The sequence below is a fragment of the Callorhinchus milii genome, unplaced genomic scaffold (genome assembly GCF_018977255.1).
Source record: "Callorhinchus milii isolate IMCB2004 unplaced genomic scaffold, IMCB_Cmil_1.0 Scaffold26, whole genome shotgun sequence".
In the NCBI taxonomy this organism is placed as follows: Eukaryota; Metazoa; Chordata; class Chondrichthyes; order Chimaeriformes; family Callorhinchidae; genus Callorhinchus; species Callorhinchus milii.
In genome coordinates this window covers 5,758,870-5,888,594 of record NW_024704767.1, presented here as the reverse complement: position 1 = coordinate 5,888,594, position 129,725 = coordinate 5,758,870, and the positions used below count along the sequence as shown (strand labels likewise).

Here is a 129,725-nt window from a genome sequence, read left to right as displayed (position 1 = left end):
TATAAAATGTAGTGCTGCAAACATTTGATCAATGGTCATACGAAAATAAGAACACAAGTAGCACATTAGCTCTGTTGAAGCCAATTCATCAAGTCTCTGAAAGTTTAGTCCAAGGCCTAATACAACAAAAGAGAGTAAAGATTGTTTACACAAATGGATCATCCTTTGAACCTCTTCCTTCACTGCTTCGTGGCATTAGTATTTCATGCCATACATTTAACAATTCCAAGTAAGTGTTCTGTAATTTAAACAGATCTGCCCACAACAGAAAGTAAAGAAACACAGTAAAGATTGAAGACTCCCTGAATTAGATACATCAGACTCATTATACCTGAGGGATTCACAGAGTCGCAAGCAATTTAGGGTCATGTTATAGTCTGATCTTTCATTGATCTTTTAACTTTCAGTAAGGTACTGTAATGGGAAAAATATTTTGAGTAAAATTTATAATAATAATCCTGCAATTGATATTGCACCTTATCATGACACTTCACAGAACTTCACTTTGAGGCATTTTGACGTAATAAGGCACTACATCAAATGCAAGAGTTATTACTAATAATGTTACTTCTATTTTTGCCAATGGCATACGAACAACTGCAGTGCCAAGCTCTTAATACTGAATTAAAGCTTGACCAGGAAAATGCAAATTGACGAATGATTGAATCTGCACCAAATGAATTATTCACATGCAATGCTGAGGTTGAATCCAAACTATTTTGAAATTGAATAATTCTTTCCCAGTGGAGTGTTGCAATTTTTTTCTGTTTACTCTCCCCAAGGCTAGTCGTTTAAGTTATTGGAATCACATGGGATGCCCAGGCATAAGGTGGCTAATCGTGGAGTATGGAGAGCAAGGTTATTTGAGGGGAATGCAAAAATTGAGATAAATGCATATATCAATCTATTCTTTCTGTAAACACATAACTTTAATAAGTACATGTTCTCAGGGAGGATTGCTCAAGCTCCGCACCTACATCTGGTAGCACTATCATTCAATGGCAAGGGATGTATGTTCGAGCTGTGGAAGGTGCTGAGCTGTGTTGCCCACCGGGTAGCTCACAGGGAGTTCCTGGTACCTACCACCCATCTAGTGAGGGCTCAAATCCGGGCTTGTTGAATGTGGTATGTGACAACACACAGAGCTACAGGAAGAGAGCTGGAGTGGGAAATAAAGGTGCCATACATAGGCTTTCTGGGCCTCTGGGGGTGGCGGAGCTAGCACGTAATAGCAGCCATTCAATTCAATCAGTTAAAATTGAGATTAGCAGCAGTGATGCTTCTGCAGTGGACAGAAGTGTAAAAAAAACAGAACATCATCCTGCTTTCATGATGACAACTTGCATTTATGTAGTGGCTTGCATTTATGCGACCAATGTCTCAGCGCTTAACAATGATGTGGGTTTGACACCGAACTGGAAAGAATGGGGAGGTGACCAAAAGCACGGTCGAAGAGAAAAGTCTTCAGGTGTGAGGCAAAGAGAAGGCAAAACAGGAATTGAGGCAGGGAATTCCAGAGATTCGGGGCGGCGGCTGAAAGTCAGATTAAAAGACGGTTTCAAATTAAGATACCGCCAGACCTTTTTAGTCTCCCCAAATTGCTAACACTGCACTACAAGTAAAGGGACGGGAATAACTGCAGAAAATATCTCAACCATGTTGAAATATTTGCCTCATGTTTGCCTAAGAGAGAGGTCGCCTTCAAATGTCAAGCTGGAAGAACAACGTGGGGATGACACGCAGACTGGAGATCGCTGAACCCTGGAGAAGGAATTGGAGCAGTGTTCTTGCTCAGAGGCCAAAAAGGGGTGGAAGGGTCAAAGGTTATTCTGCCCAACTCTGGTGAATCTGAAGAATCTATTAATTCTGTTGGTTTGGGAAAAACATATGTGCGTTCAAAGCTCTTGTCCGTTCACGTTTTAATTAAGGAAAGGTACAGAATCTATCGGATTGTAAATCTGGAATTCAATCCTCAGGGATATTGAAGCACACCACTCATGTTTCACAAAGCTCTTTAAAAATTAAAACAACCATTCTAAACCGTTTGTAAGTTTTGCCGTGAAGATAAACAGAGATCTCACATTTATTTGCCAACTGTAGTCCTGTCACTGTTCTGTGAAATGTGAAGGGTTAACACAAAAGGAAATACTCCACGCTGGCAAGGATGAGGACGAGTTCAGTAGCTGAAAAGGGGCCGTTCAATTTGCACCTTACAATGAGGGATTATTTATGCCTCTTTTACTGGGCCTCTGACTACACTTTGAGCGACACCCAAGTGGCTATTAACAATTGAGTTCTCTCAGTGTGCAATCCCAGCAGAACTGCTTTTATATTTAAATTCTCTGTGTCTTCCAGCCTTTGTTCCACAAATGTGCCATATCAGTCACACTGTTGTTCCAGTGGACTGTTGCTGGACTATATAACAGTAGTGAAGGTCAATAGTTTCACCTAAATATCAGATGATTTTGCTCCTGAGCTTGTATTTAGGTAGCATCAGTCAGGGGTGGAGGGAAGGGTTGAGGGAGTAATGCAAAAGGTTCTGCTCATGTTGTACGTCATAAGCTCCACGCACAGATTTTTTTTTGCCTGATGTCTTTTCTTCTCCCTTTGCAACTCATTGTCTGTTTTCTGAGTTTCTGTTTCTTCTTTAATTGCTTATCTCTCTGGCTTTTGTGTCCTGTTCTTTCATACGTTTTGCCTTGTGCCTTGTCAATTTTCTTTGTCTTTTTTTCCCTCTCTGCATGCTACTCTCTCATTGTTTGATCTCTCTCACTCCCTCTACCTGTCTCTCTCTCCTGCTCTGTCTTCTCTGCAGTTGCCAGATGTGCCCAATAAGAATGTATAACATTAGACACAATCTTATCTTGTTCCTGTCCTGTAACGAGCACCACTTATCACTGACACATACTTTACTCCTCTGACTGGTGTAAATGTGAACTAAAGATGTGGTTGACATGAACTACTGCATTAGAGAACAAGATCAAAGAAACTTCCAATGCAATTGAGCTTTTCTGCTAACTTACTGAGCCACACAGCTATACTTTCAATACTTGGTCGATACTGAATTAACTCATCTTTGTGAGAGGGCATAAGTGACATTACAATTGGTTTCAGTGCCCCCGGGTTATGAAGGAGAATTTTATCCAAGGCTCACTCGTGAAAGATATAAGTGCTTCTGGGCTGAAAATTTCTAAGCTTCTAACTGAGGCGACTCTGGTTGAAAAGCACCATCGACGCTTATAGTGGAGAAACACAAGTGTCGGTAAATGGTAAGAACGGTCCAGTGGTTAATTGCTCTTATCACCGGATGGTTCACTTACTTTCTTTTAAACAGTTCAGTGTAAATCTTAAACAAATGTAAATGATAAACATTGAGAAAGGAACACAAGAACTTTTAACTGCAAAGTGCAGATGCAATATATATTGGTGATGGAGTCAGATTTATTTGTTGAGCTGCAATGCAAGTGATATGAAGTATTGAAGTATCTAAACATTTACTATGTTTAAAATGTAGTGCGTAAGTTCCTGACTTTATCTGTTATCTTTTTCCATGTAACTAGCAATGTATACTTGGACAAGCAGACTGTGGGTCTATCCTAATCTACTTATCAACAAGCAAAAGGAAGTAGATATAGTATATTCCAAATTATAGTAGTAAATTTGAAGTTTTAAATACCCAGTGCGTGTGAAAATTATTGATCATTTCAAACAAGTGGCCGCTGATCACGCACCATCAATCATTGTTCTTCACTTATTTCAATCAGGTTAAACTTTAGGTAAAGACAACTGTTTAGGGTAAAGTTTTACAAGCACATCGCAAAGTTGGTCTCACTTTGAAGCTCCTTGTGAGTGGAATGTGGAACCAAAGATATCCTGCTTCTCGGAGTATAGATCATTCTCCCCCTCCCCCCGCCCATTCCAACATTTCTGGAAGGTGACAGGCCTGGGAGGAGATGGTTAGGTTTACGCATGAGATGGAGGCAGACCAGAGGATGTGGTCTTTGTTATGGAAAAAATTATATGAATAAAGAAGGTGCCAAGGTAAATATCGGTCTTATTTTTTTTTCCAATTTCCAATTAAAGTATCCTGCCAAATGAGGGTAATAAATGTAATTCGTCTGCAAGTACTTTAACGTATTGTTCTGCCCAGTGACATAGAGTCTACCTACAAAATACACAGCCCCTTCCATTGTAAGGTGCAAACTGAATGGCCCCTTTTCAGCTACTGAACCTGTCCTTATCCTTGCCAGCGTGGTGTATTCCCTTTTGTGTTAACCTTTCAAATTTCATAGAACAGTGACAGGACTACAGTTGGCAAATAAATGTGAGATTGCTGTTTATCTTCAAGGCAAAACTTATAAACGGTTTAGAATGGTTGTTTTAATTTTACAGTGTAGTGCTTTGAGACATCTTGGCGATGTGATAAGGTGCTATACCAAATGCAAGGATTATTATTACATTACCAGAATGGAATTCAGTAATATAACTGGACATGCTGCGAGAGGAGAAGGTTGTCATTAAAGGAAGGATATTTTATAAGACACCAGGGATGCGTAAATGCTCAATGTATTGATGTTAACAGGCTATGTTGCTGTATTAACAATACACAGGGGAACTAGAGAGATCTAGGAGATCTTCATCAAGCCAAATCACAGGAGAAATGAGTGATTGATATTGCTGGCCAGGAGGTCTTGTGGACTTTAGCCACTTGATAGCCATATGGATTGGTTCAATCCTTGCTCGGTGCTGAACACACAGGAGTCAAATCGTAATGTTTCTTAATCGATTCACTTGATGTATCCAAACGTCAAAGCAGGAGTCAGGGAGCTTCTGGAGTGTAAGGGGGATAAAGGGACTGTTGGTTGAGGCAGGTGAAAAGGGTACTTTGAAGTATGGTATGTCAGCAAATTCAGCAGCTACACTATACCATAGTCTAAGCTGACACTCCAATGCACTATTTGAAAAGAGAAGGGAGTTTGTCCCTGTATCCTGGACAACAAGCTCCCAAATAAAAAATTGGTCACTCACTCCATGGCTGTTTGTGGGACTTTGCTGTGTGTAAACGGACTGCTGCATTTTGCCCACACAAAAATACAGTCAATAACAGTCAATACACTTTAAAATACATTTTTAAAAAAACACACTTTACAGTATATCCAGTGAAGCACTTTGAGGCAACTCAACAACGTGATAAGGCAATAATAATCAAATTATTATTTTTATTATTATCCCAGCAACATCCCAGAAAAAGCAATGAGGATAATGACCACAATGATGAAACATGATGAATGTTTTTGTTTATTAGGGAAATTTGGGTCAGGGAAGAATATTGGTCAGTACACCACCCTGCTCTTCAAAATAGTGCCTTGCAATCTTTGGCATCCATTAGAACCACAATAACAGGCTGACAATTCCATGTTTCATCCAAAGATCAAAACCATGGACTTTGGTTTTGCAACAAGGAAAATCTTTTCTGCAGTGTTTAATTTGCATTTCAGGAAAATACTCTAGAAACTGATGTTGACTAATACAGGCATTGGATGAAAGTGTCTTGCAGCCAATCTGAATTGTTACGTTGTTTTTCTCATTTACTACTGCTAAAACAATATCTGGTTTTGATTACGTAGTTTACAATGCAGTGCTGTTCTGCCAAATATTGTAACTGAATTATAGTACGTTCAATCTGGCAGAACACTGAAGCTATTAAATGCATAACTGAAGCCATTGTTTTTTATAAGTTGTCATAAGAGAGGAAACCTAATAAAAAGCAGCACCTACTCAGCTTAAATTGTGGTAATTATAATTTTAAATCCATGATAAAAAACACTCAAAGAAAATAAAAGCTAATAAGAATATTGAGAGGGAAAGAAAGATTTCTACCATATTCTTGCGTTATCACTATGAGTGGTCACCTGTTAAACGGGGGCACTAAGATTTCAGACGTCTTGGTTACATTCCAAATGTTCATTGTCCTTGTACCCCAAGTATTACACATAGGGGGTTGATGATCGTGTGCTGAGTACAAACTGTGCACTTTAACTACAAGATATGACACACACAAACCACTAAAAGTAGCCATCTCTTTGTTACTTCTCTATAATGGAATTTCCCAACATCGATGACCGAGTATCAATAAATAATAATAATCTTTGCGTTTGATATAGTGCTTTATCAGGTCAAAGCATCTCAAAGGGTTTGCAGAGCTTGAAGGCGGCAGACAATTTGCAACAGCCAGCATGAAATGAATGACTAATTTATTTTTACCTGGGGGCACCTTGATAATCCAGTGCAATGTTGGAGAAATCCTGCATTATCAAAAGTGCCGTCCTGGTTTCTCATGGTTTTTATACCAGCAATTCTCCAAATAAAATCATGGCTATTAGTGAGACATTGATGTGCGTAAATTAGCTGCTGCACTTACACCTTACACTTTACAGTAAATCCCGTGAAGCACTTTGAGTCATTTTGACAATATGGTAAGGTGCTATATCAAATGCTAGGATTATTATTATTAAGAAGAAGAAATAATAAAGCTAACATTAAGAAATCTGTTTATTCTCCTCCCTCCAGCAAATACAGAGTTATTACTTGGATCAATCCGAAGGAAACTGAGAAGGTAAGGGATCTTTACGAAGAATATTTAAGTTCTTTGAATCAATGAAATGCTTAGCATAGAAGTTCCCAAAGCATACTTTTTATACCTCTAAATTCTTGCCATAAATATATAGATTCCCACAAAATAGAAATCATACCAAACATATAAGGATTTATATTGAAAGCACATATAGCTCTCACTTACTTTAGGATGAAGGGGAGAAGGTTAACATTCTTATTCTTGCAATAAGCAACAGCTACAGTAATTTGAAGATCATACAGATCAATGTCTGCAGCACTTCCTCCAAAAATACAGAGAAAAAATATGTATTAGATGTGCATTCAAAGGATTATGGTGTTTTGTCTTTTCCCCTAATTTTCTCTGTTTTTGTCTTGAAGGCACTGACTCATCATAGAATCATAGAATTATACAGCACAGAAAGAGGGCATTCAGCCCATCGTGTCTGTGCCGTTCTTTGAAAAGAACTATCCAATTCAATCCCACTCCCCCGCGCTCTCCCCATAACCCTGCAAACTTAGTCCTCCCCAAATAATTACTCATGCTTGGTTCTGATTACATGGGCACCAGGAAGTCTCCAGATCCTCATTCAAATGGCATCCTTCACTTATAAGTCTAAAGATTTAATGTTGACAGACTATTTGACCATGCAGCTTGTCAGCTAAGCCCAATTTAGTCCTTTTCCAATAACTATATGCACTTGCCTTTGCTCAGGATTCTTTAACACAGGTTATCACTAGACCACGTGTAATGAAGAAACTTACATAATTTAATGTGTACAAACAATCAGGCCAAATGTGATGATGTTTAAAGGAATGAATGAGAGGTTGGCTCATATTTTTAGAAGCACTAGGAATTGTGTAGCTCTACCGCTGATCAACAAATTGTGTTCTATTTATAAAAAGAGTCAGACATAACTATGGAAATGGTAGAGTGGTTGGTCTAACATCAGCAATGGGAAAATGCTTGAGATCTTTATACAAGATGCAATCAATGTGTATTTAAAAGGCACAGATGCTATAAACAATAGTCCATAGAATCACAGAAATGTACGACACAGTTGGAGGCTATTCAACCTATTATTTCATATCAGTTTTTGCCCCTCTAGGAAGCCATCCATCACGGTCAATGTGGATTTAGAAGCTATGGTTCATTCCTCTGAATCTGCTGAAACTCTTAAGAAATAGCTAAAGTAATGGATTATTTAATAGCATATCCAGTGCTTATTACTTACTTGGATTTTGAAGATGTACAGTATTTGATAAAGGTCCATTCCACATGTGATACTTTTATGGATATTAATGTTCACAGAATTAATTGGAGATTTCCTGGTTGGACTGAAATTTGCCTTAGAACCAATAAGCTGAAAGTCAAGAATGAATAGAAAAAACTGGATCCAGTGACTGATGGAATCCTGTACGTTTTCATTTTGGAATATTTAATATTCATAAATGACTTTGAGACAAGTGCTTCTCGTAAATATAAATTGTGCTTGTGATACCAAGATACATAATCAATAATAGCAGGAAGATAAACAGGATGCAGAGAAATCCGGACTAACTGAGCTAAGGGTCAAGGTATGGGCTGACCATTTTTAATACAGATAACTGCAAGGTAATGCATATTGCAATAAGAAACAGAAACGCATACTAAATGGAAAGCTATCCATTAGCAGAGGTGAAAGAAAATAACTTAAGTGCAATTATTGATTATTCACCAATGCTTTCCAGACAATGGCGACAAAGATAATCCAATATTATACTAACTGCATCTTCAGGGAAGGAAACTTTAATTGCTACCTGCATGTAGCATGCCTCATACATGACAGACATACAGAGAAGCCATGTTCTTCATCATAAGGATAGAAAAGAAAACAAGACTGTGAATAAGTAAAACTCAACCATACAACCTATATTTAATGCACATTCCTATCCCACATTTGCCTGCAAATACAGTCTTTCCACTTCACTGTGAAAATCTGTAATGAAGCTTACTCCTATAACCCAATTTAATAGCATAAATTTCACTGCCTTCAATTAGTCCATTACACCGCCGAAACCACTGATCCTAAACATAACACTAATTGTGTATAAACCTTTAGTCTTGACCACGATTATTCACTATCAGGAGGACAGGGTAATAAGTACGATTTTAAATCAGTACATCTCGTTCAACAAATTGGGCGAGGCGATTGCCATGAAAGCACGTGGTACAAGAGCCATTTCCCACTAGTACATTAAGCATACAGTAAACTGTTGGCTGGAAAGCAATGGGGGAGATAGTTTCAACAGTCAGATAGTTGAATATTTTAGCAATTTGTAGGAATACTTAATCTGTTTATTTGTAAGTGTTTTTTCTCGAATGGATTAAAATTTATTATAATTTGATATTAGATGAAGGTACTCACTTCTTTGTCCATGGCATTAATCTATGACCTTCTGAAGCAGTATACACAGTCTTAGTGTGCTCAATACCATACACAGTACGGTAAATAAGCATTGAAACTCTGAAAAATTGCTTACATTTTTTTTGAGTAATATTGTGGATTAAAAGCTATCAGATGACACTGTTTTATAGAGTATCACAGTACAAGCGATTTACTATTGCACAGCATTGTTTGCAGCAGAGCAATGGGTAACTCCTAAGATTGGGTCATGAAACAACAACCACAACTTGCATTTATATCGCGCCCCTCATGCAGGGTAGCGTCCCAGAGCGCTTGACAGTGGCGGAGCATGACTCCGAGCCGGGGGGAGGTAGGGTCGAATAGGAAAGTCTTCAGGCGCGACCTAAAAATGGGGAAGGAAGGTGCAATGCGGAGGGATCGAGGAAGGGTGTTCCAGAATTTCGGGGCAATCATTCACTATCATTCATAGCAATTGAGCGAGCAAAACAGCTACAAGGCACGCATTGTCACCAAATCATATACAAACAAATACTGACTGCAAAAGTGGTGATGGAATATTTCCACGTTCGACTTGTTCATTTTACTTATACAGAAATTCTTTAAGAAAATTGGACCCTGAAATCTGCTTTGCATTAGGCCCATTTTGACAGCTGCAGGTCCGCCCGAACATGCCCTCTGTGTTATTATTGCTCCGGACTTTCTTGCCTGCTTTCTGCTCCACTTGGCTCCAGCTGGAGTCACAAAGCTCTGTAAATACAGAGTTGTCCCAAACCTTTAAGTGGATTTAGTCAAAGTAAATCTTCCCCACCTCTAAACAACATGATGTTTATATTTACGGCTCAGATTCCAATGTGATCTTTCCTCCTTTACAATAATAGATAAGGCAACGCTCCTTTTATTGCAAAACACAGGTTAGATTTTGTTTAGTTTTTCTTAAGCTAGATTTTTTAATTAGCTGTAATTTATGATGACATTTTCTCAAGGTTCAGTTGTTAGTTAGAAATGATAAATTTGAAAGCAGTGGATTGAACTGCATGTAAACATTTTAAATAAAAAACTAATAAGGGATTTTTTAAAAAATAACAGTAATCATCCATTTTTATTTGATATATTACATCAAAACAGTTCAAAGAGCTTCACAGATTTTACTATATATAAAATGTAGTGACTATATATCTGTAAGCAAACACAGCAGTTATTTTGCAGATATCGACAGTATATGACACAGTAGTGCCCCACAAACAGTCATGACTAACAGGTCTCCACACACTCACCAGACTTTGGTAAAAAAATGCCTTGTTTTGTTTCTTTGGAACCAAAGGATATCTCCTCACACCCAAAGCCAAGAGCACCATCAGCATGGACTGAGGTTCTCTCTGATTAGCCATGATTTGCGCTGATAGTAAAAGTGCAGACAGAACAAATGTGCAAACAATCTGGTCCGGGCCAAAAAAATCCTGTATGCCATACACTGTTGATATCTGCAATTTTGAAAGTGTATATATTCCATCTTTCCTTATGATGTTGAGGGTTTAAAACATTGGAACTCAAGGGATAATGTTTTGAAGTGTAATTGGCTTTGTCACTTACTAAAAAGATTACAGTTTTAATCTGAAACACTGTGAACTAAGGCATGTTATATTTTTCTCTCGTTCATTTTTGTAATATTCTGCATTGCAGATTAAGAGGGAGATTACCTTTGCAGGAATTACTTAAATAGTTGTATAGTTGGAATTTAGAAAAGACCAATTAATAGTTATTACAGAATGACAAGAGAAAGGAAAAAGACAAACTTTAATATCTCATCTGCAGCACAGAATCTTTGACATTGCTACACTCCTTCAGTACTGCATTGGAGTATCAGCCTTCTGGACTATTAGCGGCAAGTTCCAATGTGGGACTTAAACCCACAACCTTCTGACACAGAGGCTATCAACTGAACCAAATTGACACCTTACACTACTCTCTCATATTTATCTATGCAAATCGATAGCTCCATTAATCTGTCAGCTGATAGAAAATCCATAGAAGAAAATTAAAGAGGAACTCACACGCTCTACAGCAAATCTAAAAATAACAAGAATATAAAATGTGGTGTGTTCATTTATGTGGCTCTTCTGCATTAACATTCTGTAAAATAAGTAGAAATTCAGCTTCAGGGAATTCAACTCAGCTGCTTGGAAGTGAATTCAGAGTATTTCAGAGAACTATAGACTGGTTTTTTGTGTTCTATGCATGAATGACCAGCTGACTGCTCATTATGAATACTTGATGCTTCACACTGCTTTTTCCCAATTTGTACCTTAAATTTAATAAATCTTGGGCAGCATTAAATTGCTCTAAGGTCTCACGCAATCTTTGTGTTCACTCTTTACCGAACTGCAGAAAAACAGCTTTCAAATGAAGACTGAATTTAAGAATTGTCCACAACTCAGCACAATCTTAATTTTTTCCAGATAACAGGCTAAGGTTAGGTAGAATTTCAGGACTTGTATTTCATCTTAAATTTGTGGTGGTTTAAATCTAGTTCATTGTTAAATTTAAGCAATGATGTTATTCTTCAAACTTTGTCTTTGTTTAAATAAATATAATTATTCTGTCCTTGTGGAGGATGGCAGTGCCATGTATTTGTGTGACTCTCAGCACATTTGCACTTACATGCTATGGTTACACAAAGAATGATCCAAACCAAACAGATAAAGGTTAAATCAAGGTGTACAACACAAAGTTAGTCTCTCTTAAGCCACAACAAGCCACAACACAAAGTTAGTCTCTCTTAAGCATTGAAAGCTATTATTAATACTATACATTTCTTTTACATTGGAAATTCATATTGGAAATGTAATTGTTTTTGTTATTCGTTGGGTTTATGTTTAAAATCACAATTATGTTGTATCCACTGCTTTACAGAAGAAAACCCTGACGTAGGTATTGGCAGTACTGGGAAATGGCATTGTAAGTTTCAATAAAAGGCATCAACTGAGCAAAATGAAATGTGAGCTGCCTTGAAAATGGGCCAACAGTCCAAAGGGAATCGTGGATTCATCGCAGACTTTAAATAAAGCCTGCTATTCAACAACTTTAACATGAAGAAGAATGGACTAGCTCACCTTCAAAGACATAAATAATGCTATAAATGTCTTTGCTTTATAGAACTGTTGGTTTTATCAGTAAAGCCATCACTACAATTGACAGGAACTGACAGTAAGATGCTCTTGTGAGGAACTGCATGGACTAGGGATGCAGACAATATTAAACTGAAGGCCATTCACTTATTGCTATTTTTGAAGTCCCTATTTTTATGAGGGCACTTTGCCAGACAGGTTCTATGTAATATTATGCACATCCCACCATTTAACAGAACAGGCTCTTCCTGCAGCTTCAATTTCTCACATATTCATTCACGGCTAAATTTAAAGCGACAGTCCTGTGCAGGTTGATTGACAATTGCTTCATTTGCTCCAGTGATGAGCAATGGATATGTCAAACACTATAAGTGTAAAAAATGTTCATGTTAGGAGAAATAGTGCAAAAACCCAGAGGCTCTTTATTTTACCAGTGAAGACCTTGTTCAAATTTTGCATCTGAAGTTTAGCCATTGCAATCTTTCAGTCTTACACAGTTTGCCCTTTGCTGCTATTTGTGTGTCTTCTCTGCTGCAACATTATGAAAGAATGATTGTAAAAGGATTCATGGGTCATAAAAAGAAGGAAAATCAAAATATTCCTTTACCGTATCAGAGGACTGAAATCTCAGCTAGTCTTTGCCCCATCTCTTCCCCCTCCCATGTGAAGCCCACATTCAGACCTATCTTTTGACTACTCTTTCAGGCACCTAACTTCCCCGCTCACCCACTGCCCCCCACTTTGCGTTGTCAGTCAACTTTGTGAAACACTTTGACATGGCTTTGCAATGTGAATGGTGCTGTCTAAATATAAATTGTTGAAAAAGCATAGAAATGTTATCATAGAAAATTAACGATCTTGGCAATTAGACATTGATTTCCAGAAAATAACTTCCACTTGCAAATGTTGAGAGTTATTTAACTTGTGATACTTCAAAATGTCTCATCGACAATTCCTGAAAACTGGTGAAGATTGCACAGCAGAATGGCTCCATTTTGTTGTCTTACAGTCACTGATGTGCAACAGAAAATAAAAAAGGCATTGAAAGAGAGAGAAAAAAAAGGGGGTAACAGGATTTTGTGGACACCCTGTAATTTGGTCCTTTCGCTTCCCAACCCCTACTTCCCCTCCCCATCCCCAGATCTGTCCCTGTATCCACTGTGGTTTTACTCAAACCCGGTTTTTGGATTTTGTTGGGAAACTCGATTTTCAATCTGCGAATTTCACTAAACCAGAAAGAGCAATTCCCCCAACAATCCAAACAACTTGTTTTAAATTGGATTTGTGATTGGTGAGACCAAGGGCAGATTAGATGGCTGCTTTGCTGAACATCTCCATTTGTTTGTAATCTTGATATCATTCTCCCTGGGGTTTGTCACATCGCCTCCTCTGACCAGTCTCACTCCTAACTTTTGACTCCTACAATTGCTGCAGCCAAGCCTGGTAATAAATTTCAGGAACAGGACTGCAGACAAGAAGCATCATTTAATAAATGCTTCGGGCTATCTGTTTATACTTAATATAGCCCTGTAGATATTCTAAGTTTGCACTGTGTAGCGCTCTATCCTGTGTGAAGGGCGCTATATAAATGCAAGTTGTTGTAATGGTTGTTGTAAGTTTATATAAGAAAAGAAACTCTGAGCCAACAAATCCTGTTATGAAAGGGAAGGATTTTTTAAAAAAACGTTTAAGCTGTGAAATCAAGAGAAGTGTCTGGCGCACAAAGGAAGTGGAGTTGCTGTGTACACACAGCATCCAGAAGGTAATTGATATAATTCTAGTGTGGACAGGAAAACAGTTGCCCTTGAATATTTGAATCTAGGCTCTGAAACGAAGCATGGTTCCAAGCAGTATCAAACTTGACAACATAGATGCCAAAGGCAGGGAAATGTTGGATGAATCTACCCTGTTCCCTGTTCAGTGCCAAATGCAATTCCTACTATAAGATTATAAAGCCCAACCTTTTGTATTCGGAACTTTTGTATCCTTGCATTTGATATAACGCCTTATCAAGACTTTGAGACGTCTCAAAGCACTTCACAGAATATACCGTAAAGTGAATTGGTTGTATATTTTGTAGGTTAAATGCGGCAGCCAATTGCACACAGCAGTCTCCCAGACACAGTCGTGGATTGAATTTTTTTTAAGGAATTATTACCCTGTACAAGTGATTCGCAAATCGACAGGGTTCCTAATTACTGCTAGATAAACAGAGTAAGGAAAGTTGCCCAACATTTCGCTCCGCCGGGAATCAAACCCAGATCTCTCACTTGCGAGTGAGTGCTCTAACACAGGATAAGTTGAAATAAAAGTTACTTCTTCCTACTTTTTTTTCATCAATTTGCCAACTTGATGTTTAAGACGACAGACAATCCTTTTTATATTTTTGCTTTGATGCATTATGCATAGGAAACTCTTTACAAATGAGATGCAAGGGAGTGTTGTATATGCTTTGCATTCCCTTGTGAGGTAAAATCCATTGCGTTGCTCTGAAACCCATTACCGCACATTAATGTTAATTATAATTAAGTAAGGGGGTTTGGATTTAATGCCAAATGAACTCTCAATCCAAGTAACTATCTTTTGAGAAATCTAATATGCGTTTCTTTGCAGGCTAAATTTAATTAAGGGTTGATATCTGCACTGAAAGAATAATTATTTGATCAGTTTCAGAATAGTAGTTGGCTCCTGTTTGTTGAAGAAAGAGGTCATGATGTATTTTCTTTCATAGGAAATGTTGACTATATTGTAAAAACAAATTGCGCAGCTTAAAACTGGTATACAATATCCATCTGATAGAAAATAGAAAGGTTGCGGCAAGTGGCCAATATTTTCTGCTAAATCAACAGCACGACTCATCGGAGAATGGACAAAACCACAGCAACGCAAACTCCTCCCACACCAATGTAGGAAAATGGAGATTGTACAGGACCAGTAAAGAATTATTGTATTCTTTCCAAATGTGCAAGAGAGAAAGGGGAGGTGACCGGACGCATGGTTGAAGAGCAAAGTCTTCAGGTGCGATATGAAGATGGGCAAAGAGGGGGCAAGGTTTAGGGATTGAGGCACGGAGCTCAGAGGAAATGAAAAGGACAGTTTTGCCACCACCGACCATTTGGTTTTACCTTTGAAAATTATAGACTTCAATTTTGTTAAGCAGTGAATCCCTACCTCAATCACTCTCAGAGGTTAGAGCTGAGGGCTGAGTTATCATGTCGTCGGATCAATCAGTTTTAATCAGTTCAGTGTGGATACAAACATCGTGTGTAAATCAACGTTCAGAGCCTCCCCCCCACTGATTTAGTTCGTTGAAAAGATTGAAGAAATGGGGGCCTCTAAATTATTTTCAGCTTCCTTGAAACAGACGACTTGTGTCCAATAGTTTTTCTCTACACAAACATCTTATATAAGTCCCTGCTTTAAGCAAAAATAGAGGAAAATCAAATCAAGTCAGATGAACATACCCCCGCCACCCCTCACACACACACACGCACACACACGCACCAATTCACATTATATAAAGGGGAAAATTATGATGTTTTGCATCAGCTCCAATAGTAGAGAATGGGCTTCTTGTTTCCACTTTTACTATCAATTTACCAACCACTGTGTACAAGTACTGCAAGCCAAGGTCCAGCTGTAACTGGGTAGCGGTGGCTCTACCACATAAATCATCTGAGCAAACAATTTCTAATAAAAACTTTAACTGCAGCAAAGACTAAGGTACAAACTGGCCTTCAGCAGGTTTTTGATAACACATCCTGACATGTAAGTATCAGCACTCTTTTCAGCGGGTGCTGGAATGTACATAGGTGTCAGCCTGGCTCGGTTACTACCACTCTCATCTCGGAGTCAGAAGGTTATGGGCTCAAGCCCAGCGTTGGGACTTTGAACTCGCACAGTCCAAACTAATACTCCAATGCAGTGCGCTGTCAGAGATGCCATTTTTCAGTTGAGATGTTAAACCGAGGTGCCTTCTGCCTGTTCTGCCGAAGGGTGGTGGACCCAAAATGTTGACTCACTTTCCTTTCTCCATAGATGCTGCCTGACCTGCTGAGTTTTCCCAGCTCGCTCTGTTTTTGTTTCAGATTTCTAGCATCTGCAGTATTTTGTGTTTTGTGTCTTCTGTCTGTTCAGGTGGACACAGAAAAATCCCATAAATAATTTACAGTCAGTTTTCAAAAAGAGAAGGAAGTTTCTTCACCATGTCTTGGCCAACAATCGGCCTGATAAAATTGGTCTTTCACAAAGTGTGAAATTTGTGACCCACTGCTGTGAGAAAATTGGCTGGTGCATTTGTTTACAAAATACACGGTCACTACACTATACGTAAATTTTGTGAAGCTTTTTGAGACACGCCTGCTGACATTAAAGATACTAGATCAATTGCAAGGATTATTATTATCATATCAGGCTGGTGAGCAAGGGATGAAAAATGTTCTTGAAATTTAAAACCGCAAATTCGGTTAGGTTACTGCAACAGGAAGGGATCGTACATTGTTTCTTTCTGCACCAAAAAGAGAGGGATGTGGGGTTAGGGGTGGGGGGAAGTGGGGAGGGAGGCATGAGGGTTCTAAAATGCAACAGGATATCAACAGGATTTGTAAATATTGAATATAATATTGAATCCTACTGGTAACCTTATGTGTGGGGGTATGTGTGTGTCTGTCTGTGTGTGTGTGTGTCCCCTTTTGAAATATCATGGAGATGTGCTGAAGTGAACTTACTTCAATGTAGTGCACATCCAATCATTGTTAGGATTCAATATTTGTGTACACAGCAGTTTAGATCCCACAATAACAGTGGTTCAGTTTTAGTCATTTAAGATGAAAATGATAATAAATTGACCATGAGAGAAAAACCTTTCTGTTCAATGTGATATGGATCAGATTACTGACTGCAACCTAGGGCACAAAGACACAAGGGCTGGTTACATGTATCCAAGTCCCTCTGCCATATGTCCTGAAGCTCCATCCCATGCAGTGATTTTTTTTATGTAATACATCTGGTCTTATTTTTGTGTGCTTCAGTTTTCTTTTATTCTTATGCTGGAAACGCTTAACATTGTTAACCAATTTAGTCAAGAGTACTTACTGGCTTGTGTTGTCACACAAAAACAATGGGGGTATATGTTTTCTGTGCAATGGTGTTGGTCAATATTTACAGAGCTTACATCAAAACAGGACAAGGACATTTGACCCATCAAACCTGCTCAGCATTTTATAAGATCAAAGCAGCTTTCCAGTGTAATGCCATTTCATTGTCCAAAAATCCCTTACTTCCCAAGCATCTTTCTATCTCCCTTTAAACATCTCAATCAACTCCTCGTGACAGCCTTTTGAAAAAATGTTTTCTGGCTTCACTTTTTCTGGATTTGTGTACCAAAGAGCCATTTCCTATCTACCTTGTCAACTACCTTTATCATCCCAAACATATTAATCTGTCCAACCTTTAAACATCTCAGCTCAAAGGAATCTAAGCTGCCACCTTGATTCAGTTGGTAGAATATGCCCTTCCCTCTATCTCTATATGTTGGTGTGTCAGCCTGGCTCAGATGTTAAACCAAGGTCCCATCTATAATAACAATAATAATAATAATCCTTGCATTTGATATAGCGCTTTTCACGTCGGGAGGACGTCCCAAAGCGCTTCACAGAACACACTGTAAAGTGAATTGACTGTATATTTGTGGGTGAACGCGGCAGCCAATTGCGCACAGCAATGTCCCACAAACAGTCGTAGATTGAAAATGACCAATTTATTATTGTTTTTGGTTTTGGAGGGATTATTATTAGGCTCTGTGTGGAGTAAGGAAACTTGCCCAAGGTTTCGCCCTGCCTGGAATTGAACTCGGGTCTCTCACTTGCAAAGCGAGTGCTCTAACCACTGAGCTACAGGACTCCACAATGAGAGCGAGTGGGTGAGAAAGAGAGGACGAGAGCGTGAGAGATGGTGTGTGTGTGTGTGTACGTGACAGGCTGCGTGTGAGAAATAGAGTGTGTGTGAGAGTGTGAGCGTGTGTGTGAGAGTGTGAGCGTGTGAGAGAGAGTGTGAGCGTATGTGAGAGAGAGAGAGAGAGAGAGAGGGAGGGAGGGATAGGAATTGGGGTGTAATGTCTCTCAAACTCCAACGCTGTCACACAGCTTCAGTGCAGTAAATCCACGCCCACACGTACACACGTCCACGCCCGTAGTGTCAGATCCAGGCTGTGCTGGGGGGGGGTTTGTGGGGCGTGGTGGAAGGGGGGGTGGATATTATAAATCCCATGGCACAATTTGAATAAAAACTGGAGTTTCTCCCGGTGTCCTGGCCAACGTTTCCTCAGATAAAATTGGCAATTTACCACATGGTTATTTGTCAGCATTACTGTGTGCAAATTGGCTGCTGTGTTGCTGACAAAATACAGTCACCACATTTACAGTAAATCCTGTGGAACACCTTGAGACATCCTCCTGACATGAAAAGTGCTATAATAAATGCAAGCAATCTCAAATGATATTAAAGATTTCATGGGCAGTTTCACCGACCATGTGAGAAGCAGTCAAATGCAAGGATTATTATTATAATTCAGGCCTTCTCACCGGTTTGTTCACATTTGACCTGATGGTCTCTTCCAAATCCCTTGTACAGGAGAGGCTCATATGGAAAGTATTATTTCTTATACCATTGATGGCTTTGCACTTGAACTAAAACTTAAAATGAATGCAGAACACTTTTAAAATAAACTTTCTGCCTTTTTTATTCATATTCAATATGGTTAAAGGTTGACGGAAACTCAGTTGAGATGCTGAAGATCAGGAAGGGTTTGGAAGCCTTGGATTTGGATAAGTTTTTCTTCTGCAGACAAAATTCAAGAACAAGAGGTCATGGCTTCAAAGTAAAGACAACAATAAGAAACAGATATGTTTTTTTTAAGTAAAAGGGTGCACAGGTGGTGAGAGAGGGGGTTGCAGAGGACCCATACAGTTCATGTCAACTCAGAGGATTTGTTGTTATTAGGTTTAGAGTTAGATACACTGAACAAATCTTATGGAAAATTAGATGGGCAATGGCTGGGTGAGGCTGATTGTCTATTCCTGCCTGAAATTGTAACTGTTTCATTAATTCATGTAGAGCTGCACTTGAACCTCTCCGCTTTAATATGTAAAGGATTTTTTTTAAATAAAAGTTAACTGCAAGAAAGAAATTGAGTTTCATATCTGTAACGAATGTTCTCCATTATATAGCTACTCTATAAGCTCTGTCACTGGCATTGGATATTTTATTACCATTTACTTGGGAGTAAATTGTTTTGTTATGATGCTTTGTGGATAATATTTAGCCCCTAGCTTACCAGCGATACAGCAAGATTCTGATCTCCCAGCAGTCTTAATTGAAACAAACTGCAATATTGCAATTATAAAGCTACTGAGATGTCCAGAATAGCTTTTAACCCTAAACTAAATAAAAACTATTAGATTATTGATTAAAAATGAGAGATTTTAAACACTGTTGTCACCCTTTCCCCTCTCTATTCTGTATTAGTTTCCATTTCCTATCTGTATTTTGAATTGCAGGATAATTAAGCACAAAGTCCAACGGGAGTAAAATCTGTGACGGATCAAAGCAGATCTGATCATGTTTGTGACATGTGATGCATTTACCACCTCTACTTCCAAACCAACAATGAAAAAAATCAATCACACTATTCAAAAAAGGATAGGGTGTTTATCTTGGTGTCCTGGCTATAATCTCCTAGATAAAAGGATCACAAATATTCGTGGTTGTTCATTGATTTACCATGCACCTGATGGTTGTTATTTGGACTTTTCCATGTGCAAACTGACTGCTGTGTCTGCCTACAAATACAGTCACTTAACTCTACAGCAATTACCTTAGAATTGCTTTAACACATTTTGACATTAAATAACTGATATCTTGACACAATATCAAACGCAAGGATTATTATAATAAAATAAACACAACAATTAAAATGTGATCATGGATTGTGAAAGAAGAAATAAACGTTAGGGATGAAGACTTAACACATTAAAAGGGGGAGGAGGTACATTTTCAAGCATTAGTAATTTGCAACAAAGTTAATCATTGAGAAAGATTGCACTCAACTTCTATAGTTTAAATCGACAGCATTTTTATTCTGATAGTTTAAGTGTTTTATTACATTCAGAACAATTAGTCTTGATGTTTGAGCATTTTTATTACAGGGGTCCAGCTTGAAATATTCACCTACAAAATACACAGTCACAGGAAATGTGAAACACTTTGAGATGTCCTTCCAATCCTGTATCAACTGCAAGATTATTATTGCTATTACATTCACAAAACAAGCCCATTATGTGATTTCTGAAAACCATCAAAGCAAAAAAATAATTTGACGAGAAAGTTGTATTGCCAAGCCTGCAAAGGAGATTTCCAGTACTTTCTTGGTTTTGTAGCACAGTTCGGAAGTTTCCAATCAATGGAGGTGGATTAGCAGCTTAAGTGTGTGTTATAGAGGTCGAGAGGCTCATGTCCTGCTTGTTAAGGTGTTAAACTGATTATCACGGCTGAGCTCTGATTGGGTGTCTTAACTTCCTACTGGGAGGGTGTTGTGATGCTTGAGTCACCCAAAGTTGTGAAGCTTGTTTATTTAGGACCTCCTGCAGCAAGAGGAACCATCACTTCTCGGCCACAAATCAGATGTAGTTTTAATTAACCATTCAGTACTTGGTTCCGGAAGTTGTTCTAGCACAGGCCATATTGAGCTGATGATTGAAGTGTTGTTTGGACTTGGAACTGGAGTCCACGTTGCCTTTTGGCAGCAGGAAGATTGGTTTGAGGGGTTGGATTATAGTAATAACCCCAGAGTGTTTGACCTCGTGGAGCCGTGGTGTGAAGACATTGAACTGTGTAACTGCAGCGTTTGTGTATTTGGACTCATTTGGAATCAGAGGAAAGCCCTCCATCTGGGGACTGTGTTAAAACAAAAACAATCTCTGAGCATTGCTCAAGTGTTGCGCCTAGACTTCTACTGCCAATAAATCAGAAGCATTAAATCCAGCATTAATCTCAGGCACAAATTTAAACCTTTAAAGCAGATTATGTAATAATGTGAAGTAACAATAATAATAATCATTGTAATAATATTACAGCAGGGATGGACACTTAAAGTAACACATTTACTTACACATTTAGCTTGGTTATGTACAAGGGATGTTCTTATTACTAAGCAGTATTGTAGTATATTCTGTGAAGCGCTTTGAGACATCTAGAAGACGTGATGCAGTGCAATATCAAATGCAAAGATTATTATTATGGTAGGATCAGTTTATGATTTGGATAATTTCCTGAAACAAATCTTTCAATAATTTCTCACCTTATGTGGTGCAGCATGAAATACATTTGGTGTGCTTATAAAGGAATCCTGTTAGGAATCACTGCATATTAGACCTTACGTTATACAAGTCACAAGTTTCTCGTTACATAAAGAGGAGGGAATTCTATACCAGTATAACGATATCTGTTAAAATACTCAGACATAAGGAATATTTACACTGTAGTTTATACCAATTAGATTCATTTTATTATACTTTAAAGAAACATACAATGGATACATTTTTACAGGACATTCATGGTACTTTTATTCCAAGCACTTGATTGTTGTTAAATAAGAGGCGTTTTGAATAGACTATTTTCATATGTGGCACCTTTGTTTTAATCTACAGCTCCCTCTGCTGTCCTTGGTGATGGAAACATTTGGGTAAATTTTTCTCTCTTAAGATTGATTAAAAAAATACTGTCAAGACCAGAAAAATGCATGATGAATATTCACTACTGCTATTATTGCAATGAATTGTGTCTGAATTCATATTTCATACATCCAACAACAAATTCTTATAAACATGCTGATTTGGAATACAGAAAGTTGGAAGGTTTAAAAATGGTAAACAACATCAACTTGCACTTATATAGCGCCCTCCACCCAGGGTAGCATCTCAAGAGCATTTGACAGTGGCAGAACTGGGGGGCGTGAGCAGTGGGGGGGTGGCCGTAAGCACGGTCGAAGAGGAAGGTTTTCAGGCAGGACTTGAAAAAAGGGGAGAGGGATTGAGGGAGAGTGTTCCAGTGTTTCGGGGTGTAGTGGCTGAAAGTACGACCTCCGATGGTGGGTAAGCCATCAGTGATATAGTATCAGATAATATTTGAATCCATGATGGTACTTAGACATGTAATATAATCCTCGAGATTGTATCTAGCCAGTGACTCCTTCCTCCTTATTACAGTAATCTTATTTGCAAATTTTATTAAATTACAAATTTCAGATGCTCAAATATCGTTCAGAGATTGGGCACTGATGCTTGTTCTGTTCTGTTACATCTACTGCAATGTGATATTATTAAATATGAGTTTTGTGATGTGATATAATCCCATGCAAGTTTATTGAGCGATTGATTGTTTAATGAGTACTTAATGAGTACTTGATGAGCCACAAGGTCATTTCTTACAGTGAGATAAAGGATTACTCATCTGCTTGCATAAGGTGCAGTGCGATCATTCATACAGGTTTGCAAGAAGAAATATGAGCAATGATTTTATCCCTTAAAGTACTTAACATTTGCCACAAAACCCACATGAAGTTCTGTTTCTTATTGAGCGAATAAAGGGTTAAAAAGCAATCCATTACAATTTCGAGGGAGTGTCTTTCTTTACGAAAGACAATTTTTAAAGAAAAATTCAATTGCAAGCAATCAAAATAAAAAATATTGTTCAATTAAGTCAAATAATATTTACCTATCTGCCCAAAGCAATATTTGAGTAGACAAAATAAATATGTTGATAGGCTTGAACTAGTTATCACTGAATAATTGACTCTGTAATTAATCTACAAGCTGTACAGAGATTCTACGGATCTTTCAGTCTAATAAAAAAAACAGGATGTCTTACCGGTGATGCTTGAGTTCCAAACATTCTTTCACTTATATGATAGAGAATCGTAATTTATATGCATTTGACACCCAGGAGTTCCCAGACTTTCACACGAGTCAAACAACTGTGTCCTGACTGTCTCCAGGGTTACGTCCCTATTTAATCTGCTTTCAATGTTTTTGAACAGTGACAACTTATTACACTACTTATTCTAATCTTAAAAACATAATACTTGTCTTGAGCTTTATTATTTCACACAAGCTCCCTCAAAGGTAAACATACTCTTAAAAGCATTCTTGTTAACACTACAGAAAGTAACAGTATCAATGTGCTTTGCTGCTGCATTATTTCTACATTTTACTCAAATCTTCCTGTGTGTTTCCTTTTAGCATTGCTCAGCACGGAAAAATAAGTGAAACCAGATGCATTTCTCTCCTTTTTAGCCTGCAGCTGAAATCTGGGAGGAATTGTTTTTTCTGACAATAAATGTGTCCTGCATTATTTTCAAAGACGTTCAAAGCTACTTGTTGTCACTGTGAAGACAATGAGATTTTTTTAACATTGGCATTTGGCCACATATGCAGTTCATATGTTTGTGCACAAATCTACTTTTGCTCAACGTGTACTTTGAGAGCATTCTAGCGCTGCATTGACCTGATTCATAGAATCTTACAGCACAGAAGGCAGCCATTCGGCCCATTGCGCCTGTGTTGGCTCTTTAAAAGGGCTATCTAACTAATCCCACTCCTCCGCTCTTACCCCATGGCACTGCAAACGCTTCCTTTTCAAGTACATATCCTATTCCCTATAGAAAGTTATTATTGAATCTGTTTCCACCACCACGTCTTTGACCCGAGAAGCTCAGAGTCTCTCATGTTTCACACAGCAATTGATATTTTCCAATTGTCCTACTGTATCTGGAAAATCTGTTGCTAACCAGATATAGTGTGCATGTAGCTCATGTTAACAGTATCGTAATCATACCCTGAATTCGTCAGAGTTTCCATCTTGTTGCCTAGAAAACACGTTACCCAGTCCTCTGCTCTGATTATTATTGCTTGCCTTATTGTACTGACGTATCAGCTTATAAACAGCAACTGTTAAACATAGGTTAATTGTTATTGGTGAGATTTACTCACCTGGTCTAGATTTACTCAACTTATGGAGCATTTTAGAGGGTCTGATTGTTAAATTCAGTCTCAACTTCGGAGTCTGGCTTAGTTCTCGAAAGAACTCAGAATAAATCGGCTTCAAAATTAAGGCCATGTTAAAGAATTTGCCCAATTCTGGATGCTGTGAAATGATGCATAGATGTAAATCGGGACCTAGGTCCAATTTCTCGCTATAGTTGGGTTACAGAGTGTACTTGCAGATTGTGTGGTACACTAATTGTAGGAGTCTTAGCTCAGGGTTCCACTCTCCAATGTATGTGTTCTCATGAAGTGAACGATCAAAACTTGTTTCCGAATTTTATTCAAGTTGCCTTCAGCCACAGCCTTACTCATTAGAATGAAAGCTTCGAGTACTCAAGGGCTTTTGAATTAAGTCAGCATCCTTTCGATTTTGCAAAGCCTTTGGTAATTTGGTAATTTCTGTAAACGTTATTACAATTATAGAAGATTGATTCAGAATTAAATTGAAACTGTGATTCTAATCAGATTTTCTGATTCTGGGGCAGATCCGCAATGACAGACCTCAACTGGATTGCAATATTAAAATGTAATAAGAGTATGCATTCAAGAACAGTGCATTCTATCTTCTCTGCCCTTAGGGACACAACTTGTGGCCTCTATATATTTGCAAGAAAATCCACTCACTTCTACAAACTTTGAATGGCCATCCGTGAATCATATGCTCCAACGGTAATTGCTGTGCCAAGACCAAGGGAGTCAATTACTTCTCAAGGGATGTCACTAGCCCTAACTATAAATCGTTCACTTCACTGCAGCAGACCGCAAGTGCAGAGGGAGGCTTATTGGTATGCAGGAAATTTCCCATCATTACTTCTGGCACCATTTATGAACATATTTAAAACATACATATTTATGTGGTGTAGTGTTTATTCAAACCTAGGCTGTACATAGAGTTTTATGACATATTCGTACCACAGTAGGTGTGTCAACTTCTCCCATTATTCAGTTTGGAAGACAATGCATAAAGTGCCCACAAAACACAGATGATTGATGGCAACAATTGCAATTTTTTTTTTGGCAATGCAGGAATGGAAACTGAACCAACTGCTACCAAGGACTCGGTTCAAAGGTATTGTAGATGGTTGGCTTAGATCAGGGACATTCTGAAACCGCTTTCCTGGTACCTATATTTCTGCTGTGGTATTTATAGGCATTTTCTGGAAAATTGTGTCGTTGTCAGGGTATCAAATTCCTTTATTTTCTCTCTATTTTCCCCTGATCTCCCCAGGCAGTGCGACGATTATAATTTAATGCATTCAGTTACAAGTGGTCATTTTTCATGCATGTGCAGCCTATATAAAATTCAAATGAGGCTTTCAAAACTTTCCTTGTATTTAAGTTGTGTACACATTACACAAGCGGATTCGTGCCCACTATCAACTAGAAGTGCATTGCTTAACTGCCAGTAACTCAGCTAGGCATGAGCAGCTCTTACCATTGGGAGCTGTGATTACAAGCTGATGTAAGCTTGGTCCAATGAAACCAAACCAGTGATTAAACAGAGCGCAAAGAACGATAGACTTGTAAAGCTAAAGTCTCTTAACAATCATGTTGGGTTCGCTTTGGTCAGCTGGATACATGACTCGTGTGGGCAATTAGCGCCAAGTTTATCTGTCACCCAAACCAGACTGAGACTTCCAGGTACTCATGCCAGCTACACGTAGAAAGCTCCCTGTGCCTGCAATGAGATGAGCACTCGTAGTTAAATCCTTCAGTTAATTCAAAGCAAAGAATTCTTGAAGAAGTAAGAATCAATTACGCAATCTCCCCGATCATAAAATTTTCATCGGTGACTGAAATTTTCTTTTATTAGTGGTTTCCAAATTGTGGCCTGTGGGCCAGAAATGACCCGTTGGGCCATCAAGAAGCATTCCCCCTCCCCACTCCCCCCCCCCCGAATATTCGCACAAGTCTAGGTAAGTCCATGTTCAATCGTTAGTGTGTTCTCAGTTTTTTCTTGATAGAATATTTCTTGATTTTATGGCATAAATCAGGAGATATTTAAACAAGAAAATGTATTTCGTTGGCTGACCATAAAGGTTGACCTCCACTGTCTTGTGTGATATATAAAAAAAACTTTCTTCGAACTGAATCTATGAGGATCAAACTTTTTGAACTGGTTCAAGCAGATGGAATAGGGTAACCTTGTACTTGATTGTATCAATCATACTGATAAGTATTTAAAAAAAAGCGATTGAGTCAGCGATCTTTCAGCTCACTCCCATCCATTTCGGTATATGAATGATTGCAACTCCCTCCTCCTCTCATTTGTTCAAATCGTTAAGGCAATTAATCATATGTCGCATGTAATTAATGCAATGATCTGAAGAAAAATAATAATCCCTGTGTCGTTGAGATGTCTCAAAGCTTTTGCAGGGATGACCTAAAAATGAAGGTGAATTCTGCAGGGGAATGTGTCACATGAGCTGCTTTTTTTTGGGGTGGGGGGGGAGTGGAAGAGGTGGGTATGTTTAACAGAGATGCTAATTACCCTGGAACTGAATATTTCCCTGGATTGCTTGGCTGTACAAGTTGCTCATGCGCTTGGCTCGCAGCAAAGGGTAACACAATCGTTGCCATTTAACAAAAATTCTGAACTGAAGTTATCATTTGCGCAAATCAGTGTCAAGAAAAAAATTTATAAACAAATTCTCGGCTGTGTCCGTATCTCTTAAGATTTCTGTCCCCTGGAATTTAATCCTTCACACCGTTACACTAAGTACTTGTACTCACAAAGGCAGAATTCATTTCTCTTAGCCACAACATTTATTGCACAATAAATACAGCATCCCGTTTCATCCAGATCGGTGGATGGCACAGTAAATGTTTTTAAGAAGACACATTTTTAATGCAAACAGTTTCCACAATCTGAATTGAAAACACATTTGTCCACTTAGATGGAAAGTGTACTGTTGGGTAACTGTAGAAAATGAACATCTGCATATTCAGCAAGACTGGATGCCAAAAACAAGGTTTAACATGTGGATTATTTCTTATTTCCAGCAACTGAATTAAGGAATACTCTTCAGATGTCAAGCAGCAGATTAACCGTGTCCATTATTTCCACTGGCCAAGACCGCAACAAAAGTTCCGTTTTGAGTGAAAGCCTTCTTGGAAAAAACACTTAATCTGTGTTTTTCTGAATTTTTTTTTCATTTACTGCAGTATGCTTGATTTGCTTTATCTTTAGCAGCCTGATAGTTGGAATATAGATTTTTCAAAGTGTCTGCAAGACATTGCCTTTTTACAATGAATGTGCTGTCGATTGAAGTATTTTCTACTTCGCTGTTGACTGAAGTAGCTTCTCTTCATGCCTTATGATCTTTTTGCCCACAGTAGTTTTATTGGGATGCTGGTTAGACTACCTTCGCTTACGCATATTTATTTCAAGTCTTCCAAGTACTTCGTAGGATTGATAGAAGAGTTCTAATTCTTTGGATCCCCAGCCTCTCCAGACAGCCAGGCACCACTCTCTGTTTTCATTTCGAGAGCAACACACTACGGTATCCTTACCCAAAACAGCAGCTTCTACTAGTGTACTGGGGAAGGGGGAGGGAATGGACAAAGTTATTTTGTGAGTGTGTCGTAAAGCCTGTACCGATATTTTCCAGTGAAAAACAAAACAAGTATCAGTAGATCTGTCAAATATTTCACATTATTCCTAAGTCTTTACTTGTTCAGCTCAAGAAGCTATGATTAGATTCCTCATTGGAGCACAAGTCTATTGATAATGTGGTGTCTTGTGGACCTGTGATTATCAGACTTACAATGCACTTCCATCTTCCAATACAAAATGGTTCGGTTTTACTTTAACCTCGTGTGAGATTTTACTGGACTGCGTCTTGACTTTGCAGCCCAGATAGTAAACTAATGGAAATAGTTTGGCTTTGTTTAGAGAACATTGCTACCAAGTTCCACACCAGAAAAAAAATATTGTCTGGTTTTGCAGAGAAAAGAGAAAAAAATAAACTATGTCAGTCTGGCTCAGTTGGTAGCAGTACTGGGGGAATGTTGCAATGGTCATTCACCTCTTTGCTGTATGTGGAACTTCACTTTGTGAAAAATGGCTGCTATAGTTTCCTCCAAAATTGGACTTGAGAGTGATTGTTGTAAAGCACTTCGAGATGTTTCAGCATATGCCCTATACAGGCAAGTTGTTTCTTGTTCTGAAGCATTTGGTTCATTACAATATTACAATGCTTGTAAAAATAAAATCAGATCCTGCAGCAAATGGCTCAAGAAACAAATGGCTTGAAATGGTTAAAACCATGATCCTTTTTAAACAGTTTCCTGGATATCGTTTAAACCCTAATCAATTTATTAAAGCTTACTAAGTACTATATCTCTCACCCAGGATTAAACATCAGTAATAACTGCTCTTAATAAAGTAGACAACATCCCATCCCATAATGTAATGATACACTGAAAGGCAATGAAAGGCATTTAGAAAACCAACTATTTTCTGTAACGTGCGTTGAGGATCACCAAGAGGCTTCCCATTTCTTTTTCACCCACTTACCCATGTTTAGTCAAAAGTTCAGCCTTCAACACGGCTATCACTTTGCCTCGTTGGGATCCAGACTGATTTTCCAATTCGATAACAATTATATCACCGCATCGTCTAGAGAAAAAAACAAATGACTGATAAACAGGCTTTAATGCAGACCATTAGACATGACAATGATCAGACATCATACAGTGTATAAAAATGCAGTTGTCAAGTCCAGAGAAAACAGAAAACAAGCAAATAAAGACCCACTAAAGTTCTTGGAGACTAGAACCACAGAAATGTACAGAGAGGAAGAGGCCATTCAGCCCATTGTGTCAGGAAGTATCATCTAGAGGCTCATTTAAAGCCTCGAGCCTTAATCCGGGCTCAGTCTTTGAATCCCTCTTTGAGCAGAAGCGTTACTTTATATTCCCTCCCTCCCTTCCCTCATCCTGACCATTTCCCCCCTGCTCGGGTCCTGACCCAACTGTACAGCGCCTTGGGACGTCCTCACGACGTGAAAGGCGCTCTATAAATGGAATCTTGTTGTTGTTGTAATCCTCTCTCTTTGTAAGGGAAGTGATATAATCCCACAACTAGAATTTCCTCTAAATTTTGAACATATGAAAATGGAAGTGCTGCGTAAATACTCGCTTTGGATTATTTGTGGCGGTTCCAAACCACAAGTCAGTTTAAATGCAGACAAATTCAGAATAATACATATTGGAAAAAGAAAGAATAAATATGTACCCCCTGCCCACCAACCCTTTTCGGCTGCCACCTCACCAGTTCGGATGTCCCGTCACCTGTGAAAAGTGCTTTGACTTTCTCCCAATGCGTAAGGTGCTATGTAAAGTGTATTTTACCCATTAGCAGAGGTGGGGCACAGAAAGCATTTCAGTGCCATTACTCATGATTGACTGAAGGTTCCCAGATCATTTCCTTAAATGAAATTCATATTCCAAAGCTAAGATACAAAACGTTTTGTGTTGTTTCCTCTTTTAAAATCCCTCAGTAAAGCTTATACTAACTCTTTGTTTTCTAAACATGCTGATCTGCTCTCCTTGGCAAAAATAACATTATTCTGCATCTAGGAGCTCCTTAGTATTAAATGCTTGCTTTAGCTGCCTCTTGCCTTGTCTGGACCATCTCTGCATTGTAAATATAAATGTCCTGGTGAAAAATGTGACGTTTTATAACAGGTCACATTGACTCTGTTGCCCTTTTTACCCTATAATCAATTGGGTGCGAAAATTAGATTTATCGCCGGTGGATATTTTGTAATATATTTTCCAGGACTGTAGCACCTATCAGTATTGTCTATCTTTGCTTATCACCATTACAAATAAAAGTCATCTAGACTGCTCCTTTCTCAGTCTGTTTCCAGTCAGATGCTTAACCCCACTATCTGATACAGAGTTAGACACGCTGTACATTTTAACTGCCTATTTGTTCAATACCTGTTTGTTCACAGGAACTCCTCAAGGTCACTTTCACATGAGGTGCTTTAAAAGTTACAAACATCTTCATTCAATACACATTAATTGTGACTAACGTAGTAAAAAGTATTTAGGGGTTCAGTAAAATTGAATGTAAATTTTCCCTTGGGTAAACTCAAAATGAACATTAATGCCAAAGCGCATAATTCCCATTGGCCCTTAAAATATAATTAAAAGAAACAATGCCTTGCATGAAGTAGGCTCTAAATTAATACCCATTTCAATATTGAATAAGAGAATCTTATTTTTTTTAATTAAGGAGTTGGGCAGTTCCACCTTTGTAGTTTCTATGCAAAAGAAAAAGGTGCCAAGCTGAAAACCTAACTTATTCTTTAGTCTGCATGTTGATTTTGGAGGTGTTGGATATCAAACATCCAAATCATTGCTAACATTACATTACAAGACTGTTGTTGTGTTGTCAGAATTACACTCTGGACAGCCACATTCAATCATTGCATTTAACATGATTTCAATCAAATGTACGAAGCATTCAATTTATTATCAATTTTTTCATCTTCCTCTGTATTGATAATACTTCTGTGGTTAATGTTCCTTTGAACCTTCCTCTCAAGCACTCTGTCTTCCTTTCCTCCAATAATACAGTATATTTATCCGTGTACATTGATCGTTCACTTCCACTCACAAGATCATTCCCCACAATAAGTTCTGCCACACAGATGAGGGAGCTCAATAAAGTATAGGGCAAAATTAACACATATCACACGATTGATGAACTGATTATGGAGCTGATGGGATCCTTAGCACGGCCTTAACATTTTGTACTTTAGTCACCTGGAACGAAGAACTGTGCACTTCAGTAGGAAACAGATTGAGGTCAGATAGAATTCCTGACTGATATAAAGTAAGTCCCAAGGTGCTAAATCTTCTAAATTGGACGCATTGACTTTAATGACAAAAGCTCCACCAAATGTTTATTTAAGGAGATAAGGTGGTTTAATGAGATCTGCAAGAGCGAGTGAGTAGAGCAATCTGGTGCAGCCCAGATAAGACATACATGCTACATTAAAGTTATTGGCAAGTTCCTGATAAATCTGACCACATGGAGTTCAGAATCACAAGAGAGGTTTAGATAAACAAGGCCCATCCGTCCATTTGATCTCATTCTTCCAGACTGATTGAGAAAATGAAGGCTCACGAAGCCTGAAATTCTACCTGTTTTTAGCTTGTACGATGTTTTTGTCTTAAAAGCTAAGATCATAAAAACTCTTAAATGCAGTTGTTATATTGTTATTAACCATAATATTTTGGAAGCTGATAATTTTCACAATTCTTAAAAAGAACTGACTTCCAAATTAAAACTGAATGGAAAATACTCTACAATTCAGGACAATCTCAAATTGTAAGACAAAATGGGATAGACTAATGAAGACTAGGTAAAACTTTGGGGTCATGATATTAAACATATATTGCTGGTATAGATGGGGTAAACTGGTGAAAGATAGAAGTTGGAGAGGAGGAGTAAATGGATGCTTCTCAGATTGGTAGTTAATTGGTGTGCCCTGGAAGAGTCTGTACTGGGACCTCTATTGTTTTCCATCTGTATTAAGGGGAAGGCATGAAGGGGAACTTATTCTCAGCTGGATGATGATATCAAATTTGGAGGAAAGGCAAACTGAATGCAGTCACAACCGTGGCAGATGCATTAATATTTATAATATCCATTTGTAGAACATTGCACCTGTATTTTTACTAGGTTCGGAGCTGATACAAACTGGATTGAAGCTGATAAAGCACCTACCTTGGGATCCAGATAGTGTCATTTACTGCAAGCACCGTCACAGCCTGTAAATGCTCTAGGTCTTTTCTAGCTGTTGGAGAAACATTGTTCTCAGGCTGGTCAGGGGAAGTGTTCGACTTGTCTGATTCTTCACAGTCAGTGGAAAAAGGAATACTTGTGGGACTAGTTGGAGAACTCAGACCACTGAAGGATGATCTGGTATTTCTGTTGCTCATGGAGGAGCAGGAGGACATGGAGCAGTAGTCTGTAACCGAGTCCGAATGTCTTATTATCTGTGTCCCAACTTCCTTGCTGATGATAATGCTGACATCAGCAGGGGTATCATATTCATTCACCTCCTTGTGAATGGCAGGCACTGCATTAATGGGCTGCTGGATTGTAAACATGTCTCTTAGTGGATTGCAGTCATTACAAAAATAATGGGCACAGATTTGATAAGTAGGAGCATGGTACATAACCAAACAATTTGTCTTATCATCCAGACACCAGATAGCCTCTTCTCCATTACATCCCAGGTTGGACACCATTGATGTGATCTGTGAAGGAGCCTGATAAGTTTCCAGTCTCCTGACTATTTCTGCAGTTAATCTGTCCACAATCAGGATTGCTGGTCCATTACTATACCACACCTCAGAACCATTGTTCACTGCTATCATGTCAGTCACCTGGTACACGTTCTGTTTAGGATCATCATCAGTGATTTTAAATCGGAACTTGTTTGCCGAACGTGAACATATGTAAGTGCAGCCGTCCTTCGGGATATCACTGGCCAATGAATAAATTGCAACCATTCCATCAGCCATGCCAGCAAACACTAAAGGAGAGTTCTGTTGACGAGAGACCAAAAGGTTCAAATATTTTCTGTAATCACCGCAGTTTAAGTAAATTGAAATCAATATTAATGCGTTAATGCATCCAGAAGGCTGAACAAGCAGAATTTATTAATATGTTTAAAGGGTAGACAGGTAGATACTGAGGAGTAAGGGTATTACGAAATGTGCATAAATCAGATTTAAAAGTCTACCATGATTTAATGAACGCGTTCGATGGGCTAAATGGCTTTCTCATCTTCCTAGGATCTTAATTCTTGAAACACGTTGAAAGTTTGCATTAAGCATTAGCAATTAATTTTTGTTGAAGGTGAGGGATGTCACTGCTGGGGAACATTGCTTATGCTACACAACCAGTTGCAATGGGGAAGGGTGGGGAAGGCAGTGCCTCTGGCTTAGTCTTCACCAAGTTGCTCGGGTATTGACTGTAACTATCAAAGATTAAAGGAATTAAATACTGCAGAGAGCTGAATAAACGTATATTTTCGGATCTGCCCATTCCCCGGCATAATGCTGTAAAATAAATACGACTGATAATAATCCTAGCATTTCATACAATGGCTTTCACATTTGGAGGATGTCCCAAAGTGCTATACTGTAAAGTGGAATGGTTGTGTATTTGCTGGACGAACAATGTGTCACAAAATAGGTGGGATAAGGAAAAGAGGAGAAAATGTTTTGCAATTTGTGGAAGAGCAACTGTTAATCTGCATTAAACGTTATGGTGCTAAGGTTAGCTTGGGCTGATTCCAAGTCACAGAATATTGCAGCAACAGTTTATAACAGAAAATAATCAGCAGCAGATCTAAGAAGGTCTAATAGGAGGAACTCATTTGAAAGTGGTGGTGGAAATCACTGCCGGAAACTGTGGTTGAAGCAAAAAGCATCAACGTACTTAACAGGAAACTTGATGAATGCTTGAGGGAAAAGGGAATAGGTAGAGCAGATTAGGAGCAGTGGATACTTATGTGGAATACAAACACTGGCATGGACTATTTGGGCTGAATGACCTGTTTAACTGAACACAATGTGAAGGGTTTGACTGTTATAGGGCAAGACTGACCGCACATTAAGTTAACAACTCCATAAAGACAATAGTGAAGTTATTATTTAGTGTCATCATATTAACGTTGTACTAGTTTGCATTGTTTGTAGCCGTAGCTAGATCGGTATGATCATAAAACGTGTACCTAAAGCTAGAGTGGTCTTACCTGGTTTCCACTTGACACCATCAAGAAACAGGTAACAATAGCAGGAACATCCAGCACTTTCAGAAACTTATTCAAGGGACACATTCCTTTGAGGCTGTATACATGAATCTTCTGGTCCTGATAGAAACAGCACAAAGTTAAATAGGAGACTTAAGAGGCAGAAAATTGGAACAAAAATAGCTAGATCACGAGAGCTTTGGTTGAAGAAGGCCCATCTACCCATTCGATTTCATCCTTACCTGACATAGGAAATCGAAACAAACAAACAGTTATCAATGGCATTGTCAATCTGCAAAGAAGCTTACGTTCTTCATTGAGGATCAATCTTTGGATTTCTACTTTTTTTCCCAATGGACATCAATGAATTTCATGTGTGAATTGGAAACAGAATTAGTTGGGAACATGTTTTGTTACATGCAAAAAGCACAAGGCAAAGACAGCTTTTAATTAGACAGATCTAAAGAAATTCAGCAGGGTGAGTTGGTAATTGGCAAACGGCATTTTAAAGGAATGAATATAAAAATCATACAAGGTGGAGGGGATGGCCTTTGTCTCTGCTGCTGTTAAATAGCCTACTTAGGGACATTCAATAGGAGCCTAGTCACAACTTACCCTCTTCCCTTCCTACCGCCGCAAGGCCTGAAATCAGGAACAGAGTAGAGTGGGGGAGAAATCAAACCTCAAACCTAACTCTTTTCATTACAGAGCACTCAATGTGTCAATGTGTTTCACATCTGAATCTGCCACATCTGTACTTCTCCACATCTCCACCCCACTTTAATGCACCGCCACTAACTGGACGATCAAAATAAGCCTCAAGTTTGGCCTGTCTCTAAATAGTACCAGCCAGTGCTGGAATCAGAATGTAAGTGCTATTTAGTGGTGCTGTTTCCATATCAAACAGAATCCTGAATTCAATGTTAACAATGTTAAGCAGGGAACAACAATACTACAAGAACGCCATCTACTCACCTCCGTCGCTATCCACAATGCAGTCTGTAGTTTCAATTGACAGCTCAGCCTTATTCCAGGACAGCTGATGCGGTCCACTTCAATTAGTCCTTTCTCTATATTCACCACACTGTAATTCCTAGAGTTGGCAAATAAACATATAATTTGTACGTGTGCAATGGATATAAGAATTTCTTAAATGTACTGCATCCCGGTCATGTACAGATATTGCTGTCATGGTCTATTAGTTTAGGACTATTTGCTTATTTAAAGTGTGGCATTATGCATACATATTGCCCCACTCTAAAGAAATTTGCCACATGACCTAATATTTGATTCAGAAGTGAACAGTGAGAAAGCAAAAAAAAACAATTGCAAGTAATTTTGGTTAAGGGTATATGTTTCTGCTTTCCTGTGTTGGGGAAGCTCCACAGTCAGGACCTGATCTCATTACTTTTCATGTGTGAGCATCGCTCCTTAAATGTTTCAGTTGTCTTTAAACTCCCCCATCTGTGCTTAGAAAGCAGAACTTTGCACCTCACTGACTACACAAGTCTTTAGATCCAAATTCAATCAATCAGAACGCTAAATGTGGGCAATATCCATAGTTTCCTTTCATACTGAATTTTAATCAAACCTAAATTTGGAAGCCTGTCACCCTGTCAGATCATAATTTCGTACCTCTCCTCTCCTTCCCCATCCCAGAAAATGATGGTCTGCTCCTGTTCTTGAGAAGAGTAAAACAGGTTTTGTCTCCCACAGCTTAGTGTGTACATCAACACTGGAAAACTAGGATCCTGCATCATTCTGACAATAGAGTTGGCTGCTGGGCGCTAAATGGGAATAAGATGTGAACACAAGTATAAAAATGAGTGAAGACTACAAAAAAGTTTATTTAAATAAATACTATTAATATCTTCATGCATGCGCCCAATTAGAAAAAATTCCTTCACATAGACAGGTCATCTTAGAATTATAATCTATAATCCTGCATTGCTCCTTTTGCATCTTAGTTAACAAAGGCAGTTATGATATTGTTTCACACACTTTTTTTGGGATATGATAATCAGGAGCCTATCTACTCGGATGTTGCTAAATAAACCAGATCACTTAATCTATTAAATTCATAGCGTATTTCCTACACAAGTATTAATCTACTTTACCTTTTCGGGCTTTGTGTCCCAGCATTCAGTCATGAGAGTTTGCAAGCTGTGGAACTGCACTTCCTCTAAGAGACCTAGTGAAGGACGCAATCCTTTGGCCAGTTTCTTAGCTATCTGAATCTGATGGTGACCAAGGACAGGTCGATGACCTGATAGCAACTCATATAAGACCATTCCATAAGAAAACATGTCAACCTGAAAAAAAAACAAGAGGCATTTCAAATTGAGTCTGTTAGAAAAAATTTCTTCAGAAACCACATTTTCTTTTTACGCTCTGTTTTATACCTTTTCATCGTAAACAATCCCAGGCATGATTTCTGGTGCCTGATAGCCAGGAGTCCCCTCTACACCAAGTGCTCCCTCGTGGAATGACTGGCGAGAGATCCCGTAGTCTGACAATTTCACATTCACTGTATCACTCGCATTTAGAGTCCAAACTAAAATATTATCCGACTTCAGGTCACAGAATATGATGTGCTTTCTGTGCAGATAAGACAATCCAACTGCAATCTGATAGGCTATTCTGTAAGTCAACATATGACCAAGCGGCATAAAGGACATTCCTGTGTGAAAGAGATCAGTCATTTTATTTTATTTAGTGTTTTCAAATTAAGACACTAAATTAGATAACAGTGCCAAAAAATTCTATTATTTTTACATTCGCCTACCAAATGCAGTCACTGCCCTTTGCTGTATAATCGTGTGAAGCGCTATGACATATCCTCCTGATGTGAAAGGTTTCTTTTTACATTGTTGTATAATTTGTTACTTTTTAATCAAAACTTAATTGGTATTTTACTCAATTTCAATCATGAATGTGATCAATAACATAACAACAACAACAAGATTCCATTTATAGAGCGCCTTTCACGTCGGGAGGACATCCCAAGTTGGGTCAGGACCCGAGCAGAGGGGAAATGGTCAGGGTGAGAGGAGAGAAGGGAGGGAGCGAGGAGGGGGTAGAGAGTCGAGAGGGGAGCTGAAGGCACGGTCAAAGAGAAAGGTCTTGAGACCGGCCTTGAAGGAGGAAAGGGAGGAGGCGGCGAAGGCACTGGGGGATAGAGTTCCAGAGCCTAGGGGCTGAGAGGCTGAAGGACCGGCCACCAATGGTAGGGCGGTTGGGGCGGGGGATGTGGAGCAGACCGGAGCCAGAGGAACGGAGGGTACGGGCAGGTAGGTAGGGGGATAGTAGGTCAGAGAGGTAGGAGGGAGCAAGGCCGTGAATACCCTTGTAGGTGAGGATGAGGATCTTGAATTCGATCCTCTGGGGGATGGGGAGCCAGTGGAGGCGAGCGAGGGTGGGAGTGATGTGGTCGTGAAGCCTGGTGCGGGACAGTACATGAGCTGCAGAGTCCTGAATGACCTGCAGCTTGTGGAGGGAGGTGCCGGGAAGGCCGGCGAGGAGAGAGTTCCCATAGTCCAGCCTTGAGGTGATAAAGGCGTGGACCAGAGTTTCAGCAGCGTGAGGTAGTGCCGTAGTCTGGCGATATTCCGGAGGTGATGGAAGGCGGTGCCAGTTGTGGCGCAGATATGAGGAAGAAAGGACAGCTCAGGGTCGAACAGAACACCGAGGTTCCTGACTGGCTTTGAGAGGTGGAGAGTGCAACCTTGGATGCTGATGCTGTTAGCACCTGAGGTGCGGAGGCGCTGACGTGAGCCAATCAGGAGGGCCTCAGTTTTACGCACGTTGAGCTGAAGAAAGTTGTCTCTCGTCCAGGACTCGATGTCGGACAGGCAGGCTGTCAGGACATCGGTGGTCGTGGAGTTGAGGGTAGAGGAGGAAAGGTAGAGTTGGGTGTCATCCGCATACATGTGGAAGTTAACCCCATGTCTGCGGATGATGTCACCAAGGGGGAGCATATAGAGGGTGAAGAGGAGGGGACCGAGGACAGAGCCCTGAGGGACGCTGCACGGGGGCTGGAGGAAAAGCCATTCGTGGAAACAAAGTGAAGACGGTGGGAGAGGTACGACCTAAACCACTCAAGGACAGGGCCTTGAAGGTTGAGGTGGGAGGACAAGCGGTGGAGGAGGATAGCATGGTCGACCGTATCGAATGCTGCCTTTAGGTCGAGGAGGACGAGGAGGCAGAGGGAGCCCTCGTCACAGATGGTCAGGATGTCATTGGTGACCTTGACCAGAGCAGTTTCTGTGCTTTGGGCAGCACGGAAACCCGACTGAAGGGGTTCGAATAATGAATGGGTGGAGAGGAAAGAGCGCAGCTGGGAGGCGACAACTCGTTCCAGGACCTTGGAAGGGGAGGTTGGAGATGGGCCGGTAGCTTGATAGCTGCGACGCTTCAAGGGAGAGTTTTTTCAAGGTGGGAGTGATGGTGGCAGTTTTTAAGGGAATGGGAACAGAGCCAGAGGAGAGGGACAGGTTGACAATGTCTGTGATATGTGGGGCAAGGAGGTGGAGCTGGGAGATAAGGAGTGGAGTGGGGATGGGGTCAAGGGAGCAGGTGGTGGGTTTCAGGGATAGGATGAGTTTGGCGACAGAGGGTGGGGAAACGGGTACGAAAGTGTGCAGGGGAGGATGGGTAGGAGTCGGAGTGTGGGAGGGAGGGGGTGGGGGGTGGGTGGGTGGATGTTGGAGGGGAAGTGACCGCGGAGCGAATTCCCTTGATTTTGCATTCAAGGAAATCCAGCATCTCCTCCGTATGGTTCAATGTATATTAAGCCTTTGTTTTGTTTAAACGAAACTGTTACCTTTAGAGTATTCAGCCAACACTGTATTGAGACTACCCAAAGGAGCCAACTCTAATGCAAAACAGAGTGGGTGGATGCTGATGCCAATCAAGGAGACTATACATGGGTGTTGCAAGGAATGAAGCATGCTGGCTTCCTGGCGGAACTCTGAAAAATTTCTCAAGGCCTCCATTGCTTCTATATGCCTAAACATCGAATCTGAAATGAACAATACAACAGCAGACACTTTTCTCAGTCATCATTCTGTCATTGCAATTCCCATGAGAGAGAAATAGCTACAATTTTTGTTTATTTAGCAAAATGCAGGCGCTAAAAACTTTAAAATGGTGTTTTAATGTAAAGCCTGAGGATCTCCCCTAGTGTACGTTTAAACATTAGTGGCAGCTGTAAATACATGGGTTCACCTCTTTGAATTAAATCCTAAAATTACATACCAATTTGAACATAAATGCAATCTCTATAAGAAGATTGGCACTAATTTCCCTGGACTTTGATTGCAGTTTGAATAGGAACCAGGAAATTATAGAGTTTAATTGGCAGGATACAACTCTAAGGAGTTTTGGGAATGCTCATTTTAAAAAAAATAAATTACATCTGGAAACATAATAGGTTTATTATCAGATCAGAATAATATCTCTAATCTTGACCAGAGTATAATCAGCCGCAAGATCATGTAATTCATACATAAATTCTTTGAATATTGAAAGAGTCTGTTGACAATTATTAATATTTAGTCTGGTAAAATGGAAAGCAAATAAAAAGCATTTTACATTCATTCCATGTTGCAGATATTTTGTTTTTGAAAATACTTAAATGTGCAATGGAATACACATTCACTTCAAGCAAAATCCTACAAAGTGCTTTGAGATGCCCTACTGAAGTGAAAGGCACTACACAAAATGCAAGGCTTGTTGTTATTATTATTATTATGCTTATTAAATAAAATCTAGGAACACAAAAGTTAACACCTGACATAGAAGTTAATACCAATGGTCTTACAATGTTAAAAGGCAACTCACTATACTATCTTAATCTTCTTTGAAGTAGTAGTATATCGCTCAGAGAGTTGATTGATCTTACCTGTGTTCAAATCAGCAATTTGTCGTCGACATCTCTTGAAATGAAATCTCTTGACTGCTATAGGTATTCCCTTGTACATCGCTTTGTATATTATGGTTCCACTACCCCCTTGACCGAGTACATGTTTTTCCATTTCACTGTATTCTAATTTACTAATTTCCAAAAATAACCTGTGAGTGAACACAATAAAATCTATTTATGAAAATCCTATCTATTTTCACAGCACAAAGCAGTTCTCCTGCACCTTAGAATTGCACTAATTAAGTAGGTGACATTTTCAGGTAAAAATACAATTGCATAAACAAAAGGTAAAGACTGGTGAGATGAGATTAAAGAAAAATGCTTGTTAAAAATTAAATTGAAATGTAAACGTCATTGTAATTTATTACCACAGTGTTTATTTCATCTCCACAGCAATCAACATTGTTCTTACCGAGATGGAAAATCAGTCATGAAAAGTTCTGGAACCAACTCTTCCAAAGATACTGGAGTAGAAGGGTGGTTAGGACATTCAATATGGGTCTTCGCTATGGCAGTTAGCACACAGTCCTCCATTTTAAAGTAGTTCAAGCCATCTGGCCTTAATTGGGTGTGTGTTTCTCCCTCAGTTGTAGGAGTGCAAGACGGACAAGGCATGTACTGTTCTACCAACAACGTCCCATCAGTTTCTGTGGCCGTAAGAGCTGTAAATGCAAGTCTGTATTTAATGGGTGAAAACGATGCCTGGATTACAATGAACCTGTTTTGAATGTAGACCCAGTATTAGGGTCACACTCAAAGACAAAACCAATAGATGTACTTAAGCAACCGCCTCCTACGCATCAGAGAAACACAACTTACAACCCAGATTCACCTACAAATATACAGTCACCACACTTACCAGTAAAATCCTGAGAAGTGCTTTCGAGGGATTAAACACTGTGCAAGGTGTTATATCAAATGCAAAGATGACTATATTGATATCATTATTATATTTAGGAGCGCTTGCTTCAAAATTGATTGATAGTTGACATTTGTGCTAGGTCTTTGTTACACAAAACAAGTTTCCTTCTTACCTGGAAACCATTGATCAAACAGGGAATTGACGTGGTCGGTGAGGAATGCCACAGCTGAAAAGTCTCTTGATTCCGACTGGCATATGATCTTTATTCCTCCGCTTTTTGTCTTTTTCCAGTTAACCTCCGACGACTGAACGCTGTGCAAGAAAGAAATGGTATGTTCGGTTCAGTCCCAAAGGCTGAACAGAATATGGTCCAAAATGACCAAAATTGCACCTCCGTTGCTACTGAAAGGTTTTAATTATGAAAGGGTGTGAAATACCTCAGGTAGCCGCCATCGTAGTTAATTTGCAGTCCTTCTTGCCAATAAATGGTTTGCGTTCTCCTCACTCGGAAGGTGCTGCAGCGATTGCGACGCTGGGATCCGGTGAAGCTGTAAAGCGACGCCCTGTTGTTTCTAGTCGGCTTGGAATTTTTTTCGTTCTCAAAGAGCTGTTGAAGAATAGTACAAGTGGAACGCAGTCACAGGTCGATTCAATGCAACGTTCTGCTTCACCCCCTGCTCCCATCTGCTGATTTGAGCTTCAGCTGCAAAGAATAAGTTTAAATACTTTTCACTTGCCTTATCTGCAACTGTCTACTCCTCTTCCACAACAATACTTGCAGATACGCAAAAGCAGTAGACACACAGAGTTACACACAGAGTATTTAATCACTAGAATGGGAATATCAGGACACTGGACTAATTTAAGAAACAGCTTGATGCTGTGATGGGAAGATGGTAGAGTGGGTATTGTGGAAGAATGAGATCAAAAAGGCCAAAGGGCCACCTTCATCTGAACAACTAGTCTTATCGTGATAAGATCCCAAGCTAATGAATATTTGTACCTGGACATCCATCTGTGCTAGACTAATTAATATCCGTGCAATAAACCGTTGCCAGAAACCAACAGGCACAAACGTCATTTTGAAAAGCCTCTGAATGGTGTTTGTAAACTTATGCCGTAGGTTGTTAATGTCCAAACCTGGTTTTGATGGGAGAAGATGAGGCAGAAGGTAACTGGAAAAGAAATCACAGTCCCGATGGTTAGTACTACTCAATAATATTTTCACCATTATCAGCTGCCTACCATTTCATTGCAAATATTTCTGGCATTTATGCATTGAATTATGGATTATTTTGCCTCTCAACCTGCCAATCTGCTTGCCTGGTCTTGTTATCCAAACCTCTCTTGATATTTTTGTTCAGGTTTTTTTGAATAATCTTTTTTGAGCTGCTCTGCCTGCCCCTTCACCCTAAACTCTGCCATCTCCTCCTGATCGTCAACAGGCCTCGGCTGATTCTTATTGATCAATGAAAGCAGTTTCCCTTCCCCTTTCCAAAGCTGGTTTAAGTGAATTTGGCTGCTGTATTTTAGGCTATGCTAAAACATCTTCATGAAGTGCAGACTATGCTTCGCTTGAAAGTTCCTTTCACTTGAAAAAAGCTCCTCAGTTACCTATAAAGTCTCTTCTTGACACATCAAAATCACTTAATGACTAATTATCTTGCTCATTCGCTCTCCATTCCTAGATAATAGTGGACGCAAACCAGATACCCGTGCATGTTTGAGTTAGGATTCACCAGCCTTTAATAAGTTTTCTCTAGTTCATCAGATAATGAATACATCTCCAGGAAAATACAGTAATACAGATGGCCTGATAGTTCTTACAGATTGTTAAACTCTCAAATGGGATCAGAGTTCAAAGCTTAGTTTTGTTGTGTGAGTTTTGTCAGTTCTGAGTCGGGCAGCTCACAGCAAGTCATTCCTTCCTGACCGTAGGAGTAGCTGTCAGAACCTCTTTATAGCCTCACAGATGAAGTGAGATAGTATTGGGTGTCACAGTGTTCACGTACAGCAGCAGAAATAGTGTGTGTGTGTCTGGCTGGCGATGGATGGGGGCAAGAGAAAGAAACGGGATGGGGGAGCAAAAGTAAAAAACAGTCTCGCATTTTTTTTAATGTGACATCAGTCACCTCACCTGTTATTAGCAACTGGAAGTGCAATCTCAAATTTAGCTAAAAACTGAAAATACTGCTCTTCCGTCTGTTCTGTGAATCCGGTTCCAACTAAAAGCATCCTCAGGTCCTTCGTTTGTATCACTCCATTTTTAGCAACCGAGCGAGAGGCTTTAATGTTGATAATTCTCTCCAGGCATTCCGATAACCACACTGGGTCCAGGAAATAAAGATTTCTCAGTCCGTGGCTGGTGTCTGGGAAATGGAGCAGTGCCCCTGTTTGTATAAGGAAACTAATAGCTGCCAAACAAAGAAGAACTTGACATTAACCACATTTTCAATTAATATCCTAAATGCCAACGTTTGTTTCAAACTTTTGAAGGGCAAGCCCCGGTTTAAAATGTCGTTTTAATAACTTTGCTTTGAAGACAAAACCACACATCACATAAATTATTTGTCATCCCAAAATTTGGGGATTTCATTTTGGAATTGATTCGAGAATTTTTTGGCAATTTTTTTTAATTAAAGAAAATCTTAAGTGCGCTTGAACGTTCATCTTAAAAATAATTATCTGAAAGGAAATGCAGAACTGAACACGTGCACTATTTTATTAATGAGTTAATGATGCCTACCACTTTGTAGGTCCTGAAAGTCTTCGATATCGTTGTCTGGCATTTGCTCCATGATTGCCTCAAGTTGCTGGTCAGTTAGATACAGCACCTCATTGCTAGCACTTCTTCTCTTTCGCTCCTTTATGACGGCATCCAGTAAACTTAAGTGACTTCGTGGTATCTAATATGTTGAAAAGATGTTAAATACATGGGGAGAAATTGCACCTTGGTCTAGATTTACTGAGTTTAGGTACAGTAAACTTCACATAGGTCATATCAGTTGGGCCCATGCATTTAATAATACTTATGCAAAGTATGAGTTATGTCAAAAAAAGAGTAAGAGTAGACCCGGGTTTAATTTCTCCCTCAATAAAACATCGAAAACTTTCAGTAACAAGAACACAAAATATGACCAGCAAAAATGAGTCTAAATCCAACGTAAATATCCCTAACTTTGTTTTTTTTGTTATAAAGTAACAAAGTATATTAGAAGGACACATTTTGAAAGAATATCATTAATGTCATTATTAGGTAAATTTGCTTAAAAAAGCAGCAAAGTTTCACCTTTTACAGGATAAAATTTGATAGCCTTAAACCATCAGTATCCAGCTGCACATTATATCCTGGGGAAGTGAGGTTTAATTTACCTACTGGTAACCATTAGAAAATGTCCTCTCCCCTGAGATCATTTTACTAAACAATCTTTACGTACATGAACACTGACACCAACAGACCACTATTAGTAACTTTGATGGCTAAAGATTTCTGTTAGTGATTATGGTTCAGTTAAATTGAAGGAATGTGTGAATTAATACAAAGACTGGATACTCAGCAGGAGAAAATCTAAGCAGAGTTCACACATGTGGTAATTCAAAGCATAGTAAGGGATTTCTGTGCATGTCAACGGATACCAGGCTAAATAAAAGAAAAAATGCTAATAATAATAATCCTTGTACTTGATACAGCACTTATAATGTCAAAATTTCTCAAAACGCTTCACGCAGGGAATTTCTGCAAAGTGGAGTGACTGTATTTCTAAGTGAACGCGGCAACCAATTTGCTTACAGCAATGACCCACATGCATGAAGTGAATAACCATTTTATCTGGGGTGATTGTTGGTCAGGACACCTTGTCTCTTGCAATAGTTTGGGGTAATTAACTTTTAATGTCCATCTGACCAGGCAGATGAGACCTCGATTTAACGTTTCACCTGAAGGAAGGCAAACTATAAGAACTAATTTGTCCCATAATGAGTAAAAAAAAGGTCATAAATGCCTCAGAACCTTTAATTGCAGCAGTGTTCAGAATCACTCTGACAAAGCCTCTTCTAAACGTTCAGGCATCATGATTACTGGGGAAGTTGTACTGAGTAGAGATTTTAGTCTTTGGTCAGCAGTACAGACTATTTCCCACAATGAAATCTTTCACATTACTTCTTTTGTTCTTGTTTCAAATACAAGTCACTCATGTTAAAAAGATGTTATGTTAATAAAACCTAAACTGTGGAAACGACTGTAAAGTTAGCTATGTGCATTCTCTTGTAACGGTTACTAGTGCACAAGACATGGAAAATAAATCAGTTCACGAATACATCAAGGCATTTACATTCGATCAGTCACGTGCTAGCGTTATGATCATTCACCATTCTGCACACATACTTTCTGCAAGCAGCTTGTGCATTTTGCTGTACTAACTGGTTCACAACATTAGGTAAAATGATAATCCTGATGTCTCCACCACTAACCAAATTGAGTGTGTCAAGTTCGTAGCCGTTTCTTGTTTCTATTTTTGAATCATTAATAAGTGGATTAAAGACACCATCAAACTGTCTGAAGTGATGTTGAGTTATAGTAGGAAAGTTCATGGGCAGGAAATGGAAAGATCTGCCTCAATGATGATCATATATTTCAAAAATAGGTCAACAGCAGCTCGCTGTTTGGGAAGATTAACATCTGGCCCAGTTTCTACCTCTGAAACTAATAAGAAAACACTTACCAGTCTACCAACCAACTTCTGGGACCCAGACAACTGCCCAACTTCCTTCATGTTACATGCCACTTGAAAGATCAGTTTCCGAAGTCCTTCCAAACCCTCCAAGGTCTTGCCTGAAAACTCACTGTGAGAAAGAAATGGAATGAGTGCAGTTTTGTAATGATGAAATACAAAAGGGAACACAAGCCTCATTCGCCAGCATTGTCAAGATTAAATCCATGAACTAAAAGCACCGAGCAGCAAGAAAGCACAATTACAGCTACGATCCAAATATTTAGCCACGTGAGGCCAGAAATTCCACCTACCTTTAGCCGGTAAGACTATTTTGTCGTAAACTTTGAGACTGCACAGAACTATGGAAATATTGTAAATTCAGTCATAATTTGGAAGAACCAGTTCTGAATAAAGGATGGATTTAAGAATTTTCCACAATTCTGCACGATCTCCAGGTTTAAGACAAAATGGTCTAACAGGTTAACATGAGGTGGGATTTCGGGCCTATGAATGGCAAAGTCAATGCATTGTATCTGCTTCATTTTCATCCCTATTTACAGCACCAGGCAAACAGAATGATCTGAAGCATGGGTTCAACAGAGGTCAGAAATGTCCACCAGTTCCTGGATGACATGACTTGCCTTTGAGGGACTAAAGATTTCCCTTTTCCCCCGCAAGATGAAACACTACATTTAGAAGCAAGGGAAAAGACTGCTGGAACTTGTCATTTGTTGAAAATTCAGTCCGAATACCAATGAAGGCTAAGATGCAAATCTGGGTCAGCAGCACAGGCACTTTCACTCTGCTGAGCTTATTTACAGTTCACAACTTACAGCAACAGTACAAAGGCAATGCAGTCAGAGGTTGAAGTGAAACCAGCAGTAGCTATCTTAACTGTTGATGTTCTTCCACCCAATCCAGAGGAAGAAAAATGGTCATAACTGACATTTGATTACATACACAAGTTTATCGCAACAAAAAAGAATCAACACTTACATCTTTGTACAATATTATAATTGCAATCGATGTTTGCTATGTTGATTAACACTGAGGAGCTAGAAGGCACTTAGCATTTCCTTCTGGTTTTATTTAAAAAGGAGGTGCTCAAGATGAAAGAATGTCATATATTTTGGGTAGTTTAGGATTTCAAACACCCAACCTGACTTGAAACCTTTCATGCGAGTTAGAAACTAAGCGTGTCTTTTATACAAGAGGAGGAGTAACAGCTTATGGGATATTTATTACATTTGTTAACTTGCGAATGTGCTTGGGAACAGCTGCTACTTTTCAGCTTCACAAATGATTCACATTCCTGTGACACGGATTTATTGCTTCCACCCACAAAGAGGGTCAGAGCTCGCATTGCACAATGTGGAATTTTTAATGCATGCTCGGAATATTTAAATAATTTTTTTTTGACTAACTGCAAATTCTTGCAAATGACATCAGGATATCCAGTAGCTCTTGTTCCCGACGGGGCACGACACAGGGCTAGGACAAAGGCTCGAAGTGTAGCAATTCTCTCTGTGCGGAATTTCATATCAATTAAATCCAGATGTGTTCCAACCACAATGACTGTAGCGTTTGATGCCTTTGCCTGAGAGGGAAGAGATTAAAAAAAAGAGAGAGATCTCTGTACCAAAACTTTCTTTATAATTGTTTTGCGTTTTTTCCCACATTGGAAAATAATATTCATTAAAAACAGAACGAGTTCTGATGTTTACACAAAAGTTAGATGCGTTAGGAGCTTTAGAGATCTTCTATCTTGCAATGCTGGGTTGATGGCATTAAAGAGCATAAACAGTGTACCCTGCCTTATGAAGACCATGTGTGTCCGTGTGTTTGCATGTGCGTGTTATTCAGTCATATGAGATGCTAAACGGAAGCGAAGTACTGTCCTTCTTCCTCACATAAAGAAGTGAAATAAGTGGGACTTTCTGTCACGAGCTCAGCACTGATTCAGGTACTTGTTCTGGGTCTTGCGTCTAAATGTACCTGTACCTCTGTGGATTCTGCAACCAAATTAACAGAGCCGAACACTCCACCTTTTAGTAATTATATCATCCAGTCAATCTTTTACCTTAAATAAATATAATTAAAGGTGACACAAAGTAGAGGGATGTGGACTCAGTGATATGAAGGTGGAGAAAACAGTCTGAGTGTGTTCTGGCTGTAGACAAAGGGGGTAAACCAATAAACAAGATAGAATGAATGTTTTTTCTGAATTTATGTTTCTTGATTATCCTCGATTTCATTTTCCTATTTACCAGCAGAGTGTATGATACAGCAGAATGAACAGAGTAGACATGAACTTGATGGGCCCAATGAGATTTCACATAACTTATGCTTTCTAACAATATTAACCTCGTGACCAGCCCACATGTGCTGAGATTGCTTGATTTTTGATATATTAAATGGGCCACACATACACACCCACCCACCCACACCCCCATATTGCACCCCAGCAATTTTCCTCATCAATCTAGTCCTCTTGGTTTTTCCCATGGGTTGGTTGCTGACAGGCACTTCACATCTTTGATTGTTCAAACAGCAGAGTTGCCAGATTTGCTGAAGGGATCATTTAACCCTGGCTGTATTTCTGTCCATTTTACGGATGATTTATTGGAGTTCAATAATTCAACGGGAAGACAAAGCACCAACGTGACTCGGGATTGGTTAGAAGTTAAGTCTCCCGGGCTAGAGTTCAACAAACTCGTGCTTTAGCTGGCAGGTTATCTTAAAGCACTGCAGCATTAACGATGCAGATTAAAGCTTTTGATAATGCAGTAAAATTTATTACATCTGTGTTAGTTGATTAATGTCATGCACACTTGCTCCAGGGCAAACACTGAACACTTCTATGCGTGTGACTGAAATAACTAGAGACATAACTAAAAGTTTCTTCCCTCAGTTACTAGATGTTTGTGTTTGCTGGGATATTACAGCAGCAAATCCCTACCTCGATATTTAATAACCAGGACTGTAAGTTTGCGACAGCTTCCTCGCCAAGAGCCAAATTCCACACGACCACATACAGAGCCATGTCAGTGAAGAAACACTGATTGACCGTTGACATTATCACCGGGCCTCCCACATCCCACACGTTAAACGCAATTGAATCCACCTATAACAAATAGAAACAATTACAACCACGTCACGAACAAGTTACACTTAAGACAGCGCCTTTGACATTTGGAGGAACGTCTGCAAGAAAGCCCTTTACAAAGTTTGAGGAGGAGCCCGAGCTGGGAGGAGGAATGGGGGTGTTGGGGGCGGGTTGTTAGGGGAAAAGGATTTGAAAGCAGAGAGGAAAGGGGCGAGGAGAAGGTGATTTTGGGAGAGTTCTGTAGGGGTGGATGGGTGGGGGGAGGGGAAGCAAAGCATCTGAAGCAAAGCTAGCATCAGTGCGGAGGTTATGGCCACAGTTGGCCACTTCGATCCAGGACTGCTTGTGGGACGCCGCTGTGCGCAATTGTCTGCCGCGTTTCGCCTACAAAATATAGTCAATTCATTACACAGTATACTCTGTGAAGAGCTTTGAGACGTCTCGAAGATGTGACAAGGCACTATATCAAATGCAAAGATTATTATTATTATTATTATTATTACTACAGTTGTCACCTTGGCTTTGACAGCAGCCGGGCGCTGGAGCTCCCAGGTAGTGGTCTGGATGCTGTTCTCTTTCAACATGGCTTGAGGGGGCTTTCCTGAATGCAGAACTTCTAAGAGAGTGGACTTCCCCTGTCGAGGAGGACCGACAATGATCATCTTCAGCAGCTTGCACGGCTCAGCTTTCCTCAGTTGTGCTCTGAGATATCCAAGCACTGATACAGGGCCTGAGAGAACATCAAAAATAGTACGTTCTATAATATTACAACATCACCAAACCACAAGCATTATTCCTTCATTCACAAACTGTTGCTGTGTCAGTTTTGGGGTGTGTATATTCTTGTAATAGGGCAATGCCCCACGGTGGGACTTTGAACTCGGATGCTCTAGCCTGACACTCCAATGCAGTGCTGGGGGTGTGCTTCTATATTGGAGGTGTCATCCGTCGGATGAGATGTTAAACTGAGATACCATCTGCCTGTTCAGGAGAACGTTAAAGATCTCGTGGCACTATTTTTGAAATAAGAAGGAATTTGTTCTGGTATCCTGACCAACAATCCCCCAAATAAAGTCGGGCATTCATCTCATGGCTGTTTGTGGGTTAGTATGCAAATTGGTTGCTCCGTTCGCCTACAAAATATACAGTGACTATACTTTGCAGTATATCCTGCGAAGCGCTTTGAGTTGTCCTGCTGACTTTAAAGGCACTTTTTCTAATTTAAGGATTATTATTATAATAACTAACTAATTTAGAACGAAAGATGAATGAGGAAGCAGCTGAGTAGTTGACAATTATAGCTGCTGAGTTCAGTGAAGATCTGCATCATTTATGTAATTGTCAAACCCAGTTGTTAATTTTCTAAAGAGGGTTTTTAGTATTATGTCAACAATTACTAGAGAAAGCGTCTTGTGCTAAATGGTGTCAAACCTGGAATTAATCACGCACGTTTTGATTGCCGTTTTATCTTCTGCACAGTTAATAGACTGAAGTTACCAAAATGTGTTTTAATTACAGTGAATAAATAAGTCAAATCAATAAACCTACCTTCCTTCCTGACCTCTGCGGAGACGTTAGTAATATTTAACTCCTCGATATCCAGCTGCCAGAGATTAGCTAGCTGTCCAAGCTCAGGTGGGAGATCACGGATACCAGGATTGCTAGGTGGAAGAAACAATTTGGATAGAAAGAGAGTTCAGTGTATTACACAGGTTCTATCGCTTGTATCCCACTGAACAAAAGCACTGAACCTTGGTAGACTGAGCTACTGTGTTTTCCTCTCATTTCTACTTCAGTTCATTCTGCAGAGCATTTTGAGACATTTTGCCCCACAAAATATTCAGTCAATTCACTTTACAGTAAATTTTGTGAAGTGCTTTGAGACGTCTCAACGACGTATATAAAATGCAAGGATTATTGTTATTTATTTTACCTTGGAAAGCAATATATAAATATATATTTTTTTTGTATAAACTTGTCAAACTAATTATTTGGGGAAAGAAAGGATTGCATTTTAGTCCACCTCTCTCATAAAACCGTCCTCCTGGCATGGCAACTTCCTCTTTTCATTTGCTGCCTGACTTATCATGGAATCCTGTAAAGGAGTCCTGTAGCTTAGCAGTTAAGAGCACTCGCCTCACTAGCGAGAGACCTGGGTTTGATTCCCGTGTAAGGCGAAACATTGGGCAAGTTTCCTTACTCCACGCGTCTCTGTTTACCTAAGAGTGAGTAGGAACCCAGTTGTTGGTTGATTGGTGAATTGCTTTTCTGTGAGTAATAATCCCTTCAGAAAAAAAATAATTTGGTCACTTAATCCATGACTTGTTTGTGGGACACTACTGTACTCAATTGGCTGCCAAGTTTCATCCACAAAAAATACAGTCAATTCACTTTACAGTATATTCTGTGAAGCACTTTGAGACATCTGGAAGACATGATAAGGCGCTATATCAAATTCAAGGATTATTATTATTATAATTGCAGGAGTATTTGACTCAATAAATAGGACTCCCATCTCTCTGCACAGAGTTTACATTTACTGTACTTTATCACGACATTGCACGGGAGCACACCTACACAGCAGGGGCATTGTGAAATTAGATAGCAAATAATCTTCTGCAGATAAATTCATACTGCAGTCTGGGCTGCCAAGCAGCGGCGAAGACACACATAATATATGATTACTGTTAAACAATAAAAGTCTTGTGATATCTTCCAGAAGCCCTTTGTTTTTCTAATAGGGATGAGGCTGAGTCTTGGGATGGTTTCATAGAGAACTACCCAATACACGTATATTTTTAATTATTTAATAAAATTTGAGCATGATTTAACCCCGTCATGTCCACAGGAGGTGACTATCAAATGCACCCTTTCTTTCCTGAGCATTACACACAGGACGCTTCACTTACTTGGAAAGGTAGAGCTCTGAAAGAGATTTCAACCAACACACAGACTGAGGGACTGAATCAAGAAAATTGTTGTCCAGGTGTAGAACCTCTAAGCATTCGCCAAGAAATTGTGGGAATTCGACAGATGGAACTGAAATAAGACAGCAAGGGCTTTGCTACAATAGTATTCAATGTCAGTGTTGCCATTGCACTCACTCACTTTCAGCCACTCTGCCCCCTCCACCTTCACCCTCTGGAACTGCCTCCCTCAACCTCCTCCGTCTCACCTTCCCTCTATCTATCTTCAAAAAGCTACCTATGAACTTACCTCTTCAACAGTGCCTACAGTCACCCCCCTCCTTCCTCAGGTCCAGTCTGTAAAGCGCTCTGACACAATCCTCTCTCTGAAGGTCACTAGGTAGATACAAGTTATTGTTGTTGTCTAATGTTGACTAGTGAAGGTGCTGAGAACAGTTGGTGTCTCCCAACATTCTGCTCCTGTTTACACAGATCTACATTTTCACTGACGCATACTGGAAATCAAACTCCACCTGGATCCAGACGTACTCTATTTCCTTAGCCTGCTGGGATGTGCAGAATTTGTCAAGTTCCTAATTTTCATCATAATTTTGAAACGGATTTTCTGCATCTTTTAAAAGACCCTACAGCCAACCGCTTACAAAATTAAGATTGAATGGAAGAACTTCTCAAATTGTGAAATTATATGGAAATGGAGTAAATCTAGACTTGGGTAGAATTTCTTTTCCAACTATACTGCCTCCCTCTCTCCTTCACCTTGTTCAGAGTCTGTCTCAAGACCCACAGCTTTGACCAGGATTTCGGACATCATTTCCCACCTCATATCTTCTGCTCCCACCCCCAGCTAGGGTGCCCAGCCAGTACTGTTATTGGGACATCCTCCTGACGTGAACATATAAACGAAAATTTGTATTGTATGGTACACAATCCAATGTCATTCCTGTTCCTTTACCTGCCTCTGAATTTCTTTTCGATCGTGTAGTAAAAAAACCGGATTTTCTATTCCTAGTTACCTGTTCACCCCTGCGAACAACAATGAACAGCAAAACGTTAAAAGATGCACAAATCCTTAATTAATTCCTCGCATCACATAAAATTCTACGGGGTTTCAAAGTTCATTCAAAATGTTGTTTTATTTTCGTCGACTTGGAAATGGTTGTTTGAAATTCATATAGTTTCTGTAAAGAAACTTCTAAAATTTAAATATTTAAGTTTCTATGTTTAACAAAGTGATTGCGAATATAAGCTACCGACTCTAGCCATGTAAAGCTCTATGAGGCGTCCTCCTAACATGAAAGGCGCTGTATAAATGCACGATGCTCCCTCCTACCTCTGCGACCTACTATCCCCCTACTTACCTGCCCGTACACTCCGTTCTTCTGGCTCTGGTCTGCTCCACATCCCCCGCCCTAACATCGGTGGCGGGGCTTTCAGCCTCTCAGCCCCTAGGCTCTGGAACTCCATCCCCCAGTGCCTTCGCCTTGCTTCCTCCCTTTTCTCCTTCAAGGCCGGTCTCAAGACCTTTCTCTTCAACCGTGCCTTCAGCTCGCCTCTCGACTCTCTACCCCCTCCTTGCCCCCTCCCTTCTCTCCCCTCACCCTGACCATTTCCCCCTGCTCGGGTCCTGACCCAACTGTCCAGCGCCTTGGGACGTCCTCCCGACGTGAAAGGCGCACTCTAAATGAAATCTTGTTGTTGTTGTTGTTGATGCTGCTGTTATTGTAAATTGTACTGTATTGTAAAAGATATGTAGATGTACATTGTACTCTGAAGACCTTAAAAAGAAACAACGTTTGAAACGAATATTGCAGCAAAGTATTACTTACTTTCCCAGTTGATTTTTAGAAAGATCGAGGGATTTCAGGAGGACACATTGCCACTTGTCTGGACAAGGAAGTACAGCTAATTGATTTCCACACAACCTCATTGAATGCAAAGCCTAAAACAAGATTAAACAAAAAATACCAATTCTTGTTAGTGCAAGAGCAGTGAAACTCTAACATGCAAATAGAGAACATTTCACGGAATTTTGCATGGAATAACAATGCAAATGTCAACCAAAGCCTCATTGCTGTATTTTCGCTTGGATTTATTGACTAATGGTGGAATCTGGATGATCTGCCATGCTGGGATTCCCCTGATGGAGATATGAAATCACAATACAAATACAAATTTACATTTACATTGTAGATTTCACTTCGGGAGGACGTTACAAAGCACTTAACAATAACAATAAGCTGGGAGTGGGAACTGAGAGTTTGTGAATATCTCAGGGATCTCAGAACCAAAACGCAACAGAGGAAATGGAGGTCAGCCCGACGTCTTTCACACTGAGTCACATTGGGAAACGGGAACCATCCCCACATCGATGATCAGCTGCTAAACTGTGCACGTTCGCCCACAAAACACAGTCACTCCACTTTACAGGATTACCCTGTGCCTTCAGCGCCCTGGGACGTTTTTCTGATGTAAAGAGCGCTAGACAAGTGTAATTTATTGTTGTTGTTGCGAAGCACTTTGGGATGTCCTCCCAATGTGGAAGGTGCTGCATTAAATGCAAGGATTGTTATTATTATGTAGGATAGAGGCTTCACCTTAGGTTAAGGACAAATTTTATAACAAATAAATCACTCATTTTACGACAGATACTTTGGACTTTCATGACCTGCTGAGTCCATATTTGCAAGTAAGATTAGAGTGATGACACACCTATTCAGTAAAGTGCTTCAGAGGAGAAAGAATGCTCAACTGTGGTGAAGGAATTACCTGAAGCTCAAAGAGGTTTTGAGGGACTTCTTTCAGTAAATTGTCACCAAAATCTGCCTCTTTAAGACTCTTTCTCCAGAAGACGCATAAAGTGCTTGGAAGTTGCTCCAGTAAGTTCTGAGACATGTTGCAGGATTCCTAGAAGCAATGACAAGAATTCTGCATTTTATCCACTCCTTGAATTACACTCTGATATAAAGGGGCCATGTTTTTCAAAACATTTTTGCCAAACCTTTTTTATGCTGCTGATAATGCCAGTGACAGCGTCACTCGTGTCAAAACTTAGACAAGCTATCGGGATGAAGATAACAGGCAGCTCAGCTATCTGATCTCTTTCTTGTTTCATTAATCATTGTTATTCACATCACAGCATTGCTTTATATAACTAACATTCCGTCTTGTATAATAAATTGGTCACTCAATCCACGATTGTTTGTGGGACACTGCTGTGCGCAATTGGCTGCCAAATTTCGCCCACAAAATATACAGTCAATTCACTTTACAATGTATTCTGTAAAGTGCTCTCAGACGTCTCGAAGACGTGATAAGGCACTAAATCAAATGCAAGGATTATTGTTATTCTTGTTATCTTGATTTTCTCTCTCCCGCTTACGCAAACAGAATTGATCTACATCCAAATCCTTTTATGGTGTTTAAAAATCTGGTTCGTGCCCGCTATTAGTCTATTTTTCAGTCAGATCAGATCAAATATCTGTTCACACTGTAGTGTTGGGGGAGCCAGCGACACATTGTTGGCAATGCCGTCCTTCAGGTGAGATGTTAAATACCAATCTGCCTGTTTAGGGGGATGTTAAAGATCTGTGAAGTGTTTTGAGATATTTTGACATTACCGGTGCTATTTCAAACACAAGGATTTTTTATTCTTATCATCATAACTCAGTGATTTTAGACCTGGTAAAATGCTCCTCCACCTTCCTCTGAAACTTTAAATTGGATTAACAAAAAAATTTGAAAGAATGAATGACTCGAGGATTGTACTTACCAGAGGGCAGGCCCACGGTTCTGGAATCTGCTTTAGTGCATTTTGAGATGCGTTCAGGCTGATAAGAGACTTGAAACAGTGCACAAAGATTGTCGGCAAACACTCAAGTTTGTTTTCTGAAATATCAATCGCTTGAAGCTTTCTCAATCCAATCCAGTTTGTTGCTAGAGAAAACATAATCAACCATTACGCTGACCTGTCACACAGCCTGCATTGGTACTAAGAAGAAATTGAAGACGATTCAAGCAAAATAAAGACCACTGTACCTTTTTGTTCATCAAATAACTTGTCCATTGCATTTCTGAAAGCTGTAAGCTTCTGAAGTTTTGTAAGATGTAAAAATCCAGAAGGCAAGCAGGTCAATTGGTTTCTCGAAACATCAATCTCAAGTATCCTATTGGGATCACAGCACAATGCTGGTTTTATACTTCGCCATAATGTTTATCGAGTGCACAGCAATAGAAGTTACTTGTAATAACAATCACAACAAATTACACTTGTATAGAGCCTTTCATGTTAGGAAAGCATCCCAAGGCACTGGATAATCAGGAATTGGTTGGGATCAAGACTGGTGGGGGGCAGGGACGGTAGGGGAAGGGGGGTGACCGAATGGGTAGTCGAAGAGGAGGGTCTTGAGATAGGCCTTGAAGGAGGCAAGGAAGTATTAATATTATTAAAGTAATAATGATTATAATTAATAACAGTATTGATATTATACTTATTATCAGTAGCAATAATATATCATTATAATAATATCATTAATACTATTAATAAGCATTTATCTACCTATTCTGAATTTCCAGAAGGAATTATATATGTTTTATCTTTAAGCAGGCATAAGCAGTTCCAATGCACCAGGTAAAGCTGGAAATAAAGTATTGGCCAACCAATGCTATTTTTTTTTAATCAGTTACCCTGTGCAGAGAATTTCTTCAGATGAAGCTGTGTTGGGCAATTCCTTGAGATGGTTTTCAGACAGATTCAGTTTTTTCACATGTACTAATCCCCAGGGAATAATCGAAGGAAGGAATGTCAAGTTGTTGGCGTGCAGGTCCAGTTCTGTTATTTGGCTGGAGATGTCCATGAACCAGTCCAGCTCCAGCCAGGGAAGCTTCAGCTCAGACCATTTCAGCGAAAGACCCTGAAATCCAAACACAACACCGATGGCAAAGAATCACACTTTCCCCAGCTTTTCTAGATGAATTATGGTTTTGGTCAGCTGGGTGTCTGACCCGAGCAGTCCTACCCATGCCATCACATCACCATGCTTAAGAGTATGCAAACCAGACTGAGAGTTTCATGTACGAAACATAGCTCCAAGATGCTGTGTATCGAATGGTGCTCCATAAATGCTAGTTGTTGGCAGTGTGACACCTACACATGGAAATTTCTGTGTCTGGAACAGTATTCACACACTCTCTCCCGGAAAGATGCACTCTGCTTATTTAGTTGAGGAAAGTATTAGGTGCAGATTGGCAAGAGCCAAGACTTAGGGACTCCATCCAGAGTGTGAGCTGAGAGTAATCCTGGAGGTTAACCAGCTAAAACCGCTTTCATCATAGATGGATTTTCTTAAAATTATTGTAATGATGTAAATCCAAAATGTGAAAGTCCTAAAGATGTTATGTTGGAATCCAGAGTGAGGACACTGATTTCTATTTGTATCCAGACGTTTGTCAATTTGCGTCCTACAATGTCCCTCAGCTAGACATAAAGTCAATGACTAATTCTGTCTGGGAGAGAGTGTGGGACACGATATCTTGAGAAAGACCCATCTCTTTTTTGAATAATGTAGCGGGATCTTTAACGTCTACCAGAAGAAGGTAATTGTGAAAAGACACCTACAGAAATAGCAAAATCTACCACTAGATGGCAATGTAGAAAAGAAGAAAAAACACAGGAAAACCTTCCAGACTGAAACAGATACATCAGTTATAATTATAACCACAGCTAACAAGTGGCTCCAAAAAGAGATTAATCTTCTAAAGCTGGATTGCAACCAAAACAGCTTTAGGAGTTTAATATTTCACTGACCTTTTTTCCGTTACATATTTCACTGACCTTTTTTTCATTAATTCACGTAATTGGAATAATTTTAAGAATACAATAACTATAATATATACTTGTATACATTTCTCCCTAGTTTTGGTCCCGACTCGCTCCTGCGTTCCTGATTGGGGAAATTATGGTTTGGATTTGGACTGTTGAAGCCCCTGGAGGCCTTGTCAAGTGTTAATCTGTCATCAGAATATACAAACTGCAGACAACCTGCTTCTTGCCAGTTCTTCTACTTCCCTCATGGATTGTGAAGCGCTCCATCTGGCAGCCAATTCAAGAACTGGCAACATTTCTGCAATGAAGTTAGCCCATTTTATGTGACTGGGCTACAACTCAGACTCGGTCTCTCTGACTGCAAGTCCACGTACTGTCACTGTAGCTTCAGTGTAGTTCCTGGAATCCAATTGTTATTCTTATGCAACTGCAACAGTTTTATCCACATTAAAGAAGATAAACAAATGATATTGGGTTGTACATTGCCTTTTTTTTGTAATGTATTCTAGCTGACAGAGTACAGAACTGAAGCACATTGTACTCAGTATAATGGGTGAAATAACTGCTACTGAATTGTACGAAAAAGATTAAGATTAAGCGTTTGCCAGTCATCAGAATATATGAACCTGAGGCAACCTGGTTCTGACAACGTAAGAATTTAATCACGCATTGCAGAATGACATTAACAACTCAGGTTAGGTACTACATGAGATTGATTTTATGCCATAAGGACAAAACAAAAAATAATTCTTACATTTAATAATGTAATTACATTTAATAATGCCCCTTTCACATTGGGAGGACATTTCAAAGTGTTCCATAGGATACAGTGTAAAGTGTAATGACTGTGTACTTTGTAGGTGAACAGGTATGTCTTACAACAAAATACACAGTCACTACACTTTACAGGAAACCCTGTTAAATGCTTTGAAATGTCCTCCTGACGTGAAAGGCCTGTATCAAACGTTAGGATTAATATAATTAATATAAATCTTATGCAATTTAATCTCGTTGTTAAATCTGGTATGGGGTGATAAGAGTGTCCTCCAGTGGCAGAACATAGGTACTGCACATGCCTGTCTGAAACGTTTTAAGGACATGTATGTGTTCCATCCAGTGCAAATTTCATTTCAACACCAAAAGCTGCAATGTTTCGAGCAGAAGAAGTATAGAGGTCATTGAATTCCCATTACCAGCACGTGTTACTTGTATGTGAATTATCACTTCCCAATTATTAACCAGTTATTTTCTCTTTAACTTTAAATTAAACTGTTTGCTTACTGTTTGTGTAAGGGTGTCTTGATACTTGCTGCTTTCCTCCGTAAAATACTTTCTTAGAAGTCGCTTGCTGAATTCAGGGTGATCCATTATGATGTAAGAAGAGAAGAGGGCTCCGTTCTGAAGTAAAAATCCTGCAATCTCTTCATTCCCTGCAAGAGAAATAAATATCCTTCTGAATTCAACATCTGCAAAATTCTGCCCACTCAGAAATGCTACATTTTATGGGAAGCAGCCAGGCATCCGACACATGCGGTGACTCATTCCCATGCTCAAGAGTATTCAAACCAGACCGAGTTCCATGTTTGCCACCTACGCGAGGAAATTCCCGCGTTTGGAATAGAATGCCTGAAATGTTACATAATTAGAGTAAATCTAGACCCAGGTGGGAATATCTCCCCTGTGTTCAGTTATCTACTTAGCCTTGCATCGGGATTCCAGTTCAGAGTCAAGGGAATAAAATTGTTTGTTATGCAAAATTGGCTTACCTGAAAGTACAGTATTAGTGTTCAAAGATTATCTCACAGTCAACTCAACATTATAAGCACAGCAAATGGCTTCATAGGCACAAATACACTGCCACAATCTCTCAACACCCCAGGATTAGTTCCTTTGGCTGAGTTACTTCTCTGTCTCTCAATATCAATAAATGAAATGCTCGCATAGTGATGGGAAGTGAGTCTGTTAGCTGAATCAGCTCAGCTGACAGATTTAATAAAAAAACCTCTTTGCTCTTTCTTAAAAAAAGAGGAAAGGGGAGCAGAAAGAAGAGAATCTCTAGACTCTGTCCAGATAATATTAATAATAATAATCCTTGCATTTGATACTGCGTCTTATCACGTCTTTGAGACATCTCAAAGCGCTTCACAGAGTATACTGTAAAATGAATTGACTGTACATTTTGTGGGTGAAACGGAGCAGCAGTGTCCCGCAAATAGGCATGGATTGAAGTGACCAATTTATTATTCTTTTTTAAGGAATTATTACCACTGGAAAAGCGATCCACCAACTGACTAACAACTGGGTTCCTACTTACTGCTAGGTAAACAGATGCCACAAATGGGGACTCCTGATAACAGGATATGTCACACCGACTTGCGTGTATTGTTCCGGATGTAGAACACACTGGAATGAAGGTGGGTGGGAATTTTAAAATGATTATTCAAGAGTCTTGTTGAGAAATACTGCAAAATAGACCTTAATGTTGCAATAATTTAGCTACTACCCGACTGCTGATGGTGGAGCGGGGGACATGGAGCAAGCTAGTGCAAGCTAAGAGGAGGGGGCGGACAGGTTGGTAAAGGTTTAGTAGGTCGCAAATGTAGGGAGGAGCAAGACTGTGGAGGGATTTAGAGGTTAGGACAAGGAACTTGAACCTTATCCTCTGGGGGATGGTGAGCCAGTGGAGCAGGCGAGGATGGGTGTGATCGGCTGGCGGAGCTTAGTATGTGAGAGGAAACGAGCTGCAGATTTCTGAATAATCTGCAGCTCGTGGAGGGAAGAGTTGGGACGTACTCCTATTCTTACGAACTGACAACATACAAAGCAAGACAGCACAGAGAGAGATAGAGAGATGGCTTGGAGCTGAGCTCTGGTGAGTTAAGAGTCCCTGTAGAAAGTATGGCCTACAGTGTGAAGCCCTTTCTCTAGCTATTACTCTATTGTCCCTTTTCCAATTCCGCCATCAACTTTATAATGATAAGTGATCAGTATCAAATCAAAGATAAATTCATGTCGCCAAGGTCTAGAAATCTACACAGATCTTGAGGAAGAACTGCCCGCATACCTGTCCTTACAGCTGCATACAATGGTGACCCAGTAATGACTGGAAGGTTATCTGCCTTCATCGCACAGCTGTCTGTGTCCGCCTTGTATTCACGTACTAAGAGCTGCACTACCTCCAGATGTCCTTGCTTGCAGGCTGTGGCAAGCATCCAGCTCAGCAGATCCTTGTACTTGCTCGAGTCTGCAGACAAAAGCAATGGTTTCACAGCTATGCAAGTGGCTATTGGTCATCAGATCACACAATGAACAAAGAAGGTCCGAGGACTACCTGGATTGGTGAAAATTCAACCAGTGCATCTGAACACGGTTGAAGACCCACCAGACTGAACTGAGTTTTTTTGGGTGGAAATTTATAAAACTCCCTTCTGTTTTGCGCTGCCGAAGGTGGGGAATGTCAATGCTGCACTGTCCTATATTTCAGTCATCCGATAACAGAAATCAATAAATCCCAAGTCAGCCAGAGAGAGAGAGCGAGAGGGGGTGGGGGGGGGGGGAAGAGGGAGAGAGAGGGAGAAAGAAAGAGAAAGTAATAACAACTTGCATTTATGTAGCGCCTTCACATGGGGTAGCGCCTCAGAGCACTTAAAAAAGTGACATCACTTCAGCCACAACAAATCCTTCCAATATTACAAAGAAAGAAGCTTTTTATTGAGCCTGGAATGCTGAAACCTTGAATTGGTTTGGGTGTGTGTGTGTGTGTCAGGCGTTTGCCTTTTGGCTGAGTACAGCATAGCACGCTCAGTATTTTTACATCTCACCTGGCAATGAATTCAGGAACTCTCTGACAATCTCCTTATGACCACAGTACGCAGCAACAACAGCTGGATTCTCATCACTTGGTTTCCTTGGCAACTCCACCTGTGCCTCCTGAAGCAGATATTGCACCATCTCCAAATCCCCATATGCTGCAGTGATGTTTAACAGCTCGTACTGGTAACAAACATTACCAGACATTAGAAAATACTCTGAGTTACAGCGACCGACAACAACAGCAACCGCAGCTTGCATCTATCTAGAACCATTCGTGCAGGGCAGCGTCTTGGAACGATTAACCAATGATATTTTGAAAAAATCGATGGCCAGGCGGACTGTAATCATCTTCTCTGGTCTTGCACATTCCTATCTTCCTAAACACAGGGGCCTATTCAAGGACTAAGTGCCACAGTGCTAGGACCCAGGCCCGATATTCTGCGTCGATAGCATTTGTTGCTGAGTGGAAGCCAACACTGTCAGAAAGGAGAGGTCATGGACTTGAGCTATCGTTTCAATGCAGTGCAGGCAGATATCTGGGAACGGGATGGTTACTCGCCCCAATGGCCATAGTTATTCGGCGTCCGAAAGAGAAGAAATAAAATAGCTTACAAAACGATTTTTGAAATGACTGAAAGTGTTGTGTGCAGCCAGCTAAGTTGGTGTGAATGTACAGTGAATGCTGTACAACAGTTGGGCACAGTGTTGAAAAAGCAATACCTCATTCAAAAAATTCAGCTTTACGGTAATTTATGAAGTTATTATCTATCAGCTCCTGGGGATGTCCTCCTGATATGAAAGGCACTAATATAGATGCAAGTTTTGTATGTTCATTCAATCAAGGAACAAAGAGAAAACTCACGACTTGAGAAAACGCACATCCTTTTCAATATTGAAATTGCCTTGTTGGGATTGGGTACAAACAGTTTCTTACCCAGGCATTTGCATCGACCAAATATTACATCATTATTCGATTGAAACTAAAAAGCAGGTCTTTGGAGGATGCAGTGTACAAGGTTGCTTCTTGCTTCTCCCTAAATTATACATTGAAAATATTGACCAGGCCTTTAGGTTCTGAGCCGGATAGAAAAGATTTTATACTTGTTCGCAGCAATTAACGTCAAAATTACAGGGCTGGATAAACAACTACATGATGCAACTGCTCACAAAGTATATTTATAGAAAGGTGGAAGTGAAACAAATGTTTAAACTGATCAGTCTGAAACTAGAAACCGACTTTTGCATTTAATAAAGAAAAATCCTTTAACAACAACTTGCAAATGAGGCACTGGGATGGGAGCAATTCACTGGAGAGATGATAATAACGCAGTCTGAGGCAACAATATGTGTATCATTAGAAAGGAAGACAAAACTATAAGATCTTCGTGGTTCAAGTTATAAACAGCGACACATCCTCAAGTGGGGCTAAACATTGTAAGCAGTTGGTCAACTCACTCGAGACTCTGCAGCTTTAAGAAGACAATGTTGTACAGACCACTCATGTACCTTTATAGTATGTATCAAAGAGCAACAGCTCTACAATATCCTGAGGATTACAAGTTCATAAGATTCGTTCGGATGAAGTAGACTCTTCGGCCCATCTGGGTAAAGAAAACCTTCCTGGTGTCTGTCTGAAATTGCTCTTTGATAAAGTATTTATCTGGCTTTAGTGTTTCAATCCCATGTAATGGTGATCCTTGGTGATTTCCTTAAAAAACTATTGTTAAACTTGCAAAAGCCACGGAATAAAGGCACATCACTGAGAATAAGAGGCACGGGGACTCGAGTAGAGTATAAACTCTGGCATTCACTAGCTGGGAGGAATAGCTTATTTCCATGTTGTGGCACTCTATGCAACTTTATCTAACTTGCCCAGTGAGGACCCTTCAGAGATTTGGTTCCTTAGAGGTCAGGACATCTCATAACTTTGGAGCAAACGCAAGTTTTGTTCACCAAACACACAACCAGATTGAGATAATTAATTACAAATGGGTTGCTTACTGAGAAAAAATATTGGACTGACTGTGATATGTATCCTGTGAATGCCGAAAAAACTGTAGCTATGTGAAGAAGTTTTGTGTAGAAACTTTTTGTTTGAGACAATTTACCTTAAAGCATTTTGCAGCGCGTTTGTGCAAAAATATGAATCTTTACCCTGTTGCCCTTTGCTCCCAGGTCAAATGTTAATTGCATTCAGGGTTTGCACCAAGGCCACTCTTAACTGGCCTCCAGGAGGCGTAGGAGAACAGCCAAATGCATGAAGTTTTTTCTTCAAGAATCCTTTTAGAAGCATAAAGAGGTTTGAGCTTATTTGGCCAGTAATTTGAAATAATGAAAAAGATCTAAGTTGCAGTATTTTACCTCTGTCTCCTATTCCCTCCTCTCTTCCACACTGGCCTCTCTCAATTTAACCCCAGCAGGACTGTTACATTCTTACCTTCTCCACTTTACATTTGGTCCCCTCACAAGATAGGCGAACAAGGTCCCGAGCTTTGGCAGATTCCCCTTCTTTGTATGCCGACTGAATGTTTTCTATAGTTGGGGACTGATTGAGGAGCAGGTTACCCAAGGTGGACTGCTTGCTTCCCATGGCCACAGGACCCGTTCCTGCGAATAACAGTCATTGGGGATAAGGCAGGGTTAGGTTTATGAGCTGGAGTTAGATTAGAAGATCAGCCATGATTGAATGGCGGGGCAGGCTCGAAGGGCCGAATGGCCTACTCCTGCTCCTACATGTTATGTTATGCTTAGAGTTTGCCAAATAAAACATTCAATAACGCTTCACGTCATGCAAGGATGCCCAGGTTAAACCTCGCTTTTGATCACAGTATAAAATCATTGTAAACTAACGGAACTATATTACACTGTAGGACACTATTGTGTGCAAATTGGCTGCCATATTTGCCTACAAACTAAGCAGTCACCTCACTTTACAATAAATCCTGTTAAGCGCAATGAGACGTCCTTCAGACTTCAAAGGCGTAACATCAAATGCAAGCACAGTTATTGATCCCCACCTGGAACCAGTGAGGTGGTGATCAATTACTGTCCTCCAGTAGTTGATAAGTATTTTGGCATGGAAGTTCCTTGATACAACACGCATGTTAGTGAATAAGTTAACAAAATAAATGCAAAAGAGTTCGACAAATGTAACAGAAATAGGAATGCTAACATTTCTGATATAACTCAATTAAAATGTATTTTAACTTTCGTTTAGTTTAAAAAAAATTGACAGACAACTTTAAAAATTATTTTGCTCGAGATTCTCTACTCACTGTGTACTGAGCGGCCAAAACATTATGGTTGATGTAATGTATACCCCAGTTATTTTTATATGCCTGATGCAATTATACTCTATTATTATATGTTATAATTGGCCCTGGGTCACTGGCACTTGGTACCCAAATCTTCATAACAACTATGTCTGACACAGAGAGTTTATACTTGAATATGTGCTGACAGTAAGTGTAGAGATACAGCCAACAATATTCCTTTCTTTTCTGAAACCAGAGAAAGGAATCAATGATTTTACTGTGAAGCAAAATACCGACTGCTGCATTTCCCAACAGATCTGAAATGAAATAATAGAGGCTTATTAATTATTCATCCATTGCAAGATACTATGATGTCCTCGATGACTCAGGAGGATATCATTAAAATGTGGAAGCATCTATAATGGTATCATTACACTTCTTACAATTCAGCAAGAAAATGATGGATTAACAGAACCAGTCCAAAAATAGGAGAGATTAACAATCCTGCCTTCTAAAGGTAAAGTCGGTAAAGACAGATATAAAAAAAACCTTTTCCCTTACCAGTTGTGGTGCCCTATATATAATTTAGAACATCATGTAGAACGTTAGCACATATTTGATGAGGACAAAACATACACCCGGGCGATTCGTGTTAAGGGAACCTCATTTAAAGAAAAACACTCCAAAAATATATATTTTAAAAAACATATATACAATGTTAAGAGTTGTGAATAAGAAGTGATTAATTCCAAGCTCAATTACTGAAAGAAACATTTTCAAATTGAATTTGACAACATTCAGAGCTAAGACAGAAATTAAATCTTATTTTACGTTCATCTTCCTTAACAACTTTTATCCCATTTAGCAATCACCTCCGTTGACAGCATTCACCGAACACGCTCAGAATTACTAACCTGGTCACATTCTGTGATCCAATGCAAAAAATGCTCTTCCTGTATATCGAAGATTATTACTGTACCATGGAAGCAAACCTGAGCTTATGTAAGTGGTCCATATTTCACTATGTTGAAGCCAACCTTTAAAGAGTGGCTTCAATAGTTGATGTATAACCTCAATGTTGAATCCACCGAGTTTCAGTAAGATCTTAAAATATACAGCTTTTTGGAGGCAGCATCCCACTCACTAATCAGAGGCTCATTCTTTGTCTGTAGTTATTCTGACCTTGCTGCTGATTTTACTGTGAAATCCAACCCTTCCACTCTCACAGCACAATTTAAGTGGAGAAAATACAGTGCTCTGGGGAAAACAAATCTATGCAGCTTCAGTGTGACCTCACAGGCTGAATCCACTGTGTGGCAGTCCCAGCCAGATGGCAGATGCACCATTTCTCTGAGATTGATGTCTCTCACTTGTAGTTCAGAAGAAGCAGCTACTATCCTCCGTTAATTATGATTTCAATAGTCGACACTCATTAGAGAATGTCATTCATTAAACGTCAAGCCTCAAATTTAGTTTGAAAACCCTAATTGTGAAGGCTGACCCTCCTAAATGACATACGTACACATTACAATTCAGTTTGTGGGAATAGTAACAAATCGACATGGCATTCCAGTTCTTTTATTTTAACTCTCAGGTATTCCTATTTGTACATTGCAAGAGAATTTAAAATCCCAATGTTCCTGAAAGGGGGGCATCTCTAGTTAATGGTATTTTAGGGATTAGCCTAGCCTCAGTCGATAGCATTGTATGTTCGGAGTCAGAAGGTTGTGGGCTCAAGCTCCGTATATTTGAGACTTTGAGCTCACAGTCTAGGCAGACACTCTAATGCAGTGCTGGGGGAGTGTTGCTTTGCCAGAGATGCTGTCCTTCTGATTATATGTTAAATCGAGGTCCCATCTGCCAGTTCAAGTGAACGTTAAGGTCCGTCTCAAGAACATCCTCTTTGATCACACCTTTGGGTGCCAAGTCAGGACTGTCAAGTGCCTTAGGATGTCCTCCCAAAGTGAAAGGCATTGAAGCGATCTCCTTTTTCCAATCCATGTTAGGCATTAATATTCATGTTTCACTTTCTGTATGTATTTCTTATGTCTTGTGTCATGCGTGCATGCTGCAATCTAAAATTACCTTACTGTATCATTTTCAGCACTCATTGCCTCTTACTAGTCTTCGCAATCTGATAACTATCCATTAGCTACCTCTTTGTGAATCTAATTTGTAGATTTCAATCTTTGACATCTCTCTCACGGCTTTGGGCACTTGGTTTGATTCCACTCAACAATTAAATATGCATTTAAATATATTCAAAACCAGCACAGAATCCCATTGTTTATTTCATTTCTTTGTGAAAACGGCATGTTGGGTGCAAATTTTCAAGAACACATAGAAAGGCCCTGTCAAACACGTGTTTTATTTCTGTGGAAAGAGGAACTAGGATTATTCTGTGTTCAAGTGTAATATGTAAAAGAGAGAGAGAACAAGTAAGTGAGAGAGAGCGAGGTCAAGCAAACGTGAATGAGAGAAAGCAAGTGAGTGAGAGAGATAGCAAGTGAGCGAGAGAGAGAGAAAAAATATGCACACAGAAGAACTGTACTTCCACCAGCTATGAGTGAAATGACAATGTTATGCCCAGTCTAACACCTATGTGCCCTTTCAACTTGTAAAATATGTAGTCAGTTTCCAATGTTTCTGGACGTAACCAAAATGTCAACTCTTCAGCAACGAGCCTCTAGCTTGAGATAGCTGAGAGATTCTTCGTGTGAATCCTGAAGTGATATCCAACGAGCACTGGAACATGGCTGATTTTGCCATGCAGAACCCAAAGGCACTGCGTTCTACTGTTCTTTTACGCAAACCAATGACAAATAGACAGTTGTGTTATGCAGTGCCTCAAAACCCAGCTTCGCTGAGCAAAAGCTCAAATCTTATTATAGGTAATCCAATGCCTCAAACCAGACTGACAACCTAAAGCCAGAGGCAGTGTAGGCACCAGTCCAAGTCAATAACAATGTCCATCTACCTACACTATGGCCAGAATATAATCTGTGTACCTGATCAACTTCTGACACCAGTTAAAACTACACTTGATGTTAGCCAAAAGATCGTGAGCAATGAATTCTATTGTAAGCAGACAACTGCTTCCTTGGGTAAGATCAGTGCTTTTACTGATCTCAGCCACTGCTCAGTACAGACATGGAATCAAACCCAGGACCTTGCAAGTCTTTTTTTCAGTTCCTGTATCTGACTTCCCTTTTTAAAAATGTTTGACATCCATCTTGGTTGACATATCAATGCATTGCAGGTTTTTTTTATATAAACTAGTTCTCAAAATTGCTGGGAAATGCCTTGGCACCAGGAGGCATTCAATCCTCAGCTGGAAGCTGAAATAATATTCTTTCTCAGCAGATGTTAAATTTTCCGCTGAAAGACCAGGTGGAATTTCAGGCCTATGATCCTGAGACTCTATTCTTTCACTTTACGTGCAGAACTGTGGGTGGAAATGAACAGAGCACCAGAAGTCAGACCAAGCTGGCAGTTTCCCCAGCAGAGAGGTAGCATTAGTATAAGGGTGTGTTTGTTTTTGCTGTGGATTAAGGTACTGACAAAAGAAAAGGAACAACCCTGTTTCAGATGTGCTCGGTTGATAATAATTATTTTAAAACACCTTACGATTGACATAGCACTTTGTCAAAACATCTCAAAATGCTTCACAGGATATATATTTTTTGAAGCATTTTCAAACGACTTGAAGATGTGGTAAGGCGCCGTATCAAATGCAAGGATTATTATTATTACTTTAAAACATCGTGACTGCATATTTGCAGGTGAGCATTGCAGCCGATCTGCGCACAGCAGTGTCTCACAATCAGTTGAGTTTCTCATCTCATACACTCCACTCTCCTCACAGCAAAAATGGCTTTTGAACAGAAACGCACAGATGTTTTGTTTGTTCGGGAAATGACGTAACGCCTTTCACTTCAACACAACATCTCAAAGCACTTCACAGGATTTTAAAGTAAAGTGTAGCAACTGTGTTTTGTACTCAAACGCTTACATACACCAACACCTATAAATGCTTGTGTGACCTTAAGGGAGATTTCCAGCGCTTTAATGGAGGAATCAATTTTGTGCAATTTGCCTGAACTCAGCAGTTTCCTGTCAGCTTCACCACCTCTGACCGGGCCGAGCTCCATTACCACATTCTCATCACTCTCTGTGAAACTTAAAATGATTTGTTCCGCCTTCCTCTATTGAGCTTAAATCCGTGCCCCCCCCCCCTGTTGTAAGTGTTTGTGATAATGTCAAACATAATATGGTGTCTCAGTGTACCTGTATTCTTTAGGATCTTGACTTATACAGTCAGGATTTACCCACTGAAACATTTTATTGCAAAATCAGATATTTATCAATTATCAATTTTCTGTCATACCATTTTGAAGGGCCATGTTGTCTTCATCAGTTTCATTTTGGACAACATCCCAATACATCTCAGGTTCCAGGAGGTTTGAGAAGCTTTGCATGGAAGGAGCTTCAAAAACAAAGTAGGCCACACTAAAGTGGCCAGAGCATTTCTTCAGGTCATGAGATAGTTCTGCAGATATCCTTGTTGAAATCTTCAGCACCAAATTGTTTCCTGTTTATTTAAAAAAAAAGAATAAATAAATTAGTATTTTTTTAAATTGCTACAAATGCTTCAAACTTGATGCCATGTCTCGTACATTGGTGAGGCCAGGTTAATGAGCCACAACCTTTCTATAACACCTGCGCCAAAACTACCTGCAAATTCACAATATAATAAATAATAATAATAATCCTTGCATTTGATATAGCGCTTTTCATGTCGGGAGGACGTCCCAAAGCGCTTCACAGAACACACTGTAAAGTGAATTGACTATATTTGTGGGCGAACGCGGCAGCCAATTGCGCACAGCAATGTCCCATAAACAGTCGTAGATTGAATATGACCAATTTATTATTGTTTTTGGTTTTGGAAGGATTATTATTAGGTGTGTGGAGTAAGGAAACTTGCCCAAGGTTTCGCCCTGCCTGGAATTGAACTCAGGTCTCTCGCTTGCAAAGCAAGTACTCTAACCACTGAGCTGCAGGACTCCAAGCAACCAAGCAATATCACAGCAAGCAGCTTTAGGTTGTCGAGCCAGCTATTAGCAGATGTCGCTTCAAATAAACAAAATAACGCTTACAAAAAAGTACTGCCTGTCACTACCTAGATTAAGGAACGAGATTACACTCTGGCCTTACTTATTTATTTTAAACTATTTTCCTTTTATGGTACATGGATTATCTATATTTAACTGGTAAGCCTGAGTTTTATTCATTCCGGTATTTGTACCCAAGGCTCACTGGGTACAAGTAATGTGGAAATGTCTAAAGGGAAGGAGGTAGTTCTTGAGGGAAGTTGAAACCAGTCGTTTACAGACTCGTCGCTCACACTGGGTCCAAATATTGTGAAGCCCCAATAAACCAGGCAAAAAGATGCCAAGAAATCAGTGGGGTTTAGATCACCACGAGTCACGCTCAGTTGTATAGTTTTCATATCACTTCAGCTGGAACATAGGCCTGGTTGCTGTGACATATGGGTCTGTCCCCATCACAGATCAGTGCACATGAGAGAAAAAAGGTGACACGCAAGGACTGCTAACACCTCTTGGGACATTCTCCCGATGTGAAAGGTGCCATATAAGTATAAATTTGTATTGTATTGTAAAAAAGTCTGTACCCCAGTGTTAGAGGAGTGATCGAGAAGGAACGACTAGATCACCTAGATGTCTCTTCAGCCTTGATGTCTCAGAGAGCGCCTTGCACTGACATACAAGATGCTAAGAGACAGTAAACCAGAACAATACATTCAATATTTATCTCCAAGTTTTGGTACAATAATGCGTGCGATCTACCGCTTTCACATCTGTCCTGTCAGGTTTTACCTCTTGTTTCCCTTGTTATTTCCTCCTGCTTATTAAGCCACTGGTTAGTAGGAGCTGCTTAGTCACTACAATAAAACTGAGTGAGAGAGAGATGCTGGGCCTGACGCCAGTTCTCGCTCTGAGAAAAGCTTCCTCCTGTCTTACTGACACAGAGCTGCAATTCACACCAACACGGATTTTAAACACAGTGGCAATTATTCAGCAAACAGGAGCGCGTTGCACTTGTGTGCATTCCATTTCTAATGCTGAGTATTCTGAGGTGCCACTGAAAACCTATTAAATACTGTATTCAGAATTCCAACAACAAAAAAGATCTCTGCCATTAGCAAGGCAGGCTTCTAACCTTTTCATTGCCTTCCTCGCTTATGCATTCGCACCATCCAACATTAGTCTTTCATGATGTGCTATTCCAAATCTAGCCGGTCACTTGAAAACCCCCAACCCATCAGGCACTTTGATGCAGCGGTAAAGTTTAAGACCTCATCCTCAATAAGGAAGAATTGGTTCCTTAAACTGACTTTGCCAAGTGTTTAAACCAAATCAAATGTTCCTCTTTTTTTGAATTCAGATAATAATAACCTGCAAAATTGACAACATCAACATATGCTGTATGTTGTTACAACATGTTTGGGGGTAAAATGGAACTTACAGAAAAATTAAGGCTGCGTTTGGGACAGTCTGGCCTCCAGCCTCTCTGCCCCTACATTTTGGAACTCCATCCCATTGTACCTTTGATTCGCTCCCTTTGCCTCCTTCAAGCCTCCTTCAAGGCTCATCTCAAAACCCTCCATTTTGACCACGTCTTCGGTCACCTTCCTACCCTTCCTGCCCTCCACCCCTCCTGATCCCAACCCCCCAGCTCGGGTCCAATTCCCTAACACTACAGTGCCTGGGGACGTCCTCCTGATGTGAAAGGCGCCGTACACAAGTAATTTGTTGTTGCGTTTAAGAAATTACCAATTTCTGGATGCTCTGAAATGCTACGTGGATAAAGTGAAATCCAGGCTTAGGTGGAATTTTACCCCTGTTGTTTCTAAATTACAAACTCATAACTGGTAACTACAGTTTTGCTCAATCACCATATACTGATTGCATCACAAAGAGATAGAGAAGTAAATTGGTATGTGGCATTTTTATTGCCTTTACATATGTGAACATATTTGAATGTATTCAGGTCAGGGCAGCAGATACATTGTACCATTCAATTCCTATTTCCAGTCCTAGGAATCTGAATTTGCCACCGACAAATAATTAAGTTTCCACTGCAACCCTTTCAGATATTGATTGTTCTGTCATCACCTGACTCAAACCATGCGTAACACAGCAAATAAGTAACTGATGCTATCACTGCAAAACAACAACTTCCTCAACTGCATAATCCACACCAGGGATATGCAAACAGCCGGACAAATACAAAGGAACAACTGTTTTTTAGATATCAAACTGTCATTTACGTGAACAGCAGACTATATTTGCAGTATCATGTGCTTTGTTATGTGTCTGTCCAAGTGTCTCGCTAGCGCAGGCAGCTACTCCTTCATCAGTTACTTCTCAAACTCCTTGGGAATTTGGAGGAGTGGAAAAGACTTGATCCTCAAGAGTTGGGACTGGTGAGAGTTCGGGCTCCAGAGAGGAGAGGTTAGGTAAGTTAGGTTAGATTCAGATTAGAGTTAGGGAGAGACAGGAGTGGAAAGACTGCTGTGCATTGCCAGAAGCTAGTTGAGCAATTCTGTCGTTATCCACATACAGTAAAACAACAACAACAACAACAAGATTCCGTTTATTGAGCGCCTTTCACGTCGGGAGGACGTCCCAAGGCGCTGTACAGTTGGGTCAGGACCCGAGCAGGGGGAAATGGTCAGGTTGAGGGGAGGGAAGGGAGGGAGCGAGGAGGGGGTAGAGAGTCGAGAGGGGAGCTGAAGGCACGGTCAAAGAGAAAGGTCTTGCGACCGGCCTTGAAGGAGGAAAGGGAGGAGGCAAGGCAAAGGCACTGGGGGATAGAGTTCCAGAGCCTCGGGGCTGAGAGGCTGAAGGCCCGGCCACCGATAGTAGGGCGGTTGGGGCGGGGATGTGGAGCAGACCGGAGCCAGAGGAACGGAGGGTACGGGCGGGTAGGTAGGGGGATAGTAGGTCGGAGAGGTAGGAGGGAGCAAGGCCGTGAATGGCCTTGTAGGTGAGGATGAGGATCTTGAATTCGAAAAGTTCTAATTATTCACAAGGCAGTTATCCGAATGGTCATTTATCTAGATTAGAAGCAAAGTGCGGCTGCAAAACCGGGAAAACAAAATCCAGTTATGAATTTGTGCAAAGTTGCTTTTGACACCAGTAGAAACTCCCTTCTCTTTCTGAATAATACAATGGGATCTTTAACGTCCATCTGAAATAGTATCCTCTGGATGTGCATGTGTGTAGTTTTGCATGTGTACACAAGCAGATTACTTCTGCTGCAATGAACATAAGTCTTCATGCGATTAATTTTTTTTCACTGAAATAGATACAGGCATAAATTTCAGGCCTATGATCCTGAGACGCTATTGTTTCACTTGATGTGTCGAACTGAGGGTGGAAATGAACAGAAGCCATAGCAGGCTGGCAGTTTCCCAGCAGCAAGGTAGCATTAGCGCGAGGATGTGTTTTTTTGGCTGTGGATTAAAGTGCTGACAAAAGGAAACAGGACAAACCAGTTTCAGCTGTTCTTGGTTGATAACTTTTTCTAAAAATACTTGCGATTGATATAGTGCCTTATCACTTTGACAAAACATCTCAAAATGCTTCACAGCAGTTCCCTGTCAGCTTAGAGAACTAAACTGGGAACATAGAGAGACTTAGAGAACTAAACTAGGATCAATACCCTTGGATGCATCAAGACAGCAGAACAGAAGGACCCAGGTTCAGGGTTGCAAAGGGCAATTTCAGGACCGATACTAGGAAGTATTTCTTTACCCCTCGGGGAATTGATGACTAGAAGGGAGAGTAATGCCTGGTCGAGATAGAAAGGAATTTAAAGCAAAGAAATAATGCCTTGATTCCGACAAATATTACGATCCTATTGATAAACACAACCAATGTACAGTCAGCAGACAATTGAATTTGTTTTGACTTTTGTAACATCTGGTCTTTTACTGCACTCCTTGCGTGAAGGCTTTGACTGACACATGCCACACAGACATACAGAGTAGAGTGTGGCGGACAGCAACAGCCCAAGTAGCTGTGCTCCATCTTCAACCTGGACAGCAGATGATGGTAGCGATCACAGCTGAACTGAATCCTCTCCTCGACGGAAGTCTTAACCCAAACTTTACAGCGAAAGTCAACAACAACAAATTATACTTGCATAACGCCTTTCACGTCAGGACATCTCAAGGTGCTAGACAGTCAGGGATGCACACCCGAGCTGATGGTTGGGATCAAGAGGGGTTGAGGGTGGGTAGGGGAAGTAGGGTGAACGAAGTCACGGTTGAAGAGGAGGATCTTGAGATGGGACTTGAAGGAGGCAAGGGTGGGGGCGAGGCAGAGGAACTGTGGGATGGAGTTGCAGTGGGTGGGGGCAGAGAGACTGAAGGCCCGCTCGCCAATGGTTGGGTGAGCAAGGCAGAGGACATGAAGCAGGCCGGAGCCCGTTGAGCAGAGGGAGCGGACAGGTTGGTAGTGGGTAAGGTCACAGAAGTAGGGACGAGCAAGGCCATGGAATGCTTTGAAGGACCAGGATCTTGAACTGTATCCTATGAGTCAAGGAGGAGAAGCCTGGCTGATTCCCCCCCACTCCCTCAACCTAGGCCAGCGAGGCCAACTATAGTAAACTTTCAGGTTGAGATCTGCTGACTTGGAGCAGACCGTGAGCTTACCTGGGCTCTCTTGGTCTGTGTGGCTCAAGCCATGTCAGGCAGTACTATTACCAACTGAGCCACTGGAGGAGCTGTTTACTAACCACAGTTACAGTAATACTCTTAATATTTATTTACAGATTCCCATGGCTTGTTTGGCAGGTCAGAACCTTTGCCCCCTCTGCAACTAACACAATAATAATAATAATTCTTGCATTTGATATAGTGTCATCACATCGTTGAGGTGTCTCAAAACGCTTCATAGAATATACTGCAAAGTGAAGTGACTGTGTATTTTCTGGGCCAATGATGTTCAAAAAATCTTGGCATTTCAACCACGAACGTTACATATGTAATCTGTCTTGGTTACAGTGCGGTTCGCCCTCCCTGGTAATGCTTTGATGATTGATCTTGCAGTTCCGCTAGCTTGTGATGTCCTCCCGAAATATAGAAATATAATTTTGTATTGTATTTTGTATTGTGTCGCTCAACAACTCAGATTCCGTTTGCTTTTTGCAGCCACTGACGCTCAATCAGCAGAAAACAATGTACTTTCTACCCCCTATAGCACATTCCCACTGGCAAACTTTTTTTTCCCTCTGAGGTTTCCACAATAAACAACAACAACAACAACAAAACCAAACTGCCTGACGTCTTGAAAGAAGCTCTTTCGAAAAACTGCAACTTTAACCACAAGAGGCTGAGGAGAGGGTATTTCACAATCCGACAACCAGGAAAAATGTGCACAACAGTAAACACTACAGCATGTTACCGCTTGCAACTAACAACAATTTGATAACAGCATGATAAGGGGCTGTATCAATTGCAAGGATTATTATTATTATTTCTACAACGTTTTTCACATCGGGAGGCCATCTCAGAGCGCTTCACAAGTCCCCGCTCGGAACCCAAGTTGAGGAAGGAAGATTGGGGGTTGGGGGACGGTGGCCAAAAGCACAGTTCAAAAGAAAGCAGTTAAGTGAAACAGTAAGCATGGGCTTTTAAGAGGAAAGGCAGCATGGGTAAAGCTTTCATTAGGCTTTGCTTCAGGCTATAAACCATCTGGGGAGGCATGTTTACCTACCTCTGGAGCGAAAGGCAGAGACTGCAGATGCTTTGGGCTGTGAGTTACTTTCAAACTTAGTCACTCCTGGGTGCCTTGTTCTCAAACGAAGTCCTGCGGGTGTCGATCAGGATAAAGTATTGTACAAAAACTTCCTGCTATGCGAATATCTCTGTCTCTGTTTGCCTTCTCTCAAAGTCACAGACGCTCACCCTCTCCCAGGACTGTGGTTCTCAATTTTAGCTTGGAAACTCTCTCTCTCTTTCTCTCTCTTGCTGGTCCAACCTTGGCCTGGATCGATCATTGCTGGCTCAGGCTTTAAGAATGAGGAAATGAGACTCGGGCGAGTGAGGCGTGGGTGGGACTAAGAGACTGAAAGTAGGATTTAAGCCCTGCTGTTCTCACAGCTACCCATCAACACGCAAAGGTACACAACAGGTGGCAAAGAGACCTGAAAGCAATGTAACAGTGTCAGCACCACCTCCACACACACACACACACCTGGTTAATTGCTTAAAATTGTCTGGGAATGTACACATTCAGAAAACTACCTCATTGCTAAGAACTCAGTAACACTAAGAAGTGCCTGTTCAGGTGGCGCTATACAAAAATACAAGGAAAGTTTTATAATAATCCTTGCATTTGATATAGCGCCTTGTCACGTCTTCGAGACGTCTCAAAGCGCTTCACAAGATATACTGTATATACTATAAAGTGAATTGACTGTATATTTTTCCTGGTACCTGGCTCACAATTTCCCCCCCCAAAAAAAATGGTCACCCTCTCCATGGATGTTTGTGGGACAGTGCTGTGCGGAATTGGCTACAGTGTTTTGCCCATGCAAAAACATTTTTTTACAGTCCACCCACTTTACAGTATAATAATATAATATAATAATCCACTCTACAGTGTATCCTGTGAAGCGCTTTGAGACATCTTAACAACCTGATAAGGGGCAATATCAAATGCAAGGATAATTAATGTTATTATTAAATATCACACTTTTCTGATTTATTTAAATACCACCCGGGCACTGACCAGTACTGCACTTATTGTGGCAACTGTAACCTTAATGTTTCTCACAATGTCCTGGCCAACAAAATCCCCCAGGTAAAATTGGTCCCATTTTGTGCTCTCACTCCCCCAACTCCAGCCCCTAAGTGAACTGCTCCGAGATGTCCTCCAGACATGAAAGGCGCTATGTAAATGTTGTGTTGCCATTTATTTTGTGAATGTTTGTGGGATAAGTTGGCTGCCACATTCGGCTACAAAATACACAGTCACTACACCCTACAATAAATTCTGTAAAGCGCTTTGATACATCTCAAAATCGTAATAAAAAATGTAAGGAATATTACATTTTAAAATCCAGAATGGATGTTCGGAGTTCTCTGTATAATGCAAATAATTACTACAAGTTAGGAAAAGCGATATCTCTTTAATGTTCTGTGTGTCAGATTACAAAAAAAAATACAAGAATAATGATACAAATAAAGAAAATAGTTTCTACACATATCCTTTATAAGTTCACAAAATACCTCGATAGTAAGCATTTCACCAACCCAAAGGCTTTGTTTTTAAAAAGTTAGAATATAATATTTTATACATTTAAGAACCTCCGACTGCATTGTGCTACTCTCTGTGTCTAGCTAACAAACTGAGGTTCCAGTCCTGTATTAATAAATCCTGTATAAGCATTCCGAGACGCTGTCCTGTAATAAGTGCTGTACTGTAATACAGATCTGTACTAAGCGCTTTGAGACTATATAAATGCAATTCATTGTTGTGGTTGTATTATATTAATAAAATGTTACATAACACATTGTTCCTGAAGCTTCGATCCATCTTTACCATAGATTTCTGTACATGTTGTTGTGCAGACACTTAACCAAATGAACGAGAATGCAAGTCTAACAGCCTGTAGAATAAGATTCATTAAAATTCATTTAATTTCTTTAAATTCACCAAAGCTAAAAAAAATAATCATATATACAGTACATATAAAAGAAGACTTTACATCCTTTCCTTCTAAAAAATATTTTTTTCAGGACTTTTTCATTGTTATAAATGCTAATCGCCATCATTAGTGGAAAATCAATGTTATTTTCAGAAGGTCCACAATAGATTGTCCCATCGTTAAATCTTCCTTAAATTGGCAGCTCAAAGTGTTTTTATGGTCATAATGCTGAAAATGTTGCCGCTGGTTAAGAAACCAGCATCTTTCTCTTTTGGACAGAGCATCACAGTTTAACTAATCACTAATCAGTGTCTGAGGTACTATACTAATTGCCTGTAGAACTGTACCAGAACCTGTGGAGCTATCGTACATCCATCGGCTGTAGAACCATTTTCAATTAGGAGAGAAAAAAAACAGGGGTGGGGGGAGAAGGGGTCGAAATTAAATTAACAAAATAAGCAACTAGGTTGAGGCCAGGATACTGGGCTCATTTAAAAAAAAAACAGCTCAATGCTGTAGTGAGATGACAGGATGGTGGACAGATGAGATAAAATTGGCAAAAGAGCCTTCTTCATACAAATCACTTGTGATGTTGCGAACTAGAATGTGTTACAAACATTGTTGACCGATGATTCATCGACTCCGAACATGAGTCACATTTTACCTTAAGTTAAGGCTTGGTATTTGTTGCATTCTTAGCTTTTCGTTGCACCAAAACAGAGTGCTGGACATTGAGATCGAGAATAATGAGCTACAATGGAACACAGCCATTATAATAACATTTCAGTCAAATATTTACCAAAAATTGGATAGATCAACTAAACCCTTATATATACAGTTTATATATACACACACACTTAATGCATTTACTCGATAAAAAGCTGTGAGTAAAAAACTATTTTCTGTAAACTGTACAGTGGAATCATGTAAACTACACATAGTTACAGTAAATTACCAAGGAGTTATTAATCTTAATTGAAAAGATTCGCAATGAAATTCGCAATGCCTACCCACATTCTGAGAGGCTAACATAAAAGTATGCTTGTTTTTGTTATACATTCAATGCATTAACGCCAAAAAAGCAGGTTGTTGGAAGTATGAAATACAGTATTTTGCTATTGCGTTTAAAGACTATGTCATTCAATTCCAGATGCCCAATTTAACAAAGCCCTTCAGTAAATTCTCAATATCCTTCACCTCTGAAATAGGTTATGTACACACAGGGCAGGGTATAATACCCACAAAATGAGTAATTATAAAAAGTCACTGTACAGTTCAACTATAAGCATTTTTTTGTGACTAACTACAAGTTAAAACAAAATACAAAATGTGCAAAGTCAGAAATTATATTATGGATTTAAGCAGAGTTTCTTCTAATTATTTAGCTTGATTTTTCGGTGTCACTAATTCCTTCCAGGAGCTGGTGTCATATCTTTTAGTGCCGTATCCAAGTGCTTTATTTTTCTTTGCGGCTTAGTGATTATTCTGTGAAATTTTGATAGTCACAGTTTTAACTTCTGTATATTCTGTCAGGCCATATTCACCCCTGTGGGACAATACAATAAGAGCAAGAATGAAACAATAGCTCAGTGGTACAGAAGACAGCATCTATGTTTGAATGTTATTACAGCATTCACAAACACACACAAAGAGGGTTTGGTTATTTGCAGCTGGCTACATTTGAACGAAACTGCTGCAAACTCATTGATTTAAGCCAGACAAAGATCCTCTGGGGGCGGCTTTCATTGCTGGTGGACACTAAGTGTAGCCCTGCTGCTGATCGGATCATGATGAGGCTTGACCTGCCTGCCGATCAATGTGAAGACGATCCACAGTAAGATTTCAGATCTCCTCCACTTTTCTACTTCTGAGGCTTGGGAGAGTTTTCCTGCTGTGGTTGGGAAATTAACATCACAACAGAAAAATGTAGTCCTTTACTTGCGATATACATTTATGGAGTGCCTTTCACGTTGGCTGGGAGTGTTGGATGGGTACCCAGATCGGTGGTGGGAGCTGAGAGGGGAGGGTGAGCAGCAAAAACGTTGACCGAACGCACAGTCAAAGTGGTATATACTTTCACCTTCTGCAATACTTCACATGCTGGATTTCGTAATTGATATTATTAGGCAATCTGGTTACAGCAAGGTCATCTGGGTCCAATATCTCAGCTGTAACATTACAAGATAAACTCCTCAAAATGTAATGTTGACCAACCCTAAAACTTGTGCAATAAAGCGCGCTCTCACAGTTTAATGAACAGAAAGATACTTACATTTCTCTTCCATTTCCGGACATTTTGAAGCCGCCAAAAGGTGCTTGAGCGTGGAGAGCGTTATAACAGTTAATCCTGCAAAACAAGAACGGAAGCAGGTTATGGATCTTGAACTGAGGAATAAGTTTTCCAAATACTTGTTGACAGGAGCAGGTGGTGCTGGCTGCCACCTGCTGGAGCATGCTCTGAATTGTATCCTCTCTTGAATCCATTGAAATGGACGCTTTTCTGCAAGCGTCAGACACCTGTAAGGTCATCTTGTGTCCTGGCCAGCAATGCCCAGATAAAATAGGGCATTCACTTCACGACTGTTTGTGGGACGTTGCTGTCGGCAAATTGGCTGCTGCGTTCAATTACCAATACACAGTCATTACGCTTGAGAGTATAATGCTGCAAAACGCTTTGTGGTGTTTCAAAGCAGTGATAAGGCACTACGTGAAATGCAAGGCTTATTATTATTATTAATGTAGAAAAAATGTATATTTTCATTTACCACACAGTTCCCGATTGGAGGGCAGAGGCTACTGTCAGTGCTGTGTCGATGTTTTTTGTGAACACTCCTGCAGTCAATCCAAATTCACTGTTGTTGGCTCGTTTAATAACCTCTTCCATGCTTTTAAATTTCATTATAACTTGCACCGGTCCAAAGATCTAAGGAACATAAACAGCATCAATGATACCCATTCATAATTCACAGTGAACTTTTTTCATGTTTACGTGGTTTCTTTGAAGGTACAGTACCTCTTCCTTGGCAATGCTCATGTCATCTGTAACGTCTGTGAACACAGTGGGTTGAATGTAATAGCCCAAATCTCCAATCGCACACCCACCACATTCCAGTCTGGCTCCTTCCTTCTTGCCACTTTGTATTAGCTTCAGAATTTTGTCAAACTGATCTTGGTCAATCTATTGTGCAAAGGTTGAAAATGAATAAACCATCCGTAGGCTGTACATTTGCATGCTGTCTTTCAGCCCAAGATTATCAGTGATTGTTCAACACATTGGTGTTTACAACAAAGATTAATATTTGGAAACATAATTCCACCATTCATACAGCAGCACCCTGACTCTGCACCAGCTTCAGGGGCATCTTTAGAAGAGGGCCCGTTAAATGGGGTCTTTATACAGTAAAACAGTCTGATCATGTCGTTGAGACATCTCAAAGTGCTTCACAGAATATACTGTAACATGAATTGATTGTATATTTTGTGAGCAAAACATGGCAGCCAATCGCACACATCAGTGTCCCACAAGCAATCGTGGATTGAGTGACCAAATTATTCATTTATTTATTGGAAAAGATTATTAGCCTTGGAAAGCATTCCAACAATTGACTAACAACCGGATTCCTACTTACTGCTAGGTAAACAGACGTGTGGAGTAAGCAAACTTCCCTAAAGTCTTGCCCAGCCTGGGAATCGAACCCGAGTCTTCTCGCTTGTGAGGTGAGTGCTCTAACCAATACACTACACGATGTCAAGGATTCCTTGCCAAGCATGGAGTATAGACATACACTGAAATGGTTCTTCTGCCATTACAGACTGACAATGTCTTTTGCAACCTAAGAATATCAAAACTTGAATGACATATTGGGTAGAATAGTTGGTTTCAGTTTGCAGCCCAAGGCTAAGATTTCTAGAGACATGACTTCATTTTTAGGGCCCGATAGAATTTCTTGGATTGAGGTATAAAACCGTTTATAATTAAGGTCTTTTGGGGGATTAACAGCAAATGGTCATGGTGAGTTATTGCCCTGTCATTTTACATTGGATCACCACACACTTATCAGTGGGAAAATACACAGTTTAATCTGTGCCGCACCCTCTTGCTTAAGGATTCAGATATTATTAATTATTAATTCATTTCACTGCTGACATTTACTGTTTAATTTGTTTCCATTTAGTTACCTTATTTATTGAAGGTTTAGTTGGTGAATGTGACACTAAAGGTAACTTTATAACAGTCTCTAGGATCTCAGAGGCATGATTCATCTATTTCACTTGCCAAGCGTTTTAATCAGACTTTGCCTACTTGGACTTTGCAATTTGCTGGCCACGGATTTTACAAAATGATAGTTATAAATATTACAGTAAATGCACTTTGCCAAAGTGACAAAAATAAACCTGGTTGAAACCAGGAAACATTTCAGTACATTCTCAGTTTGACACAATACATCCTACAGCATACAGACATTTGTTCCACAGCAGCCAAAAGCTGGGTGCGATGCAATACAGTGCAATACAAATTTACATTTATGTAGCACTTTTCACATCGCGAGGACGTCCCAAGGTCCTTATAGAGCCACACAAATGGACACCCGGAAAAGAGCAAGTACTTTTGTCAAATAAACAAAATAAGCAAAAACTCATCATTTCTTATTCCGTTTCCATTTCCAGCAAGGGTGTAAATTTACCTTCATTCCTGTGTCCTCAATGCTGTATTCAAGCACTTTAAATTAAGGAATGGTTAGTTTTCTCTCACCTGGGGTCCTTGTTCGGTTTTAGGATCGAATGGGTTTCCGACAATTCGCCTCTTGGCGTGCTCCACACTGCGCCTCACAAACTCCTCGTACACTGACTCCTCCACAAACACCCGGGCAGCAGCTGTACAGCACTGGCCTTGGTTAAAGAATGCTCCCTGGTAGGCATATTCCACTGCCAAAGCCACTGGAGAAAAAGGGAATATTTAAAATTTTATACATCCCCCCCACCCCCGGCTTGGCATTATGCTTCGCCACTGTCAATCGCTCTGGGGCACTACCCTGCATGAGGGACGCTATATAAATGCAAGGTGTCGTTATCATTGAACTGTGAATATTTTTCTCCTCGGGATGTTACACAGAGCAATTTGCTGTCCTTTATTAGATGTCCATTGCGTGCTCGTCCCTGCTGGGGGGCAGCAGAGAGCAATAGCAATCTGGAGCTGCAGAAACCCTGTCTGAATGTTTTGCCCACTCCCTAGCCTGAAGGCATGAAAGTGAATTAAAATGGTTCACTGCGAGCTCAGCACAGACCAAATAATGCAGCACAGGTTGGGAGGGAGTTGATCGGGGTCTGTGCAGTTTGATCTATTTTCTCACTGAGTCAATTGTAAGATAAAGATGGGGGGTTGGGGGTGGGGGGAGAATATCCAGTTATAATAATAATAATCCTTGCATTTGATACAACTCCTTTCTTATCAGGTGTTCATTGTAAAGTGGAGTGACTGTGTGTGTGTTGTGGGGGTATATTTATAACCCAATATGAGCTGGCCACCAGCAGAGCAAGACTCGTTCCATTGCTCACTCCATTGCTGCATATTTTTTATCCTGCGAAGTTCATAAACTGAAATACTATATGAAGCAACTGAAAATGTCTCTTACAATCGGAGTCTGCAAATACAATGCACGGATTCTTTCCTCCCAATTCCAGGGTGACTCTCTTCAGGTTACTTTTAGAGGCAGCTTCCTTTATGGATTTCCCCACCTGCCAAAGGTTCAATCAGAGAAAAGTATAAGAATTCAGTGAAATAACTTATCGTGTAATTGCCTAATTTTATAATGGTAATGATTTCCCTTGACCCTAACCCTAACCCTCGACAAAACTGTCTTCATTTTCCCAGACAGAAATGTAGAAAAAAAAGTATGGAACATAGAAAACTAAATGGAATTGAATTAGAACAGGCAGTCTTAAACAGAAATCTGTGGTTAGTGTTTAAGTCATAAATTTCACGGTCCACACAGTGTGGTTAAGGAATGGAAGCTAATACTGCATATAACAAGTATGGTATGTACACAAGTATGACTGAGTTATGCTTTGGCTTTTACAATGCGCTGATCAGACGGCACTTATTTTGCATTTAAACTGAAGGTTTGGCAGCAGTTTGCAATGGTGCTTTACTGCCAAAGATACAATCAAATGGTGGTTGAGCCAGCAGGAACTTCATTGGAGCCCAGCTCCTGACAGAATCTGAAGGAGACTGATTCAGGACCAGTGCAATTTTCACCTCCTGTTGTGTGCGTATCCCATCTGTTCTGCTGAAAGGTGTCAAATCTGAAAGATTTCCTTACCTCAGTAGATCCAGTGAACGCCACCTTATCAATGTCCTTGTGGCAGGCAATGGCAGCCCCGGTAGTAGGTCCATATCCCGGCACTATATTCACTACACCTGGAGGGAACCCCACCTAAAGTACGAGAAACATATTCCAACTTGCTGCTTTTAAAATGCCTCTAATAATAATAATAATAATAATAATCATCATCATCCTTACATTTGGTATAGGTCTTAGTTAGAGAGAATGTTTCAAAGCACTTTACTGGATATACTACCAAGTGCAGTGACTGTTTTTTTTGTCATCGAAACATCTCAAAGCACTTAACAGCTATAAAGTATATTTTCTATGAATATTCTAACAGTTCATAGAAGTAAACCCTTTCAGTTATAGATACTATTTTAACACTGAGTTCACTGTTTGTTGAGAAAAGGTGTACAAATATTGCATTGACCAAAAAACGTGCACATTAAGGTGACATTGTAAAAGAAGTCTAGTATGGATTGAATCATGACAGTGAGCGAGTGTTACAGATAAGCGGTTGTCATGGACTAACGTACTCTATAACAGTTTTGTGCTGCACAAATATTGCATTGTATTATCAATGATCTGCATTCAATGTGAAAAGTACTAACCTCTTTAATTAAAGCTCCCATATAAAGTGCTGTTAGAGGAGTTTGCTCCGCAGGTTTAATTACCACAGTGTTCCCACAGCAGAGTGCGGGTGCCACCTTCCAAATAAACATTAATAGCGGGAAATTCCACTGCAAAAGAGAAATTCTGGCTTCAGATTACATAAGCAAAATAAAATCCTTTGTATTTGATATAGTGCCTAGAATCCTGAAATGTCTCAGAGAGCTTCACAGGGAATTACTATCAAGTTAAGTGTCTTAATAGGCAAACACAGCAGCCAATTTTTGGCATTCCAAGGCCCCACATTGGAAAGTCAAGTATTGCCATACCTGTCACTGGGAGCAGGGATTCTTCCCACTCAGCTCCTGTTAATCCTGCAAGCCAAAGCCCTAAGGTGGTCCTAGCTGGATAAGCAGCAGGAAATGTTACCCAGCAGTGATTTCAATGGCAAACTCTAGCAGTGCTCCAATACATACTCAAGTGTCCCCAAGCCATAATTCTTGCTAACCCGCCCCTAATGCTAGCTGGGATTAGGTAACCAGATTATATCTCTTCAGAGAGAGAGAGTACATATTCCATTCCAAACACAGGGACTTTACCATCTGTAGGTGGTGTACATATATGGAACTACTCTGGTTTGGATACTCTTAAGCATGTTGATGGGTCTTTGCACCACAGCAGACCAAAAATAAAATATTACATCCCACCTGGATTTGGATTTATCTAAGAAACTACAAGGACATCATGTAGGTGTGAACAAAGTAACACAGCAAATAAGTAAATGTTATTACTTATAAATGTTATTTACTTATTTGCTGTGCTTTTCTGTTGCAACAAGTATCGCACAAAAAGTACTGCGTTTATAGCTGGAGCAATACCAGAACGAACTTCCAAGCTTTCACTTTAAGTATGTTTGACAATATTAAAATAAACAGAATGTTCTTGTATCACTTTGCGACAGTTCAATGCAACTCACTGGAGTAATCTGCCCACAGACACCAATTGGTTCATGCCTTGTAAACAGAACAAAATCTTCATCTACGAGAAAGAAGTAAGAAAGAGGAAAAACGTCAGCACATCTTTTAGTTCTTTTGTAGTACAAAATATCTTTATCATGAGCATGTATAGAAATACATAGAACTATTTGCATTTTGTCATCTAAAGGATACATTGGTATTGGGGATTTCACTGTATGTGTGAGTATGAGATAAATAAGGCAGTGCTGTCATGAGATCATTAGTTGTCCGGGCTAAAACATATTCAGGATCATTCTGCTCCATTAGTAAACGAGTGCGAGGACATGTCTTGTTTTGTGGTGTTGGAACATTATATTGTCTAGTCTAGTGTCTGACTGGATGCATTTAAAACATGTTTCGCTTGATGAAAGATATAAGAATTTAACGCCAGTTTCACTCGTTCAAATGGTCAATTAATGTTATTTTGCTAAACATTTGAATTGCATTCAACGCATGCCTATATCCATTACCGACTTACCCACTGGAATACTTTTCCCATGTATTTTATCAGCCCAGCCAGCATAGTAACGCAGTGTTCTAATGCAGCCCTCTAAATCAATGGCAAATGACTGCAGAAAGGGTTTGCCAGTATCCATGGTTTCCAAGGTCTGTCAAGTTCAAACAATAGAGCCTTTAGAACACACATTCTTCACTCTTTCCAAAGCCATGAGCAGGTACGTATGTATGTGTAACTTAAAAGCGTGTTGTTGCATCTACACTGATCTCCTTCCCCACAGCAGTTACGCATGGAAAATGGCACTGCTCTTTCTCTGTGCACTATTTCCTTTCTCTTTCAAAAGAGAATTGGATAGGTACTTGAAAAGGAAAAAAAAGGATATGGGGAAAGAGCGGGGGAGTGGGACTGATTGGGTAGCTCTTCCAAAGAGCCGGCACAGGCACAATGGGCCTAATGGCCTCCTTCTGTGCTGTAATATTCTATGATTCTATGATTCTCAGCTAATATAGTAGCTTATGACATAACCCAGCATTTCCACAGGAATACCTCAGAGGCCACTGACCCCCGGGGGCTTTCCTCTAGGTATTTATCGATTATGGTCTGCAGCCTTTGTGCAGAGATGAGGGGAATAGGAGGAGGGAGGAATGAGCACATGGTAAATTATTGGTGCAGTTTCCATCGAGGAGGTTTCTTATTTGAATCAGGGTCTTCTGTAATAGTCCCTGTCAAAATGATTCTGCTTACATCTGCATAATTGTTTTAAAGGCCTGGTTTATGTTTCCCCTGTTCTGATGAGAATCAATTTATATCTGTGAGCCTCTCTTTGTAATGTGAAGCTATTCGAATCCTCCCTCCCTTTAAGAATTTTCCACAATTCTGACCAAACTTAGCATTTAACTGCAAAAAGGGTTCCCGCAGACTAAAACTAGGTGGAATTTTGGCTCTGTAACTGCCACGTTATTTTCTAGAACCCTATTGGGATTGGATAACAAGCTTGTTCTCTGTATTGTGTTTCAGTTAACAAATTGTTTCTGAATAACCAGCAGTTACAATACAAACTAACTGATGTCTGAGATTAGTCAGAATAGATACGATGAGGAATGATGATTTCCATTTGCATTGTTCTCAGTTTGATGGTGGGATTTAGGAAAAGATCACTGCAATAATTTTTCGGGGCTGATGTGGTTTATGATACTTCTTTTATCTGCAGACAAACCTGCTGCTGTTTCATCCATCAAAGGCGAAGCAGGTGAGTTTTTTTTTAATATAAATTCTTGCACTCTTTATATTGTCATGAAAAGAATTCCTGCTTCCAGCACAGAGTAACTGTTTCACCACACCACGTGGGCACAACCAGGTGTGTTTGAACTTAGCAAACTCCGAGCTTTGTATTTGTCATTGAATTAGGTGTGTTTACTACCTTTCTACTGAGAAAAAATACCATTACAATTCCATCTCTTTTTTTAGAATGTTCAAAGCATAATGCCGATACAAAGAAGCCTTAAGTACTATTCAATTTCGCTATTTCAATTTCCAAAAGGGTTTTGTTTCATGAAATACATCACAGTGACCCTTGTGCACCTTTTATCTGGTGAAAATTCAATTCAACTTGGCGTCCTCTGCTCTGATGTGAGGTAGCCGTATTATTCTGGAAATCCTGGTATGGCAGGAGGCTTGTCTGATAGTTTGCTCATGCTTGATCGTATATGATTACATTGCGCATAAAACAAAGCAGAAACTGGCAAGCCTTCAAGAACACTTCAAGCAGATGAGATTTTCAATCTATTATTATACCTTTCATTTATAATTGTCTGATCACACGCATGCATCATTGGGTACATTGTGAACATGACAACTGAGGTGCACATTAAAGTCATTTTGGAATTAAAAAATCTTATGTTCTGTAATAATAATAGTAATCCTTTATCTGATATAGTGCTATAAGGTTGAAATGTCTCAAAGTGTATCACAGTAATTACTGTTAAGTGTAGCCATGAAATGAATGACCAGTTTTATCTGGAGGATTGTTGTCCAGAATCCCACATTATTATTATACTTACAGCCAGGATGTTACGATCACGTTCAATAAGGTCTGCCCATTTGTACAAGAGTCTTCCTCTGCCTGAACTATCCAGCTTTCTCCACGGGGAACCCCTCTGGAAAGCTGTTCTTGCCGCCTCCACTGCTTTGTCCACATCAACCTATACCACCAAGTTTAATGGGTATCAATAATGTAAGGTCATTGACTTACAGGTTGTTCAATTTTACAAGAGCTACAAAGTGGTTCAACATTCACTTTTATACATTGATACATTTAGACATCTCAAATATGCTGCATGGCGGAGAGGTAGGCCTTGGTTTCATAGCTGAAACCTGGTTTTGGTGTTTATCCTGACTTTTATGCCATCAGAAAAAGCATACCTGCTGATACAATGACTTTCTGTTACTGACACTTTACATACAGCTGAGCCACATATGACTATGTTAATCTGAATATAGGTAACAGGGTGTTTCTGTATGTCAATTAAGTCGAGGTCTAAAGATACTTTTATTCAGACAAGGAAGCGGATATTCACCACAACAGCTAATAATTATTCAAGGTATGTATATACGTCAGACTAGTGTAAGGTCACGGATAAGTTTAGTCATCATTTTGCATAACTTCTAATATTCGCAAGCAATTGTGTATATTTATCTTGGCCAGGAACTTAAACAGGACGTGTCACCCTGTTTTTCCGGTTCACAAGCAGAGCAGTACTGCAGCAACCTTGAGTAATTTTGCCATTGACACATTCAAATTAAGTAGTGATGATTTCACAGGTATTTACCAAAGAGTGATGTCTACCAGCACGTAAAATATGACCTACTCACAGTTTCCAAAATATTTCCACAGAGATATGGAGCAACAGTTGGAGCCCCAGCGACAAGTTTATTTAGAAACAATTGACATCTTTGTGAAAAGTTTATTTTACACCTTACCTTGGGTGTTAATACTTAACAAGTATTCTTAACATTGAAAGGGAACACTATTTAATGTAACAAACAGAAGGAATACTAAGACCTGGTGCCTTCGAAGAATTACAGTTACATTTAATAATTTACCTTGTCACCTTCCTCCACATCGCAGATTTTTTTGCCGGTTGCTGGATTGTATGTGGCGAAAGTTTTACCACTTGCAGATTCATACCACTCATTGTTGATGAAGATCTGTGTGCGGGAAATAAAAGCCGCCCTTTTAGTGATATGAAGGATCAAATTTTTTTCCACTTGGCATTATCGTACCGTGTTACACGAGACATAGGATGGCTCCATGTTTGAAAAAATTGCTCATTTTAAAACACCATTTCTTTTCAACAGTGGAGGTAACCCTTAACTTTACGTGCCCCATTCATTCTTTTGTATATTCAAACTATGCATTTATCAATTTAGCATACACCTTTACAAATTACTTTTACATAGGATATCGATAATATATGAATATGTACAAAGGGTTTCACTCTGAATGGTTGTGCTAATTCCAAGTATCACTGGACTACAGCAGAAACTAAACTGAACCTGAGCAAAATTGATAACATGGCTCTCGAGGGATTAAATAAACTAAATTTATCCAGATAACCAGCTCCATATAAAACAAACTACCTTATGTAGAAAAACTAACTAACCTTAAGTTGTTTATTTTACTACAAAAGGACATATCAAAAAGGACACAAGCTCCAAAACAAATAAATTGTCAATATTATGACAAGAGATAAATCCAGAAGGAAACTGAAACTCATAGAAACTGAACTCCAACTGGAAGGGAGGTGTGAAGGATTGTTTAAAAATAAAGAGTTTTTATATCAAATTTAATTTATTCGCTTGTAACCACATTCTTTTTTAAATATCTAAGCTTTCATTTCAGCACATACTAAAAAAAGTTAAATTGAAAAATCTGTGCAAAAGCATATTCATTTATACATATTACTTAGATGGAAGGATGAACTGTTAAGAAACTTGTCATTTTTTAGTAACCTGTTAGTGTTTATTATTTACAATTCCCAGCAATAAAATAAACATTTCTGAATAATTTAAAAAGTTCAAAGTTAGGCCTCTTACATTAAAAAAAATCACTCAATTAGATACGTTTATAAATGATTGACCCAGGAAGCTGATGTTCTCAGACAGGGAGTATCAGTGGGCTGTTTGACCATGGGCAGTGTTGCAGCCAAGTCTAAATCTACTCCAACCCAATGTCCACTCACTTGCACTTCCAGGAGGGATCGCTCGGCGGTGATCAGGAGCCAAGAATTTAGGCTAATTTTACACGTTAAAATTTCTCCCTTCTCAGCACAGTCTGGGATTGGAACCTGCAACCTTCTGCTCACCGTTCCCTAGCGCTGCATCTTTAACAACTAAAATATTGAGAGCATTATAAACCTCTTTTTGTGATACAAATAATTCACAAAATTTAAGAATAATAACAGTAATAATAATAATCTTTGCATTCAATATGACACCTAAAATATTGAATTGTTTCAAAATACAATTGTTGACAAGTGTAATGACTGGGTATTTGTAGGCAACTTTGTAGACATGGATGTCAGTGCACCCAGAAAACGCATTCATTATAACTCACAGTAAATCCTGTGAGGGCTTTGAGACATGTTCCTCACCCCTCCCACATGGAAGGCCGTATATGAAAAGCAAGGATTATTTATTGTTTATTTTTTCTAAATACATGGATCATCATAAACATTGCTTATTATTGCCAGATGGAATTTAATGATCATTACGTTGTCTTTCAACAAGGTGTGAGCTGTTCCTCAGATAAGAAAGACTGATTTCTTGTGGCTTCATAAAATGTTCCCGAGGAGCTGTGCTTTCTCATCACATGGATCGCACTTGTAATCCACCAATTTCAAGCTTTGAGATTTCTTCTTGAGGTTACCTGAAGCGTAATTGCTGAAAGCCCCACTATCTTGGAGTAACTTATGGCAAGTGTCAAGCATGAAATCATGAGAATCAGATTAGGGGGGATTTCATAAGTTGTGGAAAACTACAGCGTTCATCAAACTGCTGTCGTTTAGCAAAAAATGGTGATAAAAACATGAATTGTATTTGCATGCTTTCTCTTTATGAGTGGAATAATGTAGGATTATTGTATTTTAATACTTAGAAAGTATTACATTTCCCAGTAAATCAAGACTTTCATATCACTTCATTTTGAGTCATATCCCTTCCTATCACTAAAATGAGTCATAATAATCATAATTATTAATAATAACAGTACTTGCATTTGATTTGGCACCTTGTCACACTGAACTGTCTTAACGACCTTCACAGAGCCGTCTGTAACGTGTAGTGACTGGATTTGTAGGCGAACATGACTGCTAATTTGACCACAAACGGCCATGAATGAACAATTTTTTGTCTGGGGGATTGTTGAACAGGCAGACATGGTCTTTGGTTTAAAGTCTCATCCAAAGAACGGCAACTTGCACAATGCAGTACACCCACAGCAATGCATTAGCGTGCCAGCCTAATCCGCTAGTATCCTATGGATCACAGGTCGCTTTAATATATTTCCCACAGCATCACTTTATTTTGTATAATATAAAGTTGTGTTTTGAAATGAAGGTTTTATTTTGTAATTTAGAGCATTAGTGATAAAAAATATATTTTGAAGTTATGAATTTCTCCCACCTTCATTAGTTTGTACTAACACAAGTAAAAGTAGCAACACTTTCTAAAGGTTTGTTATGGTTCAGCGAATAGAAGAAAACCACATGTATGTGCCAATTATAGAATATGATTCAAGCACCCTTTAAAGGTTGTGGATAAGACAGAGTCTGGTGTGTGCATGCCTATTTGAAGGTACATATATATGTGTAATAGCATTTACTACCAACATCCTGCTGATCCATATGTGTGACCTCATTCTGTGACTCAGCACTGCATTGCAATAGAGGAACTCTCCCACGCTTTCTATAGATTTCCTAAATTAATTCAATTACTGAAACAGTTATTTAATATAACGTTGATGCATGATAACAAAAAGATTGAAAGATCAATAATCTTTCAATGTAGTTAATGTGAATGCCTTGTTAAATAAATGTTGACTATCTTCGAAAGGAACAGTCAATAGAAAAAAACTGCTGAACTTCACTGAAAACACAAACATTTCAACCATTCATAAATGATCCCTTTTATTGTATTGCGATTAACGACAATACTTGAAATTCACCCTAATATTACTAATTATATTTATTGTCAATTCCTCTTCAACCCGGGATGGCTAGAGTCATTTGAATTATTCCTGCATCTGAACACTGAATCATTGGTTCTTTTTTCTTCTCTTTTTTTTGTGTTGCTTCCCAACTTTTTTAATTGCAATACCACCAATAGATAGATTCTTCACACATGTCTATAATCTTCATAATGCAAGACTGAATTCAGCACTGAAGGTTCAGTAAGATAATAATAATAATAATAATCCTTGCATTTGATATAGCGCTTTTCACGTCGGGAGGACATCCCAAAGTGCTTCACAGAACACATTGTAAAGTAAATTGACTGTATATTTGTGGGCGAACGCGGTAGCCAATTGTGCACAGCAATGTCCCACAAACAGTCGTAGATTGAAAATGACCAATTTATTATTGTTTTTGCTTTTTTGGAGAAATTATTATTAGGCGTGTGGAGTAAGGAAACTTGCCCAAGGTTTCGCCCTGCCTGGAATTGAACTCAGGTCTCTCAGATGTTAAAGATGTTAAAATGTATCTTAGAAGTTCTGATGAAAACAATATGATGGGACAAAATGTCCGAACTAAAAATGAGGCAGTGAAAATAATTCTCTTATTTCCATTAGAGATTAACAGAATTTTACTCAATTAATTTGATTAAAAATCAATTCCCAATTAAACATTAATCATCTTAGTCTCCTGATATAGGAACTGCAGCGGATGGAGATCAATGAGAAGAGAATCAGATAATTTCCAATTCTGAAATATATGGGAAAAGCTTTTTGCCTACAAAATGTACAGTCAATTCAGTATGTATTCTGTGACATGCTTGAGATACCTCAAAGGCGTGATAGGGCTCTATATCAAATGCAAAATCAAATGCAAGTTTTTGTCTGAAGGCACTTGTGGATGCAGCATCATAGAGAAATGAACCTGATTTACAGTCAATGTATCAATCAATAATTGTAAATAAATTATTCTGAGTTGTCATTTTGACTCCATCTCCCACCCTCACACTGATGTGTCTCTCCTGTATCACCCTTACCAACCCCAACACAAACATCACCTCTCAGTTATTTTGCAGGCAGCTATGAGCCAACAAGAGCTGAACATGATCTTAACATCATTTGTCCTTGCCAATCTTCTCACCATCCGAAGCTGTTTGATTGGTTTATTTCTGTATGTATATATAACATATACTTATACAGGGGACTGTTGGATAATGTTCAGGGGAGGAGTGGGAATCCTGTCTTATTTCCCCCTTCTTTAACCCGAAGCCACGTTTAATACTAACTCAACTAGGAATCGAACCTGAGATATGTGTGCTTCAGCTACTCACTGGGTAAAACCCCTGAGCCATCAGTAGACCTTTAAACACCTCCAAAGCTTAGCTGTCTGGTTCACTTCCCCTGCATCTATCAGGTGTATTTGTCTTCCCTCCTCTCCATTGGAAACATATCCCTTTTTACGGCTGTCTCATACCCTCTCATGCTTTCTAACACGACTCTATGTTATAATAATAATAACAATGTTATGTTAGATTTCAATATCTGTTCACAATCCATCAGCTACATCTGTTCCGCATGCAATAAAGTTGTGCTTCTCTGTATTGTGTACTTTCTGCCCTGATCGTACTTGCTCTCCTCTCTACTCCAAACCCTTTTAATTATCGATTCGAAATTGAATATTAACAAAGAGCAACGTTTCGATTTCTAGCTTCAAAAAGTTAACACAGTCCATCGATAAAATCAGCTATGAATTTACAACTTTTGTCCCTTCAAATGATTTTGCAGCTATTTGCAGTAATATATAATCCAGTTGAAATGGATATTATTATTATTATATTCGTTTATGTATAATAGTTATAGTGGGGATGAATGATAAAGAGTACATTTGACAATTTCTAATTCTGCGGATTTTTGGGGAGTTAATCTACAAAGTGGGGGCGTGAAGAGTTTAAGGTAAAATGTTCGTAGTGAAGTAATATCTAACATTATCTTTTTACCATAATTAAATACTATAACATTCTCGCTGTTAAGAAGAGCACGATTCGCACCAATTATAAATAATGTTTACACATTTTGGAGAGTTCAGAAGTATTTAGAAAACGTTCAATCCAAAATGCTACTTCGGATCTCTGCTTCGCAGATCAGTCTGACAGCAAAAACTGAACAGAAATGTTATCCTTCCATTCCGATTATCGAGTCACATCTGTGAATATACCGGAACGCATTTCCGTGTTTTAACTGATAATTGTAGAAGAGAAATGCATCACCAAAATTCACGCAGACACCAATAATTTAAGGCAAGAACTTGCTCGCCAACTTCACTGCGGCATCTCATGCGGGAATATGATCCGCACATCATAGCTTTGAGCTGAATGTTCCGCACATGATAGCACAATCATACTCACAAACATGTGTTGCTATAATTGCGCATACTTTACAAATGCCGTTTGACTTCGCACGAAAACCAGTGGGACTCCGTGCGATTTGCGGTTTAATACAAAACAAAACAGGAGCAGCTTTTAAAAAAAAAATTTTTTTGCAAATTTGGCGATCGTTTCAATTGTGGAGAAATCATTGATGTTCAAGCACCGAGTCTGTCTCAACACCTTATCGGTTTGCCCGGTATTCAATTCGCCAGTGCGCCACATCATTTTCTGGCAAAACCAGTTGGAAACAGTTGCACTGTTGAATTATACAATTCTCTCGGATTTCTCGCTGCTCCTCTTTACTACGGTGTTAGCATTTTCGCACATGGTCAAAATGCACGTTCTCACCCACCCCGAGACCAGACCAGACCAGACCAGACCAGACCCAGGCAATACAAGGCAATCAATACACAGCGTTTCCAAAATCTTAAGTTTTCCTGATCATTCTGATCTCTCCTCCTCCAGTGTGTGGTTTAGGATGCGAGCGTTGGTGAGACTGGTATCTGGGATGCTGTTCTCTATCCAGTTATTCCTTGTCTATCATTCCCCAGTAGTTCCATCATCTCTCTGCCCTTTCTGTGGAAACGAAGCTGTTTTTTTTTTTGACCTATCGCACAGAGGGTATCACTGGGTGCTTATCTAACCGAAATGATCTTGGATAGCCTACGGTACCATAAAAACCGTGTTATCTGCACCATTCACCAGAACGATACATCAGCAAACCTCAGATATATGAAACAAATCTCGACCTTGATAACCCCATCGTTTTTTTTTAAAAAAACCCCCATAATTCTGATGATTTTAAAGAAAGGAACGTAGCCATCCATAGACGTTTTGACTATTTGATGCTATTTTAATCTATTTTAACCCAAGCGAAGCTTTTTTTCCTGTTCGGATTGACAATAGACAGACTGCAAACAAGCGAAATGCATATTTTGCAGTGCTCGCGATTCTCTCCGTTTATCTCTAGGAAATATATTCAAACGATTTGCCGACCTAGTAATAATAATAATCATCATCATCATTGTATTAATATAGCGCCTTATCAGGTCTTCGAGATGTCTCTTAAAGCGCTTCACATAATATACTGCAAAGTGAATTGACAATATTGTGTGGGCGAGACTTACACGTTTATATAGTGATTTACAAGCATTTATTACACTGGATATATTAAAAGAAAGTTCACAAACCTTGGTATATTTCAAACCCAGATTTTTAACTGGATTAGGCAACAACGCTGCAAGTTTTTTGTCTGTCTGCCTGTTGTCTATCACTCCGTTTTCTGCCATCCCGGATGCTCGGCTGTGGATGTTTTGGGTGATGCTGTACTTTGGGTGAAAGGTACAAGTGCTGGTCCTCGAGGGAGGGAGAGAGAGATGGGACCTGGCGGAGAGCAGGACTGGCGCTCCCTTTAAACGCTCTGTAAAGTCGGTGTTGCCCGCGGATTGGTTCCACTACACAACAGCCGAGTCCCGCCTGTATTTAAAGGAACACTTCTCCCTGAAATGGATCAAAGTTCATTAGCAGGACTTCCCCCTGTGCACTATCCACTACGTAAGACTACGTCCCACGATGGTGTCATAGAAAATACATACTGTAGTTACTTGCAATTAAGCATAAAGGTGTGTGACCCAGAATGAGCAAATCATTTATCCCTTTCTATGTGGAATGAACTATTTCTGGTTAGTGGGGTATGAGCGTTGATGTCAATGTGACGACGATGAATAATCTTAGTATTAGGATCACATACATCATTGAGATCAAGCAACATATCAAGAAAAACGTATAGAACTACGTCTCAATAAATCCAGTCGTTACCATTGTTCTGTAGAAGTGACGTCTTTCCCAATTGACCTTGAAATGTTTAACCCATCAACAGTGGCTAATAATATTATTGACACTATTTCATTTAGATTTTTTTTATATACAGAAACTCTTAAAATGTTCAAATTAAAGGGGTGGGGGGGTGTGTGCGCGTTATTTCTACGAATATTTGGGTTGTAAGAGGAAATATACATTGTAAAGATCACACAAAACATTGATTTGGAAAATAGAATAACTGCATCACCAGAAATAATGCGTTAAGTATCAAACAATACAACGTTTTGTTATTTACTGGATTGATCAATGAAGGATACAAGGCACAAATGTTCAGAAACAGTTCAACTCACAGTTTACTAAGAGAAAAAAATATAATAATGAGAATAATAATGAGTAAAATATGTACTTCTTTGCATGACATCTTTGAAGATTGTCGGGTGTCGCAGCGTGCCATTGCCAACTTAAATGACATTGAATTTTTATCGTATTCCCTCCGAGAAAAGTAAGTTATAAACATAAAGAAAGCACGTTTGCAGCAATCAAGTGTATTTAAGAGCAAACACAACTCGCTCTTTAAAATCTCTGAATATGTTTCCATTCTGTTAAACGCACACTAAAAGTTAGAAGTTCAGTAATTGTCAAGAAAATATTGAGTGCTGGATGCTCTCGGGGATACGTGACGACTTAAATAGATCTCTTTATCTTATAACAGTTGAAAAAAAAGGTAATCGTGGAGTGTGTGTGTGTGTGTTCAGCAGTGACTGGAGTGTGCAAGAGTCAGAGTGTGTAACTGCAGTGACGTGTGGAAGGAGTGCCCCAGTGACACAGCATAGAAACCAGGTTTTGAGTACATTTGTTGTTCTGACTTTTCGTTATGGTGAACATGTGTAAGAGCGGCTGTTTTATTGCAGGTGTGTCTCTTTCCCAATGCCTGGATTACGCCGTTTCATTCAAACACACGCACTCGTTTGGAGTATGGGTGTGAAATATCCCTTCCAAATGGCATCATTGATAGAAAAGGGTTTGACAGCGACCAAAGCCCTTCTGCCCACTGAGCAGCTTTGGCAATTAAATCGCAAGATTGCTTAACTTAGTTATATAAAGTATGCAAAAAAAAACTATTCAGTCCATGTCACCAGGGTTAGTTTATTCTTTCGTTCTAAACCGAGCAACTGAGCTTTCCCTTTCGATGTACGAATCCTTTACTTTTTTGATTACACAAAATCGATAAACAGTAAATGGTTAATATTAAATTGCACCTGGTACTTGATTTTTTTTTTTAAAAGAACAGTATTTTTTCGCTTTAGGTTTCCAGTCTAGGTTATCAATACTTAATGTCAAATTCTCTGTGTTGGATAAACTAGGTTAGAAAGTCACATTTCCCATAATTTAAAAAAAAATGTGCATTTTGTGTCCTTTCGGGTGAAGAGTCATGGACTAAAACAGTTTTTTGTACAGTTTTTTTAAAATGAATAACCTGGTTACCTTTTTTCTAATTGAGAGCTCATTCCCCCCCCCCCCCCCACTACCATTGTACTAATTGTATTTTCCCTTGTCGTTTCGAAAGGAGTTATTTTGCAAAGAAAGCTTATATGTTGGGTTTTGCAAGTCTCTCCCCACCACCACCACCCACCCCCCCCCCTCTCTCTCTCTAGAAGCTCTTTGCCCCCACATTAACAGATTTGCTTGATTTCCTTTTCAGATCTCGTTAAGATACCAGCCCGCTCTTTTGCACCACAGCTGCTCTCTCATGCGCATCTTGCTCATTCTCACCACTTAATTTCATCCATCCGCCTTCTCCATGTCCCATATCCATCCCTTCTTTCTACATCTGCTCTCGGCCCTGTGCCCAGATAACTCCACATTCGCACGGCTGGTTGCACAAACCCATCTGATCAGCCTTCTAGTCATCCAACTGTTGGCTACCACACATCAACACTACTGAAAACACAGGATTTCCTCTTCCTTCGCCTGATTGTACTGTACTAGAAGGGTATAAAACAATACAAATTTATTCCAAAATGTATTTAAACATCCTGCACAGGCAGTGCCCATGGGACCCGCGAGGAATCCAGTTGTAAACCTCGCAAGGTTTCGACAAATGCAGTACAGTAGAGCTCTTTAAGTAAATGGTGGATTAGTGCATCAGAAACAGGCAAATCTGTAATATATTTAGTCAGGTTTTGTTGTCACTCTCGCGGGGTGAGGGGTGGGTGGAAACACCACAATTCCCAGGGTAGGTTAATCTCATTGATGGCGAATTGTATAGTGTTAACAATTTGATACCTTATTACAGTCACTGCAGTTAGTTGTAGGTGCAGCAATTCGACTAGTGCTGGGAGTGACAATGAACACTGAGGCATCTGACTGTGTTTCACACACGTTTGCCTATGCACTTTGCCCCAAGTACAGTACAATATACACTCAGCTCCCGAGTGGTCGTAAATGAAATGAATTTGAAATGTTTTTGAGGTTCCCCCCCACCACCAGAGAGCGTAATAATTGAACGCAAGATCTTAAAAAAGCAATGATATGCTTCGATCAAGCTGTTTTCTTTCTTGCACAAAAGATAACATTTTTGCACAGCACAAGGGTAAAAAAGTACACAGTCAATCCACTTCACCATATATTCTGTGAAACGCTTTGAGACGTTTCAACGACGTGATAAGGCGCTGCATCAAATGCAAGTATTCATATTATTATTACTATTATATTAAAAAAAGCAGCAACACAAAGATACAAATATATTAACATGTTTAATAGCCGACGCCCATTTTCACGTCTCCATAATTAACCGAAGAAGCTAAATTCTTACAATTCCTTGAACCCCAAAACAAGCAGCTAAGAGGGTGATTTTTTAAAAAAATTCTTGCTCTAATTCATCTGACAGCGCTGCGCGTTCGGGCCTCGGAAATAATGATTTTTAATTTGTTTTAGAGCAACAATATTTACGTTGTAACGCAATAACTTTGATGTGGTGCATACACGGGGAATCGGGACTTATTAATTCTGACGAATGACTCCCCATCAGCCTTGTAAAGGTGTGATGAGTTGTGATGTTCTTGTGCCAGTTGTATGTGCACCTGGTTCTGTGACATCAAGGAGCAGACTGTTGAAGTTAACACATGTAAACAAATGCTTTTGTTCACCAAAAACAAAAGACCTTTCCCAGATTGAGCATTGCTTGCCCGAATCATTTGAACACTGTTGCCATTGTTTCCCCTCGATCGCTTCTTGTCACTGTTCTTGTCAAAGTTTAATTACCAAAACGAGCAGTTCACAGGCTCATTTTCGCACTTCAGCGCATTTTCGACACTTAAGGAGAAGGCGCAGGCGAGAGAGAGAGAGAGAGAGAGAGAGAGAGAGACCAGCCAGGGAAAGAGAATAAGGATAACGGGGGGAAAGCAGAGGAAACAGGAATAGGCAGAAACAGACAATGAATAGAAGCAACAAGTAACGAAGGGGAAGGCATAAGTGAAAGGGAACATGGGGCGCGCTGTAGGACAGGCATAACGAGAGGAGGGGGAACCCTGACAGGCAAACAGACAAGAAGTGTCAGAAAGCAAAAAAAAAAAACCCCACACACATCAGAAAAGAAAGGTTGACAGGGAGAAAAGGGGAAGATGTGCGAGAGAAGGGAGGACAAGAGATCATATTTATTTAACGCAGTACAGCAAGCACATATTATCGCTTCTGTTGGCTGGAAACACAAACCTTCATACGGTGGGTCACAAAAAAATATTCATTGTTAAAGAGCGTGTTTGGCTTAACCCTCCAGAAAGATTATACGTGAACAGCAAGACAAACACCACGTAGACCTTTGGAATAAACATTGCAGCATCACCATGGCACAATAACTATTTTTTTTATTAAAAAACACAGTCATTGAAAAAATGAATGTAAAATGCCATTGTGAATGTACCGGAGTGGCAGAAGGCAGCAGAGAAACTGGTCAGTTTAGCCAGTTAATTGACATAGGAAATAATTAGCCCATTTTTGAGTTTCAAAAGAAAATCACAGCTGGCTATCTTTATTGATTCTTGGACTAATGAGCTTTCAGTCTGGTTAAGGGGGGATGTAGCTTTCAGTCATCCATTAGAGCGCCTTACGTTGGAATTTTTGGGTGTAAAAGCACTTTGGGGGGTGATATTTCACAGGGCATAAAAATATGTAAGAGGCATGGTTTACGTGCATGTGTTTAAAATCCTTACATTAGCACAGGTAATTCTGCTCCGAGTAGTCGAGTGGGCCTGATGGGAGGACAGTGAAGTTTATGACCGACTGACAGCCAAGACATTAGTGGATTTTCACGTGTCACAAATAACTAAATGGGTCGATTGAGGGCCCAAACACGAAGTGGGGTGCATAGTGGAAGATTGATATATCTGAATAGATCTGTACGTTATATCCAAATAGCAAAAAAAAAACACTCTCCTAGAAAGTATTTGAAGGATTTGTAGAATCAGCACTGAAGAGAGAGATTCCCAGGGGTGGGATTGGAGAAGATCACTTCCTATTGCTGAGAAAGCATCAGGAAATGGAATGAGGGTTCCACGAGGACAAAACCACTGGAGTTTCTTCTGGACGGAGTTTCTAACCAGCGCAGACATTACTTGGTGAGTTGACCCTCTCTTGGTTGCAACTGACAATCACCAGTAAAGTGGCTGTGTTTTCGTTACATAGCAAAAAAAAACCCTTCCCCTAAATCCAGCAAGCGTGGCCTCGAGATCCATTGGGAACCTCAAAAAGAGGCTGGATTTGAACATCAAGTCTTCTTTCACTGACCAAAGCATCCTCCGACCTCTGAGATCAGACCATCTGGAGAAAAGCTCACACACGCGCTTTATGTGTGGATGGGGGCATCGCCTGTGGGTGAGGGCAATTCTATCCACGGAATTAGGATCAGACCACTTACCCACGGAATCCGTTCCACAATTATATTAGTGCATGGCAGTTCTTTATCTTTTCTACCTCGTGTTCCCCAATACCCCGTGAAGAGATCACCGTTCCTTAACTATCTATCTCGATTACCAGGAACACAAGGCAGGCAGCACGCTCCAAACACTGCGAGGCTGCAGCAGAAGTTGCCCCACCAGGGGAAGGAGGCAGCTCAGTCTCCCTGCCAGCTGAAAGGTGGTCCTTTTTCACTGTACCCTGCGCTGCACACCCTGTCCAGAACTCCTCTTGTGTGTGCTTATTGCTGGGATATTGCTTGGTGTTGCCCTGTGCTGAAGATAGGGGAGGGATGGGCTCAGAGCTGCTGCTGCTGCACCATCAGGGATGTCAGCTTTAGCTATTCCTGTGATCGTTGCCTCAGTCTGAAACAGTCAGACACACAGAGACGAGTGAAAACCTATTATCACTTGCCATATCCTTTTGTGCTAATTGGTGCCACTTTATAACACGATATTAGCTGGATATGTATTGACAACCTTGATGTACATTGTAATTATACTCACCGTTGCAGGGGTTATCCCTTTCTCTAATTCTTTTTCAAGAGCCTAATTGCAAAATAAGGTATTAAGGGCTTCACAGGCATCGTCAGTACTTCCAGCTCTATGTGTGGGTATACTCATGTGTGAGCATATATATGTCATGTGTATGTGTGTGTGGATGTGCATATAGGTATATATATGTCTGTATGCATCTGTCTATGTATGTGTATGCATGTGTGTGTAAGGGGGAGAGTTATGGAGGGGGGTGTGGGGAAGAAGGAGAATTCTTGTTTTTCTTTGACTGCTATTTGCAAATTAGCCAGGGTGGAAAAGATTATTTCTGAATCCACTGTCAACTTTTCCATTACACAGAGGATTTAAGCAACAATTTATTACAGACTTTATAGAAACATCATTTATTAAATAAAAAAGTAGCCATCATTTATTAAACCATAACTCTATGTGTATTGCCTACTATTGAGAATACTTTACCGACACCTGACTACTTTACTGTGGCATTTCAGTCTTCTGTGCATTGTGCATTGCAGCAGCATGTATAAAAATACTATGGGAAATATACATCAACATACAGTATATAGATTCAATAGATGTTTACAGCACAGGTGACCATTTGCAAGGATTATTATTATTTAGCCTATCGTATTGAGGTTGGTACTTGCTCCCCTAATGTAGTTTTCTATACCACTTTAATCCCATTCAGTTGCTTGCTGATTAGTGGGCAGGTTTATTCTGTTTACCCTATCAAAACCATTGATTGATAAACTTGAAAACCTTTATTTACTCCCCCACCACCCGCCTACCCCCATACCTTGCCAGTGAAAACTGTTTCAACATGAGGTATCCTCCTCATGAATCTTAGGTGTCACCTCTCCAATGGTTGTCCTGACCTCTATGTTATAGTCTTCCATTAGCATTTTCAAGACTTCCATATCTGCACTGCTAGGTCTATCACTTCTTCTTCTATTACTCATTAATTATATTACAATTTAGGGTATATTCAATGTCTTTGATTTTCTCCCAAAGTACACTCTTTCACATTTCTCTGCTATGACCTCCATCACTGAATAATGGTTAAATTTACATTTAAACATGGCTACCTCAGATGGTAGTTTGAGATCAGGATTCTCAGCCCATGCATGATTTCCAGAGAGTCTGTTGAATTTGCTGAGCCTCTGTCATTACTTTCTGGACCTTCTGGACTGAAATACCTTGAGTGCTGTTGAGTGAATCTCTACTCACTGAAGCCAACATTATTTCATCTATTTGGTATAAAATGCATGGTACCCAGTCTGAAAATGCATTGAAACCATTGGAAAATGTTTTGGGAAACTATAATAAGGGATACATTCAGATGGAGACCCAATAAAATGGTATATGCCTTCAGAGAGGAATAACGATCAATGTTTCAGACATGAAAGATTTGGATGAACTAGGCCCCTATGGCAAGTTTAATCTCAAACTTCCAGAACACCTACCCTACAATGTTTCCGTTAGAGCAACAAACTATTGCTTAAATGAGTCCAGTATCCTGATTTCAATCACTTTTTCTGGTAACTCAATCCAGCTGATGATTGCCCTTTGTGTGTAAAAAAACTACTTCCTAGTGTCCTAAAAATTGTCTCTCACATCCCTGGAGCTGTGCCCTCCTTTCCTGCTTCCTGCTGTATCTCAGTTTAAAAAAAGAAAAACACGGGTGGAGGAAAGAGAGAACATTGGAATAGAAAACTGGCAAGAGACAAATGCATAGGAACAGAATACATTATAAACCACAACAGCTGCCAGTTTGAATAAAGTGTGAGTTCAGGGCTGTAATTGAATCAGCATTCAGATGATCATTCTAAAACACTCATCTCTTTCTTGTGGTTTAGTACATCACTGGATTAGATCAGCAATCCTGAACCTAAGGAACAGCTCCAGTTTATGATTAAGACACTAAACTAATCTATTTGTTTTAAGATTCATTCTACATTATTCTAGACAATGAGCTAAAATATCTAAATTAATGATAATAGTACTTTTTTGAGAAATTGTTTTCATTTCCATGACAATCCAACAGGTTGTTGGACTCAAAAGTATATCAACTTGTCAGTCATGACTGAGATTTAAAACCTGACAAGCAGAATTTAATGTGAATAAGATTTCGGAATTGATGTGTGAAATGTTACATATCTATATTTGCTGGCTATAAAAGCAATGCAGGTTTAAAAATCAATGGAAAATCAATTACAGTGGAATCATATTATGAAAACAAATATCTGTCAATTCATCATTAATAAAGTTGGCATGTCAACATCAACGACAATCTGGTGGCAGCCTAAACAGCAGATGGTCTCAAACACTTAGTGATAGGAGCATAAGGGACAAAGCTAGGAATTTGCCTAGGGATGTTACCATTGGAAGCAGTTCCTCTGTACTATGCCAGGTGATTTTCTCTCTAACTTGGCTAGAATGTTTTTCTATTATACTAATATTATGTGCAATGCAGAATTAAAAATAACTTCAGTTATACAAGACTTGCTGCATCACCTACTGTTTAATACACCAAAAAGGAATTTTGCCTCTATCCGGACATTACTATTACATGCAAATCGGGGAGATTGCAGTGTTTATGGTACAGTATATCTTATTAAATGGATACATTGTTTGCTTTGTTAATTAAGTTACTCAGCAAAGTGTCCTGCTGGTAACATAAAACCTGCTTCAAAATGCACATGAATGTTGAGACGTTGTTGCGCATTTTATCTTAAGTTGAGGTTGTAAATTGAAAACAGTAATGATGTGATGGGGAAACCTGGCTACAGAGATAAAGTACAAGTTTGCAGATGGTCACGAAACAAGGTGGTGTGGTGAATTGTGAGGAAGAGAGAACATTGCACAGTATATGGAAAAAGACAGATCAAACGAGTGGACGGCTCTTTGGGGAGATGGAGTACAGTGTAAAATAAGGTGCCAGAATAGCAGATGGGAATACTAATGGGGAAGTACTGGGAAGGTTAGTTGAATCAAGGGCTTTAAGGATCCAGGTTCAAAAGTTGTTAAATGTTAGTTTGCAGGTGCAGAAAAAAACTCACAGAGCCTAATGAGATGCTGGGCTTTGTCACAAAAAGTAAAAACAAGTATTGCAGTTGCAAGTATGACTGGTCAGACCTCATTTGGAGTACAGTACAATGTTTAGTTTGGGGTTTTCAAATAAAAGTGGAATCCCGTAGCAGAGTGGTTAGCACACTCACCTTGCCAGCAAGAGGACCCGGGTTCGATTCCTGGGCAGGGCGAAACCGGGGCACGTTTCTTTACTCCACTCGCCTGTTTACCTCGCTGTAAGTAGGAACCAATGGTAGGTCAATTGGTGGATCGCTTTTCAAGGGTAATAATAATAATCCTTTCAAAAATATATATAGATAATTTGGTCACTCAATCCACGACCATTTGTGGGACACCCCTGTGCGCAATTGGCTGCCACATTTTGGCCACAAACATATACAGTCAATTCACTTTACAATATATTCTGTGAAGCGCTTTGAGACATCTCAACTACGTGATAAGGCACTATATCAAATGCAAGGTTTATTATTATTATAATGGTACAATAGGTTCAATGCACCGAACTACCCTGCTTCTATTTCTACTTTCCCAAGTTCCTAATGTGGCAACTCATTCCACTCCTAATCACATAAGGATTCCACTCTAGAGTAAAAATAGTTAGGAATGGTTTTACAAATAGACTAGCAGGTCTTTTCTGTTTGTTTTTAAAACGAGAGCATGTATTGCAAGTTTGACAGCGGGAAAAGATAAATGTTGTTTCGATTTAATTTGATAGAAACCACATTGACTTAAACAGTTAATAAATTCTAAGATTTTGTTTAGCTACAACATGTCTTCCTGTGACTGTTAGACATAACGTTAAACTGATTATAAACTAAAACGAAGCTGGTTCGTTCTGTTTTCAAGCCACCAAGACTGGGTTACTTTTATATACCAATAGCAACCGGAGAAACTGATTTTCAGAGAGGTCAGAGCATTAACATAATCAGTGAGTTTAGATTGATGGAATCATTTCTTCTCCTTTGACAGCTAATATGCTTTAACTTTCTAAATAACCCACGTTCCTGTTCTGATCTGATCCTGAGAAAGCTGCAGAATTTTAGTTGTGTGCAAACAGTGTTTTTTGGGAGGAGACATCAGTAATTCAGCTCGTTGCTTCTCAATGTGAATATAGAATGGAAGTTATAACGGCGGATACATGTTGTACAAGTCCCTGGGAAAGGCAACAAATGTACATTTATTAATCTTTTATATGCCTAGAACAGACAGTATCCTTTTCCCGCGACCACTGCATACACCCCTCAGCGAGGTCCGGGCACAGTTTATTTCCCCTCTGGTTAACTTCTGGGATGGCAGAAAGAATCTTTGACAAACGGGTGTAATTTTTGATTCAAAGTGAGAGGCTGAGATGGCGAGACTGGGATTGCCTTTGTGCTGGTTGGTTCTCAGAGGCCGTGTGATAATAAAAGCTGTAGTGGGTTCTCCCCATCGCCGACACTAATGACTGATCAGAACCAGCCGCAGTTGTACTGTCTTGGTCTGGGAGCCAAGCCTCTGATAACTCCTCTCCAGGTGTTCAGCTCTCCAACAATGAGCCTTTTCAGCCACGTCTGAGAATGAAGAAGCTGCGTTTGTTGCAAAAACATCCCCTGAAAAGACTTTCCCACATGGCAGTAATATCAGGCCAATATTCAGTTTGATCTGTTGCAGAGGAAATCCAGGAACAGGGAAAGTAACTTGATGCGAGTGCTATGAAAGATGTTATTACACTGGATTACTGAGCCCGGTTCACATCAAGCTGTTGTGGCTCCTTCCAACCATTCTCTGGTCAAATTCAGATCAATGTAACACACTGAACATTATAAGCTGGCTGTTTAGAAATGGATGATGACTTGGGATACATACATGACTTGGGGGGCGGGGGAAGTTTCAGTTGGTTTTAAAGTTCAGTATGGGTTTAAATTATTTTACAATATATATATAAAAATAAAGGTGTTGGATGAACTCTGGTGAAGGGTGTGTGTGTGGGGGGGGATATGAAATTGATAGAAGTGAAAGAATACATTTAACCAATAATTTGTGACATATCATTTGCGTGGAAATGCAGTGAAAACCAACTGGAGCTTCGAGGATGGACAGTTCAGTAATGATCTCAGGAACCAGCAGACTGAGTCAAATGAGTCTTTCAAGTTGAGTCTTCCTTAAAACACCTGTCCTCACCAGATCGCCCGGGAAGAGGCGGTTCATCCTGTCGCCCTCAATGCTGTCTCTCAACCACTTGCTAATCGAGGTCAGTGATGTGTTTGAGCTGTCGGAGACATGCCCGATCTGGAGAGAGTTCCCTTATGTAGAAGATCTACCGGGTTTGAAGGAGAGCAGCAGCGAGAGTGCAGGTGGGAATAATGCACCGTTAAGTGGGATGTACAACTCTGATGTATTCATGCAACAGTAAGAATGTAAAATTACAGAATGGACCGTTGCATTGTAATGGAATGAAGCACGACTTGACCAACACATTGTTTGATTGTTGCGCAAGAAATATGCTGATGAGTTAGTACCTTTTACCCATTAGGTCACTGAGGTGTATAATAACTCCCAAAAAAGACCAGATGGAGAGCTGTGCTCCATCAAACAGCTTAGCTTCTGTGGTGATGCTGGTGTACAAGTGCTCTATACACACCACCAAGCCTCTTGTAATGGGAGGAATGGTACAGTATGGATTGCACAGCTCATGGTGGAGATTTTCAGGAGGGAAACAATCAGATCCCAATAATACAATAACGACAATAATGTAACTGGCCTGTTGTATTTTGTTTGTTTAGAGAATTGTGAATCCTCCAATTGCCTAAACTAAACCCATGCCTGTAATTTCTCATTGCAGATTATCTGAACTGCTATGAGGCATCTGTGCTCTGACCTTGTAGATGGCTCGATACTCAAACAAACAATAAGCCCCTGTGCACTGGTGTGCAAGTGCTCTATCAAGTCTCTTGTAATGGGGGGGGGGGGGGGGGGGGTGGTCGGGATGATAACGTGTGGACCAGCAGATTATAAACAAAAACAAATGCTATGTTTACGTACAGTTCATTGCAACAAATGTACACCTATTAAAGACAACAAATAAAGAACATAATTGAACTCTCAAAGTTGACTTTCAATGAGTCAACAGACTTACAGTCATCTTAAATGAGAGAACGTCTGTAGGGTTTGTCGACCGCAAGCAGACTTCAATTATTTCCTAGGAGTCCGCTACCTAATGTCTGTAATATAGTTTTCTAATAACCTCATACTTCCTCTAGTACTTATTTTGGTAAACTTTTAGATACTATAACTTCCAGCCCTCACTGTTTTATTCCCTTGTATCTTTTAAAGTATTTGTTTCATCTTTCAGAATGCAAGTCCTACCATCTTCCTGTCACAGCTTCAAGCCACTTGTTAAATTGGTTCAGTCTCTTGACCTCAACCACACTTCTTGGTAACTCATTCCAGTAGATCATTACCCTTCTTGATGTTTCTCCTAAATGTGCCCTTCAACAACCCTGAACCTCTGCCCTCTTGCCTGCTGACTTGGCTTATCTGAAAGTATTGTTCTAGGTTAACTTTCTCGAACCCATTTCACACAAGACTTTCTTGCCCAGGGATGAACTGCCCCTAAGCCTCTTGTTTAGGCGGACTCAACCATTTACAAAACTATCTTGATCTATATTGGTTACCAGGGGCCCGATTCAAATGAAATAAGGGTTGCACTGTCTAACTGTCAAGGCTGTAAAAATTTCTGCACCTTTGATCAAAAATATGATTTGATTATCAGTGTAAAATTAGAGCTATCTGTGCCAAAGACGCATTATGGTGAGCAGACACACTCGGAGCATTGACGTTGGTCTAAAGATTTCTGCAAAGTGAAATAAATTCAGAAAACAATTCTCAAAATCTTGGATTATTACTACCCTGCAAAAGCCAAAGCTCTAACGTAGGAAGCTTTCCAGACTGTGCTCTCAATGGAAAGCTGTGAGGTTTCAGCTGGTTGCATTCCAGCAGGACCAGATCACATAATTTGGGGTCCCCAAGCCTTGACTCGTACCAACCTGCACCTAACACTCTCTGGAACTAGCTAAGCAGGGTGCACCTCTTCAGGGAGAGAGTGCACATTCCATTCCATAGACAGGGAAATTTCAATGCATAAGTGGTATACATATTTGGAATTCTCAGTCTGGTTTGGATACTCTTAGGCATTGGTGATATACTTCTCTGCACGTGTTAGATACCTGGTTGTCCAAAAATAAAATAGGTAAATACACGTCTGTGATGTGAAGTATACTTAAAAATAGACTTGTCTGTCAAACAAATGCTCCAATTATTTCAAATGCACAAAAGAGAATCAGCTTGCACTTAGACGTTAATATGCAGCGGTGAAGGATCTTAGCTCCAACAATAACGTGCAGTTTATCTTAGTTATGCTGCACTAAAAAAGTTATTTAGAACCGGGTCATTAACTGTTTTCTAGGCTGTTATGTGCAGAAGGACCACTTTATGGGATTAAGATACCAACATTTAATTGCAGGGTTACAACAGATGGTTTTCCTTTAGAATGAGTTAGTAAAATCCATTGAATGCAAACGTTACAAAATGATTTTTAAAAAATTATAGTTTTTTAAAAAATAAATTCAGCTGCTTAATAGAGTATAGTCTGGTGTAAATTGTATCCAGTTTAACTCATTTGTGATCATGGCTTTCTCTTATTTTTCTGCCAGTAGCTGTTTTAATTGAAAGTTTATGAGCCACAAAAAAAACACTAAATCCCATTAGTTCTGCCAGCTAATTTATGCTACCAGTCCTCTGAGAGTAAATGATTATTTGTTAAGTATTTTTTATACTGAGCACTTGGGAGTTGTAACAATTAAAAGGAAAGTTTTCACAATGAAGAATCTGTTTTCCAAAAGGTCCTGGTTCTGCAAACTACAGTTTGTATCAGTCAAGAAATATATATACATTGTGACATTATTTAGAGGCAAAAGGCTGTGCCAGGATTTAGATCCAAAGTTTGAGAGATTCCTTTCTTCAGGGTATAAATATTTATTATGGGCAATCTGTATCATACAACTTGAGCACAATGTTTACATTTGATGCTGATACAATAACAAGGAGTGATTGAAAATCCCCTCATTATTAAACAGACGCCAGTAGTAAAAATGATACTAAATGTTACATATTCTACTTTGAAAAAATTCCACTGTCGCATTTTAAATATTAATATTTATTGCGTGTATGTTTTTATAGAAAGTTAATAAATTGTTCATCAACTTTCTAGGTGTTTCATCACCTGTAATGCTCTCTCTTGGATGTCATTTTGGCTCAGTTGCAAGCACTCTCGCTTCTGCATTAAAAAGGTTGTGGGTTCAAGCCCAAAGTCAGGACTTGATCTCATTGTCCAAGGAAGTGCTGCATTGTTGGAGACTCTAGCTGTTGGATGAGACATAAAATGAAGGTTTTGCCTGCTCTGGTGAATGTTGAGACATTACAGCATTCAAAGAGGATAAAACATTTTATACCCAGCGAAATATTATTTTCTCTTTTTTTCTCTGTTATCTGATTCAGTTGCTTGCAAGTCAAACACCATTTTATAATCCTTACATTTGGTATGGTGCCTATTACATAAAAATATCTAAAAGTGCTTCACAGCAAGTGTATATAATTTTTTCATTGAAAAATAATAATAATCCTTGCATTTGATATCGCGCTTTCACGTCTTCTAGACGTCTCAAAGTGCTTCACAGAACATGCTGTAAAGTGAATTGACTATATGCAAAATGCAGCGACCAATAGAGCACAGCAGTGTCCCACAAACAGTCATGGATTGAAAATGACCTATTTATTATTGTTTTGTTTTTTTGGAGGGATTATTATTAGGTGTGTGGAGTAAGGAAACTTGCCCAAGGTTTAACTCTGCCTGGAACTGAACCCAGGTGTCTCACTTGCAAGGCGAGTGCTCTAACCACTGAACTACAGGACTCCATGAAAAAGATCAAAAGACAGACAGCGTGCGCCCAGAATTCTTCCAATATCATCCTTAAGCTATCTTTTAGGATGTGTGCAAGAGTGTGAGAAGTTGGCTTGTTCAGCGATTTCCTTTTCCTCCATCTGGGCAAGTCTTGACTCTACTCAACATAAGACATAGCTAAGATTGATAACTTACTAATTATCCCTCCAAAAATAATAATAATAATTCATATGCAATGCTGGCAAATTCTTATCATAATTCCGATTCAATGACATTTACTGCAACTATTTGAATTCAAAGATTTTCTGGCAAGCACAAAAGGTTGATGAAATATATCACTTCAGTGGATCTGATGAGTGATGTGGAAGATGCAGCACATTGCTGACTAACTAAATTTAAAACAGTTAGAATTATTCTCTCTCTTCTTAGTTGCCAGGCTTGCTTCCATTACAACGCTTGGTTTTGGTTTGCCTACAAAATGCACAGTCACTACACTTTATAGTATATCCTGTGAAGTGCTTTAAAAAGACATCCCAATGCAAAGGTGCTATATCAAATGTAAGGGTTATTATTTTCAATTAATCCCTTTCTATAATGTCAGTAACAAAAATACAAGCATTATTATTATTATTAATTAAAGGCAATGGCTTTGAGACATATCTTTTATATAAATATGGTGTATACATTCTCTCATAGATCTATTTTAAAAATCACTAAGACATCCTTTGTATTGTGTTTCAAACTCTGCACTGAAACTGCATTGCAGATATTTTACTCTCTAATTTTCAATTTTCTTTGGTGCAAAATAATGGCATTGTTTACTTGTTTGTGAGCCTTTTTAATTTACTTATGCCACCAGCAGATTATTAGTTGATTGATTCTGAATTTGTGAAACTAACCTGAAATGTCAGTACACTTTCTGAAAGACTTTGTCAAAATAGTCAAGAGCTATTCATAAGAGGAAAGTTTAAAAATAAAATAACATGCCTGAAGACATCAGAACGAGTGGAATCTAATTATATTAAAGTAACTGGAAAGGGAGGGGGCAGAACTTCACTGTGTGTACTCACCTGCAACACTCTTTGATGTGAGTGAAAGGCAAAAAAAAAATGACATATAGCCATCTTTGTACTGAATACATCAGAGCAAATAAGTCTTTTAATATGATTTGATTTAATAAACACTGGCCATAGACATGAGAGTTGGGCAAAGATAAAGGGCTTATAGATTCATGCTTTATTCTCTGTCTTTGGACTCTCCTTCCAGGGTGGGCCCAGACTGCCTGCTCATACACTGGCTAATTGTGATGTTGAAAGCAAACCTGAAAGATTATGTGTCGTTGTGAAAGTTTATCAGCATCTCATCTAAAGAAAACGGAACATGACTATGTTGTTCGTGGCTGCAGGGATCCTTGTTGAATCAATGGCTTTATGCAGTACATTGAACAACAGAAATTGTCTTACGTTTACTTTATGACCAAGAGTGCCAGTCACTGTAAAACCAGGACTTCTTTAAAGTGAAACTTTTCATCTTAAAGGAAATAGATGTATTACAACGTATCTTGTGTTCTAGGAAAAAAGTGCAATTGAGTGCACGTACATATATATTTCTATAGATAGTTAAGGGAGTAGAATTTGCCTGCTTTCAGCTACAGTCAGGAGAATGGCAGGGCAGTGTACTCACAGCAAGGAATCTTGTATGTCTGATAAGAGAAAAGTTTACTGGGTTAGTCTAATTATTTTTAGAAGTAAAATAATTCTCTTTCCTTGGAATATATTTTTGTACTGAGATAAATATTGCAAGATCTGTAGTAAACATAGTGCCCTTTTAATGAGAAATTCAGAACCATAGAAATTTACAACACAGGGAAGACCATGCCTGTGCATGGTTTATCTGAAAGAGTTATCCATTTAGCCACATCCTCCTGTCTTCCACCGCACACCCTTTTACATTTCTACTTTTCAGATATTTATCTAATTCCTTCTTATAAAAGCCAATATGGATTCTGTCTCAATCATGTCAAATACAATGCTGGCATATATACAGTTATTGGATAAGAGTTATTTTTTTTTACAAGTTGGGTCATTTTTTCATCATATTCTTTGGTTTGATTTTAATTTCTTGGCTATGAGCATGTGATTTTATTTTTTCTGGCAATTTGGTTAGAGGAGACTGGGTTGCAAGACCTACATAAATTTGAAATAGCATTGTATTACCCTTTGGGTAATAGATGGTGGATGAAGAAAGCCAGCCCCTCAAGGGGTAATCTTGGGATTAACAGTATCCCTAGTATTCTATGCACAAATACAATGGCATGGATTATAGATATTTACCATGCATCCCTTTACAGCATTCTTTTGTGGCAGAGATGCATCACAACTTGATGGTCAGGGTGGTCGCATGGAATGTCAGGGCAGTTAAACAGCCCAGTCATGCATCATAAAGAATTATCTCTTCTCAATGAGCAGAAGTGCCTACTTTAGACAATTCACCCCTGCTCAATGAGCCTCCTAGAAACTTAAAAAGAACACAAATGCTAGATTTGTTTATTCTCCCTCTTCATCAAAGGTTAAAAGGACTGCAGTGATGTTTGTAAAAAAAATCTATTTTATATTAGTTGATGAACCATGAATGCGGGCAGTGAAGAAATTACCTAGTTAATGGAGGCTTGGTAATGAAGTAATTGTTTTCTGATACTTATCCAATATTAGGAGAGTTTACTAACATCAAGTTAGTATTGTTCCTTTTTCATCAATAAATACCATTTAAAAGGAAAAAGGGGTGATATTCATGTAGTAAGAGGGGGCATAAAAGTTGTGTTGTGTTTTTTTACACTAACAATTGTAAATATATTACTGAACCCACATAGACATAGTACATTTATATTTCTGGAAATCAGAACATTCTAAAGACAATGATATCTTCTCTCCACTTGGACTTTCATGAGATCTGTGTACTGAACTCTCCTAAGTACCATTTCAAACTTCAGAACTATACTTCAGTCTTTCATTCATTCTACCTTTCACTTTGACAGATTATAAAGTAGGTGGTAAGAAGGAATCAATCTTTCTCTCACTTACACGAGGAAAGGTTTGTTGAACACCTGATGGCTGAAACTGATAGTTCCCTGAAGGCAAATGTAGGGTCATTAGACTCCACTGTGACCTCGCAGGAGATCTTTGAGACTAAAATGAGAAGGTCATAATTAACTATTCCAAGTTCTGAAGATAGGTAGTAGTCCAGGGTTTAAAACAAAATCTAAATTCTATGGGATTAACTCAAAAACTTTAGAAAGTCTAGTAAACTGAACCTTAAGAATTGAACTGATGTAGTACTCGTATCTTCTTATCTTCTCTTACGTCTGTAAGGTGATGAATGCTAGGCTCTTTTATTGAAGCTGATCAACAGGTTGCTCTTCAGAAATGTAACTAGCGTTTCTGAAATAAAAAGTCATTCACTCAGATCGTTTTCAACACAGATTGGAAAAAAATGCAAAACTGAAACTAAGGACCAAATAAACAAATGCAGCTTTGATCGAATAGTTAGATAATGATGGGCATGGAAGGCAATAGAGTGGTTTGAATGAACGCAGGGGTTATTAAATTAATGTAATCAGCTTTAAATTCTCTTACACTGGCCCAGGTTACTGACCGGTAATCCAAGTGCTTTTAGATCTACAGAGAACATGACAGCTGTGTCCTTTTATTATTTTAAAAGAAGATTTGACCTAACGTGACTCAAAGCTTTTTCAAACATGATATTTTTGCTCATTCATCCTGTCAGGGAACAGGTGGTGCATTGGATATAGAAATCCAATGGCATTTACTCATATAACTGAGTATCCCAAGATAACCCAACCATTTTGCCCGTGAAGAAGCCAAGAGAGATGAGGTTCCTTAAAATATTTTTCTAGGTTTTGTCCTTTCCTCTGGTGTCAGTGACTATGGATACGTTGTTCAAATAACAGTGAGTACTGACAAGCTATAGGGAATAATGCAGCCCAACGTTTTCCTGTCCTGAACGTATAGACATTCATTTTACTTGCAGTTTCCAGCACTGGTCAGTGATCATGAGCAGATAACATTGTTGTTTCCCCACTTCCCGGACAGAGACAACTGAACCCACTTGTTCTACCCAATGGCTACCCCTGCTGAGGTCAGTGAGCAGGGATCGAACCTGGCATCTTTACATTTGTCCAGCTCATTGCTGTCACACTGTTAGCATACAGCACTATGTAATTCCCTATCATGGAAGTCGGCCATGACTCAAACTTGTCAATGTCTCTGGCTTACACTACAGTGTATGTCCCCCACCACTCGCCCCCCCACCCTAGAAATACACACCATACTGTCCCGTGTGTACAATATGTCTTATTTAGTCACATAGTTTTAAAATGCCTTACATTCACCTTGATTCATTTCTACGAGAACCTGTTTCGTTGGATACAATAATGGCTTTGTATTCCATACAGTTGAATAATCTGATCTGTATAAATGCTGATCTGTTTATCTAAATGGGTCAGAGTAACTCCTCATTACAGTACTAACAAAGTAAAGTCTATCCGTACTGTTTATCATATTTAATTTAGCTAACGTCCTAATCTACTTGTGCAAATACCAAAAAGTATATATTTTTTTAAACTTAGTTTTAGTTGTAATGGTTTATACATTAGTTATGCTCAAGATATACAGTGCACCTGGAGTATCATGCACAGTTCTGGTCACTGCGACTTTAGGGGGCTAGAGACAGGGCAGAGGAGAGCAATGAGGAAGATCCCTAGCGTTAGAGGAATAAGCTATGCCCAATGATTGGACAAGCCCAGGGTCCGTCAATCTTGAAAAGAGATGTCTCAGAGGGATCCTTAGTATGATTTTAAATGGAATAAAGAAAGGAAACCCAGAATAGTAGTTTGAAATTCACCAAGGCAACGGAACAAGAGCACACAGGTTAAGGGTTGCAAAGGACAATTTCAGGAAGGCCACCAGAAGCATTCTTTTACCCAAAGGGTAATTAACATCTGGAATAGATTAGCAGGAACGATGGTTGAGGCCAGAACGCTGGACTCATTTCAAAAACAGCTTGGTAATGTGATGGGGGGACAATAGGGTAACTATTCTGGAAGGATGAGATCAAAGGGCCTTCTTCATCTGAACCTCTCCTGCGAGACCCTTTAAAAGTATAGTCTCAACACTTTTACTCACTGAAAATCCATTGAATTCCTCTCCCCCCACATCCACCCACCTTTGTGACCAATTTGCTCCTTTCAGTAGCACTGTACTGTGCATCGCTGCTGAAACTGCTCTATATTCGTGCCAGCAGAGCCCTGTTCTTGGATAGAACATTTAGTGCTGATGTGCATTATGCTTCAACCACAGGGACTCGCAATTAGTCCTGGAACAATCTCCCTGTAATATTTTTAGGAGCTCTATAAACACTGAGGCTGTACCTGAGGATTGAAGGAGAGCAAATGAAATCCAATTATTCAAAATAGAGGTGAGACACAAACCTGGAAATTACAGACCTGCTGAACCATCTGTTGTGGTGAAAGTGCTTGGAAAAATACATGGAGTGCCATATAAACACTCATCTAAAGAGTCCAGATGCCATGGAAAGTAGCCATCATAGATTTAGAACCAATAGTTCATGCCTAACTAAACTGCTGGAATTTATTTGGGAAATAACTACTATGAATGAGGACTGTAGATTGCATGCAATTTTGCTAGGTATTCAGAAGCCATCTGCTAAGGTAACATATGTGAGAAGATTAAGACTGATGGAATTACTGGCAAAATACTTTACAACAACAACTTGGATTTATATAGCACCCTTCATACGGGGTAGCGTCCCGGAATGAACGATAGTGATATAAACCTAATGTTATAATAAAATGGAAAAAGCTCTACCAAGGAGGATTGTGTCTTAGAGTTAAACAGAAGTCTATTTTCCTTGCCTTGCTGTTTGCTTTATGACCTGAGTACTTTTCATAATATAACATTTGCTTATAGTGTTACTCATTTTGATTTAACATCTGCCTGAACAAGCAGATAGGACCTGTTAGGATAACACCTCATCCAGAAGCCTCCATGTCGCAAAATGTAGCCCTCCCCCATTACTGGAGTGAAGTACATCTTACTCTTCATACCCACTAATACTGCAGTTTGTAAAGGTAATACAATTATATTTGTGCCAAACAAAATCTATATTCTGCAGCTTTTAACAAATCATAGCTATTCTGTTAATGCTAATGGTGAATAAAATGTCACCCCCCTAGTGGTTATAACTGGAAACAGATCAAAATAGTCCCACCAACACAAACAAACAGACAAACCTGCAGCCAGTTTGAACACAACCACAAAGAACTGTAGCACTGAAACAACCTATATATAATTTTGCATGGCAAAGCATGTCCTTGTTACTGCATATTTTTGATTAATTTACTCAATCTTAATGTGGTCTTTTATGTAAAATAAGTAATAATCCTTACATTTGATATGTCCCCTTTCATATCAGGAGGACGTCTCAAAAGCACTTCACAGGTTTTATTGTAAAGTGATATGGGCAAACAAGGCAGCCGATATGCGTGCAGCAGTGTCCCACAAATAGCGATGAAGTGATAATTTAGTTGACGCTGGGGAAGCTGCATTCTAAGTGTATACTACATTAAGGAAATTAGGCCTCACAGTGTAAAAAGGCACAATATACCAGAAAAAGTATACTGAACTGTAACAATGGCTAATTTTTACTAACTGAAAACTTATGGAACAAACAGAGAAATAAAAACAAAAGCAAGTTTATTGAACCCATTAAAATTAGCAACAATTTTAAGCACCTTTTTTGCTTCTCTTTCACTGCTACATGTGACTGAGTCTGCGACAACGCTCATCTTCAGTAATCCGACTCTGTTAATTACACCAGAAACCAGAGGTTCTCCAATGATGTGGAACATATTTCAGAATACTCTCCTGGAGTGGAGGATCTATAGTTCTGGCACAATGCACTTTGCTCCATTAATTGTTTATTGCATTGTCATCTGTAAGGAGTACCTGCTTCTGCATTTTAAAATGCTGCCTGCCTTTAAAAGTCATCTCAGTCCCCAAAACAATGCAGTCCTCAAACAATGCGATGGAAATGTATTACCTGTAGTATAAAGAATAATGGATATACACAAGTGATTAGAAAGCCACAAGGTAACCAATAGCCTCATGTTACATTATAAACTATGGAAGCAAAGTTTGAACAGTTTACAAGTGTCATTTGAATACCAAGACAGAATTACAGCTTTGAAATCACTCCCAGACAGGCATGTCATATTAAATCATTGCCTTCTATTTGTTATCTATTTATATAATGTACTGGACATTTTGCTTATGTTATTGAGTGTGTAAATGTTATCATCTACAGCTGTGACCCTGTACCTGGAAACCATGTAAGCCAAAGAATCTGATGACAAATTTATTTTTGTATAAAAATTACTCTACATCGTTCATGGTGTACTTCTCTTTATGGTGGATGCAGTTATTGACCTTCTTTTGGTAATAACATGAGGCAGAGAAAGGCATTCTCTTTAATATAACCAATAAAGTATAGATGAAAGCAATCAGAAAGCCACAACCCAACCAAGAGCCTCATATTACATTACGTGGTTGACAGCAGCTGGTGTAAAATATATTTTGGGTGCAACAATTTTGAAGTAACGTACTGCTTTCATAGTTTCTGTGGCAATCTGTCAGCTGACAGTAAAGATGTATCAAATTCATAGGACAGTGAAGTAGTTAAAGGAGCAGTATTTTCATGAATTTGCTTTCAAACACAGGGCAAAAACATAAATCAATTTGAAATTCAGTGTGTTGCTTCCAGGTGACATAATTGTGACAAAAAATGTTACAACTGGTTCTTTGTACAATTCTCCTTTCTGAAAGAAAAATAACAGTGGTTCCAAATATTTTTTATGATGTTGGGAATATTTCAGCTGAATGTCAGCGGAGATTTACAACTTCATGGGGAAGTGAAGGAATGGTATTAGAAAGATGGGGGAAAGAACAGGTAATTGGGATTAGGACAGGTAGGTTCGTTGGAGGATATAATGTGTTAAATGACTTATTACAGTGTCAATTCTATGTTGGATATATGGTACTTCTTATCATTATTCTACTCTTTGTGGTCTAATCAGTAATAAATACAACAACAACTTGCACTTATACAGCACCCTCCATGCAGTGCAGCATCTCTGAGCGCTTGCTCTGAGTAATACAAGAGTTATGAACATACAAAATATAATTTCCATTTGTAAAGTGCCTTTCACATTGGCAAGACGCTCAAAGCACTTCATAGTGCTGTTGACAATGAAACACTGCGTGTTAGCCTAAAAAGCTAGTTATTAAGTATTCACTATATAGTCATTTGAACATGCAAATGTTTCTGAGCTGCTTATTTAGTCACATTCGAAGTGGGAGTTAATACCTCCCACTCTGTTACTGCTGCTTGCTCACGACTTTGCTGATCCTATTACAGCTGTAGAGTCTCATTATCTTGCCTAGGATGGATTGAAAATGTTTAAGCAGTCAATGCTCTTTCCAAATTGCAATGCCGACAACATGATACCATCTGGTGTGGTTTTCACACAGGCTTTTTTTTCTTGCAATGGTAACTGGCCATCTAGGTACAGGGGGAAAAATGCCTGCCAGTAGAAATACTGAGAATTAATGGATTTAGAAGGCCAAAATAAAAAGGTAACAAATAAACTGACAAATATCACTCCAATCAAATAGGCCACAGTGGTTTGTTGACCACTTGATTAAATTGGATCAGTACAGTAAAAATATAGTAACGTATCAGATCTGTAGCAGGGACTTTCAAAGAGTTAGCTTCTGAGAAGCAGCATACTAGTTATAGTGATACTTGAATCTGAGCCCTTAAGATGTACAGATGACTCAATATGTCATGACTCATTACATTGCTGGACTGCAAGGAGGAAAGGGGTTGGTGATAAACTAGTGTAGGCAGTAAATTATCTACAGGCGCCAATGGTTTGCAGAAGCTAAGACTTCAACATTGTTTCCTCATGACATCTTCCTCATTCTTTTGAAATCTTTGCAATTCAATTTTTTAATTCAAGATATTTCCCTTCCTTACAAACAACAGAACACCAAAATGGATAGAAGTGTTTTTACAGAACACTTATATGATTTTAGTGTTATTTAAGGACTCGTCCAAAATTGGTTTCTTGATAACCCCCAAAATAATCTTAAGAAGGTCCTGCATATGTATTTGGACATCAAATAACTTTTGAATGTACCTCTGGGAGTGAGCCAGGTACATTTTGTTTCTCAAAACGCAAAATACTGCAGATGCTTGGAAATCTGTTATTCCTTCTCTCCATGCCCACTGCATCCATGTCTGCAGTCTCTCTTCCCAACCATGTCTGCAGTCTGTCTATGATTACAGTGGTGAGACATCACCTTGTTGACGAGTATCAACAAGATAATAATAATCCCTCCAAAAAAAACCAAAAACAATAATAAAAAAAATTAGGTCATTTTCAATCTACGACTGTTTGTGGGACATTGCTGTGCGCAATTGGCTGCCGCGTTCGCCCACAAATATACAGTCAATTCACTTTACAGTGTGTTCTGTGAAGCGCTTTGGGACGTCCTCCCGACGTGAAAAGCGCTATATCAAATGCAAGGATTATTATTATTATTATTATTATTATCTGAAACAAAAAGAGAATTCGCAGGGAACACTCAGCAGGTCAGACAACATCTATGGAGAAAAGAAAGTGAGCCTGCTTTGTTGCAATCCCCCTTCTGTTTTGCATCATTAACACCTCCTTAACCATCATCCCCTGTCCTCTACCCCATTTTCTCCTTTGCTTTTCTTGTCCTGCCTCCCCCCACTCTCTCTATTAGCCTTTAAAAGCCTCTCCCTCCCAATATGCCCCAATTCTGACAAAGGGTCGTGGACCCGAAACTTTGACTCACTTTCCTTTCTCCGTAGATTCTGCCTGACCTGCTGAGTGTTCCCAGCGACTTCTGTTTTTGTTGTATTTTGTATCTGTCTAGTATTTATACTGTTTTCAGAACAAATAACACAACTCCAGAAACCATCTTTCCAAATGATGTCAGGAGTGGGTCTACTCGACAAGAGAATGGTGTTTCTCCTCATGTCCTGGCTAACATTCCCTCAAATAATTCACTCCATGCCTGCTTGTGGGACATTGCTGTGCGTAAATTGGCTGCTGTGTTCGCCGACAAAATATGCAGTCGCTATACTTTACAGTAGCTCCTGTGAAGTACTTTGAGATGTCCTCCGGATGTGAAAGGCACTGCATCATATCCAAAGATTATTGCTATTATTACCACTGTACAGTCTGTGCTGGCTCAATCCTGATTTATACTATATAGTTTTAATTCTGAAACATCACCAAACTCAATGATTCATCACCGAATGTGAAGTATAAAAACGAGAATTAGACTTGCTAGCCAAGGTCAAGTAGTTCATTCCTGGCTGTTAAAGTGATAAATTAGCTTAAATTTGACTAATTTACATTAGGATGGGCTAAGGTACTGCCTGCAGTATATGAGCATGCAGAAATGTGGATGTGGAAAGGTAATTATATAGTATTTGAATGTATTTACTGTTCCCACAAAGGACAATTCAACCCCTTTGTGAATTAATGATAGCTTTATGGAGAAATTTCAGGGAAATGAGACAACTAATATATAATGAAGCCTTTTTATAGTACCTTATACTTTGACTTTAGTCTTGAAATTACTTTGGTAACAAACTTTCATAATTTAATATAGTGAACCAAATATTAACCAGGAAACCGTAGCCAAAAAGTTACATTACTAATAAATGGACACCCTATGATAGTGCTGTGTATGTAAACAATGGTTCAAAGCAGAAGAAAGGGCATAGGGAGAAGAGAGAAAAGACATGCTACAGTATAGGAACCTGAAATAGCTGTCACAATTCCAACAACCAGTTGCATTTTGCAAATCAATACATTGAAGTGCAAACTATGCATTGTTTGTTTGCTATTTTATATAGTTTCCTCTGGTCCTTTGGTAAGTTTGATTTTTCGACTGGTGTGGAGGAAAATTGCTTGTTTTTTTTTAATTTGAAGGGCGTGCAACATAGCTGTAACTAGATCAACATGTTTCCATTGTAATAAAACCAAGCGTAATGGAAGCTCTGGTTTCTGGAGTGAATAGTCAGCTTATTGTTGGTGGAAGTTTGGCTCAATACCAGAAAGTTAGTTAGATCTTTTATTTCTATTTACTTGCAGTGACAATAAAACAATTGTTTCTCGTGCCAACATCTGGAAAAACTGGCGTAGGAAACAAAGCTAGCCATATTAGTCCCAAGTTATCACTAAAATCTATGGACATTTTGTCTGAATAAAAGTTTGTCAACTTTCTTTGGAATGCTTCCAGATTTCTAAGAAATAAAATGGCACTTTGTTATTTAACATAATCTCTGTCTACAGTAAATATTATTCAATATATTTTAATCACATGTTGATAACAAGATGGGGCTTTTATTGCATTCGACAAGGCAACTATTATCCACTGAATGGCAGTTAGGTCTCTTCCCAATTATTTTACTTAATCTAATGCAACCATATTTATTTTTCTGGTGTCTTGGAGCCAATTATAGAAACAAATATTTGTAATACAATAAGAAATTGTATAGTTTGATCAAAAACATTTCTTTGTGTTTTAAAATCAGGTAGCCTTTGGCTATTAAACACCATCTTAAACACATGTAAACCGTATTTTGAAAGAAGATCTTAAATATCTACTGGAACAGCAGATGATCTTGGTTCTTAACTTTTCATCTGAAAGATGGCAATTCCAACAATGCCTTGCTCCCTAAATGATGATAGACATTTGTTGAGTATATTTATCCCTTGCTATATCCATTAGTTTTTTTTCTTCAAGAGTTCAGTTCAAAACAGTGCTATCCAATATTAGTTGCCAGTGGCATTATCATTTCTGTTGAGAACAACTGGCCATGAAAGACTATCCATAAGAGCACACATACAGCCCATTAGTGAGTTAATGATACACAAGGAAAAACAGCAATAAAAATATTGCAGCTTCTGCAGCTGCTTGATCTCAACCACTAGAAGAATAGATAAGCCTAGATAAGGGTATATCATTTTAATTAACACCAGAAAAATCAACCAAGATGTTAGTCATTTGGTAAAATATGTAACACTTTTGTGGGAGTTGAGAGGATAAAGCAAAGAACTGTAGCAAATACCAACCAGTTCATGGTGATATTAGACTCACAATGGCAGAGGACCTGGCATATACCCTATAAAAGATATTTTCTGTCAAATAGAATTGAGTTGTCTAGTTGGAAAATGTGCATTAGCCTAAAGGCATCAATCTTCACATTGTGTATGCATACCTCAGACAGAAGATATTACACTCTACTTAGTGTTTGCAGTTTATGTCTCTCACTTAGTATCAGAAATGACTTTGAAAGGCTGGAATGCTGATTTTCATGTGAACTTGAAAGTAAACAATCGTCACAGAAGCAAGAGAATTGGTTCTAAAGACTGAGCCAAACATGCTGACAGCCATCTTGGAGATTTGTAAACAACAACTATAAAGTACTTTATTCAGTTCTGCTACAGTTTGAACGGCCTGTATGGTGCACCACTGACCTCTGTAACAAAACGAGAAAATAATCATCATAAGAGCAACTATCATGTGCTAGTTGCTAAAAGTAGCAATCTTCTCATTACTTCTTGATAAAGTATTGAGATTTTTAGAGATTACCACATCAGATAGAGAGAAGGAGAAATAACCTGCTAAAGATCAAGAAAGAATCATTAGAAGCATTGGGTCCTATGCTGACTGTTAATTTTTGCAATTTTATTGCGTTCCTTATTGTCCTCACTTAACAATTATTTTTACATGACTGTAAACAAAAATAATATTTAATTTACAATACATTTTCTGAGGTCTGTACCAGGATAGCCTCCTTATGAGTGGCTTAGTAGTACAACAACAACAACTTGGATTTATATAGCGCCCTCTCAGAGCGTTTTACAGTAACGGATCCCGGGGCTGACCCAGGGGGATGGGGAGGAAGGTGACCAAAGAGAAAAGGTCTTCAGCAGGGACCTGAAAATAGGAAGAGAGGGAGCGAGGCGAAGGGAGTGAGGAAGGGAATGTAAACAGTATGTAAAGAATGCAGAACTTTCAAGAACGTAAGGATTTATTTGCTGGCTTGGGTTACAAGCATATTGTGAAATCAAAGTTTAGATGCATCTGTAATTGTAAATATTAGAGTTAGCATAAAAAGCCCTTCCAGTCACAGTATACTCGAGTCATAGTTACCATTTGATAAATGTCTGTAAATATCTCCTTAAAAGTTTGAAACTCTCTCTAGTCACTGCTCTCTGTTAGTCTTACGTATGCCATCATGGGCTACCAATGCTTTTCTTTGGATATGAAACTCATCCACTGCAAACCTCAAATCTCATTGTCATCCATTCCTCCTGATACAGCCAAGATGAGATGAAATCTCTATACGCTCGTTGGGTTTGGCAAAGTATTCACCCATTGTTGATAGCACCAAGCCTGATGTAAAACAGAGATGCACAATTAGATCCACCCAACATTTGACAAATTCAATTGTTTCCCTAACAGCTATAAAAGCCCAGTGCCAATATTCTATTCCTCATCAGAAAACTGGCAACCTCTGTTCACACTAGATGCCATTGATGGATGTCAAATTGCCCGTCTAATTTGAAGGTCACACAAACATAGGAACAAACAGGACTATTGTGGTCCATTTGACCAGTCTCAAAATACTAAAAATAATCCTAGATCCCAGACAACTTGGTGGGGGGGGGGGGGGGGTAGGGGAAGAGAAATTAGGCATGTGATGTGATAATTATTTTGAGATTGTGTGTTCCTTTGTTTTGTTAAATGTATTAATCTGCTCTGGAGTCAATTAATGTGCTCTTGTAGAGTCCTGTAGCTTAGTGGTTAGAGCACTCGCCTCACTAGCGAGAGGATATGGGTTTGATTCCCGGCCGGGTGAAATGTTGGGCAAGTTTCCTTACTCCACATGCCTCTGTTTACCTAGCAGTAAGTAGGAACATAGTTGTTAGTCGATTGGCGGATCGCTTTTCTGTGAGTAACAATTCCTTAAAAAAATGTAGTCACTTAATCCACGACTGTTTGTGGGACACTGCTGTGTACAATTGGCTGCCACATTTTGCCTACAAAACATACAGTCAATTCACTTTACAGTATATTCTGTGAAGTGTTTTGAGACATCTAGAAGATGTGAAAAGGCGTTATATCAAATGCAGGATTATTATTAAGGCACAGTTTGTCTACATCTTTTAGCATCTTAAATTGCAGTGCGATCCCCTCTGAAACTTTTCTTCATTTGTGCGAAATTTCCGTACTTTCATAACCTTTCTTTGTTACCAAGCTCAATTCCAGCTCCATCCTACAAATGTAGCTGCCCTTCCCTGCAACCACCCCACTGTAATATAGCAACAAAATTGTATAAGGTACTTCAAGTGCAGCCAGATTAGGGCTCTATCCAAGTTCGGTATCACTTCTTGTGGCTATGTTCTAGCGATACATACTAAAATCGTGTTTGCTTTTTTTTACTGCTACCACATACTGTGCTGATGGTTTCAGTAAACTTTCCACAATCTCCACAAATCCCTCTCCACTGTCATGTCAACAATACACTTTCGGCTTCCTGCCAATAAATTACAATTTCAAAATAGATTTTGATCTTTGAGGTATAGTTTCCAGTTTATAGTGGGACCAAAAGTTTCAAAAACCTTTGTTTTGTTCCTCATTTGAGTGTGTAATCCTTTTCTTTTCTTGCAGTTAAAGGTTAGGGGACCTTTAACTCTTATCCTAAATTTGGAATGAATCAGAAACCTGATACCTATCAAGCATTACTTTTCCTTTCCATATATAAAAATAAACTTTTATACATTAGAAATACTGGATGAAATGCAACTTCTGTTGCATTTTAAAAGAGTAGTTTGAACAAAATATATCTTTACAAGATTCCAAATGTTATACAGAATTTCTGTGATAAATATATGTACCAACAGTTTCCTCAGAAATGTTCCCAACTGTTGACAATATGTCAACTATCATTCAATTCTTAAAACTTTAAAATGGTCCAGAGACATCCTCTCTGAAACAGCTTTGAAAATTATATTTATACCAAGTAATATCCAAACGTGTCTTACAGAATATTCTCTTTAAAGCAGACAGCTGGAAGTGCGACTATTTTATTGGATATGAACATTCAATCATTTTAATACCAAGATTATACATAGAAGCAATAGAATGTAGAAGATCATAAAAGATCACAGTAGACTATCTTGCCAGTTCTAGAGTGGAACACTTTCATACAATAATCTATCACCTACCATCACTAAAATCCTTCATCAAAATGCACCTCGCTAGAATTTCCATTAATACCCAACTACCACTTGTCTTCAGCATGCTCGGTGTAAAGATAGACCTAAATCTCAGAGCTACGGAAAGGTTACAACATAGGGTGATTCCAAGGATGAGAGGGGTTATAGTTACAAAGGTAGACTCAACTATTGACTATTTTCATCGGAACAGAAAAGATTAAGGGAAGATCTAATGGAGGTCCTTATAATTGTGAATGGTTTTGAGAGGATAAGTAGATGAAAGATTATTCTCGCTTCCTAGCAAATCAGTAATGGGAGAGAATGAACTCAGGAAGAGTGAACAATTAGGAAGAGTTAAGGGGAAAGATTAGAAGAAACATTTTCACATAGAGTTGTTAGAGCATGGAATGCTTTGCAAAATAAAGCGTTATGTATCAAACTTTCCATGATAGATGGTGGCACCTACTGAATTCCAATCATTCACTCTGCTTTGACCAAGATTTGCATTTTGCTGGGGGGCAGAGGCAGAGGAAGATACAAGGAACACTGCTGCTTTAAAGGAAAGCTGCAGAATAAAAATATTTATTTTATCCGTTATTCAACAACAACAACAAGATTGCATTTATAGAGCGCCTTTCACGTCGGGAGGACGTCCCAAGGTGCTGGACAGTTGGGTCAGGACCCGAGCAGGGGGAAAATGGTCAGGGTGAGGGGAAGGAAAGGAGGGAGCGAGGAAGGGGTAGAGGGTCGAGAGGGGAGCTGAAGGCACGGTTGAAGAGAAAGGTCTTGAGACCGGCCTTGAAGGAGGAAAGGGAGGAAGCAAGACAAAGGCACTGGGGGATGGAGTTCCAGAGCCTAGGAGCTGAGAGGCTGAAAGCCCGGCCACTGGTTAGGACAGGGGATGTGGAGCAGACCGGAGCCAGAGGAACGGAGGGTACGGGCAGGTACGTAGGGGGATAGAAGGTCGGAAAGGTAGGAGGATGCAAGACCGTGAATGGCCTTGTAAGTGTGGATGAGGATCTCGGATGGGACGTTAAACAAAGGCCCAGTTTGCCTGTTCAGGTGTCCAATTAAATATCCCATGATATGATTTGAAAAGAGAAGGGCGTTTCTCCCAGTGTCCTAAATATTAAAAGGTGGTCACTTGCTGGCAATTTGTGCGACACTGCAATGCACAAATTGGTTGCCGTGTTTGCCTACAAAATACACAGCAACTGCACTTTACCATGAATCCTGTGAAGCACTTTGAGGCATTCCTTCCACATGTAAAAGGAAGGGTTATTTATTTTACCATTTATACATTACTGGATGAGTGACTTAATCTGAGCTCTTGAATAGTTGTATAATTACATGTTACTCCCACAAGAACTATTCAGGTAAAAGTGCTCCAAGCATGATGAAATCCTCATGTACATATTTTCTCCTCATTTCTGATATGAGTAAATTCTCCATGCTTAAAGACAATCGATCCCAGTTGTTGAAGGTAACTAGTACTCTTTTGTTCTGGAGATTGGCCTATTAATCATCAATGATTCATAGTCCCAAAACAAAAGGCTTCAAAGAGGTGCGAATAAAGTGTTGAGTCATTTTACGTCAATACACAGACCTGTTTAGAATTTTTTCCATCTCAGTTACCACATAAAGCTTGTTTTGTTTTTAGAGAGAAAAAGGCAGTTCAGGTGACATAATAGGAAATATTAGAGCACTCTTCATCGTGAAAGAAAAAAAACATAAATCAGATATATTAAAGAAAATCACTCAGCACCTGCCGTAACACACAATGGGGTGGGGTGGGGGGGGGGGGGGGCGGGAGAAGTTTGTTCTGCTGGTGAGGAATACCTTTAGAAAGTATTTGCGTGTTACGAGATCATTCGAGAAATAAACTTCACTCAGTCACATTGTACCTCCTTTCACAGAGCACTGCAGATTGGTAACCAGAAGATTGTCAACTCATAGTTTATAGACCCACAATATTCCATTTGAGTCTTTGCTTTCATTTCCATCAGCTCCCTCTGTGGCTTTCTTTGCAGTAATTTAGCCACTTTCAATTCTTCTCACATGTGGTACAACATATTAAATATAAGGCACATTAGTAAATTTAGGATTATTATTAGTGTATTTACTTCAAGGCTGTTGATGGAAAATAATTACGCAAGTTGGTTGCTCCGCTTGCCTACAAATACAGTCACTACACTTCACAGAAACTTTATGAACCCTTGTGACTTTTGACATTATAGGCCCTATTTCAAATACACAGTTTACCATTATTATTTTGGCAACGTGTGCTTGTATATATATATATTGGGAGGGGGTTAGTATGGAAAATGTGGGTGCTGCTGGATGAGGTCACATGAAATAAATCATAAATTCAAACTTCTAGCACGAAGCATCTATTGTCCTGTAGGGAGGAGATAATTTGGGAGTGGTTTAAATGATGCAAGAAACACAATAGATATATTTCTAGCAAAAGCTTTCCAAACTTTAGTTTAGTTCCAAGCTTTATCCAGTGGGTAATTAACAACTGGAATTAATTACCAGGAAAGATGGATAAGACCAGGATCCTGAACTCATGTAAGGTACAGCCTTGTGCTCGTTCTCTACCCCGAAGGTCTAATCTCCAGCCTATCCCAAGTTTGCCTTGGAACTTTTATTTGGCTTTAGAGTGCCCTGGCCATAGGCAATTAATAGCTTTATACCCTAGCATTACTTTTATTGCTCTTTCCTCACTTATAATTATAGATCTGCCCAACTAGAAGGCCCAGACACAAAACACATTTGTATTTGTCTTTTACCTGAGCCTGATCACTGTTGTGGTGCTATGGATTCCATGGTGCTGATCTCTTTGCAACACTGGAAACATCTCTGGGTTTTAGAAGACCTGGTGACTCACAAGCTGTGGAGAACAGCATTATCTACTTGCAGCATTAATCAGAGGCAAGAGAAAGGAAAGGCTGGGAACCTGAGTGCACTTTCTGCATATAGTTCCATGCGCATCTACTTTGCCTAAGAAGGAAAGCTGCAACATCCTCCAGTGTAAGAACGTGATCTCTCCATATCCCTTTCTCACCTGCATTGTCTTTCATGCACTAGCTAGCCTACGGCTGCTGGGAATTTTATTTGTAAACTGGAGACATGAAGTGACAACTTGTGGTGTTCGATCTGGGCTTGGTAAGTGGACTCTTTAAGATGAAAGGCGTAAACATAAAGACAAGGAAATGAAAAGAACAGACATTAAAATACCTTGTTCCTATTGACTATTTTAGATAGTTTGGGATCCATAGACAATGTCTTTAATATGTACAGCAGTGAGTTAATTTATAGTCTGACTGGGTCAGAAACAAATAGGGTACAAGCAAACTTCTTAAGTTGTTACTGGAATAATGAAGGTTTAAGAAAAGAAAATAGACAAAGGTTATTACCTTGGAAATAAGCCAAGGGGATTTTTCTGTAAAAGTTAATGTGTTTGTTCAGGAGAATTTATGAGCTACTGCAGTGAAGTCCCATCAGTATTGTACCATGAGTCATAGTATCAATCTGGTGTCGAACAATAACTCGTTTGGCAAAGGAAAGCATTAGTTGAAGGATGGCTAGGCTTCCCCAAATAGTATTGAATAGATTTTAGGGAATGCAATAAAGGAAAAACCTGCACAAATACCACTAATAAATAAGATTACTAACCTTAAAGTTAGTTCTGTAGCTCAGTGGTTAGAGCACTCGTCTTGCAAGCA

The 129,725-nt window shown here is 39.4% G+C and overlaps 2 protein-coding genes across 2 annotated transcripts; both read right to left on the bottom strand.

Moving 5' to 3' along the window:
* Positions 1-26,986: 26,986 nt before the first annotated feature.
* On the bottom strand, positions 26,987-75,526 carry lrrk1 (leucine-rich repeat kinase 1). Its single transcript, XM_007907361.2, has 34 exons — positions 75,255-75,526; positions 68,834-69,037; positions 63,630-63,799; positions 61,201-61,372; positions 60,444-60,623; positions 58,661-58,809; positions 56,242-56,468; positions 55,594-55,721; positions 55,328-55,491; positions 54,325-54,462; positions 53,385-53,497; positions 52,511-52,581; positions 51,541-51,670; positions 50,180-50,292; positions 49,147-49,361; positions 48,485-48,649; positions 46,950-47,122; positions 45,535-45,655; positions 43,560-43,719; positions 42,951-43,227; positions 41,817-41,988; positions 41,251-41,420; positions 40,986-41,125; positions 40,364-40,613; positions 39,931-40,100; positions 38,851-39,048; positions 36,431-36,708; positions 36,146-36,340; positions 35,664-35,815; positions 35,004-35,121; positions 34,032-34,148; positions 31,991-32,817; positions 28,763-28,864; positions 26,987-27,782 (listed from the first exon to the last, which is right to left on the bottom strand). The coding sequence occupies exons 2-34, from the start codon at positions 68,922-68,924 to the stop codon at positions 27,605-27,607; spliced, it is 6,024 nt and encodes a 2,007-aa protein (XP_007905552.2). The 5' UTR covers positions 68,925-69,037; positions 75,255-75,526; the 3' UTR covers positions 26,987-27,604.
* A 3,039-nt stretch (positions 75,527-78,565) lies between these two features.
* Positions 78,566-95,607, bottom strand: aldh1a3 (aldehyde dehydrogenase 1 family, member A3). The gene is made up of 13 exons (XM_007907350.2): positions 95,444-95,607; positions 88,701-88,805; positions 87,659-87,799; positions 85,620-85,749; positions 85,102-85,163; positions 84,128-84,256; positions 83,511-83,624; positions 82,824-82,926; positions 81,944-82,128; positions 80,204-80,368; positions 79,956-80,113; positions 79,463-79,537; positions 78,566-78,736 (listed from the first exon to the last, which is right to left on the bottom strand). Exons 1-13 carry the CDS (start codon positions 95,540-95,542, stop codon positions 78,664-78,666), a joined length of 1,539 nt encoding a protein of 512 aa, XP_007905541.1. The 5' UTR covers positions 95,543-95,607; the 3' UTR covers positions 78,566-78,663.
* Between the last annotated feature and the right edge of the window lie 34,118 nt (positions 95,608-129,725).

Bases quoted from the DNA above. Each gene is read 5' to 3' on its own strand.
- aldh1a3 (XM_007907350.2), bottom strand. From the start codon at position 95,542: ATGGCAGAAAACGGAGTGATAGACAACAGGCAGACAGACAAAAAACTT. The intron at 85,164-85,619 runs GTAAGTCGGTAA...TCTTTCTCGTAG, and splicing joins TGGGAAAAGTATTCCAGTGG to ATGAAGATTTTGTTCTGTTT. The intron at 82,927-83,510 runs GTAAGGAAATCT...AACCTTTGGCAG, and splicing joins CGTTCACTGGATCTACTGAG to GTGGGGAAATCCATAAAGGA.
- lrrk1 (XM_007907361.2), bottom strand. From the start codon at position 68,924: ATGCAAAGCTTCTCAAACCTCCTGGAACCTGAGATGTATTGGGATGTT. The intron at 53,498-54,324 runs GTAATTCCTTCA...ATCTTGTTTTAG, and splicing joins AAAACCTCTTTGAGCTTCAG to GCTTTGCATTCAATGAGGTT. The intron at 39,049-39,930 runs GTAAGATCAATC...TGTTCATTTCAG, and splicing joins AATTGCTGATTTGAACACAG to ATTCGATGTTTAGGCATATA.